Genomic DNA, 144,179 nt, shown 5'->3' on the forward strand with positions numbered 1-144,179 from the left:
CTGGCAGCAGTGGGCACGAGAACGTACCGCCATGTGGCACCACTGAGAGGGAAGATCACTGTGTTCGGCGTATGTCTTTGCTGCCTGTAGTGCACCTGCAGCAGCAATTGGAGCACCAGTTGACACCACAGTGACACAACCAACTGTTACAAGCAGCTCCGAGCCAGTCGCCCTGTAGCGTGCATTCCTTTGACCCAAAACCATCGCCATTTGCGAGAGCTCATTGGTGGTCAGGGTAGGTCTGTTGTGTTCTCTGATGAAAGCTGGTTCTGCCTTATCGCCAGTGACGGCCGTGCATTGTTAGAAGGAAGCCAGCTGAGGGCTTGCAACCAACCTGTCTGCCTGTTGGACACACTGGCCCTACACCTGAAATTATGGTGTGGGGTGCGATTTCGCATGACATCAGGAGCACTCTCGTGGTTATTCTATAAACTCTGACTGCAGATTTGTACGTCAGTCTGATGATTCGACCTATTCTACTGTCATTCCTCTACAGCATTCCAGGGGGTGCTTTTCAACAGAATAACGCTCACCCATATACCGCTGTTGTAACCCAACATGGTCTGCGAAGTGTTGACTAGTTGCGCTGGCCTGTTTGATCACCAAACGTCTAAAAAATGAGACTGACAGAAAATGCAAAATGGCTAATCAGATATGGCTAGAGGACAAATGTAAGTCTATAGGAGTATGTATATCTAGCGGAAAGCCAGATATCGCGCAAGAAAATTAAAGGGGTCTTTGGAGAAAAGAGAAGCAGCTGTATCAAGATCAAGAGCTCAGATGGGAAAACAGAAGTAAAAGCTGAAAGGAGCAAGGAATATGTAGAGAAGCTATACAAGGTAAACTAACGTGAAAGCAATATTATAGAAAGCGAAGTAGGTGAAGATGAGACGGGAGATATGACACTGCGAGAAGAATTTGATAGAGTGCTGAAACACTTGAGCCAAGCAATGCCCTGGAGTAGACGACATTCCCTTAGGACTACTGATATTCTTCGAGAGCCAGCCGAAACAAAACTATTCCAACTGGTGTGCAAGGTATAAGAATCGGGTAATACCTTCAGCCTTAAAGAAGAATGAAAGAATTCCATTTCCGAAGATGGCAGGTGCTGGCAGGTGTGAATACTACCGAACCTTCAGTTTAATAAGCAGTGGTTGCAAAATACTGACATGTAGAAGCCTACCCCGGGAAAGCTAGTTTGTGTTCTGGAGAAGCGTCGGAACACTTGAGGCAGTGTTGACACATCGTAGACAACAGTTTAAAGAAAGGCAAACCTGCGTTTATAGCTTTTGTAGACTTATGTTGGAGAAAGTTTTGGAGATGTTGACAGGAGTACTCTCTTTGAAATTCTGAATGTAGCAAGGGTAAAATACGGGGAGTGGAATGTTACATGCAACTTCTACAGAGACCAGATGGTACTTATAAGAATTGAAGGACATGACAGGTAAGCACTAGTTGAGAAAGGAATGAGCCAGAGTTGTAGCTTATCCCTGATGTTATTCAATGTACACTGAGCAAGCAGTAAAGGAAGCCAAAGAAAAATTTGGAGAAGGAATTAAAGTTCAGTGAGAAGGAATAAAAACTTTGAGGTTTGTCGATGACGTTGCAATTCTGTCAGAGACAGGAAATGACTCGGAAGAGGACCTGAACGGAATGGCGATGTCTTGGAAGACGGATGTAAGACGAACATTACCAAAAGTAAAAACAGGGTAATGAAAAGTAGTTGACTTAAATCAGACGATGCTGAGGGAGTTAGTTTAGGAAATGGGACACTAGATGAGTGGCCAGTAATGTAACTGATGATCGCCAAAGTTGACAAGATATAAAATGTAGACTGGCAATAGGGTATTTGAATGTGTCCTGAAAATTGTCTTAAATGATTAATTATGTCATTTTATGCTCTTAACATGCTTTTTTTCCTCTTGAATTTCAGTATTCTTTTATAAAAACGGAAATGAAAGTCAAATAATTTGGTAGTCCGCTAAAACGTTCTATTCGTCTCATGTGATGCCTGTGACGTCACTGGCTAGCTTAATGCCCCTACTATCATAGTGCTAATTCACAGTGACGTCTTGTTTGAGAATTTACGTTTCGGGAAAGGGTTAAAATGGTATTTAGTGTCATACTGGACAAGTATATATACAAAAACTCCTGAAAATTTGTTTCTGAGTGTTCTAGAGAATGAGAAGGTGCATCATTTTTCACGAAGATAAAGTAAGTCTGCCTCAGACAACGACGTTTGTGTCGCATTCATGTTGTACACGCGTTATATCTCTCCGTATAGAAAACCTCATCGTCCTACACCTCTTTGTATTGTTGGCGTATGGTGATATCTTCACTACTAGCAATACTTCCCTAAAAATGAATTGTTTATTCACAAAGTAAATGTACTTATCCCCTGTTGTCAATTTCTCAGACTAAGATTAATGTGAAGCTATATATAATAAATCCCACAATCGAAACAAGTGCTGCAATTAATTCTTGCTAATGCTATTTTCGTATTTCGTGTAAAAGTTTTAAAAATGTTTGAGCAGTTCGGTATTCGAACATGTGACATCGTTTCCAGCAGTCGTATGCGCTCACCTTTGCGCCACCAAACACCCCTTGGATGCAACGTCTCTGCTGCGTATCTTCCACAATGGAAATCCGCACTTAGATTTGCCAAGAATAATTTTATTGTGGTTTGGGTCGTATGTCATGACTGATAGTCGACAACCTAGTTGTAATATACGGAACCATTTCGCAAAATTTCTTGGTTTTGAGCGAGTTTAATGATGTTGCAGGAAGCAGGGAAAGGAATGTCCGTCGTTGTACATAACTTCGCTCTAAATGGGTGGAGAATAAACTCATCAGCTCTCGCAGGGCTTCCACTATAAGCATTTACAAAATTACTTTCTATTGTGACTTAAACGCTGTAATTCCGTTTTCCATCACTAAAAACCTAAACTGTTTGTGGAAAAACTACCTAAAAACCTTGTAACTTCGGCCAACGCTCATATAATATGCCTGATACATCACTAGAGCATCAGCCAATGACAAAGCGTTTTTGGTCACGTGAGCAAATCTTGATATCTAATGATTTTTAAGATTTAATTAGATAAAAATAAAAGATATTTCATGTGAATATGGACCTAAATGCTATTTAAATATTATAGTCAATAACAACAATCCGAACCATATTTTTAACGTAAGAAAATAGCCTATTTCAAGAAAAACGTTTTTCAAGAAGAGAAGTTTGTTAACATCGAATACAAATTTAGGTGTTACGAAATCTTTTCTGAAGGCATTTTTGTGGAGTTTAACCTTGTGCGGAAGTCAACCTGGACGAAAAGAATGGAATAGAAGTTTTTGAAACGTGGTTCTGCAGAAGAATGTTGTAGGTGGGATCGCGTAAATAATGCAGAGATACTAAATAGAATTGGAGAGAAAAGAAAATTGTACCATAACTTGACTAAAAGAAGGGATCGATTGATAGGATATAGTCTACGACATAAAGGAATCATCACTTTAGTGTTGGAAGGAAATGGGGGGGAGGGGGTTAAAAATCACAGAGGGAGACGAATAGACGAGTACATTAAAAAGGTTAAAATGGATGTCAATTGCAGTAGTTATTCGGGAATGAAGAGACTTGCGCAGCATAGAGTAACGGTGGGAGCCGTATCAGACAAGTCTTCAGACTGACGACCATAAAAACGACAGTACCCTCCTGTGTGAATTCATTTTTAAATTTGATTTTCTGTCTGTCGTTTGAATTTCAACACCAGAAGAAGAGACAAGAGATTGAAAGGAGGGTTTGGACCCGTTCATTGGTTTTTCTCACGACCACAACTTCCTAGGCTTTTCTTATACATAATTAGTAAAGATCTATGGCAATTATTGAAGGGTTCACGTGTTTCCCGTCTTACGGATGCACGAGTTGCTATTAACTCTTCTCTATCAGTCTCTCTGAAGTATCTTTAGTAGTGAGAGGATAGCAGTGTACGTATGCGCGACAGTATCAGAATTGTATTATGAAATCAGGGTGGGTCTTTGCAGCATTTACTTTATTTGGAATGTACTTATCTAGACCACCGTTTATCTACATTTACACGATTTAAGTGCTTAGCAAAGGGTTTATCGAATCACTTTCAGACTCTTTCTCTACTGTTCTGCTGTGGAATAGCACGTCGTAAAAAAGAACACTTACCTCTTTCCTTGCGAGCTCCGATTTATCTTATTTTATTACGATGACTATTTATCCTTTCATCAACAAAATATTTTCACATTTCATTTGAAGATCTCTCCGCGACGAGAAACGCCTTTATTTTAGTGACTGCCACCTGAACTCGCGCATCATATACGTGACATTCTTTCCCCCATTTTCGCGGTAGGATACTGTTGTCGTTGCTGTGGTTTTCAGTCCAAAGACTGGTTTGATGCAGCTCTCCATGCCACTCTATCCCGTGCCCTTCTTTGAAATTCTACGATATTCTCTGTCGATCCTATCCGGCAAAAATCCCATACCGTGTACCAACACCGTGTAACGTCTTTCGGCTTTAATCATAGTTGTTCTGCATGAAAGGAAAATTCAGTCGAGAATAATAAAATATGAGACGAAATTGTTAGCCAGTACTTAATATGAGGAGGCGAAATACACAGCACTGCCGACAGACGCGTGTAAAAGTGAACGTGGCATACTACCTAGCTCTTGGAGGCAACAGTTCGTTCCTCGTGTAAGAGAGAGAAAAAGACTGGGACACATTAGAAGCAATGGCATACAATACAGACTCTTAAGGTGAGAGGTCACCACGTGAGTGGCAACGAGGGTCGAGAAAGACGAAGGAATAGAGAGAGAGAGAGAGAGAGAGAGAGAGAGAGAGAGCGCAAAACACTGGGTATTTTAAAAACAATGTGCGTACATTTACCAGTCAGTTGCACACATCAAAAATAACGTTGACAATCACTGCAAAGAGCTCTGTCGCTGACCAAGGAACAAGAACAAGATTTGCTACCAAGCAACAATTTGTACAGTAAATTGCCTAAGGAAATTAAGATATTACTAAAACAAACCTATTTAAAATGGCAGATAAAAAGTGCCTGTTAAGCAATACGCTCTCTACAGTGAAGGGTTACCCAGATAACACAGATCAGGGGTTTGGTAAAAAATGTAAGTAATAGTAACGAAAATGAAACATGTATTCACGTAAGTTTTCAAACTGTGATTTTTCTTCCTTTTTTGTGGAAAAACCTACCCCCAAAGCTATGAAAACACCCTATCCTATTTCGGAGCTCAACATCTGACTCATTACAGAAGGATACTGACGCAATTTTACGGGCTAGCAAATGGGAAACTGAGGTACTCAAAACTGGAAGTAAACATCGTCTTTATGATCTTGACGTCAGCTGATAGTATGGGTAGTACTACACATGCAACAACGTATGCATAGCATATATAGTGTGTACAGTGACTAGAAGTGAGAAATGAATGAACAATATTGAACTATCGTTTTACTTTATTAAATAACTTCTTCATAGAACAGTATTGTGTAACAGGAGTAATCCGAATGAATTAGCTCTGTTTTGAACAGGTTGGTCTTCTAAGCGGGAGGGTAGAGCCTCCATTCTTCATCCGGTCATACTAATTTAGGTTTCCTGTGCCTTGCCTACATAATTGCAGGAAAAAAATACCAGGATGGTTTCTACTATCAGACCACTGCCGGATACCTGTCCCATCCTTGTTAAATTATTAGAGTTTTGTTCTTCTTGGGGTTCCACAGTCTCCTCAATGCGTTTTAAGAAAGAAAACATGGTCCAAATAGGCCATAATATGTTTACTTCCCATGCTGTCAGCGAATCTGGACTGAAATAGTAGTTTTCAAGCATTTATGACAAGAATGAGATTTTCACTCCGCAGCGGAGTGTGCGCTGATATGAAACTTCCTGGCAGATTAAAACTGTGTGCCGGACCGAGACTTGAACTCGGGACCTTTGCCTTTCGCGGGCAAGTGCTCTACCATCTGAGCTAGTTTTTCAAAGTTCTCAGGAGAGCTTCTGTGAAGTTTGGGAAGTAGGAGACGAGGTACTGGCGGTAGTACAGCTGTGAGGACGGGGCGTGAGTCGTGCTAGGGGTAGCTCAGATGGTAGAGTTCGAGTTCGAGTCTCGGCCTGGCACACGGTTTTAATTTGCCAGGAAATTTCATTTATGACAAGCCTGAAGTTTCACATCACTTTTGAACTGAAAGCCAGTATACATGTAAAGGCACATATCGCTTTCATGTGCGTGGGCACCACAATTACAATGCACAATGCACTAGATTACATCCACTAGATTGGTGAATGTTATCTATTGCACTTTTGGTTTGTATTTGTGCTACACACGCGCGTTAAAGCCATGTGTGCCTTTGTACGTCGTATCCCGGGGAGAAAAGTAACCAAGTCAAAAAAACGGCAATGTTTAGTTCGTGTTACTGAGCAACACGAGTCAAGCACCCCAACTGGCACCAAGCACGTCACATCTCTGTCTTGCAGTTTGTTCAGTTCAGGGCAGTAACGTCACTTTTGTTGTGGGCTACTGCATGATTGGCCATGGCAATGACAGTGTCGTTTCAGCGTTGCTGCTGGCAGCCGTGCATGGGCTATTCTGAGGCGTGACACTTTTAATATTAAGGTAAGTTTAATGTAATTTTTAATATTATAGGTTATTACAATGTTCGTGTTTATACGATGTCTGTGTCTTAAATTGCAATGTCCTTCAGACATTGTTTTGATCACTGAAGGTGCTGTGAATACCACGAAATTTTGTATGTTGTAGCCTAAAGAAATGCTGTACTGCTTTTCATAAATTACAGTTTTGCATTTCAACTTGTTTTTCATTTTTTGTTGTAACGTAAGAAATAATTTTGTCTGACGGAGTTCGAATGTCGTATTATACTTCAGTAAATTAAAAAAAAATTATTTGGAATGGAAAAGTGGCAAAAGTTTTACATGACATGACGTTACATTACATTCTAACGTAAGAACTACTTTTGTCTGATGGGGATTCGAATGTCGTATTTTACTACAGTAAGTTAAAAAAATATTATTTGGCGTGGAAAAGAGGCAGTATTACATCACATTACAAAAATAGATATGTTTCTAGAGAAGCAAGAAAAGTAACCCAACTCATAGAACTAATTAATAATTATCTGATAACACCTCATATTCGACGAGAACTTAACTACATGTCCATATTACTACTGCGTATAATGTAATGAAATTTTCTGCCAAATCTACTTACTTGAAAGCTGAAGGGAGGTTATACTGTTTCAATATAAGTATTATATAATTCTTTAAGTTGATTTGCCTCGGGCATGGATGTGTGTGATGTCCTCAGGTTAGTTAGGTTTAAGTAGCTGTAAGTTCTAGGGGACTGATGACCTCCGAAGTTAAGTCCCATAGTGCTCAGAGCCATTTGAACCATTTTTTAAGTTGATTTCTCTCAAGTGTCGTATTCTGGAAATATGTCACTGCTCTTGTCGCGCTGCAATACGTTCTGACTATTTAGACAAATATGATGTGAAGCTTGAGGCTTGTGATAAGCGCCTGAATATGAGTAACAGTCGAAATTAGCTAACAATAGGGGCAGTAAATATGTTACAGCCTCTTTAGACAATGTTTTGGCAACTTAGCCATGTGAGTATGTAAATTCCTGTATGTATTAATTACGTTTCTTTTGTTGTCTCTACATTGTAATACCAAGACATGTCCAGATCCGTTGCGAAAGTGATATAATTGAACTACTTCTACAGTTGCTGCTACTACTAGATTAAAAATTTTGTTTTGTCTCGTAGCGAGGACACATTTTCATTGGCCGTTAGTATTACGGGTCTCTTAGCGACGTCACCTTCTCGTCGGTCCGTCGTGTGACGGGTCTCGTGCTCGAATGGCTAGTGCGCAGGCGCGGCGTCGTCCGTTCGAACGGGGAGGCGCGCAGCTGCCGTGGCGGTAGTTGGGCGGCGTCGGTCGAGGAGCGGTGATGCCGACACGAGCGCGAGCCGGCCACTGCTGACCCCGTGCCGCGCGAGCTGTGCGATCCGTGACGCGCTGTGCTGTTCCGAGTGGTGTGGTGCTGTGCTGTGACACAAGAGACATGGGCTGCAACACCAGCAAGGAGGCCGTGTCCGCCGTCGAGCAGGGCGCCGCGGGGGCCGTCGAGCACGCCAAGAACCAGGCCAAGGGGATGATCGACGGCGTCGAAGGTATGTCCTCCTGTGTGGCGCGCGCTCCGCGGTAGTGCAACACCGTCACTCTGCAAATAATCCCCTTCCAGGGGCGTTAGTCCCGTAAGATCTGCGGAGGAACTGGGAAGTTTGGAAAAAAGGTTTATCGGAAGTAAACCTGTGAGGGCGGATCGTAAATCTAGCCTAGATAGCTCAACTGGTAAGAATATAGCTAGCAAAAGCCAAGGTTCTCGTTTCAAGTCTCCAACCGGCACAAAATTTTAATCTACCAGAGCGTTTCAGATTCTTTCTGCTTTGCAATCCCGAGGTAAAGGTCTGTTATCGGTCTACGCAAGTCGGTGATTCTGCTTTTTTAACCGAGTTTCTCGGTCGCTTTCATAAAGGTGTAAAGGTCTTGTTTCAGATGTTGTTGTGATCTTCAGTCCAGAGAATGGTTTGATGCAGCTCTCCATGAGACTCTATCCTGTGCAAGGTTCTTCATCTCAAAGTACCTACTGCAACCTACATCCTTCTGAATCTGCTTAGTGTATACGTCTCTCGGTCTCCCTCTACGCCGGCGCTCAGTCCGGAGCCGCGCGACTGCTACGGTCGCAGGTTCGAATCCTGCCTCGGGCATGGAAGTGTGTGATGTCCTTAGGTTAGTTAGGTTTAAGTAGTTCTAAGTTCCAGGGGACTGATGACCACAGATGTTAAGTCCCATAGTGCTCAGAGCCATTTTTTTCTCCCTCTACGATTTTTATCCTCCACGCTTCCCTCCAATACTGGTGATCTCTTGATGCCTCAGAACATGTCCTACCAACCGATCCCTTCTTTTAGTCGGGTTGTGCCACAAATTCCCCTTCTCCCCAGTTCTGTTCAGTACCTCCTCATTAGTTACTTGATCTACCCGTCTAATCTTCAGCTTTCTTCAGTAGCACCACATTTCGAAAGCTTCTCTTCTTGTCTAAACTATTTATCGTCCATGTTTCACTTCCATAAATGGCTATACTCAATTCAAATACTTTCAGAAAAGACTTCCTGACACTTAAATCTATACTCAGTGTTAACAAATTTCTCTTCTTCAGAAACCTTTCCTTGCCATGGCCAGTCTACATTTTATATCCTCTCTACTTCGACCATTATCAGTTATTTTGCTCCCCAAACAGTAAAACACATCTACTACTTTAAGTGTCTCATTTCCTAATCTAATACCCTCAGTATCACCTGATTTAATTCGATTACATTCCATTATCCTCATTTTGCTTTCGTTGATGTTCATCTTATATCCTTCTTTCAAGACATTATCCATTTCGTCCAGCTGCTCTTTCAAGTCCTTTGCTGTTTCTGAGAGAATTACTACGTTATCGGCAAGCCTCAAGGTTGTTATTTCTTCTCCATGGATTTTTAACTCCTACTCCAAACTTTTTTTTGTTTCCTTTACTGCTTGCTCAATATGCGGATTGAATAACATCGGGGATAGGCTATAACCCTGTCTCACTCTCTTCTCAGCCACTGCTTCCCTTTCATGCACCTCGACTGTTATAACTGCCATCTGGTTTCTATACAAATTGTAAATAGCCTTTCGCTCCCTGTATTTTACCCCTGCCACCTTCAGAATTTGAAGGAGAATATTCCAGTCAACATTGTCGAAAGATTTCTCTAGGTCTAAAAATACTAGAAACACAGGGTTGCCTTTCCTTAATCTATCTTCTAAGATAAGTCGTAGGGTCAGTATTGCCTCGCGTGTTCCAACATTTCTACGGAATGCAAACTGATCTTCCCCGAGGTCGGCTTCTACCAGTTTCAGATATACCTATCTACAAAACATTCGGGAAGGTACCGTGAACTGAACACGGAACCTTACAGCAAAGAGGCAGCAACAGTAACCGTTAGGCCTGCCTTAAGAGGACAATCGCAGGAGCTCCATTCTTCTTGTATGATTCCCATTGAGATGATGCTGGAAGACAGTTCAGTTGTAAAATTTCGTAGCTGTAAAAATTAAATTATTACAACAGACAAACTTACATAAGAATGAGTTATATGATACCGACGGATAAAATTTACGTGAACGCCTAACACACGTGCTTAACACTATGTAAAACCTTTCTGCTTCACATTTTGCAGCATACACTAATTTTATTTTGTGTTTAATACCTCAGTTACTACTCTCACTTTAGATGCTTATTAGTAGGCAAAATCCATTGTCTCTCTTCATGAGTAAGTTTAATGATGCATCTTCACAGGAAGCCGAGCAACAATATTTTAAAAATGGATCTGAGCACTATCGGACTTAACAGCTGCGGTCATCAGTCCCCTAGAACTACTTAAACCTAACTAACCTAAGGACATCACACACATCCATGCCCGAGGCAGGATTCGAACCTGCGACCGTAGCAGTCGCGCGGTTCCGGACTGAGCGCCTAGAACCGCGAGACCACCGCGGCCGGCAACAATATTTTATTCAGAAAGATGTGTAAACAGTGAACATGTTCTTCATTCTGAGTAGAAGTTTGTAATGTTTTTACGGTTTTCCAAGGGAGACAATTAACTGAGTATAGAAGTAGTTCTACATGAGAATTACAAGTGCCAACTGCTTGTTTGTCATAATTCAAGGTGCTGTTAAGAATTTCAGAGACAAGAAACTGCCTCTCTACACCTAGTACGTGAAAGCCTCTAAGAAAGATGTAAACAGCAACTGGTATAATGTGTAAAGATTTTCCTCCATATATACATCTTTGTTGTGAAACACCTCGTCGTGAACAGCACTCCTTAAAGGTTTAATGCCAAACCATATATTTAACGGCACAAGACAAGTGAATATCAAAGACGGTCTGAGAAGCAGACAACTGCACGTCATCCAGCGCTCATCCGGCTGCGCGACTCCGAGACACATAGAGAGTGCAGAAACAAACAAATGGTCAAACCACTGCCTCCGCGAGGGACCTTATACGCATACGTAGCTCTCGCAGATCTCTTTAGCCTAGCCGCGCGAGCGGTTTCCACGTCCACTCCGAAGAAGTGTTCACGACAATGAAACGAAATTCGTCATCAGAAAAACATGAATAAATGGGATTAAAAGAAAGAAGAAGAAAAACAATTGCGCTATTTCTTCGCTTCACACCTGTAACTGGTGCCCTGAAAGCACGAGTGTGGTTGTTTCAGTTTTCATCATTCGCTTTGAGCACTTGTATTTCAGAATGATTAGGCGACATTTTGACTTTTTTGTTCGTTTTTCATCACCAGATTTATGACTGGTTTGATGCGGTCCGCCACGAAATTCACTCGTTTGCTAGCCTATCTCATAACAGCACTTGCTCCCAACGTCCTCAAGTATTTGTCAGATAAATTTTAATCTCTTTCTCCCCCTGCAGCCTTTACCTTCTATAATTCAAACACATGTTCTGTCATCTTGTGAATGTTTTCCAAATATTCCGCTTCTCGCCGATGTTTTGGAGAATCTCTTCATTTATCAGCCCAAGTAATTTCCTACATTCTTCTGTGACGCACCTCACAGGCTATGATTCTTTTTTTCTGTTTTCCTTCCGTTCATGATTCGCTTCCATACAATGCCGAGCTTCAAACGTACATTCTCAGAATGTGTACCTCAAATTATGTCCTACGTTTGATACAAGCAAACTTGATATAAATGGTTGTACTTCAGTCATAAATTGCATTAAGAAGTATGTTTTTTATTTATTAATGGGACTAGTTTCGGACACCTACGTCAGTTTTCAAACCATCCATATCGCAAGTGTGACAATACAGGAGAAATCCTACGGACAAAAACTGCCCTTACAGTGATGATCAAAGCAGCACTGTGGCCGATTCGACACCAGTAAAGACATCACACAGGATAGATGTCCGAAACTAGTCACCATTAGGACGTAAAAAAGATACTCCTTAATGCAGCTTATTGTATTGTATTGTACTGTATGGAACTGGGGACCTAGATTCGACGGAGAGGCTTCGTCCCTGCCGTAGCCCACAGTGGTACACAACCTCACAACAGGCTACAACAGTCCACTGACCCCACCGCCGCCCCACACCGAACACATGGTTATTGTGCGGTTCGGCCCCAGTGGACCCCTCGGGAACGTCTCACACCAGACGAGTGTAACCCCAATGTTTGCGTGGTAGAGTAATTATGGTATAGGCATACGTGGAGATAGTGTTTGTGCAGAAATAGCCGACATAGTGTGACTAAGGCGGAATAAGGGGAACCAGCCCGAATTCGCTGAGGCAGAAGAAAAACCGCCTTAAAAACCATCCACAGACTGGCCGGCACATCGGACCTCGACACTAATCCGCCGAGCGGATTCGTTGCTGGGGACCGGCACGCCTTCCCGCACGGCTAACCGGCGGGTTTAATGCAGCTTATGATAAAGCTGCAACCACTTATTTCAATTATAAAGCAAGTTGCGGACCTATTTTCCACCTGTAGTAAACTGCAAGCTCGTGAACAACTAAAGTTTTTTTTTTTTTTTCATGGAATGCCCTCTTTGCCTATAATAGCTTGTTTCTTGTATACTCAATGCTTCGTCCGTCATGTTTTATTTTCCTTGTAAGTGTAATATACTGTTCAACGTTCTTAATTCTATTTATTGGCAATTTATTCTGAAGTAATATTTCTGTAATTAACATCGCGAATCGTGACGACAAAGATATTATACTACTAGTGTCAGTCCATGTCCTCGGGCTTGTTTTATATTCAGTTATCAGTAGTCTGGATGATCTGGAGAGAACGGTACGAATTATGACTTCTACTTCTGAAACTGCTGTTTTATTGCATCGAAAAATATCAGACATTTGATCGCTGACTCAGTTCTTGAGATTTCAAACATATTTACATTACAACGTCAAGATACGACAAAGTAATAAAACAAAGGTGAAAAGATTAATCTGTTTTATTTTCTTTTCGTTGTTTAGTATATACCATTTTATGTAAGTAACTACCGCTACTGCAAGAGAAGTATTGGGTATTTTATGGAATTTCTTAGTACATGTTCTTCCTCGCATGCAAGCAGAAACAGATTGATGACCTGTGCTTGTAGGAAAAGAGATGAAGTCATAAGATAAATTCTTACCTAAAGGATATCATTCTGATATCTATTAATTTTTTATGGAGAGTTCAATTCCATTTCAATTATTAGTATTTTTTGTTAAAAACTTCACACAAGATAACAGAATTCCTTCAATTCATCCACATCGTTGTCATCAATTTTCGTAAGTTTATCACTGATCTCATTTCTGCTACAACTCTTCAGTTTCGTCTTTCTTCCGTTTACTCTCAGTCCATAGCGTGTACTCATTAGACTGCTCATTCCCTGCGCCATACTCCTTAAGTCTTCTTCACATTCACTGAGAATAATAATTACATCAGCAACTCTTATCACTGATATCCCCTCATCCTAAATTTTAATCCCGCTCTTCAAGCATTCTTCTATTTTCTTCATTACTTCTTCGATGCATAGATAGAACAGTAGTGGCGAAATAATGCATCTGTCTTATACTGTTTTTAATTAGAACGCTTTGTTCTTGGTCTCCTGTTCTTTTCTTTCCCCTATTGGATTTTGTACGTAATGTATATTACCTGTCTTTTCCTATCGCTTGTTCCTATTTTTCTGAGAATTTCAAATATACTACAACATTTTTCAGTGTCAGACACTTTTTTTAGGTCGACAAATCCTGTGAACATGCCTTGAAGTTTCTTAAATCTTGCTGCTATCACACTATTCTGAAATATCAGGTACGCTAATATCGCTTGTAAATCTTTAGTTGATTGCCGGTTTCGGCAATTCGACAACAACGTTGTCATTATCAGGCTGGCTCTGAGCACTATGGGACTTAACATCTATGGTCATCAGTCCCCTAGAACTTAGAACTACTTAAACCTAACTAACCTAAGGACACCTCACAACACCCAGCCATCACGAGGCGGAGAAAATCTCTGACCCCGCCGGGAATCGAACCCGGGAACCCGGGCGCGGGAAGCGAGAACGCTACCGCACGACCACGAGCTGCGGACTCATTATCAAATTTTGTAACGTATTAACAGAAGTTCACAATCTTTACAATCTTGCAAGTCACATAGTGATGTTGCGTCGTTACGATAGAAGGTGGCAAGGAACATCAGCTTGTCAAACATAAAATTCTACAAATAAAAAACGTACATCATGGTGTGCTGATGTCCTAGCGCACTCGTTCTCTTAACAAAAAAATGGCTACTGAGCTATCGCGATATTTGCTTCTATTGTCAAATGAAACTGCCTTTATTTCTGCCTATATTTGCTTCTATTGTCAAATGAAACTGCCTTTCTCGTGTGTTTGCCTTTCCTAAAGCAAATTGATCGTCACCTCCGAGATCTTCAATTTCCTTTGCCATTCTTCTGTATGTTATTCTTATCAGCAGCTTGACGCATGCGCTTTGGTTTGCGTGATACTTCTTGGACTTATCTGTCCTTGCTGTCTTCGGGATAGTATTATTCTGCAAGTCCCAGTGATTTTGTAAACACTGAAAGAATGTCACCTCTGTCTTCCACCTTTCCTGATCGCTAGTTTTCGCAATCTCTGCTAAGCACCGACTGTAGTATTGGATCCCCTATGTCTTGCATATCGATTCCCCAAATGATTGTGATTGGATAGTTCCTCCCCGTTACGACGGTACCTAGTGGTTACTCCTGCTGAGTAGTTACTTTTATAAACACCAAATCATACGAGCAAACCAGTTACGACTTTGTCTGATATTGCTCGTACCTTAGGTACTTGGGCTGCGCACGGCTCTGTTGAAGAAGAAAAGATGTAGTCATAGGATCTGCTTTCATGTCCTGCAGCTAATTCGCTGCAAATAATAACCTGTAGCTGTGATCCTGCAGCCAAATAGCCTATGCGTTGGCTAGAACTACGAGTTAATAATATATACAGAAATTCAAAATAAAAGTTAAATGAATAATTTCATACTAAGGTTTCTATTCTAACGCATGTAACTGATGCAGACGACAGAGAATTACGTTGAATAATGATTGTTTAAGAAAGGACAACCAGAATAAAGGGGAAATTGGCCTACGACATTCAGGTAAAATACAAACAGAAAATGCCCTTATCAAATGCAGCAAAGTAGTAAGAAGAATATAAAACGAAAGCAAGTAATGATACAAAAAAAAGTAATAAATGAATTACGTTATTTTTTATGTAAATTTTCTTGTGAACGTTCAGTTTGCAGCTATCTCGGTACATCTTATCACATCCTCGGCATAGGCACTACCGTCGTCCTTTCATAACCCCATATAATTTACATGTTCCCCCGAAGTCACCACCTATCTTTCGTTAATGTCTCTTATACACGTATTTCTGTTTCGAACAGCAGATCTGAACTTTTTAGTTTATTCCTAGATAAATTGAGACTATGTCCAGTAACTACAGTGTGTCACAATTCTTAATTAGGAACGTCATTTCGCCTTAAGGGGTCAATGTAAGTCCATCTTTAACAGAGGGTTGCGGTAGCTCAGCTGTTAAATATAAAGTAGCGAATCAAAACTCCTTCAGTCGTCTAAATTTCCAGTTATTGAGCAACGAGGTTCATCGCTACAATGCGCTTTCTTCAGGCTCTTGCGTAAAGACAACAATGATAACAGCGTGAAATGGATAACAAAGGGGACTGTAGTGATAAATAGTAACGTACAACAATATCAAACTGTACAGGGAGTAACATCACAGTTCAAGCTAAACTAAGGAATAAAACGAAAGAAGTTGCACACTATATTAATATGAACCAGGGAACAAAATACGTACGCCATACAATAGTAAAAAAAAAGAACCTACTAAACGGAGGTCAATATTGCATGTTACGCATAGATAATCACGATGTAATGCGGATGTCAACGCCTGTGAAACATCAGGAACAAAACAATCACAGTCATACAGGGCGTTCAAGAGAAGTGTCGAATACTTTGAGAAGAAGTATTACTCATCAAAAGAAGAAAAATAAGTCCAATAAACGTGGGTTCAGAAATGCACACTTTCTGTGATAAACACGTGTTTACGGGAGGTAAATGTCTGCGTCAGTTGTTCGCGCACATTGTGACGAAAGGATGCTGGTGCGCCATCATGCATGAACCACATTCATATTCATCGTGGCAAAGGCACAGCCTCCAGCGAGACAGACAGTACATAGTGAGAAAGTCCAGATAATGCGCCCCAGTTAACCTTCGTGATAGCAGGTATGGTCTTATTAATCTATCGCCCAGTACGGCAGGGCGGCCTGTATGGCCGAGCGGTTCTAGGCACTTCAGTCTGGAACCGAGCGACCGCTACGGTCACAGGTTCGAATCCTGCCTCGGGCATGGATGTGTGTGATGCCCTTAGGTTAGTTAGGTTTAAGTAGTTCTAAGTTCTAGGGGACTGATGACCTCAGATGTTAAGTCCCATAGTGCTCAGAGCCATTTGAACCATTTTTGAACCCAGTGCGGCTGCCCATACGTTGTCTGAGAATCGGTGTTGAGCCCTCTTTTCTGAATTGCTTGGGGATTTTCATCTACACATACATGCTGGTTATGGAAATTCACATCATCTCTCGTGAATCCTGCCTCATCGGTAAATAAAATCTTGGATGTGAACAGTGGATCTGCGGCACACGTTGTAATGGTACTTGAATTACGTAACAATTACGGCAGCTCACCTGAACCTCTCGATACCAGCAATATTCTACTGAGTTTCTGTAAAGTAGTTAACATATTTCTGAGACAACATTCAGATTTGATTTCATTAATGTAGAGATACTTTGATACATCGATGTGTTTATGTTGCAGTGATATTATTCTTATGTGTATTCTTTCTTTTGTCACTATGATCTTTGACGTACTTGTAACTCTGATTTTTGGGCGCGTGGGCGATTATTAGTTAGAGTGTCGGACCTTGAGAAGGTCAAATCTTGGACGTCATGTTGGAAAGACGCATATTGTAGTCAGCTTATAAAATGTGAACTTTAACAGCGAGGAAGATGTTTTCAAGTATGTTTTGTATTGTGAAGTGATGTTTTGTGTGTTACGCGATATTGCAACAAAAGCAATAAAAAGGAAGTTTAACTTAAATTCGGACTGCTGATTATTTTTTTACATCACCATTGTGTTAACTTTCAAAGGTTTAATCTTCAAGAATGGTTTGTGAAACACATATATAAAACTTTTGAATATAGCAGAATAAAACCAAGGCCTCTTTGCATCCGAGCTTGGAATCATCACCACCTAGATTTTCGACGATTGAGCCATGATGTTACAACGAGACCAGCGTGGAAACACGAAAAGATGAGTGCCTAGTTTATTCATTATTACATGTAATGACTTTATTAACTGTGCTGTAATGACACTTTCCACATAACAACTTTGTTATTGCCCGAAAATGCAGTATTTAGCAGCGTGAGCAACACCACAATCATTATTAAATTTTGACCTTTGTTGTGGTAGGGTTGTTAGAACATCTGCAACAGCCATTGACAGAACCGCCCTCTGCTATGATGGTCCTGTGTCCTTAGGACTTGAGCTCGCTGAAGGTGAGATGGGTACAGCAATTGTTCATGTTGCACCCTCCAAGATAAGAAAGTGAGACGCGCCTTCTGCTGCTTATCGTCACATACTGGTCCCACGTACGTCCACCGTACGTAGCACATGCTCCTTCATGTCTAGCGTGCGGACTGTGTAGGGCCTTCCACTGTCAGCCTCCCGAGATGCAAGGGTACCTGTGATTCTCCGACGCTGGTAAAGTCTACCGAACAACTTATCAGAGGGCCCTCTGCGCTGTGGATATTTTTCAGCGTAGCCGGAACACGCTCGCAGACCACGTCCATTTGCTAAACCAAAGCAGAATATCATATATACCATTTTACTTATCGAGAGGTAGGCTACCATTGGTGAAAGAGAGAAAATGTAAATGTACTGAACCATTTGTACATACAAACAGCGCAATAACAGTAAACAGATGTGAATCTGCGTTGGAAGACGTCGCAACACCGTGATGTGTACCTAGGGTTGATAGTACTGCACAGTAATGCACACAAACACTACGAAAACTAACGTAGCCTACAACACGACTCGAACCACACAACTGACTGCAGACTACCTATTGGTAGGTAGAGTATTATGAGTGAGACATCATAATACCTTGCCGACATATTCGTCGGAGCACCAATGCAATGACTGTGCAAATGTCCACAACCAAGCGTCGTGCAGTCCTTCCTCTGAACACATGTATATCTCGAAAACTGTGCGTTTCGGACGCATGTTTATTGGACTTATATTTCTTCTTTCGATGAGTACTACCACTTCTCAAATTATTCGACCCTTTTTTTTTTTTTTTTTTTTTTTTTTTTTTTTAAAGCGCTGTATACTGATGAGTGCAAAATGAAGCTAAAATATTTATGTATATGTTGTCAAATACTAGTAAAACAGAAAATCACTTACTGGTGAGGAGCCCAACGTTAACTATCTGTATCACCGTGTTCCGTATACTAAGTCACTAATAAACAAGAATATAATTTACATCAGTCCAATCTCTGTCACAGATTCATAAGGTGCCATCTGTTAAATAAAAACATTTTAATGTACCAAAGTGTGAATCTAATGTAATATACTGTAACGAATTCCCACGAAATTGAAATATATGGAAAAGGTCATAATCAACATTATCATGAAAGTAAGAAGTCTGATAGGCAGGCGTGTCACTAGGTGATATACCAAAATATAAACTGTGAAGTAAGTCTTAAGGAGAGTGCCACAATACATACACAGTATATCAGAAAGACAAAGGTAAAACGTCAGTCGTCAGCTGGAGAAGAAAACCTTTATTTCATTCACTTTACCGGTTTCGAAATTTAAACTGTCACCTTCAGAAAAGAGATAGGCTCAAATCATTGGTATGCCAACATCAAAATAAGAATCAGTCGGTACTGTTCTTTGCTGCAGAGTCAATAAAACAGAGTAACATCTCTAAAAATACGACTCACTTTTTGTCTTCGCTGAAATATTCTGCAGCTGCTGAACTACAGCTATGAACAAAATCATAGCAGAAAGACATTCATTTCAATCAGAACAACAAAAGACGCGTACTTCTATATGACATATAGCCCTTAAGCAGGGTAAGACAAAGGAAAGTATGAACAACGAGCAGAAAAACAACCAGAAAATATGTCAGAGTATACTATACAATGTGTAATGTGTCAGTTGGTACCTTCATTAGTAGGTGATTAAATGAGAATATGGATGTCAAGGAATATACCAAGGACACCATGTCGGGTATTATCAAGACATTAAAGGTACAGGTGTGCAGTCTGGAAAACATACCCATGTCAGTTAATAAAAGTGTAGATGCATGAAAACGAACACACGTCATGTATTATCAAAACTGTGTAGTCAGGGAAGAACTCACAACATTAACACTGTAATGCCAATAAATGTAGTGTAGTCTCGATGGTGGTTACACGCCGAAAATGAGAGTAAGCAAGTGAGTAGGTCAAGGCAACGATGCAAGCCGCCACTTGCTTTAATCATAAATATATGTCTGAGTGATGCTAAATATTATTAATTTTACATAAAGAAATGTATAATCTTCTCAGTAACCTTCAAATCGTGAGCCACACCTTAATTTATATATGTATTATAGAATTTTCTCATAGCACTTTTATAGCCTGTGCCTCTGCTCATTTTCAGAACTTAAATTAATTTCATAAGATTGAACCTTAAATTGCTCGTGTACTCACGTACCGCCACAAGAAAATAAAAACAGTGAATAACTGTGGAGAGTAAAAACTGGAAATTTGTGGTAAAGACTATGGGACCAAACTGCTGAGGTCATCGGTCTCTAGGCTTACGCTCTACTTAATCTAACTTAAACTAAGTTACGCTAAGGACAACACACACACACACCCATGTCGGAGCGAGGACGCGAACCTCCGACGGGGGGAGCCGCGCGAACCACGACAAGACGCCTCAGACCGCACAACTGTGGAGAGTATGAATGAGAACACTGGCTTATTTAAGTTTACAAAATAACGACAGGTTTTATTAATCCTTTTCTAGGTACAACTAGCTGATAAATCTTACACGAAACAGACAAACACATATCAGGGAAGAATGGTGTTTGATTGGCAAAGCATACATTGGGGTGGAAGTTATACAAATTGTCCCCTGAATTAATCTCTTTTACAATGTAATCTGACTTCGTTTACATGAATCCACTGTGAGATCCAACTCTATTCAAACTGACTCAACTACGACCAGATATACCACAAAATACGGTTCACTTGAGAACAGGGAGCTATGAATGTCATTTAACAAGCTTACGCTGGTGCAGCAGTATTTTACCCTTTCATCCTGATTCAGGTGACAGCAGGAAACGGCGCGCTGTGGGCGAGGAGCGGTGTGCTGCAGTAGCTGTAATGTTCTGACGCGTCCACGAAAATTTGAAAACTACGCGGCCTGGCGTTCTGATTAGCAGAATGCTTGAAACTTCGCTATGACAGCCCTCAAATCCCGGCAGATTTCAGTGTGAGGTGCATCCGTTCGCTAGTCCGGCCAAACCAGTTTGACTCACAGGCACGACGGTGTGTACTGGAATAGTAAAACGTCAGATGGCCAACTCAGGATGAATTAGTTCACCCTCGCGAGGCGATGTGTCCGAGACGATATACAGTTCCATCACTGTCGGTACATTTGGATGCTGCCACTGGCTCTTAGTCTACCACGAGTTAGTCTCGCACACTAGGGAAAGACACGAATTCTTCACCAGGAGAGGACCAGAAGATGAAGAAAGCAAATGTCACAACCACTTTTCACCAAGCCTCGGTATGGGAGCCGAATTAACAAAAACGAAACCGCCCCCGCGTTGCAGAAACCAATCGAACTATCATCTACTCATTGAAGTTCCCCTCTTGAGTGTTATGTTGGCCTGATGGCCAGTCCAGACACAGCACTGAGGTCCCCACACTGGGGAAGCATGCCTCCACTTTGCATATCTTGAGAGAAGCCAATCAGTGACTCAAAATTTCTCTTGTCTGAAGAAAGATTTTAGACCAGGAAGGCGTCGTTCTCAAGCATGGCCATGTTTTGGCAAAAGACACCTACCTAGACGGGACCACAATCCGTCATTTATGGAGAGATCTTCCTGGGTCGACCATTTCAAAATTCTGAAAGAAGGCTGTTAACCTTCCCAGACAGTCATGCCCAGAAAAGATATCTTTTTTCTACTCGCTGAAAGAAACTGGCGACTTCATGGGATGAAGGGGGTTATAGTCTTGCGTCCACTAAATATGTGCAGCAGCCACTCTGTCTGTGTTCTCTCACTTTCTAACATGAGAATGAATGGAGTTTTCTGACCTTCCCACAATTTCCACAAAGGTGCAGTTTGTATCAGTCTCCCTTAAATGACTTGCTCCACCTACTTTCTGCCATACGGCCGCCTTCCCGACAGACTGCCGCCTGGCCCAGGTAAAATGCTTTGCGAGCCGACGCCTGTCTGTCCGACCTTAAACGGGAAGGAGAAGAGGCCTGGCCAGAAGCCCCTCTGCAGCTACGATCCACTGAGCGTTGCTTCCCGGAATCACTCACACACCATATCGCTGCTCTCAGCATTTATAGCCCCCAATTTCATCTCCCTCCATGTTCTCTGTCGCCTCCACTTCGGCCCCTCGGGTACAGGTTCTCTACAGGTTACACATGCAGTGATAAGAACATTCCGCTCACAATTTCCCCGTGTAAAAAAGTAAAAAAAAAAACAAACATACCAAATTTAGTAATGTGGAACACCGAGATAATGACCTAAAATATGAACATTAATCTGACTGACAGTGTTGTTAAAGAGAGAGAGAGTGACGTGCAACCTCTCAACATTAACTTGCATCATACAGGACTTGTGAAAAAATAGAAAGGTACTAAAACCTAAAAACATGTATGCTATCTGATGAATAGTAACTGCACGGCTGCAGTGCGGCCTAGAAAAACGATGTTAAAAACCAAATAAGAACTATGTGTGAAGGCATATTCCTGTACATATTGAAGACCAGTATAACAATATTACGTGTAGCTACACACCTAGTGTATGAAATTGCTAGCGAGAAGTACAACCACTAACTACATTTATGTGTCCCTTCTAAAGTGGTATCCCATACAAACAGTACACATGAAAGCGTTGCGATCACTACTGAGTCTCAACCAGGGAACTATGTTAATATATTCTAATATACAGGCGATTATCAATGAACTAAATAACCAGAACTGTAAAAGTTCCAGTATGTTGCACATCAGTCTGCAACCATACTTGGGAACCCAAGCCCATTTACTTTATTTGCAGACCAATATTAAAAGAAAGAAGCATGTTACCCAAGCTACCAACAGTGGTCGTGGTATAGAAAAAAACGGGGGAACGACCAGAAAAGAAAGTGCTTCCATATTAGATTGAGAAGAACACGTACAAACGGATAATACCTAATAATAGATAAGCTGTTGCAATGTGGAAAGGTTAAAGCAGTCATGAAACTCATGCTATCAACACGTAAAGCGATAAAGACATCGCAATGTTATCTAGCCGAAAAATGTTAACTCAACAAAACCTCTGGAATTCCGAGTGATGGCTAATTAAACTCTGTTAAAAAAGAGGGGAGCACATGACATGACACATGACGTTATATTTGAGGTTACAGTTTAAAACTGAGGGTGCGCAAACCCGCAATCAACTAGTGGAGATTAAAGAGTCAGTAAGAGTAATTCCTTTGCACCATGTCAAACAACATACTAAAACTGACATAGTCTATTGAAAATCCTCAAAGGGGAGCATGTCTCCAGTGGATTAAATCAAAATGACTTTCTGACGGTAATATGAAAACTTTAATCGGGCCCCACTTTATATGGAAATTTGTAACTTGGTGGTAACTTAGAATATTTTTTCAGAGAGCGTATCTATTCATCGACAGCAAGGTGACCTCAGATGTCTTGTTGACTGGTTTTAGTTACTAGGGTATGGGAGGCGAAACGCTGGCACACTGCTGAAACAAGTACGGCAAAATCAAATGAGCTAAGTCATTGTGATCATAATAGAATCTGTTCTCAAGTTTTATTCGAATTACTACCTGTCATATTACATATGGTTAAGGAACACCTAATTTTCTGCTTATTGACCCGAGAGAAGTGACACACATCAGCATTTGTACTACACGTGTCACTGATTTGACTATTCTGACTTTTTTCAAAGCTTTACTGAAGGGATTCCTCTCATACATCATAACAACATCCAGCTGATTAATCTAAAACTGTGAAAAATGAAGGAATAATTCTTGATGTAAATATAATTGGACAATAAAAGCTCTTATAATTAACAGAAAAATATTTTCCTCCATAAATTATTTTCGAAACTCTGAAGATACGAGTGTTGGAACTTAGATAGTGGCAACTATTTATTCACATCCGATACAAAAGAATTACATGTTTGCGCCTGTTACCGCCTTCAAAGTGGTCACCAGCGTTGTGTAGAACCCGTTGCCAGCGATGTGGAAGGCGTAGTATACCGTTAGCAGAGCCTGTTCTGTTGATGGTGCGAATGGAGCGATCTACTGCCTGTCGAATCTCTGGAACAGTTCTGAAGCGAACGCCACGAAGTGTTTCCTTCATCTTCGGAATCAAATCAAAGTCAGAAGGACTTAAGTCCGGGGAGTATGGAGGATGGTACAGTACTTCCCAGTCCCATCGACCGAACAGAGCAGCCACAGCTTGCGCTGTATGCGCCCGCGCTTTGTCGTGAAAACTGATGGGTGGGTTGTGCAGAAAGTGTCGCCGCTTCTTTCGCAAAGTTGGTTGCAGGTGATTCTCCAAAAACGAACAGTAATATGATTTAAGTCCTTGTGACTTTGATTTGATTCTGAAGATGAAGGAACCACTTCGTGGCATTGGCTTCATAACTGTTCCAGAGATTCGACCTTTCCATTCGCACCATCAACAGAACGGTATACTACGCCTTCCACATCGCTGGTAATGGGTTCTACACAACGCTGGTGACTACTTCGAAGGACAGTAACAGGTGAAAACATGTAACTCTCTTGTATCGGTTGTGAATAAGTAGTATCCGCTATTTAAGTTACAACCGCCGTATTTCCACCACCTTAAGAGAGAAATTTGTCCAGCCATTTGTTGTGCTGAATCTATACTGCTGTAATAGTCTACAGGACAACATGGCATCTCGAGCTAGCTAGAAATGATTCAGGAAGGTGGGAATGTAACACACGCTTGTTCGAGCGTGTAGTGAGTTTTATTTTTTATTTATTTTATATATATTTAATTAGGTTAGATACTACAATACAAGTAGAGTGGTTTTAACAGGCTGTCTTAGTCACTTGTTCATTAATAGCTCTCCTCACACACCGAAGAGTTTTGTGCCTTACATAAATGTAGGTACACTATGTGATCAAAAGTACCCGGACACCTGGTTGAAAATGACTTACAAGTTCGTGACGCAGTCTATCGGTAATGCTGGAATTCACTATGGTGTTGATGATAGCTTCCACTTTCGTAGGCATACGTTCAATCAGGTGCTGGAATGTTTATTGGGGAATGGCAGCCCATTCATCACGGAGTGCTGTACTGAGGAGAGGTATCGATGTTGGTCAGTGAGGCCTGGCACGAAGTCGGCGTTCCGAAACATCACAAAGGTGTTCTGTAGGATTCAGGTCAGGACGCTGTGCAGGCCAGTCCATTACATGGATGTTATTGTCGTGTAACCACTCCGCCACAAGTTGTGCATTATGAACAGGTCCTCGACTGTATTAAAAGATGCAATCGCCATCCCCGAATTGCTCTTCAACAGTGGGAAGCAAGAAGGTGCTTAAAACATCAATGTAGGTCTGTGCTGTGGTAGTGCCACGTATACCGAAAAGGGGTGCAAGCCCCCTCCATGACAACCACGACCACGCCATAACACCACTACCTCCGAATTTTACTGTTGGCCCTACAAACGCTGGCAGTTGGCGTTCACTGGGCATTCGCCATACTCACACCTTGGCATCGGATCGCCATTTTGTGTACCGTGATTCGTCACTCGACACAACGTTTTTCCACTGTTCAATCGTCAAGTGTTTACCCTCCTTACACCAAGCGAGGCATCATTTGGCATTTACCGGCGTGGCGTGTGTCAGCCACTCGACCATGAAATCCAAGTTTTCTCAGCTCCAGCCTAACTGTCATAGTACTTGTACCGGATGCTGATGCGGTTTGGAATTCCTGTGTGATGGTCTGGATAGATGTCTGCCTGTTACACATTACGACCCACGGCGGTCTGTCAATCAACAGACGAGGTCGGCTTGTACGCTTTTGTGCTCTACGAGTTCCTTCACGTTCGCACTTCACTATCACATCGGAAACAGTGGACCTAGGGATGTTTATAAGTGTGGAAATCTCACGTACAGACGTATGGCCCAAGTGACACCCAATTACCTGACCGCGTTCGAAGTCCGTGAATTCCGCGGAGCTCCCCATTCTGCTCTCTCACGATGTCTAATGACTACTGACTACTGAGATCGCTGATATGGAGTAACCAACAGTAGGTGGCAGCACAATGCACTTAATATGGAAAACGTATGTTTTTGGTGTTGTCCGGATATTTTTGATCACATAGTGTATAATACGAGACTTGGTAGGCCCAGCGTACTGGCATTATATTTACATAAACATGAAACTTTATCCAGCTCTCCTCTATTTAACAGATTTCTACAACAACAAAAATCAATGTATGATCTAAGACAATGCTACATTCAACAGAAGATTTAAGCATTTTCTATTGTTAATATCGCAGTTGCTGTCGGACTGCAACGAGACTCATACTTTATTGAGCCTAATATTTGATATTTAAAGTTTGTGGTGTAGTTGATGGAGAAGCGTAAAAGAGAGGAAGGAAATAAAAAACCTGTGTTAAAAGGTGGGCTTAACCACTTGTGGAAGGTGAATTTTAACAACAACGCCTCTTATCAACGAAGGACAAAATTAAAGAAAAAAATTACGTTAGAAATATAAAAAATGGAGTCTATTATATACTGTAATAATTTTTCCTGTTTGTATTTTAGTTGTTAAAAGAAATGCTACAGATTACCCGCGTGCAGTGTTTCACGGTGTGGCGATATGTGTCAAAGTTAATCGATATCCGTCCACTGCATGGTGCAGGAATCCAATACTGCACCATTACTCGATCGATGACAAATTGCTGGAAACAGTAGCTACCGTAAACTACCTAGAAGCAACTTTCCGGAGCGTCCTAAAGAGGAATGACCATATGTAATAAATACTAGGAAAAGAAGGATAGATGTCATGCTAAAGTTCACAGGAATATTCATAAGGAAATTTAATTCATCCGCGAAAGAAGAGGCTTACAAAACGTTTGTTCGACCGACTCTTGAGTATTTCTCACAGCCTACGACCCACACCAGACAGGATTAACAGTGGAAATAGACGAGATCCAACGCAGAGCGGAGAGTACAGACACTGGATCGTTTAACCAACGCGAGAGCGTTACGCAGATGCTCAACGAACTCATGAGAGGCATTGTGCATGACAAAGAGGTTTAATGTCGAAATTCCCGGGAGATTAGGACAACATATTACTTCCTCGGACTAAAACGAGAAAATCCGAGAAATTAGAAATAACACACAGGTCCACAGACAACTGACAATCATTCTTCTTTTCATGTGCCATTTTCGAATGCAACAGGGAAATGAGGGCGGTGGAGGGCTGGACGTACACACCATAATGCAGCTTATGGAGTATATATGTAGATGTAGATGGGAATGTTGAGTTTAATGCCTCTCTGTCTCATATCCGAGTTATAGGACATTATGATTAGGCACTGGTTCTTATCTCGTCTCTTCCCTTCGTTCCCTTCTGATAAATGATAACGAAAACACAACAATACACTGCAAAAGCGGTTATCAGATGCACAGCCGATACACGATACATAACGAATCGGCAGATAGTAACGAGAAATCACTGTCACTTGAACCTAGCCCAGGACAGAAGTGCAGGGTTCCCGGATTATTTCTAACGCTCGCTTTATATTCTGAGTCGCCTTGGCTCCCATCTGTCGCTTGTTTAGAATCTGCATTTAATATTTTAGAAATTTACTTATTTATCAGCCATTTTACTCAACAGCCAGAGCGAATTTTGCATTTTTTCTCTTATTTTTTTTTCACTTTAACCCTTTCCACACTCAATTCTTTTCGCTGGTCTCGACAGATATAACATTTTACCTCCCTTTTTGTATTACCCTGCCTAAAATACATGGCTCATCTGTATAACTTGCGCAATTTATTCCATGTACAGCCACTGTATTTATATACAGCTAGTTCTGTGTTATTTTCCATGTACTGTTTGAAATGTTATTTGTTCATTCGTTTATTTCACGCTCGCTATCGATTACTGTCCCATTTTCACAACTGTTTAGGGCTTTCACTCTCCTCTACCAAGCCCGCCACTGACAATGAACACTTTCTAATCATATGCTTATTTGAATTTATTGTTGGTCTCTGGTTTCTACGAGTGTTTCATTTACTGTTAAAGCAGTGCGATCAGCTACAGACATTTATGATCGAATATTGATCACTTTAGTTTTATGTAATCTATAAATGGATTGACATTGCCGTTTTGCTTTCTGTGTTTTTACTGAAACCATCATGGTTGGGAAAACATAACATTGCTTGCATAGCGCTATTTTCTTAGTCAGGAATAAAATAACAATATGTAAAGGATGCTAAATTCATATATATATATATATATATATATATATATATATATATATATATAGCTGTTTGCTTGTTGATTGGTTTATAGTTGCATCCAGTTTAATTATAATGGGCATGTTTAGGGTGAGCAGTAATTAGCACAGTGAACTGTCAGGGGGAGGAGGGGGGGGGGGGGGGGAGAGAATATTTGCCATCCAAATTAAAGTTCTCTGTAATTTCCTAAAACGGATTAAGACAAATATGGGAAAGCTTCCCGTCAAACAAGAACGGTCAATATCCCTTCGCATCCTTGTCCTCTCCGAGACTGTACTCGGTCTTTTCATCGAGGGCTCTTCGTATTTATTTATTTATGAAGCAGTGATGGAGCGTCGAACACCACGACGATCTGCATAAAAATCATTTTTGACAGTTTGAGAATCTGAATCAACTAGGTCTTTCATTTTCTAGAAAAACTTTATTTCCGATGTGAGGTTGAGAACGGATAAAATGCATGAAACACTGCTAGATTTTAATAATGAATGGTAATAACGTGCACGTTTTTTAGCAACAGTAAATTTACCCCTTTTATTTTAACCTCAAGTAAAGTATCAAGTCGTTAATCAATTAAGCATCAAACCTTTAGAAATGCAGTTTTTCGGCTTCAATTGCAACAGTGTAAAGATGTAGTCATATTTATTTCCTGTGTGTATGTACCGCTTGCAAGGTCGTCATCCCCAAATCACTTCTTGATATAAATGTTGTTACGAAACGATTTAATGTGGCACAATCCGTTTTCTTCCACAGAAAAAAATGCACTGTGTGTTTCAGAAGTCATGTGTAGCAAAATTATCGCTATTATTCACTGTCTGCTTAACAAAACATGTAGAAATTTGCCTGTTAAAATGGCAATTTTAATTTTTCAACGATATATCCATTAACTTGTTTTTGCTGATACTTTGCAAAGATGCTTGTCAAATCAGTATCGATTTACACATATCTTTCGATTGTATCTCTGAGATGACGGGTGGAAGCTTTCAATCACGAGTTTCCGGGTAATGAGCCAATCAGCATGGAAGCGGTTGGCTTTAAAACACACATTTGTTTGCGGGTGCTTGGTATGGCTAGACGTCTCTGCTGGAGTTGGGTATGAGAGCAGCGGGTAAGTAGTACTTGGGAGCAAGTTCAATTTATTGCATCCGTTCGATGTGGTTGCCCTTATGCAAGATTTTCTACTAAAGCATTCGTGTGGTCTTCGTATCACACGATTACCTTTCACTAACTTAGTGTGCTAAAATTGCTATGAATGGCGGAAGTGAGCCGGTATTCTCGCACGTGATGTTACAAAAATTTCGTGTCTTTGTGAATTCACTAGGCTTGAAGCTGGTTACAGCATAGTGTCCTTGTTTCTGAGACATTTCATTCACCCCGTCTATTTAGTTTATTGTAAGCTTTTCTCTAAGTCGTTCATAGAACTGGATTTAAGTGACTTTCACTCTATCCGACTTTCAGGGGTTGGACAAAAATATGGAGCGGGAGAAATGCATGCTTAAACATAAATGCAGATTCTAGCCAAGCGTTCAATGTCCTTAATACGTTTCAAGTGTCAACAGTGGTCAGAGAGTGTTATGTTTAACAGATTCGAACGTGGCCAAATTGATGATCCTCGCATGGTGGGTACTTCCGTAGTCAAGGAGCGGAAGTGTTTGCTTTTTCAAGAGGCACCGTATTCAAGGTAAAATATCTATCACGTACAGCGCTAGCGGAAAAATATCACAACGCGGTGAAAGAGTGTGAGTAATCGTGAAAGGCTGTCATTGAAAAGGACTGTGACGAACAATAAGAGGGCGACAAGTGTAGAAGTCACTGCCAACTGAATGTTGCACTTGCGAACCCTGTCACCACCAAAAACAACATGTAGGGTTCTTCGTAAGCAGGAAATTTCAGGGCGAGTTGGAATTCCAGAAATACTCACTAGTGATGCAACTGCTCTTAAGAGGAAAACGTGGTGTCGAAACCATAAAACCTTAATAGTGGAGGAATGGAAGAATGTCAAATGGTTGGATGAGTCTGTTTCCAACAACTGGCCGAGCTTACGTCCCAAGAGTGACACACGTCGGGGGTTTGGTGATGATTTGGGTAGCCATATCGTGGTATTCCATGGGCCCCACGGGTACCTTGCAAGGTCGAATTATTGCCAAGGATTACGTGGTCATTTTGGCTGATCAGCTCCGTCCTACGGAACAACGTTTGTTCCCCAGAGGTGATGCCGTGTTCCAAGGCGAAAGGACTCCTGTTCACGCAGCACGCATCGTTCAGGACTGGTTTTGTGAGCGCAACGATGAATTATCTCCCTTGGCCACCACAGTCACTACATCTCAACGTCACTGAGCCTTTGTGGTCTACTTTAGAGAGAAGGATGCGGTATCGCTATCCAACTCCATCATCGTTACCGAACTTCCTACTACACTACTGGCCCTTAAAATTGCTACACCACGAAGGTGACGTGCTACACACGCGAAATTTAACCGACAGGAAGAAGATGCTATGAAATGCAAATGATTAGCTTTTCAGAGCATTCACACAAGGTTGGCGCCGGTGGCGACACCTACAACGTGTTGACACGAGGAAAGTTTTCAACCGATTTCTCATACCAAAACAGCAGTTGGCCGACGTTGCCTGGTGAAACGTCGTTGGGATGCCTCGTGTAAGGAGGAGAAATGCGTACAATCACGTTTCCGACTTTGATAAAAGTCGGATTGTAGCCTATCGCGATTGCGGTTTATCGTATCGCGACATTGCTGCTCGCGTTGGTCGAGATCCAATGACTATTAGCAGAATATGGAATCGGTGGGTTCAGGAGGGTAATACGGAACGCCGTGCTGGATCCCAACGACCTCGTATCACTAGCAGTCGAGATGACAGGCATCTTATCCGCATGGCTGTAACGAATCGTGCAGCCACGTCTCGACCTCTGATTCACCATATGGGGACGGTTTCAAGATAACAACCATCTGCACGAACAGTTCGACGACGTTTGCAGCAGCATGGACTATCAGCTCCGAGACCAGGGCTGTGGGTACCCTTGACACTGCATCACAGACAGGAGCGCCTGCGATGGTGTTCTCAACGACGAACCTGGGTGCACGAATGGCAAAACGTCATTTTTTCGGATGAATCCAGGTTCTGTTTACAGCATCATGATGATCGCATCCGTGTTTGGCGACATCGCGGTGAACAACATTGGAAGTGTGCATTCGTCATCGCCATAAAGGCGTATCACCCGGCGTGATGGTATGGAGTGCCATTGGTTACACGTTCGGTCACCTCTTGTTCGCATTGACGGCACTTTGAACAGTGGACGTTACATTTCAGATGTGTTACGACCCGTGGCTCTACCCTCCACTCGATCCCTGCGAAACCCTACATTTCAGCAGGATAATGCACGACCGCATGTTGCAGGTTCTGTACGGGCCTTTTTGGATACAGAAAATGTTAGATTGCTGCCCTGGCCAGCACATTCTCCAGATCTCTCACCAATTGAAAACGTCTGGTCAATGGTGGCCGAGCAACTGGCTCGTCACAATACGCCAGTCACTACTCTTGATGAACTGTGGTATCGTATTGAAGTTGCATGGGCAGCTGTACCCGTACACGCCATCCAAGTTCTGTTTGACTCAATGCCCAGGCGTATCAAGGCCGTTATTACGGCCAGAGGTGGTTGTTCTGGGTACTGATTTCTCAGGATCTATGCACCCAAATTGCGTGAAAATGTGATCACATGTCAGTTCTAGTTTAAAATATTTGTCCAATGAATACCCGTTTATCATCTGCATTTCTTGGTGTAGCAGTTTTAATGGCTAGTTGTGTATTTTGCAGCAAGGGTGGTATAAAATTTTCTTGATAACCGTAGATGACCTATATTTATCCATTCCGAGATGACTAGCAGCTGTCTTGCTGCCAACAGTTTTCTCACACCGTATTGGGTATGACGTTCCGCCAGCACGAGTGTCTGGCATTGTCAAAGCTTCACCCTCCATTGCTGGTGGTAGACACAAGCCAACGGGCAGTTTGTCAACAAGTGGCCACGAAAGCCTTAACATTTCTGATTCTATAACGTTTATTTGTTCCTATTGCAAAAGCTAAATTACAGTATTACCTCGATGCGGCTAATATTATCTGGCAGTTGATGTATATTCAAATCTTTCGAATGGCTACCTCATTCAGGCGACTCTTAAGTCGAAATGCTACCATTTTTTTCTCTTCATATTTGAATATTAGGATTACGGTAAGGGGCCTCGATTCCCACTGTAGAGTGTTCATCTGTAATTTGTTAATTACTACAACTTTAGTAGTTTTGATAAGATTTTGTGATTGATTTTTATGTTCATTGATGTCCTGTTATTCAAATTACACCAACCATTTATCAAGTTGCGCAGTTTATTTAACCGCGAATTGCTTTTTTTCATTATCGTTGTCAGATAGCCTTTTTTAATTTATACACTCCTGGAAATGGAAAAAAGAACACATTGACACCGGTGTGTCAGACCCACCATACTTGCTCCGGACACTGCGAGAGGGCTGTACAAGCAATGATCACACGCACGGCACAGCGGACACACCAGGAACCGCGGTGTTGGCCGTCGAATGGCGCTAGCTGCGCAGCATTTGTGCACCGCAGCCGTCAGTGTCAGCCAGTTTGCCGTGGCATACGGAGCTCCATCGCAGTCTTTAACACTGGTAGCATGCCGCGACAGCGTGGACGTGAACCGTATGTGCAGTTGACGGACTTTGAGCGAGGGCGTATAGTGGGCATGCGGGAGGCCGGGTGGATGTACCGCCGAATTGCTCAACACGTGGGGCGTGAGGTCTCCACAGTACATCGATGTTGTCGCCAGTGGTCGGCGGAAGGTGCACGTGCCCGTCGACCTGGGACCGGACCGCAGCGACGCACGCCAAGACCGTAGGATCCTACGCAGTGCCGTAGGGGACCGCACCGCCACTTCCCAGCAAATTAGGGACACTGTTGCTCCTGGGGTATCGGCGAGGACCATTCGCAACCGTCTCCATGAAGCTGGGCTACGGTCCCGCACACCGTTAGGCTGTCTTCCGCTCACGCCCCAACATCGTGCAGCCCGCCTCCAGTGGTGTCGCGACAGGCGTGAATGGAGGGACGAATGGAGACGTGTCTTCTTCAGCGATGAGAGTCGCTTCTGCCTTGGTGCCAATGATGGTCGTATGCGTGTTTGGCACCGTGCAGGTGAGCGCCACAATCAGGACTGCATACGACCGAGGCACACAGGGCCAACACCCGGCATCATGGTGTGGGGAGCGATCTCCTACACTGGCCGTACACCACTGGTGATCGTCGAGGGGACACTGAATAGTGCACGGTACATCCAAACCGTCATCGAACCCATCGTTCTACCATTCCTAGACCGGCAAGGGAACTTGCTGTTCCAACAGGACAATGCACGTCCGCATGTATCCCGTGCCACCCAACGTGCTCTAGAAGGTGTAAGTCAACTACCCTGGCCAGCAAGATCTCCGGATCAGTCCCCCATTGAGCATGTATGGGACTGGATGAAGCGTCGTCTCACGCGGTCTGCACGTCCAGCACGAACGCTGGTCCAACTGAGGCGCCAGGTGGAAATGGCATGGCAAGCCGTTCCACAGGACTACATCCAGCATCTCTACGATCGTCTCCATGGGAGAATAGCAGCCTGCATTGCTGCGAAAGGTGGATATACACTGTACTAGTGCCGACATTGTGCATGCTCTGTTGCCTGTGTCTATGTGCCTGTGGTTCTGTCAGTGTGATCATGTGATGTATCTGACCCCAGGAATGTGTCAATAAAGTTTCCCCTTCCTGGGACAATGAATTCGCGGTGTTCTTATTTCAATTTCCAGGAGTGTATTTGGGCCACAAGTTTGTTTTTAACAACGCACACTTTCACTAATTCAAGGTTTGATGGTTCCACTTACATTAGCAGTTAAATTACGAAAAGAACAGTCATCTTACAGTGCGACCTCTTTTTAAGTTTTTTCTTACAAATGAAACAGCACATTTCTCAAACTTGCACGTTCAGTGCCATATGATATATTAATTCTATGTTGTTGAAAGAAGAAGAACATTAATTGTACGTGGAATTTAAATCAGCGACTGTATTCTGGGGTGCTGTTTAATTCAGAACGTTATTTCAAGAAGCGCAAACATGATGGTGAAACAATGGATTGGTAAATGATTATGGTTTCCGTTTCTTCCTTTGTGAGATTCGGGATCTACACAGAATACACTAAAACGTGTAACACTGTTGGAAATATCTGCATGATTGAGAACGAATTTGCTTTTCTTAGTCATTATTCAGCTGAACGTTGCTTAGCTAACACGCATTCGTCACGGTAGACATTTCACACTTATAGTAAATTGCAGTTAATTATGTTATTTAAGTATGCACAACATTCTGATTTTCTTAAATTATTATGTGATCATTTTCTTGATTAAAGAATGTCGTTGTTTTCTCTTATTGTGGTTACTTTGAGCCAGTTTGGCACCACACCACTGTGTTAGGGGTGTCGATGATAGTTTAGACAATCTTAGTTGTTTACAGAGAAATTTGAAATAGAAAGAAAATTCGACCAAACCTGTGAGGCGACTCACAGAATTTCCACTAAAAATTTGCGGACAGCGGAAAACATGAACTTTTTAAGAAAAAAATTGTTCAAGATCGCAATAGGTAATAATAGTTTGCAGAGAATAACTTGTTAGGTAATTATTTTCGTTTTATTACATTCTTTGTTGTCAGCGACGACACTGCAGAAGAAAAGTAAGTTTCGACGCAGAAGAGGCATAATACACATTTCAGTTCTTTAAAAATACATTACCAACAAATCGGTTTTAGATGTGAAAATCCCCAGAGCTTTCTGTATTTCTGCTTTGTTATTTTATGGCTTATAGTTTTGCGAGCTTTTTTCAGAAAGCCCATCGACTGTAGTTTGTAGCAAGTCCCAAACTTAGCTGGCGTCTTGCGTGGTGCAGCGTGACAAGTTATCGCAGGTCAGCAATCGCCTCTCGGAAGTCACGAAACCATGAAATGAACGACGGAAACAGACGTGCTTTCCCTATGGTTTTCATGGAAAGTTTACAGCTTTCTTCTTCACACTGATTTTCTACGGACAACGTCAACAAATGACTACAACAACGACCCAGACTCGGCTGTGACGGAAGGCTGAGTATTTTATTCCATGCTGCTTGAACTCTGATCCAGAGTCATCAACTGTAGCGGCTGTGAAGTGAGGGTGTGCCAGTCTCTCGGCAACTATGACACAAAGCTTTAGATGAGCGAGAGATGTGGAGAAGGTCGAACACCTTCTGTAATTGAATAAATTAGGACAATACAACATGCTGTCTTGTGTTATTGTGTTGAAACATAGGTTCGCAGAGACAAGATACAGACACTGGCATTAACCAGTCAGAGCTGTGATAGCTGCTGTTCAAATTACTGGTTATTGAGCCAGGGTTAATCATTTGTACAGAATTGCAATCCACACCATCATGCCAATTGATGAACCCAAATGACGATAACGAATGACGATGGCGATGACTATCAAGAGGCAATTTGGCAAAATTTTTTCTGCTCTGAGTTTCCACACTCGGACACGCCCATAGTGACGCAGACCGAGACAGAACTGAGAGACGGCAAGCGACCACTCCCGGGTCCCATGGTGTCATTTGTGGCACCGCAGTTGGCGCGTCTCCCTCTTGTGCTGCCTCAAGGAAAGCCGCAACAACGGTCGCCGTTTTTGCTCCAGATGTCATTTCACTGCGTATGTGGATACATAATATGTCTGCCCTCCCGGGAGCAAGTCGCGCAGAGCCCTTGAGATCTGGTATGTTGCTGGATATGGTTCTCCTGAACACATCGATTCTAGACTCACATGGCAGTCCTTGGACCTCGACCATCGCAAGCAGCAGTATCGCAGGACGATAAATCGCTGTCTCAATACGCCATAAACAGTCTGTAATATAGCGTTTCCTTCATTGAGATGGCTGTATGGGTACGTTCCGAAGGATAGTAAATTAAAACAAAAACAAAACAAAAAATCAACAACGCCATAATCCTGCTGTTGTCGAATTCCAACTTATTCTTACACTAGACATAGCACGATTTTCTCGCAAACAACCTACATTCATATGTAATTTCTGTATGACAAATCCGCTGCGTATCTTAACTTCTATATTGTTAGTAGATGAAGTTACAGGTACCTGCTTTGCACGGTGGCGCTGAAGTGCCAACCATTTCCATAAGGACAGTTGGTGGAGTTAATGCCAATTCGACATTTGATGCCTATCACTTCCATGTTGTTGCAGGTTTAATGACCAATAGTGTATTTTAAAGTTACCTTTCTGAATAAAGACTTCGAATCATGGTAACCCGGAGATTTTTTCGTTTTGAAAGATTTGGCATAGGGACACATATACATCGAAGAGTCTCTAAAAAGTTAAAGCGGATTCCGAGGCCTTGAAGGTCCTCGAGGCATAGTTGTCACGACTGTTTCCTACTTTTCCCCTCCCCTCCCTTGCTTTACCCATTATTCGCCCTCCACCCCGTCTCCCGCCCCCTCCCACCCCCACACCGCCCATCCCCTTACCATCAAGTTGCCAGTTACAAAGAGCAGCATGTGTACCTTAGTCATGGTGTATGGTGTTGAGTGTCTCTCTATTTTTAGGGTCTAGCAGCAGCTGTTGGGCCGTCCGTCTCACCCTCTGTATGCAGACGACTTCTGCATTTCGTACTGCTCCACCAGTACTGGTGTTCCTTAGCGGTGCTTACAGGGAGCCATCCACAAGGCGTAGTATTGGGTTCTAGCCCACGGTTTCCAGTTTTCGGCTTCAAAGTCGTGTGTTATGCACCTCTGTCGGCGTCGTACCGTTCATCCAGAACCAGAATTTTACCTTAATGACGATCCACTCACAGTAGTGGAGACATATCGATTCTTAGGATTGGTTTTCGACGCCGGATTGACTTCTAAATCAGATTATACAACTTGTGGCTGACGCCTTTCAACTGAATAGATGAGAAACGATCTTCCATTACAAAATATCCAAGCAATATCTATGCACAGCAGAATCTGTGCTTAAAGCAGGTTCACAACAAAGTGAAAATGGTTCAAATGGCTCTGAGCACTATGGGACTTAACACCTGAGGTCATCAGTCCCCTAAAACTTAGAACTACTTAAACCTAACTAACCTAAGGACATCACATACATCCATATCCGAAGCAGGATTCGAACCTGCGACCGTAGCAGCAGCGTGGTTCCGGACTGAAGACAACATAGTCAATTTCTCACAGTGTTTACTGAATACTACCTAAATAAATTATACTGTTTTATCGGAAAATGCCCTGATGGGACACTGAAATACAAGTAATGATCAAATAAGACACATGTGCAGTGGATAGTTCACTATGTGCAGCATACAAATCGTTCATAATGTACGTGGGCTCCAGGTTACAGTTAAGAGTGGAGGAAGGCATTTCTGCTGGGAGGCATTTCTCTATGCCCCATGTGGGCCACCGGAGGGCTGGTTTCACAAGCAGTGTAGGTCTCAGTAGCAGAGAAGTATGGCGCATTCGTCCGTTAGATTTAGACTATCTCACTTACGTGGCAGGCCTCTGGTTCAGTGAGCTCCGTTCAGTGCATACTGAGGTACAAAAATAATGGTCTGTCTTCGTCGAAAGGTAGACCATGTGTTGCTTGAGGATTCTGATAGATATCGACGTCCAGTACTACTTAGTCTATGCCATGACGACTGCGAGTCAAATATCCTATAACTCCCGCTCTTCAGCCTTGGCATCAGCATTGGTGATACCTACAAACTCCAGAGATCGAATAGCGTTATGGCGATACTTCTATTTCTTCTGGCTGTTGGGTATCCCACTCCCACCATTTGAATGAGGTACCAAATTCGCCCACCCCATATTCCTATCTTTTCTCCTCAAACGTTTGATGCTCCTGGGTAGATGTGGTCTACAGTGGTAGGTAGTCGAGGATAGGGCAGTGTCTTTTCTTACGTGTCAACGACACAGCCCAGCATGGGTTAAGATGTTGATCCCTCTACCTTATCACGCCTGATTAGAAAATACAGTGACTGCCTGTCAGCTGTCGGTGTCCGTTTGAAATGATATCTCAGTTTACAGTTAACAGCGCCTTAATTTGAAGATGCGGATGTGTTTTTGTCTGGCTAAGCTCTTTCAGTATCCTCACAGATCTGACTCAGAAGTGAATCTTGAGCTGTTTATTCAGCAGTGCAGGCAGAATTCACTGGTGAAACTTGATGTGGATACATACACTTGGAACTCCAGGTTCTTATCCACGTTAAGTGTCTGATTAGGCCACTAACATTTGTGTGTTACTGTGCAGGCCGATAGTGAGGTTCACAATAAAACTTGCTGGACAATAATGATAGTTCGTTCAGCTGCTGTGCTTTTCCTCCTGGCATTTCTCAGGCCAGATTTAAAATATTTGTAGTCCATGAATAACTGTAATTCGACAACTTTGAGCGAATTTTCATCATTTTTAGGTCACTAGATAACTTGCACGAATTTTCATTTATTTTCTTTTGATTGAAAAGCATTTGGATTCTCAGAACCACCCAGCTCCTATTGGGAGAAGACACGCTTGTAGCGATTATTATTGAAGGCTTCCAAAATAAAAAAATGAGATGGCAGTGCATGTCCAACAATTATTGGGTGCTTTCTACCATTAATCAGATCTTGCGAATTTCACCCGTTTTCACTGCAACAACGTAACTGTGTGGTTACAGTAGTTGCATTGTTAATGAACTTCACTCATTGATATTCTAAAGTGGTTTATTGTGTGTAACTATGAGTTATTATTTCAACAACAAATTACTGGTTTCGTCCATCACCTGTCATTTTCAGATAATAAGCGGAAGCGGTAGCTCAGTGCCAAGTACACAGAGAAAACCACATTGTCAGTAAACCATTTTAAAATTTTTTTCGATAAGACTGAATTATCGTTCTGTAAAATGAAGAAACTGTACAACAGTTGCTTAATCCACGATAGTTTATTGTGTACACGACCAGTTTCGGAACACATGAAGTCCCGTCATCTAGTGTAAACCGTAATAATGAAAATTTTGTATTGCGCGGCAATGGGAGGGGATCATCAAGCCTGAAATGTCAGTTAAGGAATTATGTAGCTAAAATTTCTAAAACGAATTAGAACAAGTTAAAGATAGAACAGGACGTTACTTAGAAATAAAATTATTTAACCATCTGAGGTCGTACCCACTCCTTTGTTGTCGTGGACCCAAAGGTTTGGTATCAAAAAGGTAAAAGGGACCTAGAAAAATCCGAAAAAATGAACATCACGACCGTACACAAGAAGCCACCAGAATATTGAAACATGTAGAGTGCAATTAAAGGGGTGGGGGGAGACATTACAGTTGCGTGTAATTACTTACATAAATTCCACAAAAACCATTCCCGTGTGCTCCGTGACTGAGAACACAAACAGGAGAACTGTGTAATACCAAATACTAGCCATGAGTACTGAAGCCGCACACGAGCCATAGTGCAGGCGCGCTATGAAAGAGATATCTCATTGATGAACTGTTTAAACTGAAAAAGCGGGAAGTAACAGCAAAAAAAAATGGCTCTGAGCACTATGGGACTCAACTGCTGAGGTCATTAGTCCCCTAGAACTTAGAACTAGTTAAACCTAACTAACCTAAGGACATCACAAACATCCATGCCCGAGGCAGGATTCGAACCTGCGACCGTAGCGGTCTTGCGGTTCCAGACTGCAGCGCCTTTAACCGCACGGCCACTTCGGCCGGCAAGTAACAGCAGGTAGGAGATGGAACCACTACAACGTTAAGGGCGAAGAGTACGAGTACACTATATATAAAAAAAAAAACCGGATTCCGTTACGAATGTAACGTCGAACCACCCGTTTAAATATAAAACCCCTGCATTCCGGTCCCTCCCAAATAGATTAAATAATTTTCTCCCTCACGTCAGAAGCATGTGAAAGGGATTTCGCTATAAAGTATATTGGCGCGCGAAACGGGTATCCGTGGTGTTGAAAATGAATAAAGAAGTACTAGTGAAGCGTTGGGGAGCTTGAAGGGAATCACTCTGACCGCAGTAGAGAAAAAGAACGTGTTTTATACGATTCCCTATCATGGATGCGTATCTGAGAGGATTGGAAAGAAACTGATGTGAGTTAACATAGCTCCAGCATTTTTCAGACCAAAAAATTTGGGCAGTAATAGGTTAAGAAACCGTCAAGTTTTCAAAAAGGACCCTTTCTCCTATCCCAGTGTGTATTTTACTGAATTCTATATAAGCCAGTTGTGAAAGAGCAAATACGTTGGCCAGACAGGCAGGAATTTTTATAGGATATTTAAGGAACAGAAGGACTTGGCCAATCCTGGGTCAGCTCTGACACTGCATTTGACTGACGACTGGCATCAGCTGCAGCAGGTTATCGATAACTCAACTGTCTTACACACTGCAGAGAAAGGTGGGACACTTAGAGTCTTAGAAGAAATTGAAATCTTAAGAAGTTCACATTCCCGTCCCCTCGATACAATTAATGAACACAATGACCTGTATCACAAAAATATTTTAGTGAATATGACACTATTTAGGCACGTAAAGACGTCCATATAACCCATTTCTTTTAATGTACAAGTCCTCTTCTATCTTAATGTGATGGTTCCATCTCCTTCGTGCCTTTAGTTGCCACTTTTTCAGTTTAAACAGTCTACCAATCACATACCTGTTTCATAGCGCGCCTGCACTATGAATCGTGTGCGGCCTCAGTATTCACGGATAGTCCGCCTGCTTAGCTGAGTGGTAACGTGTTTGCCTACCATACAGCGAGACCGGGTTCGGTTCTCGGGCAGGATGGAGATTTTTCTCCGTTTGGGGACTGGGTGTTAAGTTCTCATCATCATTATCGACACGCAAGTCGCTCAGTGTGGCGTCACCTGAAATAAGACTTGCAATTCGGCGGCCGAACTTCACCGGATGGGGCCTCCCGGCCATCAGTGCCATACGATCATTTCATTTCATTCACGGCTAGTAGTATTATTACATACTGTAGTTTTCTTGTTTGTGTTCCTGATAGCGCAGTACTGGGGAACGGTTTTTGTGGAATTTATGTAAGTAATTCCAAGCAATTATTTTTTCCTCCTCCCTCCTTTTTTTATTGTAAACTAAATGTTTCAAGATTCTGGTGACTTTTGTTGTCCATTCGTGATTTTAGTTTTTTCGAATTTTTCTGGATCCCTTTTCCCCTTTGACACGGAATCTTTGGTTCCATGACAACAATGGGATGAGGATAACCTCAGACGGTTAAATAATTTTATTTGTAAGTAACATACTATTCTTTATTTACTTTAATTCGTTTTAGAAATTTTGTCCGCATAATTCCTTATCTGACATTTCAGACTTGAGGAATCCCTCCGATTGTCGTGTAGCACAATATTTATTACGGTTTACATGAGATGATGGAAGTTTAAGTGTTCAAAGCCGGTCGTGTATACAATAAAAGATGATGGATTAAGCAACTGTCGTGCGATTTCTTCATTTTACAAAATGGACTTATACAGTTGCGGCTGCCGCATACGAAGAACTCTTTGGGAAATATCGCAGTTTCTAAAAAGAACTTCACTTCCTCGATGATATCACCAAGAACTGAATGCAATTGTTAAAGATGGCTAAGGGCTCGTCAGATTTTTAATAACATGGTACTGTGGATCTCTGGGACTATCTATACTAGAATGAATTCTAGACATTCTACTTACAGACAGAATAATCGACATTATTCGGGTTTGTATCACCATCCGTATGTTCGTAATGCAGCTAACATGAAGTGTAATATTCCCTGTGTTGTTGCCTTGGACACCCTCGAGATGATCGTGTAGTCTTGGCAGTTAACACATCGAGAAACGCGCTGTGTGTTTTGTTCCAGGTGCAACTGCTAAATTGTTTGGGTACTAGCTATACAGAACAGGAGTATGAGCTGGTAGTCATGTCCAGATGTCAAATTACGGTCAGGCAACGTCTTAAATTTGTGTTCAGCGAAAGCTGAAGACATATAAATGGCAAATCTTTTTACAGATAACATCACCTTCTGCCATTTTGGAAAGGAGTTCTTCAAAAGGTGTGGTGTGTGTCTAAATTTGAGATGGTGAGTTGACCCTGCTCTTGAAAGTTCCAAAAATGCTTAATGAACTGTTCTTTTTTTTCTTAGTTTACAAGCGCTGGAGTGTCCATTGATAGCAACTGATTCTCTAGACTGCTTCCAGTGGTTGTAACTGGTCGAGTTCGTCCTTAACTGCATCCATCAGTGCAAACGGGATACTTCTGGTATTGCAAAAGTGAACTCTCTGCAGATTTTTGTGTAATGTGCGCTGTATGTGATGTTGCGCAGTAAAGACGCAATGCACAAAACTCATAAAACTGAGAGACGCAAACGAATTACTTTCGCAAATCAAAGACAGTTGTATACATGGAAGAATCCTGGAGATACTAGAAGGTATCAGATACATTATATAATGGTAAGACAGAGATTTAGGAACCAGGTTTTACATTTGAAGACATTTCCAGGGGCAGATGTGGACTCTGACCACAATCTATTGGCTATGACCTGTAGATTAAAACTGAAGAAACTGCAAAAAGGTGGGAATTTAAGGAGATGGGACCTGGATAAACTGAAAGAACCAGAGGTTGTACAGAGTTTCAGGGAGAGCATAAGGGAACAATTGACAAGAATGGGGGAAAGAAATACTGTAGAAGAAGAATGGGTAGCTTTGAAGGATGAAGTAGTGAAGGTAGCAGAGGAACAAGTAGGTAAAAAGACGAGGGCTAGTAGAAATCCTTGGGTGACAGAAGAAATACTGAATTTAATTGATGAAAGGAGAAAATATAAAAATGCAGTAAATGAAGCAGGAAAAAGGAATACAAACGTCTCAAAAATGAGATCGACAGGAAGTGCAAAATGGCTAAGCAGGCATGGCTAGAGGACAAATGTAAGGATGTAGAGGCTTATCTCACTAGGGCTAAGATAGATACAGCCTACAGGAAAATTAAAGAGACCTTCAGGAAAAAGAGAACCACTTGTACGAATATCAAAAGCACAGATGGAAACCCAGTTCTAAGCAAAGGAGGGAAAGCAGAAAGGTGGAAGGAGTATATAGAGGGTCTATACAAGGGCGATGTGCTTGAGGACAATATTATGGAAATGGAGGAGGATGTAGATGAAGATGAAATGGGAGATATAATACTGCGTGAAGAGTTTGACAGAGCACTGAAAGACCTGAGTCGAAACAAGGCCCCGGGAGTAGACAACATTCCATTAGAACTACTGACAGCCTTGGGAGAGCCAGTCCTGACGAAACTCTACCATCTGGGAAGCAAGATGTATGAAACAGGCGAAATACCATCAGACTTCAAGAAGAATATAATGATTCCAATCCCAAAGAAAGCAGATGCTGACAGATGTGAAAATTACTGAACTATCAGTTTAATAAGTCACAGCTGCATAATACTAACGCGAATTCTTTACAGACGAATGGAAAAACTGGTAGAAGCCGACCTCGGTGAAGATCAGTTTGGATTCCACAGAAATGTTGGAACACGTGAGGCAATACTGACCCTTCGACTTATCTTAGAAAATAGATTAAGGAAAGGCAAACCTACATTTCTAGCATTTGTAGACTAGAGAAAACTTTTGACAATGTTGACTAGAATACTCTCTTTCAAATTCTAAAGGTGGCAGGGGTAAAATACAGGGAGCTAAAGGCTATTTACAATTTGTACAGAAACCAGATGGCAGTTATAAGAGTTGAAGGGCATGAAAGGGAAGCGGCGGTTGGGAAGGGAGTGAGACAGGGTTGTAGTCTCTCTCCGATGTTACTCAATCTGTATATTGAGCAAGCAGTGAAGGAAACAAAAGAAAAATTTGGAGTAGGTATTAAAATCCATGGAGAAGAAATAAAAACTTTGAGGTTCGCCGATGACATTGTAATTCTGTTAGAGACAGCAAAGGACTTGGAAGAGCAGTAGAACGGAATGGACAGTGTCTTGAAATGAGGGTATAAGATGAACATCAACAAAAGCAAAACGAGGATAATGGAATGTAGACGAATTAGGTCGGGTGATGCTGAGGGAATTAGATTAGGAAATGAGACACTTAAAATACACTCCTGGAAATTGAAATAAGAACACCGTGAATTCATTGTCCCAGGAAGGGGAAACTTTATTGACACATTCCTGGGGTCAGATACATCACATGATCACACTGACAGAACCACAGGCACACAGGCACAGGCAACAGAGCATGCACAATGTCGGCACTAGTACAATGTATATCCACCTTTCGCAGCAATGCTGGCTGCTATTGTCCCATGGAGACGATCGTAGAGATGCTGGATGTAGTCCTGTGGAACGGCTTGCCATGCCATTTCCACCTGGCGCCTCAGTTGGACCAGCGTTCGTGCTGGACGTGCAGACCGTGTGAGACGACGCTTCATCCAGTCCCAAACATGCTCAATGGGGGACAGATCCGGAGATCTTGCTGGCCAGGGTAGTTGACTTACACCTTCTAGAGCACGTTGGGTGGCACGGGATACATGCGGACGTGCATTGTCCTGTTGGAACAGCACGTTCCCTTGCCGGTCTAGGAATGGTAGAACGATGGGTTCGATGACGGTTTGGATGTACCGTGCACTATTCAGTGTCCCCTCGACGATCACCAGTGGTGTACGGCCAGTGTAGGAGATCGCTCCCCACACCATGATGATGGGTGTTGGCCCTGTGTGCCTCGGTCGGATGCAGTCCTGATTGTGGCGCTCACCTGCACGGCGCCAAACACGCATACGACCATCATTGGCACCAAGGCAGAAGCGACTCTCATCGCTGAAGACGACACGTCTCCATTCGTCCCTCCATTCACGCCTGTCGCGACACCACTGGAGGCGGGCTGCACGATGTTGGGGCGTGAGCGGAAGACGGCCTAACGGTGTGCGGGACCGTAGCCCAGCTTCATGGAGACGGTTGCGAATGGTCCTCGCCGATACCCCAGGAGCAACAGTGTCCCTAATTTGCTGGGAAGTGGCGGTGCGGTCCCCTACGGCACTGCGTAGGATCCTACGGTCTTGGCGTGCATCCGTGCGTCGCTGCGGTCCGGTCCCAGGTCGACGGGCACGTGCACCTTCCGCCGACCACTGGCGACAACATCGATGTACTGTGGAGACCTCACGCCCCACGTGTTGAGCAATTCGGCGGTACGTCCACCCGGCCTCCCGCATGCCCACTATACGCCCTCGCTCAAAGTCCGTCAACTGCACATACGGTTCACGTCCACGCTGTCGCGGCATGCTACCGGTGTTAAAGACTGCGATGGAGCTCCGTATGCCACGGCAAACTGGCTGACACTGACGGCGGCGGTGAACAATTGCTGCGCAGCTAGCGCCATTCGACGGCCAACACCGCGGTTCCTGGTGTGTCCGCTGTGCCGTGCGTGTGATCATTGCTTGTACAGCCCTCTTGCAGTGTCCGGAGCAATAATGGTATTGAAATAACAGGTGATCATCGAGAGGATTAGATTAGATTAGATTAGATTAATACTAGTTCCATGGATCATGAATACGATATTTCGTAATGATGTGGAACGAGTCGAATTTTCCAATACATAACATAATTAGGTTAATTTAACAACATACTTAAGTTAATATAAGAACTTTATTTTTTTGTGGTTTTGTTTTTCTTTATTTTTTATTTTTATTTTTTTTATTCTGCGGTTATCATTCTGTTCAGAGGTCAGTGAGACAGAAATTATGTGGGTGTAATTGAGGGCACCGAGAATTAGTTATAGGAAACCTTGCATTAGTTTAATGTTATTTGAAATCATGAATAGGGTCTGACACACCGGTGTCAATGTGTTCTTTTTTCCATTTCCGTGAGTGTAGTAAAGGAATTTTGCTATTTGGGGAGCAAAATAACTGATGATGGTCGAAGTAGGGAGGATACAAAATGTAGACTGGCAATGGCAAGGAAAGCGTTTTAGAAGAAGAGAAATTTCTTAACATCGAGAATAGATTTAAGTGTCAGGAAGTCATTTCTGAATGTATTTGTATGGAGTGTAGCCATGTACGGAAGTGAAACATGGACGATAAATAGTTTGGACAAGAAGAGAATAGAAGCTTTTGAAATGTGGTGCTACAGAAGAATGCAGAAGATTAGATGGTTAGATCACATAACTAATGAGGAAGTATTGAATAGGATTGGGGAGAAGAGAAGTTTGTGGCACAACTTGACTAGAAGAAGGGATCGGTTAGTAGGACATGTTCTGAGGCATCAAGGGATCACCAATTTAGTATTGGAGGGCAGCGTGGAGGGTAAAAATCGTGGAGGGAGACCAAGAGATGAATACACTAAGCAGATTCAGAAGGATGTAGGTTGCAGTAGGTACTGGGAGATGAAGAAGCTTCCACAGGATAGAGTAGCATGGAGAGCTGCATCAAACCAGTCTCAGGACTGAAGACCACAACAACAAACAACAATCAAAGACACAGCCAAGACTGAAGAAATATCTATCTCTGTCAGCATGGTGAAAAGGTCCGTTAGCTATAAAAATAAAAAATGTAGCTTTTCAAATACAAAAACTACGTGAGTGAAATCTGTTTTTTTTTGGGGGGGGGGATAAGTCGCAACGATGGTAGAAGCTCTACTTTTTACCATAGATTCAGTATTATTTTATTTGAGCGGCTAGATGCAATTTTTATGGCGCCATATTTACTTAACCCAAGATTCAGAGAAAAGTCGTGCAAGTCAGATGTCTACAAATCACGTTAACGTTGCTCTATCTGTTTTAAATATTCGTGTGTTGTTGTTAAGCAGAGACTCAGACAGGCCCAGAAAGATTTGAAAAACCACACACGGGCTGGCTGGTTTACGACACTGCCGGTCGTTACGCGACACGCGTATTCGATCCGTTAATGGCTCACCTCCCTCCACACATGCTGGCACGCCACGTGTTTCTTTGTGTGAATGTCAGGATACGATTAAAACAAAATCACTTACAAATTCTATAAATTTGGGTGCTAACTGTGGGGTGAACTGATTAAAATATCTCTGTTTCGTACAAAAGCAAATACCACCGACTGATCATTTTAAACTGATATAAACAAGATGTCTCAGTACAGACAGAGTAACAGTGCGAAGAATAGCGAGACAAGAAACAAAAGATCCTGATGACTGAATAAGCTATGGAAAATTAACAAAAGGCTTAAGTCAAATCTGCTCACAACAGATACAACAAATGGCCTGGTACAATGGTTCAAACTCTGAGCTACTTCCGAATTTTCAGCTCGTATCGCAGGGATCACAAACAGTTAAATACGATAGCACACAGGCCAAAGTTTACACGATTATCAGACAGACGGTTCACGCAGATCTCCCACCTTAGGATAACTGACGACTGTGGGGGCACCAAAAGAAAAAGAAAAGACTCCCAGATCACTAAATAACTAAGAATCACTAGAAGCAGAGAGAAATGTAATGCTGAAAATCTTCATTTAACACACGATGTCCAAAGGCAGCCACTACTCGCATTATTTGATAGATACTCGATGACGGCTAAGTGACCTGATTTTTACACTACAAGCGGTAGCGGTTTGATTATATTATGATTACCTGATGTGGTGGCCAGGAAGAAAAAGTTAATTCATATTCATTAACATGGTTGGGAAGGGAGTGAGACAGGGTTGTAGCCTCTCCCCCGATGCTATTCAATCTGTATATTGAGCAAGCAGTAAAGGAAACAAAAGAAAAGTTCGGAGTAGGTATTAAAATCCATGGAGAAGAAATAGAAACTTTGAGGTTCGCCGATGACATTGTAATTCTGTCAGAAACAGCAGAGGACTTGAAAGAGCAGTAGAACGGAATGGACAGTGTCTTGAAAGGAGGGTATAAGATGAACATCAACAAAAACAAAACAAGGATAATGGAATGTAGTCGAATTAAGTCGGGTGATGCTGAGGGAATTAGATTAGGAGATGAGACACTTAAAGTAGTAAATGAGTTTTGCTATTTGGGGAGCAAAATAACTGATGATGGTCGAAGTAGAGAGGATATAAAATGTAGACTGGCAATGGCAAGGAAAGTGTTTCTGAAGAAGAGAAATTTCTTAACATCGAGTATTGATCTAAGTGTTATGAAGTCGTTTCTGAAAGTTTTTGTATGGAGTGTAGCCATATATGGAAGTGAAACGTGGACGATAAATAGTTTAGACAAGAAGAGAATAGAAGCTTTCGAAATGTGGTGCTAGAGAAGAATGCTGAAGATTAGATGGGTAGATCACATAACTAATGAGGAGGTATTAAATAGAATTGGGGAGGAGTTTGATGCACAACTTGACTAGAAGAAGGGATCGGTTAGTAGGACATGTGTTGAGGCATCAAGGCATCACCAATTTAGTACTGGAGGACAGCGTGGAGGGTAAAAATCGTAGAGGGAGACCAAGAGATGAGTACACTAAGCAGATTCAGCAGGATGTAGGCTGCAGAAGGTAGTGGGAGATGATGAAGCTTGCACAGGATAAAGTAGCATGGAGAGCTGCATCAAAACAGTTTCGGGACTGAAGACCACAATAACAACAACAACAACATCAAGCCTGAAACATATCCAGTCTCAATATTATGCCCAGAATTTCCAAGTTATTTAATTACCTTATTTATCGGAGAAGGCCCAACACCTTCAAATCTATGTTATCGCGCGCCTAATCGTGCCCAGTCACCACACCGTACCTGAAATAAAAGGTCGTAGCAATTAAGAGAAAAAACGCAGAATCAATCAAATTACCTCTAGTAGTGCCATTCAAGAAAGCTTCGCACCATTAAGTGAAGGGATTTTCTAGGTCGACAAGAGCATATTATGGTGACAATATACGGGCTAAACCTTGTCGAGACAACGAGGAAACACGTCACATACAAGACACGCGAGTTACAGACTGTTTACTTTGCTTAAAAAAGAATCATTTGGGCCGAGGAGCTCTTAGGTGTGTCTGAGATACAGAATTCGATTAGTAGGAAACTGGATCGCACCGTGTTGATTGTCATATTATTTACTGAGTCTGGCAGATCTGCCAGATGCATTCCCCATGGACTCTGACGCAAACGGAAAGTATTAAACTATGAAGCAGTATTCCGTAGAGATGCTCATGACATTTTTTTTTTTCTCGAGCGGTCTACTGACTAGTTTGATGCGGCCCGCCACGAATTCCTTTCCTGTGCTAACCTCTTCATCTCAGAGTAGCACTTGCAACCTACGTCCTCAATTATTTGCTTGACGTATTCCCTACAGTTTTTCCCCTCTACAGCTCCCTCTAGTACCATGGAAGTCATTCCCTCATGTCTTAGCAGATGTCCTATCATCCTGTCCCTTCTCCTTATCAGTGTTTTCCACATATTCCTTTCCTCTCCGATTCTGCGTAGAACCTCCTCATTCCTTACCTTATCAGTCCACCTAATTTTCAACATAGCACCACATCTCAAATGCTTCGATTTTCTTCTGTTCCGGTTTTCCCACAGTCCATGTTTCACTACCATACAATGCTGTACTCCAGACGTACATCCTCAGAAATTTCTTCCGCAAATTAAGGCCGGTATTTGATATTAGTAGACTTCTCTTGGACAGAAATGCCTTTTTTGCCATTGCGAGTCTGCTTTTGATGTCCTCCTTGCTCCGTCCGTCATTGGTTATTTTACTGCCTAGGTAGCAGAATTCCTTAACTTCATTGACTTCGTGACCATCAATCCTGATGTTAAGTATCTCGCTGTTCTCATTTCTACTACTTCTCATTACCTTCGTCTTTCTCCGATTTACTCTCAAACCATACTATGTACTCATTAGACTGTTCATTCCGTTAAGCAGATCATTTAATTCTTCTTCACTTTCACTCAGGATAGCAATGTCATCAGCGAATCGTATCATTGATATCCTTTCACCTTGTATTTTTATTCCACTCCTGAACCTTTCTTTTATTTCCATCATTGCTTCCTCGATGTACAGATTGAAGAGTAGGGGCGAAAGGCTACAGCCTTGTTTTACACCCTTCTCAATACGAGCACTTCGTTCTTGATCGTCCACTCTTATTATTCCCTCTTGGTTGTTGTACATATTGTATACGACCCGTCTCTCCCTATAGCTTACCCCTACTTTTTTCAGAATCTCGAACAGCTTGCACCATTTTATATTGTCGAACGCTTTTTCCAGGTCAACAAATCCTATGAAAGTGTCTTGATTTTTCTTTAGCCTTGCTTCCATTATTAGCCGTAACGTCAGAATTGCCTCTCTCGTCCCGTTACTTTTCCTAAAGCCAAACTGATCGTCACCTAGCGCATTCTCAATTTTCTTTTCCATTCTTCTGTATATTATTCTTGTAAGCAGCTTCGATGCGTGAGCTGTTAAGCTGATTTGCAATAATTCTCGCACTTGTCAGCTCTTGCCGTCTTCGGAATTGTGTGGATGATGCTTTTACGAAAGTCAGATGGTATATCGCCAGACTCATATATTCTACACACCAACGTGAATAGTCGTTTTGTTGCCACTTCCCCCAATGATTTTAGAAATTCTGATGGAATGTTATCTATGCCTTCTGCCTTATTTGACCGTAAGTCCTCCAAAGCTCTTTTAAATTCCGATTCTAATACTGGATCCCCCATCTCTTCTAAATCGACTCCTGTTTCTCCTTCTATCACATCAGACAAATCTTCACCCTCATAGAGGCTTTCAATGTATTCTTTCCACCCATATGCTCTCTCCTCTGCATTTAACAGGGGAATTCCCGTTGCACTCTTAATGTTACCACCGTTGCTTTTAATGTCACCAAAGGTTGTTTTGACTTTCCAGTATGCTGAGTCTGTCCTTCCGACAATCATATCTTTTTCGATGTCTTCACATTTTTCCTGCAGCCATTTCGTCTTAGCTTCCCTGCACTTCCTATTTATTTCATTCCTCAGCGACTTGTATTTCTGCATTCCTGATTTTCCCGGAACATGTTTGTACTTCTTCCTTTCATCAATCAACTGAAGTATTTCTTCTGTTACCCATGGTTTCTTCGCAGCTACCTTCTTTGTACCTATGTTTTCCTTCCCAGCTTCTGTGATGGCCCTTTTTAGAGATGTCCATTCCTCTTCAACTGTACTGCCTACTGCGCTATTCCTTATTGCTGTATCTATAGCGTTAGAGAACTTCAAACGTATCTCGTCATTCCTTAGTACTTCCGTATCCCACTTCTTTGCGTATTGATTCTTCCTGACTAATGTCTTGAACTTCAGCCTACTCTTCATCACTACTATATTGTGATCTGAGTCTATATCTGCTCCTGGGTACGCCTTACAATCCAGTATCTGATTTCGGAATCTCTGTCCGACCATGGTGTAATCTAATTGAAATCTTCCCGTATCTCCCGGCCTTTTCCAAGTATTCCTCCTCCTTTTGTGATTCTTGAACAGGGTATTCGCTATTACTAGCTGAAACTTGTTACAGAACTCAATTAGTCTTTCTCCTCTTTCATTCCTTGTCTCAAGCCCATATTCTCCTGTAACCTTTTCTTCTACTCCTTCCCTTACAACTGCATTCCAGTCGCCCATGACTATTAGATTTTCGTCCCCCTTTACATACTGCATTACCCTTTCAATATCCTCATACACTTTCTCTATTTGTTCATGTTCAGCTTGCGACGTCGGCATGTATACCTGAACTATCGTTGTCGGTGTTGGTCTGCTGTCGATTCTGATTAGAACAACCCGGTCACTGAACTGTTCACTGTAACACACCCTCTGCCCTACCTTCCTATTCATAACGAATCCTACACCTGTTATACCATTTTCTGCTGTTGTTGATATTACCCGATACTCATCTGACCAGAAATCCTTGTCTTCCTTCCACTTCAATTCACTGACCCCTACTATATCTAGATTGAACCTTTGCACTTCCCTTTTCAGATTTTCTAGTTTCCCTACCACGTTCAAGCTTCTGACATTCCACGCCCCGACTCGTAGAACGTTATCCTTTCGTCGATTATTCAATCTTTTTCTCGTGGTAGCCTCCCCCTTGGCAGTCCCCTCCCGGAGATCCGAATGGGGGACTATTCCGGAATCTTTTGCCAATGGAGAGATCATCATAACACTTCTTCAAATACAGGCCACATGTCCTGTGGATACACGTTACGTGTCTTTAATGCAGTGGTTTCCATTGCCTTCTGCATCCTCAGGTCGTTGATCATCGCTGATTCTTCCGCCTTTAGGGGCAACTTCCCACCCCTAGGACAAGAGAGTGCCCTGAACCTCTATCCGCTCCTCCGCCCTCTTTGATAAGGCCGTTGGCAGAATGAGGCTGACTTCTTATGCCGGAAGTCTTCGGCCGTCAATGCTGATTATTTATCAAAATTTAGGCAGTGGCGGGGATCGAACCCGGGACCGAAGACGTTTTGATTATGAATCAAAGACGCTACCCCTAGACCACGCGTTACAAATACTTACCTTCCGTTCGGAACTGGTGTCCGTCATAAACATCATTATGAAATGTGAACCCCACGTGCACAAACAGACTTTGATAATGGTAGTGGTATGGAAGTAAACATCCTCGGAATGTCCTCTTGAGGACTTACTTGTTATTCCTGTTGAAGACTGCTGACAGGAAGCCCTTCAGGGATTATAACTCAGGGCGATCAAGGATCTGTACATTCCTCAAAGTGTGTTCTGTGAACTGTAGAATGCGGTTTTGCAGTGGCCTTTTGGAATATACTAGGTACTTTTAATAAGTAATGCAAAACACTTTTCTAAAAGCAGCTTGGTTTTATTCAGGATTCCACTATATCATATTATTTCTCACTCTTTTGGCTACAAAACTTTATTTTTCAATATAATCTCCGCTCAATCCGACAATCTTACGTCACCTTACGGGTGCGTGGGAGGGGGGGGGGGGAGAGGACTGTGTGACCGAATGGTACCACTCTACTGGCCAGTGTCTTGGTGCATCAATGACCTTACCATAGTCCAAGTACTGCTTACCGCGGAGAGCATCCTTCATTGGGCCAAACAGATGGAAGTCAGAACGTGAGAGATTCGGGCTGTAGGTTGGATGAGGAAGAACAGTTCAATGATGTTTTGTGTGAAGACTTAAGAGTAAGTGAGGCCTAGCGTTGTAATTCTTCAAGTATCTGAGAGTAGCACTATACACTTCAGAGTTGATTGTTCACTAGAACGGAGGACATCAAACAGAGTATCCCCTTCCGAGTCTCAGAAGACGGTCACTAAAACTTTACTGGCTGAAAGTGCGTATTTGAACAATTTTTCAGGAGGAGAGCTGGTGCGGCGACACTCCATGGATTGCAGTTTTGTTTTCGAAGTGATGAACCGATGTTTCATCGCCTGTGACGATTTTCTAGAAAAGTTGTATCAGCCTCGTAACGCGGTAGCAATTCCGCACAGATGGTCCTTCATTTGTTTTTGTGGTTTTCTGTTGGGCGGAGAGGGACCCACGGGGCTACGAATATCACAACTGGTCGACGAATGTGTCAGCACTACCAACACAGACGCCCAGTTGTGCAGCGAAGTGTTTGACTGTGATACGTCGATCACCTCGAATGAGAGTGTCCGCACGTTCTAGCGATGGAGAGACAGCTGTGTGTGGCTGGGCGGCACGCGGGAGATCGGACAGGTTTGCACGACCTTGTTTCAATGATGACATACGCCTTGTCCAACAACTCACTGTGCTTTTGTTCAATTCTAGGTCTCCGTAGACGTTCTACAATGGGCTATGAATACCTGCGATGCTCTGGTTTTCCTGCGAAAGAAACTCAATGACAACTCTCTGCTTGGAACCCACCTCTGTTGCAGACTGTATTTTGAAGGCTACACATAGCGCCGCCAGCTATAGGGGCCGAAGCACGAATATTCCACTGTGTTCCACAACAAATTCCACATTTTTTTCAACCGAAATTGACCGAGAAGGTATTTGTGTTGCATTAAAACAAATTCCACGTTTCTTCAGCATGAACTGACCGAGAAAGAATATATATTGCATTACTTATTGAATGCCACAAATACCATTTGGCACGCTGACCGAGACAAAAGGTTTTACAGTTTTTGCGACATACTGGCGTGCATTCACTCTTCCTTCAACAATTACATGGCGACTGAAAATTCTTCAATTTGGCGACTTCCGCCCCGCGCGGTGCAGAGCGGCGCTGTAGGTAGTGTGACTGTGGCGCTGCCTGGTGTCTAGTGGCAACAGCAGACGCTGGCACGTCCTGCCATTTTTTTTTTGTTTACAGAATTATTTTTTTATATTTTTCGTCAGGACAGCGCGAACGCAATCCCGACTACCCTAAATTATGTGCCCAAGGAACGCGCAATTTTTTAAAAATTTATTTGTTGATGAAAGTAACATCGTTACAACAATACATGAACAGAAAATGTAATTGTGAATAGCTGGTCAATATATCACATTCTCGAAATCCTTTAAAAACAGAAATAAATACAATTGAAATGTGGGACAGCTCATTCACAAAGAGCTTTTAGTAACAATTCTAAAAAAAATCAGTATGAGTTATGAAATGTAAACAAAAATTGAAATAATTGTATCAGGTAAGAAACTAAAAGTAAATGGAAAACTCTGCCTTCGTCCTGTAAGGATCATCGACTGGGACTGCTCGCCAAAGGACGCCGTTTCCACGTCTGGACGTTCTTGTCTCCTTGGTTCGTATCATGAACAGCGGCGGTTACCTTCGGGTGGTCTAATGTGTTATTTGTTGAACTTGGGTTGCCTGGCTCTTTTAAAGGTCGTCGTTTTAATAGGTTGTCCGTCCGGGGTTGTGGACCCAGGCGTGCCTCACTAGCAGCGTGGAATTGTGCTGGGTGGCCTTCGTCGGTATTCAGAGAACAGTCGGTGGCGTTAGCTTAAGACTGGTTGACTATCTCAAGATTTTATGAGTACGGTAGCTCCAGTGTTACTGATTTGCTGTATTTAATGTGGACTTAATTATGACAGTGTATGAGCAATATTTCATAACTTCTCGTTTCTCCGGTAGTATTTTCCATGCGTGGATTCTAGGAGGCGTGTTTATGTAATTATTTAAAATTATATTTAGCTTTAAACTGTAATATAGTCATGACTAGATGTCTGTACGTGTATATTACTTAGTTTTTTGTGGGAATCTTCCGCTATAATAAATGAATGAGTAGAAGTATAGGGCAGAGTATGATTCTCTCTGTCCGATGATCTGCTGCGCCCTTGGTTCAATTTACATCTCTGTCAGTCCTGTAGAAAAGGTCGACGCATGCATGCATTCCTTAGTGGTGTAAAGCTCCTCATCACAATTCTTTTTATTAATTTCTCTTCTGCTTATTTTTGCGGCTATCGGACTATCGGACTCAAGTGTGGGAGCTTTACATAGAGATCACCCTTCGTTTCGAAAATAAACAGACCACGTGCCTAATATGAATAAGTGTCTCTCATATCTTCAAATATCGAAGTTGCTTAATTGAAGAATGAAAAAGGTCACTTTGATATGGTAACAGTACAAGTCAACTTACTTTGATTTAGTGTTCCTTTTGCGCGTAACACACTTCCGACAATTGTACGCTTATCCAGCTTCGTTTAACAGTTATGTTTGTTCCAGTTCACACTCAAGTTGTGTTTCTGCCTTAACTAAACAGGTAATCACTGCTCAGTGATCACGGAAGCCTTCTCATTTTACGTTTTATTGACAATATGTTTCTCCAATACTATTATTGATTCTGAAACACGACACTGTATCAGCCACAATCTCTTCATTATCCCTCGCACCTTTCCACGTAACAAATGAAATACTTTTCTTCTACAGACCGACGTAACATTTTAACTATTTATTCCACTTTCTAGCAAATTCTGCACATTACTTACCCGCAGCGCGGCGGCGCGACAACGCTCCGTACGGAAGCTCAACACCGATCCATTTTCTCATGCTGTGTGACCCCTAGCACTCGGGCATTGTTGTCATCACGCAGCAATACAGTGACTTCATAGAGAAAAGGCATTCTCAGCTCCGAAAGTTCCAGAGGCCAACGATTAATGAGGAGTACAATATCCATACATCTGACCTCAAATATAGCAGCACTCCGTACATAGAACGCCACAGTTGCGCTTACAGACATGGCGACCGGCAGCGGTGAGTGAGTCTCTACTTACCCGTATGTGCTTAATTACATGCTTACCAGCAGGAGGAAACCATGCGTCTAGAGTGGCCAGTTCAGTCCCCGGTTTTTAATTCAGTTGGATATGCGAGGGACACTCAAGCCGAGTTAATATTGCCTGAAGACCGTAGCACTGATTAAATATGGGGCCTCTATTGAATCAGTATGGACTCATATTCTTTTTTAAATCTGTTATTTAACTTTCACAAATGATATAAAGAGAATGTCTAAAACTTTTTATTTCACTAATTCAATCACTGACACATTCTAGGCACTTTCGTGTATGATCTGTGAGCAATTTAATCAGCATTAGTCAAGATACATAACTCATTTTTAGCTCTATTCACATAGCGAGAAAAAACCAGTAAGAAATTATCATCGCGCATACTGTATTCCTTTCAAGTAAGAAAACCTAACTCTCTGAGGGGAGTATGCGATTATGTCTCAAGGCTATCACAATGTGAAAGCGTGCCCGCTCGATTCGATCGTCGGGACAAAGCAGGTAGGGTCAGCTAGTGCGCCTATCACACACATCTAGGTGCTAGTGGGCTGCATAAGCGTTTCTGCCGCATTTACGCTTTACGCAAGCAGGACGGATTCGAGAAAACACAGAGATGTATATTAATACGCAGACACATTTCAACACTCAACATCCAATTGTAGATTTTACCATTAGTCTTCCTGTACAGACATAACAGCACGGAAGAGTGTATCACGCCTGATTCTGTACCTCTCCAACTTGTGTCGCAAGTACAGTGCCTTAATAAGGAATAAGCCCCTCCCCTCCTCTGTACAACCCTTGTCTCTATATTCATTCCACGAAATACGTTCCTGCCCTCCACCATATACGTTCCTGAAATTAACGCTTAAAATTTTGAATCCACATTTTAAACAAGTTTCCACATAACTTTTGTGATAAGTGGTACTCATCTTATGAACAAAACTGTCTGTATCATGTTTTCATTTAGCTTCTATAAAGTGTTTTGGGTGGGAGTAGACCATCTCCAGATATAAAACTAGAATCAGAAAAATAAAAACTTTAGTAAACGTACCAGGTTACCTCCAATTCAGAACGACTGTTGCCACCATCGGCATCGGCATCATCTGGTAACCATAATTACAACCGAGGAAACATCCGCGGTTTATGTGACAATGTGTCCTCACGGCTGATTCTGAAGACAACTGAACGGGTTACAGCCGAAATATTAGGAGAAGATACAGTTTAGAACGGTTGAATTCCCGCAGTTGTGGATCTGGTACGTCAAATATTTGACGATACTGTTTTCGACAGAATGTGAGCGCCCAATCATAGAAGTCCAGTGTGCCGTTATGTTCGTGGTGTATTTATTACAAAGTCTAAAATGAGAATAATTTTATTATAATATGGTACAAAATTATGTCAGTGACTCAGATAACAGAGTACTATCAGAACTGGATACACGGCCTTCGTGAAATTTTTTAGTGGATGTTGTTTTTGTTACTATGTCTGCTGTTCCCCGTTATTTCGTCACCTGTGCTCGCATGGTGTCTGTAACAGGGTATAGATTTATAAGATGACACTGCAGGAAACTATGTTTCAGCATGTGACAATTTTATGTTGTTGAGTGGGTTACAACATCCGACGTAAGTAGCTTTGAATTTTCATTTTTCGGCGTTTATCAGTTTTATAACCTCGTGTATTTTATTTGGTGACTGACTGCTTTCGGAATGCTTTAACAGTCTAAAGCGGAACGACTTTATTCAAAAACATTGTTACCAGATACATAAACAAATAATACGAACAAAAGTTAGCTCGTTATTCCTCTAAATAAAACAACTGGCTAACCAAGAGGGTCCCACTCATTTAACCACGTTGCACTCAGTGTTCTCTTTTTTGTAAACACGTGTAATGACGGTTTCCTTCGCTCCATAGTGCCAAACTGCCAATCATTCTCTTGTCGAATAATCGCAATTCAAAAGTAACTGTTATCTTTTCACGAATGTGTAAAAATTTCTTAACATTGTTGAACTAACGACTTGTTTTATTCGGAACGAAGTGAACGGGTATACACTCCTAGGATATTCAGCGACATCTTCTCCTGAGTTTGAAGATTGCGTCGTAAAAAGAACAGTCGTTATTCTGACCGGAAATGACAGCCTTAAGTGTAATAAATAATGAAGGAAGCCACCGCAGGGCTATTGACCGCGCACATGTCGCTGCTACCCGCTGTCGCACTACGGTGACAGCGAAACCCCCCATCTGAATGTCGTCGAACCCAAGAAGATTTCACTTCCTCAGTCTGAAAGTTTCTGTAAACATCGCTGTTACTATCACTATTGGTTGTTTTACTGTAAGTACTAGAATGTCTGTATTAAATTTAAGACTACGGCGAAATATATATTTGTCATCCAGACTACAGTAAGATTTGTTACCCCACGTAAGAGCACCTTTTGCTCCGTCAGTAGAGCTGGGAGTGCTCTCTGGCGTTGACAAAAACCACAGCACCTCATTTTCTTATTTTCGACGACGAGGCGCTAGCTGATGCACATAAATACCACAGTTCTCAAACTAATTACCAAGACTGATTCCATATAGTTAATCTACACTTAGATAACTATGTACAGCATTACCAGCGATACATAGCACTTGGCAGTTTTCGGTCGGAGGTAGTGCCTCTACGAGACCTAGTAAAACATGCCCATCACACACAGATCAGTCTTATTTGCTTCATACCGGACCATATTTCAACCTTCAACCCTTATAATTTTGAAGCAAAAATTAGTAGCCATAAGAGAGAGTAATATCTACAACACAATTTACCCATATGCATATCGAATACAATTCTTCCATAGATCACCATACAGGAAGTTGGACAAAAACATGACACCAAAAACACAACTCATTTCCGTGCTTAATACGGTTCAGGAAACCCTTTCGCATTCAAAACAGCTTCCAGCCATCACTGAGTGTATAAATTTAGATTCGGTATGGTTTTCGAGGAAATCTTATATCACTCTTCCTGCGAGATAGTGGCAATTTCAGCTAACGATGAGGGTGGTAGATAGCGCTTACGCATTCTTCTTTCGAAAGCAGACCACAATGGCTCAATAATATTAAGATCTGGTAACTGTCGTGGCCAGGGGAGATGCGACAATTCATCCTAGTGCTCACAGAGCCATTTCTGTTCGAATGAGGTGCACAAACAGGCCGGCCACTGTGGTCGAACGGTTTTAGGCGCTTCCGTCTGGAACCGCGCGACCGCTACGATCGCAGGTTCGAATCCTGCCTCGGGCATGGATGTGTGTGATGTCCTCAGGTTAGTTAGGTTTAAGTAGTTCTATCGTGCGACTGCTACGGTCGCAGGTTCGAATCCTGCCTCGGGCATGGATGTGTGTGATGTCCTTAGGTTAGTTAGGTTTAAGCAGTTCTAAGTTCTAGGGGACTGATGACCACAGCAGTTGAGTCCCATAGTGCTCAGAGCCATTTTTTTAAAGTAGTTCTAAGTTCTAGGCGACTGATGACCTTAGATGTCCCATAGTGCTCTGAGCCATTTGAACCATTTGCATAAACAGCTGCCTTGTTTTCTTGGAACACACCATCACCATTGCGTAACAGAGACTGTATCATTGGATTGACCTGGTGAGCCAAAATGGTCACGTAATCATTGGCAGTAATGCAGCTTTGCAGAGTACCTACGGAGCCTAGTGGAATACCACGATATGGCTGCCCGAAACACCACTGAACCTCTGCCACGTTTCTCTCTTGGCAGATAAACTCGGCCAGAGGTTGGAAATACTGTGCAACAAGACTCGTCCGATCATATGCTTGTCTTCTATTGCTCCATAGTTCAGGTTGTATGGTTTCAGCGCCAAGTTTTCTCGTTACGGATATTTGCATCAGTGATGTGTGGTTTTAGAATTCCATCACGACCTGCAATTCTGAGCTTATGGAGCCCCTTCGTATTGTTTTGGTGCTTACAGGGTTCACGAGTGCGACATGCAGCTCTACACTGATTTTTTCAGGTGTCGTTCTGATATTTGACGTCACAATTCTCTTCAACGACCGTCTCCCACGATCATGCAACACACACTTGCCTCCACGTTGTGACTTAGAGGATACTTTTTTTTTTACCCTGTATGCTGCATAGATCTTCAATACGGTGCCTCTTGAAACACCAAACACTTTGGCTACCTTTGTTCACCCACCATACGAGCCCCAACAATATGCGCACGTTCTACTTTACTTAGCTCTCTCATAATGCACTCACAGCTTCTCGGAACACTGTTCTGACCACGACTGACACTTTCTACGAGTTGAGGACATTGCACAGGTGCCGTTTGTGATTAACAGCGCAACCTTTAGGCTTGGCTAGCATCTACATTTATCTTCAAGCATGCGTTTCTCGCGGTGTTCCCTTTTTTTTTGTTCAAGCCCTGTGTATACTGTGGTGTCACCGCCAGACACAACACTTGCTAGGTGGTAGACTTTAAATCGGCCGCGGTCCGTTAGTATAAGTCGGACCCGCGTGTCGCCACTATCAGTGATTGCAGACCGAGCTCCGCACACGGCAGGTCTAGAGAGACTTCCTAGCACTCGCCCCAGTTATACAACCGACTTTGCTAGCGATGGTTCACTGACAAAATACGCTCTCATTTGCAGAGAGCATAGTTAGCATAGCCTTCAGCTACGTCATTTGCTACGACCTAGCAAGGCGCCATTACCAGTTACTATTGATACTGAGTCACGTACAGTCAAGAGCGACGCTCATCATTAATGGATTAAAGTTAAGTATTCCACCAGCTACGTCCGTTTTTCTAAAGTCTAATTTCCTTGTCGTGTTCCAGACCTCACGCCAGCCTGCGTGAGCTAAAACGTTTGCCTTTCGGCTTCCTCTAATAATACGGTGTTGGCTCTCCTGCCAACCCACAACATATACTCCACAAGCCACTGATCAGTGCTTGGCGGAGGGTACATTGCTTCAATTACGATTTTTTGTATTTAATTCTCGTATAGAGAGAATAAAATATGTCTTTATGCCTTTGTGCGTACCAAAATCTTTCTCACGTTATTCTCATGATAGTTGCACGAGATTTGTGATGGTGGGAGATAGATCGTCGCACAGTCTTTCTCGCCGCGCGGAGTGGCCGCGCGGTTTGAGGCACCATGCACGAATCGCGCGACCCCTCTCGCCAGAGGTTCGAGTCCTCCCTTGGGCATGGGTGTGTGTGTTGTTCTTAATTTAGGTAGTGTGTAGGTTTAGGGACCGATGACCTCAGCAGTTTGGTGCCTTAGGTATTAACACCACACAGCCAGTCTTTCTCGGATGCAGTTTCTCTAAACTTACTCAACAGGGTTCTGCGATATCTACATCTTTCTTCCAAGGATTCCCATTTATTTTCCCCGAGTATTCCTGTTACGCTTTCTCACGGACTACACCGGCTTGTTAAGGTTCTGACCGCGCATCTCTCTACAGTCTGGAACCGCGCGACCGCTACGGTCGCAGGTTCGAATCCTGCCTCGGGCATGGAAGTATGTGATGTCCTTAGGTTAGTTAGGTTTAAGTAGTTCTAAGTTCTAGGGGACTGATGACCTCAGATGTTAAGTCCCACAATGCTCAGAGCCATTTGAACCATTTTGAACTGCGCATCTCTGAACGCTTTCGACGTCTGATCTTGATTTGCTTTGCAGATATATTCTGTATTTTCCCAGAAGCCTTTCAACACGTCTTCCCCTGGCATTACTTAATATTGGTTTTACGTAATCGTCACATTTGATATCGGTTCGTAGTGTTACCCCTAAATACGTCTGTTTGGACGTGGTCAAGGTGTTGACCACTAATCTTGTAGTCAGCTACTATCTGATACTTTTTGTATGTTATAGGCATTATCTCACATTAATCCACTTTTAACGAAAGCTGCCACTCATTGCACCAATTGTAAAATAAGAGAAAATGTAAAAAACGAAAAAGATAACTAGAAAAGTTATGATGAAAGTTACTGACAAGGAGTACATGCCGCGCAGAGTTGTCGCTTGGTTTAAGGCGCCATGTCACGGATTGCGTGGCCCCTCCCGCCGGAGTTTAGAGTCCTCCCTCGGGCATGGGAGTATGTGTTGTCCTTAGCACAAGTTAAAGTAGTGTGTAAGTCTAGGGACCGATGACCTCAGCAGTTTGGTCCCTTAGGAATTCACACACATTTGAACAATTTTGAACGAGTACATGTATCACGCGAAAACGTATTGAAGCACAGTTTCGGTTTTATAACGTACTATGTATTTTAAATATTACAAAAGAGAGATATCAGGTTGCTATAACATGGGAAGATTACGTAGCGTGGTTGCCCCGAATAGCGATAGCATCTACGATGTACAGATAAAAATAGTTCTTCACGAATTTTGGGTAGCAGGACTGTAAACACTACGACGCCAAGAGCACGTTTGGTGGTACTCCTCTTGCTGACGTCTTTCCTGTTGCTGAGGATCAGCCTCGAAACGGACTCTGAGTGGCCGCCTCGTAGAAGCAAACCATCTCCTTAAGCTCTGGTCCTCGATCGATCTGTAGTACAGTGTGGTTGCTGGCACCCGCGCTGCAAACGCCGTCTCCTGTGAGGTGCCGTGAGCTTTACACAACTGATCTCTAGGTATATGTACCGCTTTATGAAGGCGTCTGAGCACGATTCCCGTAGGTAGCACGCTTTCACGGTACCACCTGTAGATCTGACGCCAGAGGTGTAGTTCTCTGCTACGAAGGAACACTGCTCTCGCAGCAGTATACTCAAATCCTATGCAAGTTGAGTTTTTCCCACATCTTTAATAGTGTCTAGAATATTTTGTTTATACTTCGTGTCATATCATAAATGCATTCACTTTATAGTAAGGGAAATGAAATGACATCCAGACGGGGACACTAAAGAACCATCCAATAGTGAGTGATCTCTTTCAGGCATTTCGCTAGTAACGCCGGATATCAGCCGTTTGGTTAAACAATCATGGCTTGTAAAATGCTGTGTGTCATGAAATGAGTTACAATCGGGTAAGTTTGCATGTATGTAAAGACGACGAAATGGGAGTAGAGTATACTGCAATACGTAATAGCAACAGCATAAAGAATGTTCGTAAAGTTGTTGTTGCTACACCGTTGATCGTCAGAAACTAAGACGGTTGCGCGGAAAGTAATGCACCGCATTTTTTTCTCAGCCGAAAACAATGCTACGAATGGAAACGTTACGTATGTATTATTTGAAGTTTCCTGAGTGAGCGTAGCTGCAGGAAAGTTTCAAAATGGCTTCTGTAGGTGATGTGGGTTACAAGCAACGTACCGTCCTTGAATTTCTCACTGCAGCGAAAGAAACAGTGGGAATATTCACAAACGCTTGTTCAAAGTCTATGGAGCATCTGATGTCGACAGAAGTATAGTTAGCCGCTGGTCACAGGGGGTGAGGTCATCGGAAGGCGGTTAGGCGGAGCTCCGCGATTTGCAACGGTCGGGGAGCCCATCCACGGCTGTCACACCTGACCTAGCCCCCTCTGACTTCCACCTGTTTGCGCGATTAAAGGATGCCACTCGTGAAAGACTTTTTAAGGACGATGATGAGATGATTCACACAGTGAAGCACTGTCTTCGCTACCAGGCGCTACAGTCTGGAACCGCGCGACCGCTAAGATCGCAGGTTCGAATCCTGCCTCGGGCATGGATGTGTGTGATGTCCTTAGGTTAGTTAGGTTTAAGTAGTTCTAAGTTCTAGGGGACTGATGACCTCAGCAGTTGAGTCCCATAGTGCTCAGAGCCATTTGTCTTCGCTACCAGGACAAGGATCGCTACCGACAGGGTATACACGCCCTTGTTTCGCGCTGGAGGAAGGCCTTAGAACGGGATGGAGACTACGTAGAAAAATAGGGTGTGTAGATAAAACACCATTCTTTCGTGTGTGTAATTCTCATTCTGCCCAGTAAAGAGCTGTTGAAGGAAAAAAAAAAGCGGTGCATTAGTTTTGGGCAACCCTCGTATTTAGGCTCGTGTAGGCTATATTGAAGTTCGTTCACTGCAGTTTATAGCTGGACCATCCTTATCAGGCGATTACTTAAGCATAAGACAGTGGGTCTTACCTGCCGCATTCACCTCCCTGTAGCATCACTAGCAATGGCCCTGGAAACAAGTAAACCGTGACGGAACGCTTGAATTAATTGTTTTCGCCCCTATTCGCTGCCGCTGCCACACAGGAAACACCTGTACGTCTGCCTGCACTTACATCACCCTAACATGCGTAGCCTGACATCTCACGTTGCAGTTCTAAAGATCTTTTTGAGATTTTTGTCCTTCTTAGTGTAAGTGACTAGGGAAGAATCCAGAAACTTACAAATAATCGTATGTGTTTCGAAACATCGATGTGGGGAGGTTGTTGATACGAGTTCTTAAATTTCACAGCGCGACACAGTGGAAGATAGTACTTCATTTTCAGAATAAATTTCAACTTTGATTCCAGATCTAAATTTTTGAACTTATTGTGACAGTAGATTTATGATGGCTAAAATTTTTATTTTCTTACTTCATTTTCAATAGCACCCCGAGTGTTTAGATTTCGAATTCTTTGACTATTGCCTGCTGGCTTCAGTGTCGGCATCTTCAGCTGAAAATTGTTTAACGATTTTCCTGACGTTTCACCAGCACGAGTGGTTGACATAATGAAAGGTTCGACCTCCATTGCTGGTAGTGGACTGATGTCGAGTCCTTGGCCGGAGTTTATACGTTCCTGTCCAGACAACGTCTGATGAAATTTTCCTGGTTCTCCCCTTGTTTCCCGCGGGAATCCGGGAACCAGTTACCTTTAGGCTTTTTTCCTTGTTAAAACTATTGTCGTGTTTCTATGGCCTCCTTTAACAAATGGAATGGTAGCTCTTCTCCACAGCGAGAAGGAACGTGTCAGCGAATTTTATTATGTGCTCTGTTCCACACAGTGCGTGCTCCGCTACGGGTGATTATCCCAACTGTCCCAACCAGCAATACCGTTTATGTTCGATAATCTTGATACTGACGGATCGTCCAATCATTCCAACGTAGACTCTCCCATATGTACACGACATACCGGAATATACCCGACGATCCGAGGTGACTCTTTTGTCCTTCTCTTGGTCGGTTTCTAGGTACAGTAGTCTTCACACTATGTTTGCTCAACGTACGGCCGATTGTTCTCGTCGCCCTGGGGATGTATGGCACGACGACCGTACTCGACATTTCTGCTCGCAACGTGTCACTTCGCCATGTTGATACGGAAATTTTGTCAACCTGCAATTAAATGTTCTGACTGGACAATGCTTACTGAATAACACAATTTTTTATTGTTTTGAGCGTAAATTCTTTTTCATATTTACACTATTGGCCATTAAAATTGCTACACCACGAAGATGACGTGCTACAGTTGCGAAATTTAACCGACAGGAAGAAGATGCTGTGATATGCAAATGATTAGCTTTTCAGAGCATTCACACAATGTTAGCGCCGGTGGCGACACATACAACGTGCTGACACGAGGAAAGTTTACAACCGATTTCTCATACACAAACAGCAGTTGACCGGCGTTGCCTGGTGAAACATTGTTGTGATGCCATCACGTTTGCGACTTTGATAAAGGTCGGATTGTAGCCTACAGCGATTGCGGTTTATCTTATCGCGACATTGCTGCTCGCGTTGGTCGAGATTCAATGACTGCTAGCAGAATATGGAATCGGTGGGCTCAGGGGGGTAATACGGAACGCCGTGCTGGATCCCAACGGCCTCGTGTCACTAGCAGTTGAGATGACAGGCATCTTATCCGCATGGCTGTAACGGATCGTGCAGCCACGTCTCGATCCCTGAGTCAACAGTTGGGGACGTTTGCAAGACAACAACCACCTGCACGAACAGTTCGACGACGTTTGCAGCAGCATGGACTATCAGCTCGGAGACTATGGCTGCGGTTACCCTTGACGCTGCATCACAGACAGGAGCGCCTGCGATGGTGTACTCAACGACGAATCTGGGTGCACGAATGGCAAAACGTCATGTTTTCGGATGAATCCAGGTTCTGTTTACAGTATCATGATGGTCGCATCCGTGTTTGGCGACATCGCGGTGAACGCACATTGGAAGCGTGTATTCGTCATTGCCATACTGGCGTATCACCCGGAGTGATGGTATGGGGTGCCATTGGTTACACGTCTCGGTCACCTGTTGTTCGCATTGACGGCGCTTTGAACAGTGGACGTTACATTTCAGATGTGTTACGACCCGTGGCGCTGCGCTTCATTCGATCCCTGCGAAACCCTACATTTCACCAGGATAATGCACGACCACATGTTGCAGGTCCTGTACGGGCCTTTCTGGATACAGAAAATGTTAGACTGCTACCCTGGCCAGCACATTCTCCAGATCTCTCACCAACTGAAAACGTCTGGTCAATGGTGGCCGAGCAACTGGCTCATCACAATACGTCAGTCACTACTCTTGATGAACTTTGGTATCGTGTTGAAGCTGCATGGGCAGCTGTACCTGTACATTCCATCGAAGCTCTGTTTGACTCGATGCCCAGGCGTATCAAGGCCGTTATTACGGCCAGAGGTGGTTGTTCTGGGTACTGATTTCTCAGGATCTATGCACCCAAATTGCGTGAAAATGTAATCACATGTCAGTTCTAGTATAATATATTTTTCCAATGAATACCCGTTTATCATCTGCATTTCTTCTTGGTGTAGCAATTTTAATGGCCAGCAGTGTAATAAGTTATTTCTGTTCATGCAGATATGCTTAAATTATGAGTGTATATTGTTACGAAAAATTATTGTTGAAAATGTTCTTACCATGAAAATTTGTATAATGTTATAATTTATTGTAAAATAGTTTATAACTTGTTGTGTCCAGTAACAAACATTATGTGTGTTTTATATGAAGTAGGAAGAAGGAAATAGTTCATGGTAGAGAGTAAGCTGTAATAGAAGTGCGCTAGTGTTCGTGATTTTAGGAAAAGTCGGTAAACCAATCACGTCGTGGGGTAGTAATTTGAACAACGGCTCATAAAGAGCAGCAATAAACGAAATGTATGTCGATTCCGAACAAAGCGCAGTTGGTTTTGAAAGAAACTGTCGCGTGCTTAAAATTGTGCTGTAGGCACGTAATGGCGCTGCTGTAGAATTGTTTGATGAACACTAAATGGAGCCTTCGGTTATTTTTTGCGCACGATGACTTGGGGATGTATTAAAAGGAAGCCAGACTAGAGAAATGAGACTCAAGTTTTCTCCTACTGAAGATTCGTGTGAAAGAAAGAATAGGACATATTCAGAAAAACTTAAATGGCAGATAGCATCTACAAGGAATTCAAGAAACTTCGTAGCTGATGGACTCCATAGTAAGAAGTACGAATTGGGGACTTGTGAGGAAACTGTTAACATCAAGAGTCAATAATGAAACTTCCTGGCAGATTAAAACTGTGTGCCGGACCGAGATTCGAACTCGGGACCTTTGCCTTTCGCGGGCAAGTGCTCTACCAACTGAGCTACCCAAGGACGACTCACGCCCCGTCCTCACAGCTTTAATTCCGCCAGTACCTTGTCTCCTACCTTCCAAACTTTACAGAAGTTCTCCTGCGAACCTTGCAGAACTAGCACCCCTGGAAGAAAGGATATTGCGGAGACATAGCTTAGCCACAGCCTGGAGGATGTTTCTAGAATGAAATTTTCACTGTACAGCGGAGTGTGCGCTGTTATGAAACTCTCTGTCAGATTAAAACTGTTTTAATCTGCCAGGAAGTTTCATATCAGCGTACACTCCGCTGTAGAGTGAATATGTCATTCTAAGAGTCAATAATATTGTCAAGGGAAGAACACTGCATGTAACTTTTGTGGACTGTGAGTGAACGGTGCTATTAAGAGGATAAAAATATTACATAGACATTCAAGTTCGTCAGCTAAGTTAGAACTGTCTATAATTGTATGGGCATAATACGAAGCTGTGACTTGACTTTGCTAATAAATGTGCACGTCCTCAAACAAATATATCCATTTAGGCACTTGATTTTTGCTGCTATAATATTGTGACTTCTTTAAAACCACCCAGCAGATACCGTTCAGCAATTCCTTTGGGTTAATTAAAAACTTCATTTCTCACCAAGCTTGTGGGTGGACTACATTCAAGAGAAATATTTTTGGATCTAGTAGTTTTTAACGTAATTTGTTCTAAATTAGCTGACGAGGGCCGCCATTTACAATGAGAAGACAATCAATTACTACGACGTTAGAGGGGCAGGGATCCCGCAGGTTACCGATGCAGCCACGTCAGCTAGGGAAGGCGACACATCGTTGTTAACAGGAGCAAAGCAATAACGAACTCAGCACATGTGAAGGACAACCAGTTGGTGTATTTACAAAAGCACTGCTATCAGTTATTACAGAGAGAGCTGGTATTCAAAATTTCAGAAATTCAGATAATAATTCAGAGAGACTTAATAGTCTTAACAGTGGAAGGTATCTCATTTAGCCAGGTTTGACTCGGATTCAGCAAGAACAGCAAGTTTTCTCGCAGGTAAAATTTTACATAGCCACTATCATTAAATTCTCATTTATCAGACACGAGTAAATCAGAGTAATATACATCCTGTTATAATCGTAACTCAAACTCCGGAAACAACAGTTATAAATCTCAGTTAATGCGTACATTTGCTACCCAAATTACCACACGATTAAACTCTAACGTAAATTTATACAGTGTTCTTGTAGTCTGTTTCAATGAGTGAGCGAGCTTATGAATGTATATAGTCTATGTATTTTAAAAAGAGCTGTCTGACTAAGATGCCCTCGCGCCCATAAAAGTTTACTAGACAGAAGCCAGCAGTGGTTTTAGCGAAAGGTGAAGATTAAACAGTAGTGACACTAGCAAAGTTTTAGCACAATGTTGAGCAGTAATAGCAAAATTAATAAGATTAATAAAATACTATGTTTGAAGGTGTTAGGTTTCGTGTCATTTCTTATGCAACTGATGGAGTGTCCAATGCTCCTCTGTTTGTTACATCTCGCATCCGAGTTGCTGCGGCTGACATATTCGTCCTGCAAGCTTTACGTGCGTATTAATCATTCTTCTTTCCTGGCTCAGGCGATGATCTGAAAAGTTGTGCGCCGGCCGAAGTGGCCGTGCGGTTAAAGGCGCTGCAGTCTGGAACCGCAAGACCGCTACGGTCGCAGGTTCGAATCCTGCCTCGGGCATGGATGTTTGTGATGTCCTTAGGTTAGTTAGGTTTAACTAGTTCTAAGTTCTAGGGGACTAATGACCTCAGCAGTTGAGTCCCATAGTGCTCAGAGCCATTTGAACCATTTTTTGAAAAGTTGTGCAGGTGTCGATTTTCGGTTCACGCTACGACCAGGTTCTCACCACTCCCCATAACCAGCACATCTGGAAAGAGTAAAGTTGATCCGTTTCTGCCTCCATAATAGCTATAACGTTTGCATGGAGATTGTTCAGATGTCTTACGGAGTCATCGAGCTGTTTTCCATCATGACACACGACGAAAGTGTCGTCGGCGTACCTTTACCACACCTTAGGTTTATAAGGTTTCATGTTCGGCTGCTATATTTTGAAATACTGCTTCACTATATCTAGTGATTGTTGTTTAAGTTCTGACAATGGCTACAATAGAAAGATCTATCTTGAAATAAAACGAACTTTATTATGTTTACTTTAATCCTCTCGAGTTGTCTCCAAATTGCTATAAAATGCAGCACAGTCCATACCAGAGGAGTCTACTTGCGTTGTGGAACTTGACACAACCCACTGCGGCCCGGCTTGGTTGACACAGGGCAAACAGCTCGCGGGTCTGAGTGCACACACGTTAGTACCACCCAGGTGGAACAGAGTAAACGGGAGCACAAACACTCCTCAAACGTTGCGGGAGGTACACAGACTGACGGAGGCAGAGTTATGGTCTGGACAATGTGTGGTGGCATTCTGAGCCGATTCCTCTATATGGAAGACGCTCAAAACCAATTCCACTCTGAAGTCTAGCAAATAATAATGCTCTAACATATTTGGAAATTCCAACATGCAAAAGTAACTGAAATAACCTATTCTTCTCTGAAGTCTAGTAAATGATAATACACTAACATCTCTGAAAATTCCGACAAGCAAAAGTCTCTCTATTTACAGAACAGTGTACCAGCAATAAATGATTAACATTGAAGAGACATTATTTATATGTAGATCAAACAGGGTATTCTGTTGTGTGGCACGGAAAATCAATGCAGGGGTGTAAAACAAGGTGAAAATCTAAAGCCAGTATGCCTCGTCAACATCGAACCCGTAATTGAGTTCCAATGGTTAGAGTGATTGAACTTGAGAAAAGGGATTTTTCATATTTTCGCTTTTCGAGTCATACAGAAAACACTGGGACGACAGCAAAGTCTGCATGAATGATTTATGAAATGTGCCCAAAGCACAGGCTGATTACCACCCTATGCAGGTTGCTTGTGTTTTATAAGGCGGCCATAGTTATATGGTTCTATAGAACATATATACAAAGGGTGACAACGCGAATGAGTACTGGATTGTTTGTAGCTCCAAACTGAGACAGAATTAAGTTTTCACTTTCAAGACTCAGTTTGTTTGATAAATAATCTGAAAACTTGGGATCTTTGTTTTCCCTAAAGGGAAACTCAATAACTGTCTGTTTGGCCAATAGGGAATGCGAAGAGTGAGCATAAAATCGTTCCGTCCGTAAATTAGGCATCCCAAGATATATCACCCCCCCCCCCCCCCCCCCCCCCATGAACCATGGACCTTGCCGTTGGGGGGGAGGCTTGCGTGCCTCAGCGATACAGATTGCCGTACCGTAGGTGCAACCACAACGGAGGGGTATCTGTTGAGAGGCCAGACAAACGTGTGGTTCCTGAAGAGGGGCAGCAGCCTTTTCAGTAGTTGCAAGGGCAACAGTCTGGATGATTGACTGATCTGGCCTTGTAACAATAACCAAAACGGCCTTGCTGTGCTGGTACTGCGAACGGCTGAAAGCAAGGGGAAACTACAGCCGTAATTTTTCCCGAGGGCATGCAGCTTTACTGTATGATTACATGATGATGGCGTCCTCTTGGGTAAAATATTCCGGAGGTAAAATAGTCCCCCATTCGGATCTCCGGGCGGGGACTACTCAAGAGGATGTCGTTATCAGGAGAAAGAAAACTGGCGTTCTACGGATCGGAGCGTGGAATGTCAGATCCCTTAATCGGGCAGGTAGGTTAGAAAATTTAAAAAGGGAAATGGATAGGTTGAAGTTAGATATAGTGGGAATTAGTGAAGTTCGGTGGCAGGAGGAACAAGACTTCTGGTCAGGTGACTACAGGATTATAAACACAAAATCAAATAGGGGTAATGCAGGAGTAGGTTTAATAATGAATAGGAAAATAGGAATGCGGGTAAGCTACTACAAACAGCATAGTGAACGCATTATTGTGGCCAAGATAGATACGAAGCCCACACCTACTACAGTAGTACAAGTTTATATGCCAACTAGCTCTGCAGATGACGAAGAAATTGAAGAAATGTATGATGAAATAAAAGAAATTATTCAGATTGTGAAGGGAGACGAAAATTTAATAGTCATGGGTGACTGGAATTCGAGTGTAGGAAGAGGGAGAGAAGGAAACATAAGAGGTGAATATGGATTGGGGGACAGAAATGAAAGAGGAAGCCGCCTGGTAGAATTTTGCACAGAGCACAACATAATCATAGCTAACACTTGGTTTAAGAATCATGAAAGAAGGTTGTATACATGGAAGAACCCTGGAGATACTAAAAGGTATCAGATAGATTATATAATGGTAAGACAGAGATTTAGGAACCAGGTTTTAAATTGTAAGACATTTCCAGGGGCAGATGTGGACTCTGACCACAATCTATTGGTTATGACCTGTAGATTAAAACTGAAGAAACTGCAAAAAGGTGGGAATTTAAGGAGATGGGACCTGGATAAACTAAAAGAACCAGAGGTTGTACAGAGATTCAGGGAGAGCATAAGGGAGCAATTGACAGGAATGGGGGAAATAAATACAGTAGAAGAAGAATGGGTAGCTTTGAGGGATGAAGTAGTGAAGGCAGCAGAGGATCAAGTAGGCAAAAAGACGAGGGCTAGTAGAAATCCTTGGGTAACAGAAGAAATATTGAATTTGATTGATGCAAGGAGAAAATATAAAAATGCAGTAAGTGAAACAGGCAAAAAGGAATACAAACGTCTCAAAAATGAGATCGACAGGAAGTGCAAAATGGCTAAGCAGGGATGGCTAGAGGACAAATGTAAGGATGTAGAGGCCTATCTCACTAGGGGTAAAATAGATACCGCCTACAGGAAAATTAAAGAGACCTTTGGAGAAAGGAGAAACACTTGTATGAATATCAAGAGCTCAGATGGAAACCCAGTTCTAAGCAAAGAAGGGAAAGCAGAAAGGTGGAAGGAGTATATAGAGGGTCTATACAAGGGCGATGTACTTGAGGACAATATTATGGAAATGGAAGAGGATGTAGATGAAGATGAAATGGGAGATACGATACTGCGTGAAGAGTTTGACAGAGCACTGAAAGACCTGAGTCGAAACAAGGCCCCCGGAGTAGACAATATTCCATTGGAACTACTGACGGCCGTGGGAGAGCCAGTCCTGACAAAACTCTACCATCTGGTGAGCAAGATGTATGAAACAGGCGAAATACCCTCAGACTTCAAGAAGAATATAATAATTCCAATCCCAAAGAAAGCAGGTGTTGACAGATGTGAAAATTACCGAACTATCAGCTTAATAAGTCACAGCTGCAAAATACTAACACGAATTCTTTACAGACGAATGGAAAAAGTAGTAGAAGCCAACCTCGGGGAAGATCAGTTTGGATTCCGTAGAAACACTGGAACACGTGAGGCAATACTGACCTTACGACTTATCTTAGAAGAAAGATTAAGGAAAGGCAAACCTACGTTTCTAGCATTTGTTGACTTAGAGAAAGCTTTTGACAATGTTGACTGGAATACTCTCTTTCAAATTCTAAAGGTGGCAGGGGTAAAATACAGGGAGCGAAAGGCTATTTACAATTTGTACAGAAGCCAGATGGCAGTTATAAGAGTCGAGGGACATGAAAGGGAAGCAGTTGTTGGGAAGGGAGTAAGACAGGGTTGTAGCCTCTCCCCGATGTTGTTCAATCTGTATATTGAGCAAGCAGTAAAGGATACAAAAGAAAAATTCGGAGTAGGTATTAAAATTCATGGAGAAGAAATAAAAACTTTGAGGTTCGCCGATGACGTTGTAATTCTGTCAAAGACAGCAAAGGACTTGGAAGAGCAGTTGAATGGAATGGACAGTGTCTTGAAAGGAGGATATAAGATGAACATCAACAAAAGCAAAACAAGGATAATGGAATGTAGTCTAATTAAGTCGGGTGATGCTGAGGGAATTAGATTAGGAAATGAGGCACTTAAAGTAGTAAAGGAGTTTTGCTACTTGGGGAGCAAAATAACTGATGATGGTCGAAGTAGAGAGGATATAAAATGTAGGCTGGCAATGGCAAGGAAAGCGTTTCTGAAGAAGAGAAATTTGTTAACATCCAGTATTGATTTAAGTGTCAGGGAGTCATTTCTGAAAGTATTCGTATGGAGTGTAGCCATGTATGGAAGTGAAACATGGACGATAAATAGTTTGGACAAGAAGAGAATAGAAGCTTTCGAAATGTGGTGCTACAGAAGAATGCTGAAGATTAGATGGGTAGATCACATAACTAATGAGGAAGTATTGAATAGGATTGGGGAGAAGAGAAGTTTGTGGCACAACTTGACCAGAAGAAGGGATCGGTTGGTAGGACATGTTCTGAGGCATCAAGGGATCACCAATTTAGTATTGGAGGGCAGCGTGGAGGGTAAAAATCGTAGAGGGAGACCAAGAGATGAATACACTAAGCAGATTCAGAAGGATGTAGGTTGCAGTAGGTACTGGGAGATGAAAAAGCTTGCACAGGATAGAGTATCATGGAGAGCTGCATCAAACCAGTCTCAGGACTGAAGACCACAACAACAACAACAAGATATATCATGGTGTATGGCGTTCCAGTTATCACACCTTCGTAGACTTGCTGTACTTTGTTAATAAAAAGAGTGTTAGCAAAAGGAAAAATTTTTGACGTCAGCATCCAGTCATGGGACTCTTCATTATAAACAAAAGAGTAATCATATTCCATGGCTACGCCAGAAATGATAAAATCTGGAAATTGTCAAATGCCCTCGTACTAAAATTCAAGACTGTCGCTTCTGAGGAGTCAAAAGAGCTGATGAATAAAACTGCATGGCGGCTCCAGGGTATAGTTTCTCGCCATAACGACCCCAGAAGAATAAAGATTCCACTCCTTCCTCAGTATCCAAATAGTGTAACAAAATCAAGGGTTGGATACACAGAAAATCATTGAGAGTTCCTCAAAAGTGGGAATACATCTATCAAATCTGTGAAACCAATCGCAGTACAGGACAATGCGTATAAATAAAGACTTCGAAGAAAAAATGAAGACCTAGGTAACACGTGTTAACTAACATTGTCTGACAACCAGAATAATGCGAGAAGCCACAACACTTCGAGGCGTAGCACCATGACATAGATGTCGGCTTAAAAAAGAACGAAACTGTGGGTTGTTGAGAGACATTCAAGAAGTATTCAGCAAGTAGTACATTGCCCTAAATCTGAAATTAATGCACGAAGAGGTGACTTACAACAGCCATAAAAATTGAAACTTGTTCGTCATGTTCTTCAAAAACCTTGAGGACTGTGAACCACCACCTAAGGTATTTGAAAGCTCACAAATCATCAAGAACAATCGAAACTTCGCTCTGCCAAGCAAAGTCGAAGTACATAGGCTTGAACCAAAATTACGGAACAACAGAGTCCCAGGAGACACAGTTGTGGTAGAAATGTGAAAGGAAGACTGAAGAGGCTTCCATTGAAATTTTAACGGAAGTGACTGAAAACAGGCGCTAAGCATGAAAACCTCCATAAATATAATTAACAACTGAAGGGGAATTATGGCCAATTTGAAAAGTATGAAATGCTTTCCAGGTGTATTGATCAGCCCTGAAACGCTATTTCATTCACAGTTTTGCAACATTACAGCAGTTTAAGAAACGGGCGATCATTATATCATCGCCGGCCGACGTGGTCGAGCGGTTCTAGGCGCCACAGTCTGGAACCGCGCGACCGCTACGGTCGCAGGTTCGAATCCTGCCTCGGGCATGGATGTGTGTGATGTCATTCGGTTAGTTACGTTTAAGTAGTTCTAATTTCTAGGGGACTGATGACCTTAGAACTTAAGTCCCATAGTGCTCAGAGCCATTTGAGCCATTATATCACCAAATAAACCTGAAGATATTACATGAGTCAGTTTGGACTTGTTATTGCTCGAAGTCTTCAAGAATGGCTACGACTCAGTAGAAAAGAAAGCGCTAATCAGTGTCTTGGAAGAACTAGAGGTGATTAAGGCTGAAGACAGTAACGAAGTTCCTATTACTAACAGGTCAGATCTCAGAACTCTGTGACAGCAAAACTATTGTTAGACCAAGGAATAAAAACATTTACCTTCAGTTCCTGGCATCAGAAAGGTCATCAGATAATGGGGAACACAACAATGAAATTATAAATGGAGTAATTTTCAGATAGTCCAATACTGTACTTGGATGTAATAAACCATAGTCTGCTCAGACACAATGCGTAAAAGAACTCTACAAACAGACAGGCAAAATAGGAGCCAGTGTAACATACTTAATTGAAAAAGTTCAGCATTCAAACAAATTTGAGCACTATTGTGTCAAGACGCGCTCCAGAGAAAGTAGTGGTAACTAAATCTTCTGAGGAATTAATATTATCATTATCATCTTCCGTCCAAAATGTGATTTTCAACTTGTCCCTACTTCATGAATCACCCTTTGCTTGCGTTCTCTGCCGATAGGTTGTTTTTACTTTAGGCAGGCTTACTTCCACCATATTTTTTACATTTTGCAGTCAGCGTGGCTAATTTAATGAAATCTTCCAACAGTATTTAGAAATGTAGTCTTGCTTATAAATACCTCTGCGATTTCAGAAGAAAAACTGCTCGAAAACTACAAGAGAGACAATGCGCTGAGCGTCTCTCCAGGCTTGAGGCTTGAGTAAAAAAGAAAAAAAAAAAAAAAGACTACAGATTCAGAAAAATCCGGTGATTTATTCAAGAAAAAGAGCTTCACAAATTGAGAAAGTCAGGTCAGTAACGAGTTGGTCTACCTCTGGCCCTTATGCAAGCAGTTTTTCGGCTTAGCATTGACTGATATCTTGTCCTGAGGGATACTGTTCCAAATTCTGTCCAATTGGTGCGTTAGTTCGTCAAAATTCCCAGCTGATTGGGAGCCCTGTCGATCATGCTCCAAACGTTCTCAACTGGGGAGAGATCCGGTGACCTTTGTAGGTCAATGTGGTATTGGCAAGCACGAAGACAAGCAGTAGAAAATCTCGCTGTGCACGGGCAGGCATTTCATGGCCGAAATGCAACTCCAGGATACCCTGTCATGAAGGATAACAAAATGGGGTGTACCGCTGTCCTGTAAAGATGCTGCTATGGAAAGAAATGGCACGGTAAACTATCATCAAGGGGTGCCGCGAGAATAGACCCCTTTCTGTGAGCTGCCTATTAATAGTCGTTATGGTCGCTGAAACATCAGTTGCACGTCGGATCGACGATAATGATGAATCTGGGGCTCTGAGTGCTTCTATGACGATTGTTCGATCGTCACGTTCTGTCTTCTCTCTAGGTCGACTGCTTCCGTCTTGACGCTGTTTCCGGCCATTATTCACCCATTCCTGCCAACGTCGTTAAATAGTGAAATCGCTCCTCTCCAGGTGTCGAGCGATTCATCGATTACTCCAGCCGGCTCCTTTGGGCCCAACTACACGTCTTTTGTCAAATGCTGACATATGCGTATATTGTTCACTCTCCTGTCTGCGAGGCGCAGTAACTGTTCAACGGAATGAAATTCGCAAAGAATTTATACGCTGATGTAGATATGTCCTCTGTTTATCATCCTTGCCAGCTGCGCAGTGAAATTCGGGTGCAGCGTCACACATCCATCCATCGGTGGCGATGTTTACAATACTGCATTCTCCGTCGGTATTTGTATGACTATGAATTTGTGACCAATCTTCATGACTCCTTTGGTTGCATCGTTTCTCTTTCTTAGAGTATATGTGACGTGGCGTAATTGCACTAGGGAGTTGTGCTGTCAGAAGATGTAGACAAATCTTCCATACATAATGTGAGTTAAAAACTTGGTGACAAGCTCTATCCACTGATTTCCGTCTATTTTCTGCATGTTTTGTAAGAGTTGCACATTGTCTTGTAAAACCGCGGAGGTACTTATGAATAGCCTTGCACTGTGTCTCCTGATTGAATATTGTTCTTGTGAGCTTTGCTACTGGTGCACATGTCGGAACTTTATGGCTATTTTAGAACTGACATAGTTTTATCAAATTTTATTATTCGTAACACAGTGTAAGACCTGTTTAAGTGGCTTATCATCTATGCCAAATTACTGAATGATTTCCCTCGAATATCACTGCGTTAGACTTTTTCGCTGAGATATTTAACTTATATTTATAAATAATGGGCAGAAATCTTATTTATTGGTTCGAAAATTCTTTGAAGGCTATCTCAGCTTCTGAAGTATTTATCAGAAAATTATCCCGCACAAAATAAGAATCCAATTTATTGCTCACACAAAGGACATAGTCAAAGTGAAGGAAAGCCTAATCAAAATGAAAATGCAGGTTGATATTCAAAGACAAGAGACTTCCACACGTCTAGGTAAATGACTGGATATACGGAGTACTAAAAGGGAAAAGAGGAGGAAATAGCTAGTAAATTGAAACGAGCCTAAATGGAAATCCTAGGTTGCCACAACAGTTCAATTTCATAATGGTGCTGCTTTACTAGCCGCAGTCCAGCTGGAGATGGTATGACCCAGGCAGCTGTAGAGGAACGTACAGGTTAATGTGAACTCTAATACGGGATCCATCATGACATTTCTCGATTAAATCATCACCAAAGACTAAAGGTTTAATAAGCGCCATAAAAAAGAATCTGTGACAATCTGAGGATATAACCCTAGAAGTATAGTTCGATGACTTGACAGTAAACCATACGGTCGCCGAAACACAAAGCTCTAGTAAAAGCGTACTATCAGGGGTACCCAACAGACTACACTATCATACCACTGTAATACAAGAGGCTTTGCGTGCGTCGGCAGTGCTGAGCGTGATGAGCCGAGCGGTTCTAGGCGCTAGTTAGGTTTAAGTAGTTCTAAGTTCTAGGGGACTTATGACCTCAAATGTTGAGTCCCATAGAGCTCAGAGCCATTTGAACCATTTTTGAGCGTGATGTACAGGACTTCGAAGAGAGGAGCTAGAAGTATTTATAAGGTCACAGAACCTGTAAAAAGTACAGAATAGAAGCTTTGGAAGAATGCTGAAGAGCTTCGAAAGCTGGGAAAAATTTAACTCTGTCGGGAAGGGAGACTGAGTTCCTAGACCTACAGCCATCTACCCGCATGAATCTAAGGCAACAATGATGTTGACACAAGTTTGGGAGCTCAAAGGCAAACCAAGACACCAGTAAAAAACTATTTCATTCTTTAAATTTGGGTTTGATGAGAGTACAAGATATACTAGGCAGACACGTATTCGACATGAAGTCAAGGTCTTAGGGCCGGAGGCAGTTATGCGTTGGCCTAGAAAAGAAGTAAAGCTCATATTAAGAGAAACAAGAACACTTGGGCGAGTGTACGCACTAATCGTTGAGAGGAGACACAAAAAGTGGAAACTGAGGTTGTCGAAATCGACGGGCTATAGCGGAGCATAAGAGCGACTCGCTTGGATCGACTGAGGACTGAATATGTAAGAATAGAGAGGAATGCGGCGGAACCAGTCACAGATGGATTGTTGCTCGAGCACTGGGATGGTATGGACAGGTCCGACGCATGGAAGAACAATGGTCACAGTGTTTGTTCAACTGGTCTCTGTCAGGTAGAAGCAGCCAACGGAGGCCGAGGGCAACGTGGAGGCGAAGTATAGCCAAAACCATGGAAGGGAGAGGTCTGTTGGAAGAAGACTGGAGGCAGGATAGAAGTATGTGGCATCTGAGAACAAGCAGCTGCTGATAAGTGGAAACGCATGCTTAAAAAGGAAAAAAAGGAAGAGAAACTGTTTCCCAACCGTACTGTTTCTCATTACGCTGTTGAGGTAGGGCGCATAGAAATTTATATGGCACCAATTATCGCGTGACTTTTCTAATAGATCAGTTGGAAATTTTATTTTGTATCAGGTAATGTGGAAAAGACAACTTAATGCGCCGATAGAGATGAAAAGCGTATTCCTTCAAAGGACGGTGACAGCATAAGACACGAATACATTCAATGTTAAAAAATATATCGGCTCAACCACTTGTTTATAGTGTAAAACACTAAGATTGACGCGTTTCGGAAGTCAAGCTTCCATCATCAGAATAATGTAAAAAAAAACCTGTTAAAACTCGCTAAAATGGAACATGCACCAGGCAAAATAAAATTGATAATAAAATTAAAACATCGTGGCTACTTCCCTTGTTGCAGCCATGTCTTCCAAGGTGCATCTCCACATAGTCATCAAAATATAAAAAAACTATAAAATGGTGTCGCCTATGGTGTTCAACATCTATCGACATGGCTCTCTCCTCTATGGTCGTAAACCGCCCATGCGTCTTCGTTGATACCACACACCACGTAGCCAAACACGACACTGAAACGCGAGTCAGCTCACGTGCAAGTAAACAAGGAAGCCACAGGGATGTCTATACAAAAAGATAACGTATACATGTTCCAAGGTCCTCATGAAATGGTGGTATCCTGCCAATTGCTAAAAATGTAGTTACTAAAAGAAACGAAGACGCACGGGCGGTTTATGATGATAGAGGAGAGGGCCATGTGGTTAGATGTTGAACACCATAGGCGACACCATTTTACAGTTTTTTTAAATTTTGGCGACTATGTGGAGATGCACCTTGGAAGACACGGCTGCAGCAAGGGAAGTAGCCACGATGTTTTAATTTTATTATCAGTTTTATTGTGCCTGGTGCATGTTCCATTTTAGCGAGTTTTAACAGGTTCTTTCACTTTTTATTATTCTGATGATGGAAGCTTGATTTCCGAAACGCGTCAATCTTAGTGTTTTACACTATAAAAAAGTGGTTGAGCCGATATATTTTTTAACATTGACATTCACAACCACGACCTCTTATCCAGTATGGATAAAATCAAAACGAATACATTCATTCTACGAAATCATCAACCTTTATTAACGATTTGTGGCAGCTGCAATTTGTTGGAAGCTGGGCAGCCAAATGACGGATGTTGTCAGTTGCTGCCGAAGTTGCGGCGCGTCACACACAGTACGGGCAGCGTTCTGCGTGCGACTCACGTATGGCTGTGGGGAGAGGCGGAGAGCTTTTCGTGGCTCTTTTTCACTTCACAAAGCGGCGCCGGCGTTAATTCAGTTTCCCCTTCCTCTGGAATTCAGAACGGCCCGTGTGCGTTAGTATGCCGCTTTAATTCGGACACAAGGGGCTAAAATTTGAAATTCCTTCCCCGCGAAGAGAGCCCGGAGAAAATGCCTCTCCTGCTGTATGGCTTCATTATCCGGGTCGCAGGATGTTCCGCGCTGGAATGAAATACGCGACACGGCTCTGCATAGGTTCAGCGCACTGGTAGTGGAAAGGGTCCGAGATTTTTTCGCTCAGACAAAAATGCTTCTAAAGATTTCATGTTTTTAAACGACCTGCCAACGTCACATTTTTATGTAATTAACTATACAATTACTACTATTCGTGTCGAATGATGACCAGTCTGTTTCCTATTACGAATAACCCACTGATTAAGTAGTCCGCATAGCATTTTTCAATGAATTCGGACAGCATCTGGCAATGTATGATTCATACGTGGTTTCTTCCGCAAACTTCATAAATGCGTAGAGAAAACAGCATATCAGTTGCCAATTTTATGGAATTAACGAAAAATAATCTGCCAAAGGCAAAAATCCATTTCCAGGAGCTTTATCTTGGTAGACGATTTATCGTAATTTCTTTTTTCGCTAGTAAGTAGAGGAGATTGTTGTGCCTTGACGTTGTTCATTTTGTGTTATTTCATTAAGTTTCCTGTCCATGTGTATCATAAAGTGTCAAGCAAAAGGATCCAGTTTAACGGCGGCAAAAAGGGGGACAATGCAATTATTGTAACTTGCAACTGAAACTGTTGTAAATAATTATTTTTGCTTTAAACAAAATGAAATTCATTTGCTTTTCTAGGAAGAAAGAAAATTTAATTCAGGGTAAAACAGTCATAGATAGTCAACGACGCCCTCTGTGACGAATGATCGTGTATGTAACTAATATTAACACATAAGATATTTTGTGAAATGTCAATCGGACTTCGAATGAAGATGCAGTTCGACTTTCCAATAATAAAATAAATACCGATAGAGCACTTCGGGCGCTCGAGCGTTGCGTCATCGGGGAGAGCCCTTCAAATTAATTTAAACTGCTAGAAATTATTTGCATGGACCTTGCCGTTGGTGGGGAGGCTTGCGTGCCTCAGCGATACAGATAGCCGTACCGTAGGTGCAACCACAACGGAGGGGTATCTGTTGAGAGGCCAGACAAACGTGTGGTTCCTGAAGAGGGGCAGCAGCCTTTTCAGTAGTTGCAAGGGCAACAGTCTGGATGATTGACTGATCTGGCCTTGTAACAATAACCAAAACGGCCTTGCTGTGCTGGTACTGCGAACGGCTGAAAGCAAGGGGAAACTACAGCCGTAATTTTTCCCGAGGGCATGCAGCTTTACTGTATGATTACATGATGATGGCGTCCTCTTGGGTAAAATATTCCGGAGGTAAAATAGTCCCCCATTCGGATCTCCGGGCGGGGACTACTCAAGAGGATGTCGTTATCAGGAGAAAGAAAACTGGCGTTCTACGGATCGGAGCGTGGAATGTCAGATCCCTTAATCGGGCAGGTAGGTTAGAAAATTTAAAAAGGGAAATGGATAGGTTGAAGTTAGATATAGTGGGAATTAGTGAAGTTCGGTGGCAGGAGGAACAAGACTTCTGGTCAGGTGACTACAGGATTATAAACACAAAATCAAATAGGGGTAATGCAGGAGTAGGTTTAATAATGAATAGGAAAATAGGAATGCGGGTAAGCTACTACAAACAGCATAGTGAACGCATTATTGTGGCCAAGATAGATACGAAGCCCACACCTACTACAGTAGTACAAGTTTATATGCCAACTAGCTCTGCAGATGACGAAGAAATTGAAGAAATGTATGATGAAATAAAAGAAATTATTCAGATTGTGAAGGGAGACGAAAATTTAATAGTCATGGGTGACTGGAATTCGAGTGTAGGAAGAGGGAGAGAAGGAAACATAGTAGGTGAATATGGATTGGGGGACAGAAATGAAAGAGGAAGCCGCCTGGTAGAATTTTGCACAGAGCACAACATAATCATAGCTAACACTTGGTTTAAGAATCATGAAAGAAGGTTGTATACATGGAAGAACCCTGGAGATACTAAAAGGTATCAGATAGATTATATCATGGTAAGACAGAGATTTAGGAACCAGGTTTTAAATTGTAAGACATTTCCAGGGGCAGATGTGGACTCTGACCACAATCTATTGGTTATGACCTGTAGATTAAAACTGAAGAAACTGCAAAAAGGTGGGAATTTAAGGAGATGGGACCTGGATAAACTAAAAGAACCAGAGGTTGTACAGAGATTCAGGGAGAGCATAAGGGAGCAATTGACAGGAATGGGGGAAATAAATACAGTAGAAGAAGAATGGGTAGCTTTGAGGGATGAAGTAGTGAAGGCAGCAGAGGATCAAGTAGGCAAAAAGACGAGGGCTAGTAGAAATCCTTGGGTAACAGAAGAAATATTGAATTTGATTGATGCAAGGAGAAAATATAAAAATGCAGTAAGTGAAACAGGCAAAAAGGAATACAAACGTCTCAAAAATGAGATCGACAGGAAGTGCAAAATGGCTAAGCAGGGATGGCTAGAGGACAAATGTAAGGATGTAGAGGCCTATCTCACTAGGGGTAAAATAGATACCGCCTACAGGAAAATTAAAGAGACCTTTGGAGAAAGGAGAAACACTTGTATGAATATCAAGAGCTCAGATGGAAACCCAGTTCTAAGCAAAGAAGGGAAAGCAGAAAGGTGGAAGGAGTATATAGAGGGTCTATACAAGGGCGATGTACTTGAGGACAATATTATGGAAATGGAAGAGGATGTAGATGAAGATGAAATGGGAGATATGATACTGCGTGAAGAGTTTGACAGAGCACTGAAAGACCTGAGTCGAAACAAGGCCCCGGAGTAGACAATATTCCATTGGAACTACTGACGGCCGTGGGAGAGCCAGTCCTGACAAAACTCTACCATCTGGTGAGCAAGATGTATGAAACAGGCGAAATACCCTCAGACTTCAAGAAGAATATAATAATTCCAATCCAAAAGAAAGCAGGTGTTGACAGATGTGAAAATTACCGAACTATCAGCTTAATAAGTCACAGCTGCAAAATACTAACACGAATTCTTTACAGACGAATGGAAAAACTAGTAGAAGCCAACCTCGGGGAAGATCAGTTTGGATTCCGTAGAAACACTGGAACACGTGAGGCAATACTGACCTTACGACTTATCTTAGAAGAAAGATTAAGGAAAGGCAAACCTACGTTTCTAGCATTTGTAGACTTAGAGAAAGCTTTTGACAATGTCGACTGGAATACTCTCTTTCAAATTCTAAAGGTGGCAGGGGTAAAATACAGGGAGCGAAAGGCTATTTACAATTTGTACAGAAACCAGATGGCAGTTATAAGAGTCGAGGGACATGAAAGGGAAGCAGTGGTTGGGAAGGGAGTAAGACAGGGTTGTAGCCTCTCCCCGATGTTGTTCAATCTGTATATTGAGCAAGCAGTAAAGGAAACAAAAGAAAAATTAGGAGTAGGTATTAAAATTCATGGAGAAGAAATAAAAACTTTGAGGTTCGCCGATGACATTGTAATTCTGTCAGAGACAGCAAAGGACTTGCAAGAGCAGTTGAACGGAATGGATAGTGTCTTGAAAGGAGGTTATAAGATGAACATCAACAAAAGCAAAACAAGGATAATGGAATGTAGTCTAATTAAGTCGGGTGATGCTGAGGGAATTAGATTAGGAAATGAGGCACTTAAAGTAGTAAAGGAGTTTTGCTATTTGGGGAGCAAAATAACTGATGATGGTCGAAGTAGAGAGGATATAAAATGTATGCTGGCAATGGCAAGGAAAGCGTTTCTGAAGAAGAGAAATTTGTTAACATCCAGTATTGATTTAACTGTAAGGAAGTCATTTCTGAAAGTGTTTGTATGGAGTGTAGCCATGATGGAAGTGAAACATGGACGATAAATAGTTTGGACAAGAAGAGAATAGAAGCTTTCGAAATGTGGTGCTACAGAAAAATGCTGAAGATTAGATGGGTAGATCACATAACTAATGAGGAAGTATTGAATAGGATTGGGGAGAAGAGAAGTTTGTGGCACAACTTGACCAGAAGAAGGGATCGGTTGGTAGGACATGTTCTGAGGCATCAAGGGATCACTAATTTAGTATTGGAGGGCAGCGTGGAGGGTAAAAATCGTAGAGGGAGACCAAGAGATGAATACACTAAGCAGATTCAGAAGGATGTAGGTTGCAGTAGGTACTGGGAGATGAAAAAGCTTGCACAGGATAGAGTAGCGTGGAGAGCTGCATCAAACCAGTCTCTGGACTGAAGACCACAACAACAACAACATACAATTATAATAGGAGGACTCAGAGGTTGGTCATTCCACAAAAAAAAACGAAGTTTTAAATACAATGGTCCAATTACTATTGCAAAAAACGTTACACTGAACACACACTAATCAGCCAGAACAGTATGACCACCGACCTACCATTGACATAAACCTGTCCACGCGACAGCAGCATCACCTGGCGAGGAATGACTGCTACTCAGACACACGCACGGTGTATGTACACTACTGGCTATTAAAATTGCTACACCAAGAAGAAATGTAGATGATAAACGGGTATTCATTGGAAAAATATATTATACTAGAACTGACATGTGATTTCATTCTCACGCAATTTGGGTGCATAGATCCTGAGAAATCAGTACCCAGAACAACCCCCTCTGGCAGTAATAACGGCGTTGATACGCCTGGGCATTGAGTCAAACAGAGCTTGGATGGCGTGTACAGGTACAGCTGCCCATGCAACTTCAACACGGTACCACAGTCCATCAAGAGTAGTGACTGGCGTATTGTGACGAGCCAGTTGCTCGTCCACCAGTCATCAGACGTTTTCAATTGGTAACAGATCTGGAGAATGTGCTAGCCAGGGCAGCAGTCGAACATTTTCTGTGTCCAGAAAGGCCCGTACAGGACCTGCAACATGCGGTCGTGCATTATCCTGGTGAAATGTAGGGTTTCGCAGGGATCGAATGAAGAGTAGAGCCACGGGTCGTAACACATCTGAAATGTAACGTCCACTGTTCAAAGTGCTGTCAGTGCGAAAAAGAGGTGACCGAGACGTGTAACCAGTGGCGACCCATACTATCACGCCGGGTGATACGCCAGTATGGCGATGACGAATACACGCTTCCAATGTGCGTTCACCGCGATGTCACCAAACACGGATGCGACCATCATGATGCTGTAAACAGAACCTTGACTCATCCGAAAAAATGACGTTTTGCCAGTCGTGCACTCAGGTTTGTCGTTGAGTACACCATTGCAGGCGCTCCTGTCTGTGATGCAGCGTCAAGGGTAACCTCAGCCATGGTCTCCGAGCTGATAGTCCATGCTGCTTCAAACGTCGTCGAACTGTTCGTGCAGATGATTATTGTCTTGCATACGTCCGATTATTGTCTTGCATACGTCCTCATCTGTTGACTCGGAGATCGAGACGTGGCTGCACGATCCGTTACAGCCATGCGTATAAGATGCCTGTCATTTCGACAGGCGGCTGGTCCCGGCGGAGGTTCGAGTCCTTCCTCGGGCATGGGTGTGTGTGTTTGTCCTTCGGACAATTTAGGTTAAGCAGTGTGTAAGCTTAGGGACTGATGACCTTAGCAGTTAAGTCCCATATGATTTCACACACATTTGAACATTTTCATCTCGAGTGCTAGTGATACGAGGCCGTTGGGATCCAGCACGGCGTTCCGTATTACCCTCCTGAACCCACCGATTCCATGTTCTGCTAACAGTCATTGGATCTCGATCAACGCGAGCAGCAATGTCGCGATACGATAAACCACAATCGTGATAGGCTACAATACGGAAACGTGATGGTATGCATTTCTCCTCCTTACATGAGGCATCACATCAAGGTTTACCAGGCAACGCCGGTCAACTGCTGTTTTTGTGTGAGAAATCGGTTGGAAACTTTCCTCATGTCAGTACGTTGTAGGTGTCGCCACCGGCGACAACCTTGTGTGAGTGCTCTGAAAAGCTAATCATTTGCATATCACATCATCTTCTTCCTGTCGGTTAAATTTCGCGTCTGTAGCACGTCATCTTCGTGGTGTAACAATTTTAATGGCCAGTAGTGTAGTGACAGTGAGCGTGCTGTCCGTGTGTAGAATGAGGGGTTTCGAAAGAGCGATCTTTTAATTTTGTTGCGCAGTGTAGTTACATAATGTGTGGACGGTTCAACCACACTCCGTCGGTCGTGCCCCATGTTGTACGTTGGAACAGGAGGAGGTCTTTTACCATGCAACACGTTATATTTGTGACTGAATGGAGTTTCTTTAATGTGTTGACAATTTTCCCCGTCTCGAAAAAGGAAATTTGTGTTAATTACCAGTAGCTTCTATTTCTAAATGATTTGTACTTGTAACTGGTATCTGACAGTGCTTATTCTTAATTTGACTTCATTTACTGATAATAGCGTGTAGTACAGTAATAATGAAACTGATAGACTATTAAGTGCTCTAATGTCAAATTTTTCTCTATGGCAACAATTTTAATTTTGAATAGAACATTTGTTCCTAAGTATCTGACCATATTGGAGCAGATTTCCACATTTGGACAAAACTTACTTTTCCGGAGTAATTTTTGTAATTACAGAAAAAGACTCCATATACACATAAAGAGGATACCACAATTTGAAAATGGAATAAGAATAACGTGCTAATTTCTTTTACTGGGCTGGCTAGAGGCGAAAGTCTGAAGTGTTCAAAGGAACAACGCTTTTCCCTACACATCTCACCGATTTTAATTGATTACTATTTCGTAACGAAACGTTGCTCCACGCTAGGACGTACTGTACTACAAAGAAAAGTATTCTCATTGTACGATGCATTCTCTGTTACCAAACGCAACTGAAACAAACGAAACTCATACCTTCTTTACGTATGCATCTACCAAGTGGACTTTTGAGTTTGAAGAACATTCTGGGAAGTTGGAATGGCATTTTGTTCTACATCTTCTATTATAAGGCAAGCATCTATGATTATTCCACATTTTTCTTGATGGAGCCACATTTGAGACCTGACAGTAATTTATGAATTTATGAGGACAAGTTGATAACTAACGGCACAGTTCTCAAGGCAGAGAACAAGGGTTTATGATCAGGGTATCGGAACAAAGTGCTCCATCTCTGCCACTCCCCTAATCTCACGACATATTTTTTCCGAAGCTGTTGTGCAGTTTTTGTCTTGTGACTGTTGGTAATACCTGTCCCAGTGTGTAGCTACATTACGACCGTCGTAGTTCTCAGCTTCACCGTTGCACATGACTTCTCCCTCGCCACGGAGAAGTTATGACTGCACTCTGTGAAGAAAGATAACGAGATGTAAAAAGTGTAATTTCTTTGTTTTGTGTCCGATTGATGGTACAAGCTGTGAGCCAGGACTTCTGTGTTTTGAGATGAGATCACTAATGGTGTACCTCTGATGGTGCATGTACTGGGTTGGTGCAGAAGTTCGTAGCGTTTTTCTGTAAGTTTAATAAACACAACAGATATACGTAACAGAGACTAGTCACCAATAATATATTCTTCTTTACTACTTACAACAGTCTGCCAACTTTGGGATATTTTTTCGATTTCGCGAGTGTAGATATCACGTGGTTTTGAGGCGAAGTCATGTTCGGATCGCATTTTCATCCAGAAAGGAAGTTCTCGAAGGTTGTTCAATAGGGAGCGGAGAAGGTGAAAATCTGAGGACGCAAGATGTGAAAAAGGTGGGTACTGATTGATTTCGTTTTTCTTGGTCTGCGCCTGCAAGATGTCTCAGCTGTTGACAACAAATGTCAGCCGTGATGGTTATACATCGGAGAAGAAATTCGCAGTACACCACATCGTCGCTGTTCCACCAAATGCTTAACAGTATCTATTGTGGATGTAAATGGGGCGTTGCTGCTTTGTTTGAGCTCAAATCGTCCTTTCCTTCCCCTACGTTAGCATAAAGACGCCACTTCTCGTCACCAGTAACAATACAAGACAGGTGTTGTTCACGAGACAGTTTATAACGAGTAAGCAAAGATGCACATATGACCAATCGCTGATTTTTGCGGTTTTGGCTTTGAGCATATGGCACCCAAACACTCGATTTTTGAACCTTCCCCATTGCATGCAAATGTCGCACGATGGTTCATCACATCTGCCGGTTGTCGAGTACACTGACTTCGATCATTGTTGACTAGTGCGTTTAAACGAACTCCGTCAAACCCCGAAGGTCTTCTTGAACGTGGAGAGACACTAATGTCAAAGCGATCCTCCTTAAAATGAGAAAACCATTTTTTACCATCTGTCCAGTGGCATTATTCCCATACACGGCGCAATTGTTTCCGGTCGCGTCCGCTACTTTCATCCCTTTATCAAATGGCTCTGAGCACTATGGGACTTGACATCTGAGGTCATCAGTCCCCTTAGAACTATTTAAACCTAACTAACCTAAGGACATCACACACATCCATGTCCGAGGCAGGATTCGAACCTACGACCGTAGCGGTCGCGCGGTTCCAAACTGATGCGCCTAGAACCGCACGGTCACACCGGCCGGCCATCCCTTTATCGAACTCAAGCAGTAGCATATGACGGAAATGTTTGATTTCTCCGGTGGTCACTCCATTTTATAGCGTACACAGCTCCACTCACTATTTCCAAATGACAATATGAAAACTCAAATAAGCAACAGTGAACTACAAATAAAAAATGACAACCGATAAACAGACCGATAGCAACCTGATTACCAACATGAAAAACAAATACATTACAAATTTATGCAACAATCTAACAATATCTGACAACCTAATATTATCTAACAGGAACACCGTTCAAATATATTGAGGATCTGACATAATGACTGCGAGCAATCTTCGTCACAACGAATTAGTGTTTACCGGAGAAGCTAAGTTTAGATTCTTTTCTGTCCAATATATACTAAGCTTCACGTAGCTGCTTACAACACGTTTGGATAATTCTGGGACGAATGCGTAATCAAGAAGACGCCAGTCTTGCTCCATTCCTGATAAAATCATTGGAACCTTAAAGACTAAATAGGAAAGAAGTAACAAATATGTAAATCGAAGGTTTAATCATTCAGGACTGCTCCGAATGGATGAATACGTTATTAAATTAGTAAGTGAAAAAGTGTAGCTAATAATGGAACAGAATATAATGCTTTTACAGAAGGCAGGGGCAGACAACAATAAATATTTAAGTATATATACGAGGGTAAGCCAATTATTACCCGCAATTTAGTTATATTTTTTATTTTGGTAGTACTGTCTTTTTACGTTGATGACGCATGCTTTATTTATTTGTTATATCTTTGCAATTTTCGTTATCGCTGCCGTGCTGTTAATCATGGCTGCTCCACTGTCTATTTGCACCAAAGAAGAGCAAAGTTCAGTAATCCGCTTCATGTGGTAGGAAGGCGTATCAAAGACCGAAATTCATCGAAGACTTTCGATGCAGTACGGGAACAGTGTTTTGCCACAACGGAGTGTCTACAAATAGATTGAAAAATTCCCAAATGGTCGCACAAATGTTACGCACAATGAAGAAGCCGGACGACGGTTTACCGCGACAAATGCAGAAACCATTGATCATTCACGTGAAATGATTCTCCTAGACAGACGATTAACTATTGCCGAAGTGGCACATCATCTGCAAATTAATCACGGTTGTGCCTACTAAATCATCCACAACAGACTTGGGTTTCATAAATTTTTGTGCAAGATGGGTTCCAAAACAACTCACACAGTTGCATAAGCAAACGCGCTTGGCCTTATGCAAAAAACATTTGGATCGCTATGGTAACGAAGGGGACAACTTCTTAGACGGATCATTGCTGGTGACGAAACATGGATCCATCATTACGAGCCGGGGAGTAAATGGCAGAGTATGGAATGGAGACATCGAAATTCGCCGTGCAAGAAAAGTTCAAGACCCAACCTTCTGCAGGAAAACTGATGCTTACGGTTTTTTGGGACACAAAACGTGAAGTACTGGAACATTATGGGGACAGGGGCACAACAATAAACAGTGTACCTTAAAGTGAGATGCTTTCTGCCAGGCTAAAGCCTGCAATTCGAAGCAAACGCCGAGGATTGCTGTCAAAAGGTGTTTACTATCACTTGTTTGGTCCACTCAAACAGGCATTACGGGGCCGTCGATTTGCCTCGGACGAAGCAGCGAAAGAAGCGGTGCATTCCTGGCTCGCAGCTCAACCGAGAACCTTCTTTTATGAGGGCATCAGGAAGCTTATACACTCCTGGAAATGGAAAAAAGAACACATTGACACCGGTGTGTCAGACCCACCATACTTGCTCCGGACACTGCGAGAGGGCTGTACAAGCAATGATCACACACACGGCACAGCGGACACACCAGGAACCGCGGTGTTGGCCGTCAAATGGCGCTAGCTGCGCAGCATTTGTGCACCGCCGCCGTCAGTGTCAGCCAGTTTGCCGTGGCATACGGAGCTCCATCGCAGTCTTTAACACTGGTAGCATGCCGCGACAGCGTGGACGTGAACCGTATATGCAGTTGACGGACTTTGAGCGAGGGCGTATAGTGGGTATGCGGGAGGCCGGGTGGATGTACCGCCGAATTGCTCAACACGTGGGGCGTGAGGTCTCCACAGTACATCGATGTTGTCGCCAGTGGTCGGCGGAAGGTGCACGTGCCCGTCGACCTGGGACCGGACAGCAGCGACGCACGCCAAGACCGTAGGATCCTACGCAGTGCCGTAGGGGACCGCACCGCCACTTCCCAGCAAATTAGGGACACTGTTGCTCCTGGGGTATCGGCGAGGACCATTCGCAACCGTCTCCATGAAGCTGGGCTACGGTCCCGCACACCGTTAGGCCGTCTTCCGCTCACGCCCCAACATCGTGCAGCCCGCCTCCAGTGGTGTCGCGACAGGCGTGAATGGAGGAACGAATGGAGACGTGTCGTCTTCAGCAATGAGAGTCGCTTCTGCCTTGGTGCCAATGATGGTCGTATGCGTGTTTGGCGCCGTGCAGGTGAGCGCCACAATCAGGACTGCATACGACCGAGGCACACAGGGCCAACACCCGGCATCATGGTGTGGGGAGCGATCTCCTACACTGGCCGTACACCACTGGTGATCGTCGAGGGGACACTGAATAGTGCACAGTACATCCAAACCGTCATCGAACCCATCTTTCTACCATTCCTAGACCGGCAAGGGAACTTGCTGTTCCAACAGGACAATGCACGTCCGCATGTATCCCGTGCCACCCAACGTGCTCTAGAAGGTGTTAGTCAACTACCCTGGCCAGCAAGATCTCCGGATCTGTCCCCCATTGAGCATGTTTGGGACTGGATGAAGCGTCGTCTCACGCGGTCTGCACGTCCAGCACGAACGCTGGTCCAACTGAGGCGCCAGGTGGAAATGGCATGGCAAGCCGTTCCACAGGACTACATCCAGCATCTCTACGATCGTCTCCATGGGAGAATAGCAGCCTGCATAGCTGCGAAAGGTGGATATACTCTGTACTAGTGCCGACATTGTGCATGCTCTGTTGCCTGTGTATATGTGCCTGTGGTTCTGTCAGTGTGATCATGTGATGTATCTGACCCCAGGAATGTGTCAATAAAGTTTCCCCTTCCTGGGACAATGAATTCACGGTGTTCTTATTTCAATTTCCAGGAGTGTATATCGATGGACAAAGTGCGTTGAAACGCAAGAAGACTATGTTGAAAAATGATGTTCTTGTAAGTTGAATATTTGATTACAATAAAATTTTGTAACTACTTTACGCATAATAATAGACTTACCCTCGTAGTATCCTACAATGACTACAGTGTCAGTTAACTCATACAAATGCTAGCGTGTAGCAGTCTATAGGGATATTAAGCAGCATTATAGTATACGCTCAGTCGCAGATGAAACATGTGGCAGACTTCAATTCATTGTCATAACACTAGAAAAATGCAATAATCCTACAAAGGAAATTGCTTACAAAACACTAGCGCGATTCATCATGGAATATTGATGAAGTGTGTGGGCCTCATACCAGACGGGTCTAGCAAGAAACTGCACAAAGAACGGCAGTTCCAACAATCAGATGTTTGACTCTTGGGAGGGCGTCACGGAGATGTTGAAAAAGCTGGGCACGCATGGATACAGGTATCAACTGTTCCGAAAAAGCCTACTTACAAGGTTTCAAGAAGCTGTATTTAGTGAAGGAACCAGAAAAGTACTATAGTACCTTTTGAATTTCTCGCCAGAGAGCGCAAAGAGAAGACTACAGCGCAGACACAGGCATTTAAGTAATCATTCTTCCCATGCTCTGTACTCGAATGAAACGGGTAGAAAGCATGATATGTTGTACCGTGTAAAGTGTCCTCTGCCATGAACTTCACAATAGTTTGCAGAGTATAAATGTAGCTAGATACAGAACAGAGATATAATACATCTCGACGCAGTAAAATGCAGTTACATTTCGATAGCAGTTGAGGTCGGGCTGATTGACGATTGAGTAGTTCAGCTGATGAAGATTGTGTGTGTGTATATGTTTGATGATGTTGAGGGAAGAATTCGTTTACTAAATGAATTATTTCAATTGAATTGATCACGAAAGAAAGTAACCAACATCTTCAAGAAAATGTTTGCAGTTACTTTAGTGATATGACGTTTTATCATTATTTGTAGTTCAAACCAATGTGCCAGTGACGGAGTGATTTGCAGCGGAGAGGCCTCTCAGAACTCGTTCGCTACACGCCCGTTGCAGGCTGCATTCGATGCGTCCAACGTGCTCTCTGCGCGCCATTCCGACCGGACGAGAGAATTTGCGCTGCGAAGTCGGCATATCTGGCTACAATCCTGGCTCCCGCGGCCTGTGGAGGCGCACTAATTGCGATCCGCTGTTGTGAAATGACGGCCGAGCGTCCGGCCGTGTTCATTAGGGCAGATCGCGATGACACGTGGGCACCACACAGCGCAGCGCGTATGTGCGGGCGCGCGCCCGCCGCCGTAACGGCGTCCTGCCACCGCGAAACTGCCGCCCCTGCAACATTCACCAGACAAACATTATACCAGCAAACTGTCACGCCACACGTGTCGGCTGTTCGCTGTCTGCTTGACCATCAAATCACTGCCTCAAAACAACGAAGAGAGCAATTTCTTTTCCTTTATTGAATTTCGATTGCCCCCGAAGGGGGCGGGCTGGCAATAGCTTAGTACGCTGCTCTTCAGCCTACAGAATTTTTAAAACATAAAAAGAAGATAAGAAATAATAAAAGCAGACGATAAAACGGTGACTTAAATTGTAAAACGGCGGAAAATTGTGGAATGTTGAAACATAAAACAATGGGTTGGCGATGCTAATAAAATAGACAGGAATCAGACAGGTAAAATAGTAGACAGATAATTAAAAAACACGGCGACAGTCTGGTTTCTGTTCGCACAAGAGATATAAAAATCACACCCAGCGACAGTATGATTTCTGTTCGCAACAGTTTCGAAAACACTGCATTAAAAAGTCGGCACGAAGATGACACACCACAGCCAAGGGCAGATGGGGAAAAAGAAGGGGGCGGGAAGTAGAGGAAAGACGAAGGGGGGGAGAACCAACGGAGGGAGAGGACTCATAAGGGGGGGGGGTAGGGCAGACACGAGATGGAATGGGGAAAGGCAGAGGAGGGAAATGCAAAAGGACTTGGGGAAGAGAAGGGAGGCAGAGAGAAGGTAGGTGGGAAAAAAACAGGATGGACGGTGGGGGGAGGGGGGGGGGAGAGGTTGCCCACGAAAAGGATAGAGGAAGGAAGGGGGAATGGTAGCTGGAAAAAAAACAGGATGGAAGGGGGGGGGAGAGGGAGCCCACGAAAAGGATAAAGGAAGGGACGGGGAGGTGAGGATCAGAGACGATAGGAGGGATAAATGGAGGGAGAGAGGCCATCATCTGGGAGTGGAAGTTAATGGAAGCCACCTTGGGAAAGGAAGGGTGTAGAGATGAAAGGTAGGGGGGACAACTGTGAAGGCGCAGCAGAGGGCGGGGGTTGGAGAGAAGAGGAGCAACCAGGGGATGAGGGGGATCAGGGTGGCAGGAGATGTAGAGTATGTGGATATGTTCAGGGAATAGGAGCAGATGGAGGAAGGAATCAGGTCGTAGAGGATCTGCATGGGGGATGGGAGGCGTATACGGAAGGTGAGGCGGAGTGCATGAAGCTCGAGGATCTGGAGGGACTTATACGAAGAGAGCAAAAGCTGCAGCAGCATTAAATTGGAAAGACTTTGCATATCTATGATGCTGTGTGGCTAATCCACTTCGTGGTTCGTGGTGCTCATTTTCTTTTGCTTGTTGCCTATCTAACGGCTTCCAGGGGCAACAAATATTTGATATGCAATATTCCATAGTACAAGGGACGTTCAGTAATCAATAAGACACTTTGTTTTTTTCCTTGGTCAGTTTCGACTGAAAGAAGCGGGATTTGTTGTGGAACATCGTGGAATATTCCCGCTTCAGCCCCTATAATTTCATGATGTTCCGATAGGTGGCAGCACTAAACGTAGCCTTCAGAATGGCGTCTGTAGCGGAGGTGCGTTCCGAGCAGAGAGTTGTCATTGAATTTCATTTGCCGGAAAACCAGAGCATTGAAGATATTCATAGGCGTCAGCGGAAATTCAACAGAGACCTCGCAGTGAACAAAAGTACGGTGAGTCGTTGTACGAGGGAGTCGTCATCGCAATAAGGTCGCTCAAATCTGTCCGATTTCCCGCTTGCCGACCGACCGCACACTATCGTCTCTAAAGTGTACTGTACTACACTCAGTAAATTGAAGAAACGACTTCCGCGTGTTTGTCGCTACAAAAATACAAATGAACTTCTCCAAGACAAAGTCTCAGACAAGTTTGCGCACCCGAGAGGAGCTTACAAAACTTCACTGGAGTTGTTGTTGTTGTGGTCTTCAGTCCTGAGACTGGTTTGATGCAGCTCTCCATGCTACTCTATCCTGTGCAAGCTTTTTCATCTCCCAGTACCTACTGCAACCTACATCCTTCTGAATCTGCTTAGTGTATTCATCTCTTGGTCTCCCTCTACGATTTTTACCCTCCACGCTGCCCTCCAATACTAAATTGGTGATCCCTTGATGCCTCAGAACATGTCCTACCAACCGATCCCTTCTTCTGGTCAAGTTGTGCCACAAATTTCTCTTCTCCCCAATCCTATTGAATACTTCCTCATTAGGTACGTGATCTACCCATCTAATCTTCAGCATTGTTCTGTAGCACCACATTTCGAAAGCTTCTATTCTCTTCTTGTCCAAACTATTTATCGTCCATGTTTCACTTCCATACATGGCTACACTCCATACGAATACTTTCAGAAATGACTTCCTGACACTTAAATCAATACTGGATGTTAACAAATTTGTCTTCTTCAGAAACGCTTTCCTTGCCATTGCCAGCCTACATTTTATATCCTCTCTACTTCGACCAGCATCAGTTATTTTGCTCCCCAAATAGCAAAACTCCTTTACTACTTTAAGCGCCTCATTTCCTAATCTAATTCCCTCAGCATCACCCGACTTAATTAGACTACATTCCATTATCCTTGTTTTGCTTTTGTTGATGTTCATCTTATATCCTCCTTTCAAGACACTGTCCATTCCATTCAACTGCTCTTGCAAGTCCTTTGCTGTCTCTGACAGAATTACAATGTCATCGGCGAACCTCAAAGTTTTTATTTCTTCTCCATGAATTTTAATACCTACTCCGAATTTTTCTTTTGTTTCCTTTACTGCTTGCTCAATATACAGATTGAACAACATCGGGGAGAGGCTACAACCCTGTCTTACTCCCTTCCCAACCACTGCTTCCCTTTCATGTCCCTCGACTCTTATAACTGCCATCTGGCTTCTGTACAAATTGTAAATAGCCTTTCGCTCCCTGTATTTTACCCCTGCCGCCTTTAGAATTTGAAAGAGAGTATTCCAGTCAACATTGTCAAAAGCTTTCTCTAAGTCTACAAATGCTAGAAACGTAGGTTTGGCTTTCCTTAATCTTTCTTCTAAGATAAGTCGTAAGGTCAGTATTGCCTCACGTGTTCCAGTGTTTCTACGGAATCCAAACTGATCTTCCCCGAGGTTGGCTTCTACTACTTTTTCCATTCGTCTGTAAAGAATTCGTGTTAGTATTTTGCAGCTGTGACTTATTAAGCTGATAGTTCGGTAATTTTCACATCTGTCAACACCTGCTTTCTTTGGGATTGGAATTATTATATTCTTCTTGAAGTCTGAGGGTATTTCGCCTGTTTCATACATCTTGCTCACCAGATGGTAGAGTTTCGTCAGGACTGGCTCTCCCACGGCCGTCAGTAGTTCCAATGGAATATTGTCTACTCCTGGGGCCTTGTTTCGACTCAGGTCTTTCAGTGCTCTGTCAAACTCTTCACGCAGTATCGTATCTCCCATTTCATCTTCATCTACATCCTCTTCCATTTCCATAATATTGTCCTCAAGTACATCGCCCTTGTATAGACCCTCTAAATACTCCTTCCACCTTTCTGCTTTCCCTTCTTTGCTTAGAACTGGGTTTCCATCTGAGCTCTTGATATTCATACAAGTCGTTCTCTTATCTCCAAAGGTCTCTTTAATTTTCCTGTAGGCGGTATCTATTTTACCCCTAGTGAGATAGGCCTCTACATCCTTACATTTGTCCTCTAGCCATCTCTGCTTAGCCATTTTGCACTTCCTGTCGATCTCATTTTTGAGACGTTTGTATTCCTTTTTGCCTGTTTCACTTACTGCATTTTTATATTTTCTCCTTTCATCAATTAAATTCAATATTTCTTCTGTTACCCAGGGATTTCTAATAGCCCTCGTCTTGGAGTGTCCGTTCTAATCCACCCTACAGCTCGGATCTCGCACCTTCCGACTTTCTTCCGTCTGGTCCAATGACGAATGTACTCCGCGGAAGTAGTACGTGGATAATGGCGAGCTTATTGATGCAGCAAAACGTTGACTCCAACGTCGACCATTAGAGTGGCATGCAGGATCTCCCAGTAAGGTGGCGTAAGGCTGTCGCATTGTATGGAGATTATGTTGAAAAATAGGGTTTGCAGGCGAAATAGTGGGGAATAATATGGTGTACTGGAATCCCACACACTTCCAGAAAAGAAAGTGTTGCAGTACTTATTGAAAGCTCTTCATGTGATTTTATTGTATTGTACTGTATGTTAACCGGGGACCTAGAAAGGACGGAGAGGCTCCGTCCCCGCCGCAGTCGCAGTGGTCCACAACCCCACGACGACTACCACAGTCCATTTCACCCCTCCGCCGCCCCACACCGAACCCTGGGTTATTGTGCGGTTCGGCCCCCGGTGGACCCCCCCCCCCCCCCCCCCCCAGGGAACGTCTCACACCAGACGAGTGTAACCCCTATGTTTGCGTGGTAGAGTAATGGTGGTGTACGCGTGCGTGGAGAACTTGTTTGCGCAGCAATCGCCGACATAGTGTAACTGAGGCGGAATAAGGGGAACCAGCCCGCATTCGCCGAGGCAGATGGAAAACCGCCTAAAAACCATCCACAGACGGGCATGTTCATCGGACCTCGACACAGATCCACCGGGCGGATTCGTACCGGGGACCAGGCGCTCCTTCCCGCCCGGAAAGCCGTGCGTTAGACCGCACCGCCAACCGGGCGGGCTTTCATGTGGTAACTGACCGAATTAAAAAAAAAAAAAAAAAAAAAAAAAAACCTAGAAATTGTCATAATCTGCTCATTAGAAGGTATAATCCTACGATAAAGATTTAACACAGTAAGACCGGTATTATCGATAGAAACTATGTTGAAGTCTTGAGTCAACCTAACTCACAGTGCACAAACTACCACGACTTTATTCACCCATAATTTGAGAACGATAGAACATAGCGACTTGCAAGAAAGTTTACACGTAATTCCAGCCCTTTACGGATCTTTCATTCAATGACAACGCCCTGAACAATGAGAGAAAAGGACTTTGTCGCTTACTACATTTTCGTCGTCCATGCAGTAGAACTGTCGCATCTGGCATGATGTTTTAATTTATTATCTCTTTTCTACTCAGTTCGCAACTTACGTTGCAGACAGTCTCCACATGTACCGCTGAATGTACCAGCAAAATTGTATCGTTGTACGACACACAGTTCAGAAGATGTGACGACATAAACTTCGAGAGGCGCGAAAAAACTAGCTTTTCTTAAAACAGAGCGTAAGTTATCCAGACTATATTCATGCAGTGTTTGATAATGAGAGCACTTAGGGACTTCCAACAAACTTTAAACATGGTAGGAAAAATTTGAACACACAGTACTAATGTTTCACATTAATATTTTTACCGAGTGAGGTGGCACAGAGGTTAGTACACTGGACTCGCATTCGGGAGGACGACGGTTCAATACCACGTCCGGCCATTCTGATTTAGATTTTCCGTGATTTCCCTAAATTGCTCCAGGCAAATTCCGGGATGGTTCCTGCGAAAGGGCACGGCCGACTTCCTCCCTGTCCTCCTTCCCTAATCTGATGAGACCGATGACCTCACTGTTTGGTCTCTTCCCCGAAACACCCCAACCTAGCCCATTAACATTTATTGAATGGTTCGTTATGAACTGGCATTCGGCTTCCTAGGCCATCGTCAGATAACGTAATACTAAACAAATAGTCCACGCAACTTCAGCGAGAGTCCATTGCTGTACAAATATCGTTTTTCGAAGATATTCCGTCCGACAGCATTCCTGGGCGTATGACTTTATGGCTTGTCGCAGTTTCTGCAATATGTCTTCATAGCGCTGCCCGTTGATTGTGGTTCCACACTCGAGGAACTCGACGAGAAGAAAGTCACTGAGCTTAAACGATGACGTCCGCCCTCATACTGCCAATAGGGTGAAGACTACGCTTCAACGATTTGGTTGGGAAACACTGCAACATCCTGCGTACATCCGAGATCGTTCACCGTGAGATTTTCACATCGCTGGCGAGCTGAAAAAGATATTCGAGGACGTCGGTTTCAGTCGAACGAAGAAGTTTAAGAGTGGGTGCGGTTGTGGATCCTTCAGCGGCCGACCACGTTCTACGGAACGGGAATTGATGGTCTCGTCTCCCAGTGGGATTGCCAACGGCCTCGCCGCAGAGGTAAAACAGGTTCCCGTCAGATCACCGAAGCTAAGCGCTGCCGGGCTGGGCTACCACTTGGATGGGTGACCATCCGGTCTGCCGAGCGCTGCTGGCAAGCGAGGTGCACTCAGCCCTTGTGAGGCAAACTGAGGAGCTGAGGACCTGGCTCAAGTCTGGTAAAGTGACATTAGGCTGGGAGAGCGGTGTGCTGACCACATGCCCCTCATATCCGCATCCAGTGACGCCTGTGGGCTGAGGATGACACGGCGACCGGTCGATATCGTTGGGAGTTCATGGCCTGTTCGGTCGGAGTTAAGTTTACTAGTCTTCCTGCGGGGTAAATGTCTTCACGCGTGTGGTGATTACTTTTGAATGGAACCATTCAATTGTTCCGTTGTGGGGTGGGGAGGGGGGGCTCAGTTTTCATTTAACTACCCCTTACATAATACAGGGTGGGCACGACCGAGTTCCTCATAGAAAATCTGGGAGGTTGTTCAAGGATATTTTCGTAGTATTTTGGTACATGGGGACCATGCTGTATAGTCATTACAAGGGAGTTCGATTTAGTTTGATTTCTTACCTCCATTTATCTTTGTACGTGTATTGCACTGAAAAATCTGCGCAACAGTGCAGTGTCAGCTATACGTACTATGTGTCTTGTTTGTATACAAATTTGTTCCATTCACTTGCAGTTTTCGGTGTTTTCAGCAGTAATGCCCACTTTTTTCTTCACCCTCAAACTTCCATTTGCAGCTGTTCGATTGAGTCTAGAGATTAATTGTACGCGCAGTGTTTGTTGTTCGTTAACAGTGATACACTGATGAAGAGTTGCAAAACTTGTAGGCGCAAGAGTGGTGTGAAATGGTTGCCGTCGTTGCTGGAACAGCTCAGCATGGCGCCGCCGTGCCCATCTTCCATAAGATTCAGTGAACCCAAACATTCCACAGGATGTATTCACATTCAGGATACAGAAATGGCTTCAGATTTGTTCTCCATTTTCGTCTTCATCCAATGACCGTCGTTTCCTATAGACAAGAGACCCGTCAACCAACAAAATGAAAAAATGCTGCTCATACTTTCACACGAATTGTTTACCCACAAAGAACATTATCGATACTGATACCCTTTTTCAGGTTGTACTTGATGTTTCTTTAAACTGTGCTGAAGAGCTGCCATCCATTATAGCATACTGGATTATAACATTTCTTCAAGTCGATGACATATTTGAAAGAATTCTGTTTGTATGATCGTATCTTCGACACTGAACCACACTGTCGACTGATGGCACACACATTTCGAAACCTTGGGGACACTAAGTTTTCGTTAGCACCAGATCGTATGTCTCCTGCACGCAACTCAACTGACTGCTGCGGTGAACGAACATATGCCCTGTTCTGTAGCACTTTTCAACACTGTTTCCACTCACGTTTCGCTTTGTCGTATGTTTTCAACGTGAGTTTATATAAAGCATATTGTACTTATACTTGAAATAAGTGTGTACGTGCTCGTCATATAATGTTAGCGCAGTATCTTTGCAGAAGGAAACACAACATAAAAACAAGATGACCACCATTTAATTGGTACAATCTGGATCTAATGAAGCCTCTGACTGCTCGACAAATTAATGATAATATAGCTTTGTCTGAGGACAAATGTTCGTATCGTAGCCCAAGAAGGTAGCAATGGCATTAGGTTTAATGGAGCAATACCTGAAAGTACTGCCACAGCTGCATCTAATTATATCTGCCTCAGATTTCAAAATGACACTGATATCAGTTTGAAAAACATTGAGTAAATTTTTCACATCTTTTCAATTAATCTTTTTTTCAAGCACTTCATATTCCACCCACAATATTTGTTTCCTCATTATTTAGTCAATAGTCTGCTATGGCAATTCCAGCTACAGGTTCTTTGCGTGGCTTTCATGTACCAGAAATCGAGCTGACAGCAGAAACATATTATTTATTTACAACGTTGTTTTTGGATGGTGCATGTTCCTAAATAACAACAAAGTGTTATTTTTATATAATATATAGATATCATTAAGAACGTTCAAGCACTACAGTCGTCATGTAAAGAACTTGTAGTAAGTTAAAAGGAAACGGGGAGAGCAAAATTTTCAAATCCAACTGCAGTATCGACATTCACGCATTTTTAAATCCCAAATAAAAAGGAATAAATAACAAAGTTAATGAAATTCATGATATTTGCAAAAGGTTGCAGACCTAAAAATGGTTCAAATGGCTCTGAGCACTATGGGACTTAACTACTGAGGTCATCAGTCCCCTAGAACGTAGAACTACTTAAACCTAACTAACCTAAGGACATCACACACATCCATGCCCGAGCCAGGATTCGAACCTGCGACCGTAGCGGTCACGCGGTTCCAAACTGACGCGCTTAGAACCGCACGGCCACACCGGCCGGCCTGCAGACCTAAGAAATACTGCTAAAATAAAAAGATAAGGAAACACTCTTGCAGAAAAGGCCTCTCTTATTGGATGATGGCTGCTAGGATTAAAGTAGCTCAGTGTTACAACACAAGGAGTGTAAAGAAAAGCCAGTCAGTAGCAATTTCTGGGTGCTGAGTTCCTCAAATACTCAGAAGATATTACGACGTCCATAGCCTGGTATCTTAACTTGAAAGCATTGTGGAATATTTTTCGGCTGTGCTTAACCGCTGCTGTATCTTCGTGCCTACCGTTGGCTTATAAAGTTCTTATTATAGAATCATAGCGTGAAGGAGGGAGAACCCGCCTGATGTAATCCTGACTCAGCAGTAACAGTTCTTTACGAGTTGCAGCTGTCTCAAGTTAAGGAAGCAAAATTTCAAGGCGCGTGTTTATAAAAAGGACGCCTGGCGATTTATTGTTTCATCACTATTAGTGTGCGTCCTATACTGATTGTTATTATGCAATACAGGTATATAAACGAAAGGAAGAAACAAATGTCATTTTGAAATTCATGTGTGAAATTTTTCTGTAGCTGTGTCGACTGTATTCACTGTTTTGAAACTTTGCGAATACCTTCAGGCTGCAAGAAAAGCAAATTTCAAATAATTAATTACTGAACATTATTTTAAAGAGGCTATTCGTTACAACTTGAATGTAATACTGAAACTTACGATTTGACACAATAGCAGGAGGTCACTTCTTTAGTAAAACAATCAGTTTCGGTCCAACAGTAGACCAATCCCAGGCACGAAAAACGACATTAGCTACAGGTCATGCATCCAAAGACGATTATTTGTATTTAGATCAACGTTATACAGTAACTTCATCAAACATACAGAACGCAGGGAAGTACTCCATTTACACATTGGACAATATGTAATCAGGGCCAACGACAAAGAGCTTTCAGGGAATGACTAATATTTTGTCCAAAGATCTTAGAAACACGAGTGATTTGGTGATTTCATACAATATCTTGACAAGGAATATTAACACCGTATATCGATCAAGAACTTATGGACAGTTTTGGTAACGTGGTTAAACTAAAGGTCCTGACAGATTTACTTCGGAGACTTTGACAGATTTACGTCAGATGTTTACAGAACACTCTAACATACTTTCGGACAGACATAGGCTATGTATTTTTTAATATATACGTTATAAAAATATGTATAATATCTATACTTCTAAATGAAAACAACTCGTAGCTTAAGATTGTTACCAAAAACCTTGAGGAGTTAACTAATTTAGTCGGCCGGAATAGCCGAGCGGTTCTAGGGGCTACAGTCTGGAACCGCGCGACCCTACGGTCGCAGGTTCGAATCCTGCCTCGGGCATGGATGTGTGTGATGTCCTTAGGTTAGTTAGGTTTAAGTAGTTCTAAGTTCTAGGGGACTGATGACTTAAGATGTTAAGTCCCATAGTGCTCAGAGCCATTTAACTAATTTATTTCAAATGTTTCCACGATACTCTAATAAACATTCGGAATGACATAGGCTACATATTTTATATATATATATATATATATATATATATATATATATATATATATATATATATATATATATATATATATAAACAGGCTAAAACTTGCACCGCAAATATTGTGGAAATGACAAGTGTCACTGATGTGCAGTTTTCGCAGAATGGACTGTTAGCCAATGAACAAATTGTAAAAACACTTAGAAAGTGTACTTTTCGTGTAAACATACACATTCTTATATGGAACAATGCCTGCTGTCATTAACAAACTAAAAGTAGGGTAAATTAGGGCGTCAATGGTGTTTGTTTCCGGATTCTAGTTCAAATCGTTTTCGAGATATCGTATTTCTAAAAGTTTCCACATCCACTCTTGTTTAATTCAACCTGCGTAGTTGCTAGGTACAATGTTTTTATGTTAGCTTCCAGTGTTTTTGTGCTTTCCTTGAGTGCACTGCGACTTGCTAGTCAGTGTGTGACAATCTAAGCAGTAGGTCGTGACTGGACGATGAGATTTATCAACGCAGAATAAGCCGACGTACTCATGGTGTTTGGAGAATGTAGGAAAAATGAAGATTGTTCTTGTACGGTGTATGCGGCAAGATAACCCAATAGTCGTCAACCTCTTCATATAGTTACGTGAAAGTGCTAGTGTAACACCTAGACAACGTAACAGAAGGAACCAAGTGTCGGCCGGCCGCTGTAGCCGAGCGGTTCTATGCGCTTAAGTCTGGAACCGCACTGCTGCTACAGTCGCAGGTTCGAATCCTGCCTCGGGCATGGATGTGTGTGAAGTCCATAGTTTAGTTAGGTTTAAGTAGTTATAAGTCTAGGGGACTGATGGCCTTAGACGCTAAGTCCAATAGTGCTTAGAGCCATCACCTCACCAAGTGTCGGCAGATGAGGGGGAAATTAGTGTTTTGCTGCTGTTGCAGTTGATCCGCACGTTAGCTCCCGCACGATCGCACGAGGAAGTGGCATGAGTCTAAGTGTCCTATGCATTCTCCATACTCATAGGACCCATCTCTATCACATCTCTCTCCATCAAGAGCTGCATGGAAACGATTATGAGACACTTATTAACTTCTGCACATGGGTATTATCACAGGATACTCCAGATGTATAATGTATCTATTTTAGTCACGAAGCCACAGTTGTCAATCATGCCTAGGTAAACCGCCGAAACATGCAGTATTGATCTGTTGACAATCCCCGTTGGGTTCGTCAGATCGAACATCAGCGTCCGTCGTGAGTATACTTGTGGTGTGGGGTAGTGAACCATCTGCTCATAGGCCCGTTTTTCATACACGGAACACTGAACGCGCAAAAGTGTCGCAGTCTCTTAACATCTTCCACGGATGCTAGAAGACGTTCCTCTGCAGACTAGGAGAAAGCTTTGGTACCAACACGATGGCTGTCCAGCCCACAGTCCACGAAGTACCACAGTACGTCTTCATGAGTTGCTTCCCACCAAATCATTGGACGGGACGCAGAGGACCGGTACCGTGGCAGGCCCAATCCGTGGATTTTACGCCTGTGGACATTTTTACGTGGGATAAAGCTGAAAGACGCTGGCTGCTAGGATATACCAACGACGCATTATTGCAGCCTGCTCGGACTTCTCCATCAAATGGTAGCACTCGTGCAGCAGTCGTTCCATACCTGGAAGTGTGTATTGCCGCTGCAAATGATCATTTTGAACACAACTCGTGATGGCCAATTGTCTCGTTACTGGTCAGAATCCACATAACTAGTGTATTCACTTCAGTTGTTCTTCAGTGTGTGCTACCACAGGTATAGTACAAGCCTCGGTATGGGAACTTTTCAAAATATGGTATCTCATAAGCGATTCGCACTAGAATCCTGCAACAAATACCACTGACATTCTCATTTACCCTACTTTTAGTTTGTTAATGTCAGCAGGCAATGTTCCACTTAAAAAGGCGGATGTTGCACAAAAAATACACTTTCAAAGTATGATTACAATCTGTTGATTGGCTAACAGTAAGAGCCTGTGACGACCAGTCCATTCTCTGAAAACCGCTCACCAATAGCACTTTCCATTTCCGCAATACTTGCGGTGCAAATTTTAGGTGATTCACCCCGTACAAATTAGAAACGTTGTTAGCAAAAATTTCGAAAAGATTTCTAACATTCTGCGTGGTGTCTGTTTGTTCTAAGTCGTGTCTCCCTACCACTTTCGCGCAACGACGCTCTGAGCGTGTTTTTTAGGGAATTGACTAGTTTAGACCTGGGACCTCTTGCTGGTAAGTCGACGCCAGAGCACACATAACATGTAGAGTTCCGAAGAGTTCAGTGAGACTAGTGATGATATAATCAAATACTTAATGATTTCAGCGTCAGCTCGACTGCACTAGGGACCGATGACCGTAGCAGTCTGGTCCCTTCAATCCCACAAACCAACCAACCACTGCACTCCCTGTAAAAGAATCTTAATACTAACTAAATTTAGTGGAAGGGGTTCAAGGCTTTCCTATTTTTAGTTAGCTAGTAAAAAACCTCGAAAAAGAAGTTAAGTTTACCATTGGAATTTTTATTCTACTCGCAAAACATTGTTTATAAATTGCGCTATTGATAAAAGGAAATATTTTAATACAGGATGATAAAAACCAACTGCGTTCAACAAAAATGTGAACGAATATTCCCTGAATGGGTTTCCAAGTTCTATAATGGTTCGAAGGATGACCTATGCCATATCACATCTATAGGTTTAAATTAAGTTTCATAAAAGAGAAAACTATCAAAAATGGTCTACAGTGAACCTCAATTATCTTTAATCACTTATTTAACTTGTCGTAAATTACAGTGGCTGATGTGGCTTCTCAATAATTATATAACAGAAAAATCATCGCGTTTCAGATTTTAACTTCAAGTGTTTTAAGCAATTTCAGTTCTCTGTCAAGGTTTCCATTGCAACACCAATAAACGAGGCTCAAAGAGAAGGGTATGGGGAAGGGGAGGTAGACAGTGAGATTTTTTTTTTTTTCTTTATTGTATTTCAATTCCCCATCGGGGCGGGCTGGCAGCAGCATATGCGCTGCTCTTCAGCCGAAAGACATAGAACAAAACAATAGAAGACATTTAAAAACAGCAAAGGAGAGAAGAAGGCGAACATAGATATAAAAAAGGGAGAACATCACGGAAGGCAATATACAAAAAACGGGGTGACTGTAAAACGGAGATAAAAAACTGTTTAAAAGTAGCACACACAAAAAGCCACACACTGCGAGGATTAAAAGAACACAAGGCACAGTATGACTGGAGCATAAAGGTGTTGACGGATGGCATAGCACACAATGTAACACTGACGGCGAACCTCAAGGCAGTACACAATTAAAATCACACCTCTTGACGCACACGAGAAACAGCACTAAACACAACACTGACGTGGCACACTGATGATGATCAATACAGAGGATCTGCCAGGTTCAAGGAGATGAGGGAGACCTGAAGAAGGGAGGGAGGGGAAGAGATGGGGGAGGGGAATGGGGGGCGCGCGGGAGAGGGCCAGGTAGGGAGGGATGTGGGAAGGAGAGAGGCAAGTATGGGGTGCAGGGTCTCAGGGGAGGGCAATGAGAGAATAGGAAATAATTATATAGAGGGGGAGGGTTGAAATGGATAGAGAGAGGGTGGAGGAGGAGATGGGCAGAGAGACAGGGCAGACGGAGATCAGGACGTACATCCAGTTCCCATACATATTTAGCAATTGCGAAGCATTGCCGCATTACTGTTTGTGAAAATTTCAAAGGAATGTTAAGAAACTTTAAAATCAAAGGACGTGTGGAACAAGTGGAACCACAGTAAATGATTAAGATTGCCGATAGATGGCGGGCACTTAGGCCTAGTGATGTCCTCTTTGTGTGCCCGGTCAGGTCATTGCTGCTCCATGATCAGTCGACGTATAGCTGTTAAAGAAAGTGAGAACGAGTAAGCAGGTGCCGTTATGACTCGTCAACTTGATGGGGGTGCGATATCAGCGCATGAGTCAGTTCGAATGGATCAGAATGACTGATCTCGTAATTCAGGGAAAGAGATTTGTCGAACCGCGACACTGTGGCTCATACAGGGCACACTGCTTAGGCAGTGCTACGCGTGTGCATAAAAGAGAGTCGTATGCTGCGACCCGTGGATGCCACAGAGCGGGACGACCGCCATGTTGGCCATGTTATCATAACCGATAGAATAGTGTCGTCCACTGCGTCGACTCGACGTTGGAACATTGCAAAGGGTGAGGACATGTCTTCGTCGACAGTTCGATTCTTTCTGCTGAGGACTGAACTAGTGGCATGCCGTTGTGTCGTCTTGCATTGACCAGGAACCATCAACGTATCAGACTGCTGCGCGCGTGTGAACGCCATAATTGACTTGCTGAGTGGCAAAATATGCAATTTCCCGAAGAGTCCCACTTAAACTTGCTTTAAAATGATGGCAGCATACGTGTTAAGATGCTATCATGGTGGCAGCTATTCAGCAGCTGACAAACGTCAAATATAGTCTGCTATAGCCAAGGGAAGTTTAGATAGGTTGAAGGAACTAAGGCCACCACAATTATATCCAGAATGAGTAAATACACCAAAGTGCGGTTTTCGCTGGTGTATAACCAACAATATGGGAAATTTTCTTATGTATCTTTTTAACAGAACGTATGGAGGCAGTTGAGGCGATCATATGGTAAACACAAAGTAGCCTGCACACTCAGAAGACCCTCTGGACTCTCGCAAAACGTAAAACAAGCGGTCTACGTGGAAACACCGACGACTCGCAAAGAAATAAATTCTTAACACTGGCCTTTGCTGCGATAAGACCTATGGAATATAATTTGCAGTATTATTTGTCCACAATCACTGTATAGCATGTGTTAATAACCAAAATCAACATTTTGAGTACTTGATATACCAGTAATAAAAATTAGCACTCGAAAATGTATGAGGTAAGTTTGTATGAGTCCAGTTTTCACAAGGCTGCGTCTGTGTCATGAGCACCCACTGCAATTAGCGCCTCCTTCCACTCCATCACCCCATCCACTCCCATTTCCTCTCCCTCTAGGACCATTGTCTTACATATAATGGCAGGCTATTATCCTATTGGTTGCTTGCCACATAAGGCTAAAATTTGTTTTGCAGTTTATTATCCTTATTGCCATAATTTACTATCTAATTAATATGGGCTGTTATCCTATTGGTTGGAGGACAGATTAAGGGTGTCTATTTAGGGTTCTCATAGCTATAATTTATAATCCAATTCTGATAATTAATTATCCTGTTATGCTTATCGCAAGAATAATTTGCTACCCTCTCCTCCCTCCCTCTCCCCTTTACTTTATGCAAGCATTGTTACCCTATTGGTTCCCTCACTTGTATGTGTAAGAGACATTAAAAAATTACAGACATCTTTATTTGTAATGGCTGCTGTATCAATATGGTGTCTGTTCTTTCGCACATGTCTGAAAGAACAGGCACCACATATACATTAAGAAAAAAGTATTAATTCAAAATCGTAATAAAGGGGTCGTGTGGCTGTTGAATTTCGATAAATTTACATTATTTGTCTACTTCATTGTTCCTGACACTGGTTGAGCTGAGTGGGTTCCAGAAATAGATTCTGATACATTCAGACCAGATTACATTTACGTATCTGCACTGTCAGGTCGTCACATTCCTGGACATTCGTAATTTCGCCTCTACACCACCAAAAATAACTGTGTAGGAAAAATTAATAAAGACTTTGTACGGGAATATTTGTTTTCTTATTTAATACCGTATATGGAATGAGCTACTTTCTTTAATACCCAACTGCGATTCAGATTAGGTGTCCAACTTGATTATCTTTTGCTGGAAAACTTCTTCCTCCAAATGTCTATCCAGAAAAACTTCTGACAACATAATGCTAGTTCTCAGAGCAACTCCGTATACGCCCTCAAATACGTGGATTGTGGCAGAAATGATGTTCATTACGGTGCTAGTTACTGCATAGTAGGCAGGTGTCTTGACTTTATCTATCTTAAATGCGGCTTTATGTTTACTGATTGTTACAAAATTCAGCTCGCTGACCACCATGACTGCCCTGACAGCATCTCCATCTACCAAAGGTGATACCAATATTACTTCGTCTTCTGTTGGTCATTTGTGGCCATCAAGACTCCTTATATACTCTATAAACGTCCAAGATGGCATCACTTCCGGTCATGTGATCATGTTTTCACTTCCGGTTATACCACCTAAATTTAGAAGGCTTCTGTGTGCTGTCCCCTAGTTGTCGTTAAGGTATGGAAAAGGAATATTTTTTAAAACATAACATTTTTTAATATTTACTTCGATAAATATACAGCTCTTGACTCCTCCTTTGTAGATGTTTTGGAGTAAAAGTAATGCTATGGATACAAAACACATTCAGGTTGCTTATTGTAATATGCATGTGTGATTATATTGTTTACGCATTTTTTCCCAATCGTTCATTGTGCCCTTCGTCTAATTTTTACAATTGGAAGTATGTAGTACTTTGGTATAATTGCAGGTGGCAGAACAATCACTAGAAGTGTAAATCCCGCGGCCTACAGCCCATCTTTCCAACTGCTATCGTTAAAGGCCGGACAACATGTATTGTGATCATCAAGGGCAGTGCTAGACGACACAGGTTTCGTGGAAGGAGGGTGTAAACACTGCAGATAGTCACTGGCGATTGGTAGCGTTGTGTGGAGAGTGTGCACTATCAGGAAAAGTCCTCTTTCAACAGTGCAACACTTGTGCCTATACAAATCGTAAAAAAGGCTATCATCTGTGATATGGCGTTCCAGGTACTGCCACACCCATATATCCTCCTGACTAAGACCCTTTAACTTCTTTAGACCCTCCTCAAACCATTTTTCTGGAGCCTGTCACACTCAAAGCATGACAACTGCTCGCAGTTCCTGGAAGTGTGGGAAATGATGTCCGCACAGAGGTTTCTTCATAGCCCCGAATAGGTGGTAATCAGAAGAGGCCTAGTTAGGAGAATACAGAGGGTGGAGCAGTACCTGGAACCCCATTTCAGCGCTGACAAACATGGCTTGCCGTGTAATATGGGGAGGAGCATTTTCGTGCTGCTAGAGCACTTTTTGTGATGATACACTCTCTCCACACACAGGCAACAATTGCCCATGAATATCCACAGTGATTATACCCTGCTTCCGCAGAAACCGCGTCGTCCAGCACTGTCCTTGTTGATCAAACTCCCTGTTGTAGTGCTATCAGTTGGGAAAATGAGCTGTATTTTGCAGGGAGTACATTTATAGTGATTGCCTTGGCAGCTTCGGCTAGAGCAAGGTACTACATACTTTCGACTTTAGTGATGAATCAAATGGTACATGAATGACGGACAAAAATAAAGTATAAGTCAATATGGAACAACCTTGAAGATCTTTGATCGTGAACTAAAAAAATTCCATCCTACATTCAGAATAAAAACTATCTACATTATTTATCAAAATACGTAAGATTTCGAGCATAAAAGACACACATAGCACTACTTCTGTAACTTGTTCTACAGCAGTAAAAAATACACGTCTCATATATTGTCGAACTGATATAAATTAAACGTTAAGCAGCAGTTGTCGACCAGTTTACTTTGATCTTTGTACCACGTATTAAAGAAACAAAGAAGTCTGTATTATTTATCAAAATGCGTAAAGATTTCTTTTACAACGGTGTAAAATACCCAGGGTACTACTGCTGTTCTATAGACGATATTGAACTTTTTAGTACTGACCTCAAATGTCTTAACAATATTACTCTGCAGCGGATAAAAATGCTGTTGGATGTTGTTTTTTAAACTTACGGAAGGCTGTCCTCGTGTTGTAGGGAGGTACCTATGCCGACACTGGCCATCACCTGCCTGACAATTTTATAAGTGTCCTGCGTTTTGGCAGTAAAATATTGATTCGAACACTTCACGGGATTGTCGTAGAATACAATAACTTTCGTAAACTACAACTGAGTTGCTAGATGTTTCCTGGAAACTGTACAAAAAAGGTGAAAGCAGGATTTACAAATGAAAAAGTCATCACCACCCTCTTTCTGTAAAAAATGGAGTCATTACTGCTTTTATAAGCAAAGGAATCAGTAACAATGCTCCTTAAATAATTAAGTGAGAATGGCTTACTCCGATTCTCGTAAGGAAATTGCATTCTGCAGTACCCGTTTTTAAATGTGCTACATAGTCCTGAACCTGGATCTGTAATGCAAAGATTCACACAGCACGCATTTATAATGAGTGCAGTGAATAGAGGTGCTTTGCCAGTCCTGTATGGTATAGATACATATGAGTGACAATGGAACCTGGTGCATGCATTACTGCCATCCATATATTTGTCTAGTTCCTAATTGTTGGAAATTGTATGTGAAAGATATTCTTGCAGGGCTGTGCAGTTGTTATTATACCCGTACTTGTTACAACTAAGTCGTAATACTTGTTTTTGAGGTACAGAAACTGTAGAATGAATAAGTTTTATAATTTGACTTGGCAGTAATCTATCGTTCTCGAAGTATCCATATTCGTCTAGCCTCTATTTTTTTGTCAGTTGGCTGTTAGCGTGTAAACGTCCATCGTGTTTATGGCACTGTGATAGAAAATATTACCTGGCTGTGAATTTGGAAGTAGTTGTAGCAGTTTATTTTCTTATTGTTATGGTGATTTACAAAGTCAGTGAAAGTCACGGCTGAGACAGCATTCTAGCTAATGGAATAACGCTGTTGCATGGTGACAGAATCCCAACTTAATCACTAAGACTATTAAACTATACTTCATCGATACGAAATATATAAAATACACAGGATGTCACTTATAATGCTGAGATGAGAAAACAGCCTCGGAATTGCATATGTGAATATCAGAAACCATCCAAAACAATTCTCAGGCTGACCTGGGTACCAGACAATTGGTCACAAAACCCACACACATGTCATATCCTTCTGAAATCCATCTGTTTGTATCAAAATGTGACGAACTGAACGTTGAGCTATAACAACAGATAAAAATGGGCTGAAAAAAAAACAGAGCACATAGCATTTGCTGCATGTTTGCACCTTTTCAGCATCTTCTCCGTGCAGTTGCCTTGATCGTAGAGGCAACTGTTAAACCACTACTCTCTAGTTCCTGCAGTACTTCCACTTAGGAAGTTACTGCATTATAGTTTAAACAGACCTGGGCTGCATCGTACAGTTCGTTAGCCAAGAGAGTTTGTTCCATCTTCTGAATGAAAGTAACGACTTTATTTTTAAAATAACTTTTTTCTGTCAGTCACGATTTTCTTTTTAAATGCACGTGAGCGTCTCGTCAGGTAGACACACCCCCACTGTAATGTCCACTAATAGGTGATGAGATAGTATGTGCACAATGCACCCAAACAGTATGCTACATGTCAATAAAAGTGTAGCAATAAATAGTGATAGGGGTAGTAATAAATTATCCTAATTGGGTAATAAATTACAGCTATAAGGATCCAAATAAACACCCTTATGTGCCATCCAACCAGCAGGACAATAACCTACTGAAATTCGGTAATAAATAGTCAGCTATCTTGAGTATATATTACAGTGATAAGGAAAAGTCTCCTAATTGTGTAATAGATTTTAGCAATAAGGATAATAAATTACAGTAATAAAGATCCCAAATGAATGCTTTTAACTCTCCACTGTCAATGGAATAGCAATCCACTCTGTGTAATTAATTGTAGTGAAAATGGTAATAAATTATGTCAATATGGATACTAAATAAACCCTTCACCCGGAAACTAACCAACAGGATACTGGCCTGTCATTTATAAGTAAGGCAACTGGCCTAGAGGTGGAATGGGGTGGTGGTGGTGGTGGTGGTGGTGGTGGATCATAAATCAGCCTGGATCCTCACGTCACAGACATAGACGGGGTGAAGACTGGGCTCATACCCACTTAGCCCCAGTAGTCATCAAAGATATCTGAGACCAATGTTTTCCTATATTTCGTACAGTAGGTTTGTAGGACATGTTCTGCTGACGGTGGGGCAGTGGGTTGTGGTGATATTGTCACTATTCATCTGAGATAACTGTTTTCCTACATTTGGTATAGTAGGTTTGTAGGACATGTTCTGCTTACGGTCGGGCAGTGGGTTGTGGTGAAATTGTTTCACCAGTCGATCAAGGCTCACATATCACGTTACTGATGGCCTCTCCAAAGGAATTTCCATAAAAAAAATACAATCGATGTCATTATCTACATCTACATCACATCTGCATTTACATACATAGTTAGTAACCCACTGTGAAATGGGTAGCAGAGGGTACTTAGCATGGTACCACATGATCGAGTGTCTTCTCATTCTAGTCGCATGCATATAAGCGCGGAAATAACGACTGATTAAGAGCCTCTGTGTGTGCTGGAGTTACTCTAATCTCGACTTTACGATCCCTACAACAGCGATACGTAATATTTCGGTTCTAGGTTCTGCATTTAAGACTAGTTCTTAAAGCTTTAAGTATAGGCTTTCATGGGGGAAATAATTCGGTATATGTAAACGTTAAAAATTACTTGTGGACATCAGAAAATATAGATTGTCCGCTATAACTTCGCGGAAATCACACCTCGATATGTTTTCCCTTTCTGAATCTATTTAGGATGACCCATTTTAACTGCCTCGCCCTAGATTGGGGCACTTAGAGCACGTATGTGGAGGATCTTGTTCATCTCGAACTACAGTGGTTCAGCGCTCAGGCTGCACAGTACTAGTATAATACTGGTACTGTGCTAAGACTGTACTAATACAGCACTTGCATGGGAACCGACAGCCCTTGGAATCGAATCTCAGTTGGACCATTTAATTTTTAGTTTAACGTAGGCCTAACTTCTCAGGTGTCTGAAGATTTGCCAGGAATGACACTTGGTTCTGACTCCACTTTAAGCAGTAGGTTCCCTCTCGACAGTAGGTTTATTAGGATAGAATACGGACACGCAAATGGCTGAAGTGGCGTCCAATTTAAACACTTTCACCAGGTTGTTGAACCGCACTTGCTTTACGCAATCAGGCTGGGAGAGCCACATGACATCGCAGTTTAAGCTCTCCATCTGCCTCTTTCGTCTGCTAGCTGTCTCCTATTCTCCAAGAGTCCCAGCTGCAGCAAGTCTTGGATTGCTACATCCATCTCTCTCTTCCTAGGTCGTCCCACTGGTGTGCTGCCTGATGGGAACCATCCATTGCCATTTTCGGCCACATCGGCATTGCATTCTCACTACATGGCCAGGCCATTGGAGTCTTTTCCTTTCCATCACTTTAAAGATGTTAGGCAGCTTGTATAACTTTTCTAGTACTGTATTGGGGAGTCTTCTCATTCTCCAATAGCTGTATCTCAGACTGGCCCACATTTTTCGTGAAGACGCTCCTCTCAAGTGTAAGCAGTCGGTTAAGGTCTATCTCTCAAGCGATTCAGGCTTGACCATCGTACAGTGCCACAGTCATTATTAATATTTTACACAGTCTTAGGTTTACCTGATGAGAAGTGTTTCTAGCTTTTAATAGTGTTAGGGTATAGTAGTTTCTATTTCCCACCTGCAGTTTTGCCTTAATCTGTGCTTGAGTTGATGTTACTTCAGTACAAATTGATCCAATATATTCGAATTGTTCCACATGCATATACTTGTATCTGGTACAGTTCACTGATACATCTTGGAGCTTTCTTTCTATGGTCATGTACTAAGTATTTTCAATTGCAATTTGTAGCCCATACCTCGATTTCACAAAATCCAATGTCAGGTGTGTGCATGCTGTCATATTTTCATTGTTGAATTGAATACCCTGAAGGTTCTCTTTGTTGAACTCCCACATTATCTTTTCGAGTAAAGATTGGAAAGCATAGGTGAAAATGCATCCCTGTGTCTTGATCCTGTTCTCACTTGGAAATTTTCTGTAACTTTATTGCCTGTCTTAACCTTTGCTTTGGTGTCTTTTAAGCAAATCTCTGAAAGTCTACCAGTTTCTTTTCATGCCAAATTCTATTGAACCACACACGTTTATTAACTATTATAGCGGTACTGGAGGCCTGTTTGATACGGAATAAGAACAATACGGAATAAGAAACAGTTAAATTCACTTGCAAGTACACAGATAGTAAGAATAGTTACTAACTAGCAAATTTTGCAGTGCTATGCACTGTGACGTTACCTGTGTTCGGGGTCGATAAAAAACAAAATCTGCACCTCCATTCAATCATTCCACAAATACAACATATGGATGTCGTCAATGCCACACCTCTGCTAACGACGCAACAGTGAACATGTCCAACACCAACCGTTGTAGCGAGCATCTTTTCTAAGTTGTTTACGAAATACTCATAAATATTGTACTATGAAGACTTGTTTTGGTTTATCGCTATAAACAAGGCACAAAGTACAAAAACTTGATGGTACAAGTTACCTTTAGTACTAAAAACCTGAAATTGACTGTATCCATTAAATTTCATTAGTCACGTATGAAATTCTTATGTCTAATGGTGAAACCGACTTAACTTATAATCCCATATTTTGCTACCATGAACTGAGGACCTATAACAACCTAATTATGTGATCAACCTACATCAACAATAAACCAGCAATGCTGTTTTTATAAATATGTTTTTAAGTAAAAAGTGGAATTCACGTTATGTAATTTAGGGTGGTGCCAAAGACTTTGCAGCCTTTTATCGAGATCGAATTTACTTTCTAATCGATAGTCGATTGTGAAATTATGTCACAATACGGACACAGTTCGATATTTCCTGAGCGTCGTTGACACCGGTGAGGCTATGTGCGGTAGAGGGTGGAGGAGGGAGAGGGGAGATTGTAGAGGTGACGTCATCTCCAGTCGGCAGCAATTATGCAGAATGGGGGTAACGTCAACAGCCTGGTGCATGTGGGCGGCTGTGGACATTAACGGAGATGGGAGCCCATTAGCACTGCTGCGTTACAGTCTGCACGTGCCTCACTCCGTAACGGTGCTCCCTCGTGTCCAGCCTGCCCAGTATTTATGGTCGCGCCCTAACCAGTTTTCTTTTTAATGGCAACTCTCATCTATAGAGGGAAATTTTAGTCTTCATAGGAAGTCAGATAGCAGCTGAAAGCGGTACTTCGTTGAGATTGTAATTCATATATGAAAATTTCAGTCTTTTTCTTTCGAAAACTCACGCCATCAGCTATTTGAATCACTTTTCACGTAGCATGCAAAGATAATAACAGCATTCTGTAACTAGGAATACCCAAGCTCAGTTATATGTGAATGCTTGTTTTGTTCTCGGCGAGCTTCGCTGATAAATTCTTCTAGGGACTTCAGACACGTAAAATTTCATTCGGAGCAACGTTTCAACAAGTTACATATCATCTGCACCAGATGATGATTACCTGAGAAGAATGCATCAGCTGAAGTTCAGTGTTACCGAATGTATTGTATCATTGTTTGATCGAATAACCAACGCTCCTAATGGGCGGTCATAATTAAAGTGCAGCTGCTCATGAAGGTCCAATGAGGGTTATAATGATCTTTTGACAGTAAAACTTGGTAGATATGCCAATGTGTTTATGCAGAACCGATTTACACTGGAAACAAAGTAGTTCCAGTTTTGCTACTGTACAGTATTTCTATGACGTTATGATACCCACGCTGTCTTTTGACAAACCATAATATGAGTGAACAGTATGGCTATTGAGAAGAGAAACGTGCACGGTTTGTGAAATTCTTGTGTGAACGGCTACAGTTACAGTGCTGCAGTGAGAGGGTATCGCCGACTGATAGTTCTTTTTTGTTTTGGTCATCAGTCTACTGACTGGTTTGATGCGGCCCGCCACGAATTCCTTTCCTGTGCTAACCTCTTCATCTCAGAGTAGCACTTGCAACCTACGTCCTCAATTATTTGCTTCACGTATTCCAATCTCTGTCTTCCTCTACAGTTTTTGCCCTCTACAGCTCCCTCTAGTACCATGGAAGTCATTCCCTCATGTCTTAGCAGATGTCCTATCATCCTGTCCCTTCTCCTTATCAGTGTTTTCCACGTATTCCTTTCCTCTCCGATTCTGTGTAGAACCTCCTCATTCCTTACCTTATCAGTCCACCTAATTTTCAACATTCGTCTATAGCACCACATCTCAAATGCTTCGATTCTCTTCTGTTCCGGTTTTCCCACAGTCCATGTTTCACTACCATACAATGCTGTACTCCAGACGTACATCCTCAGAAATTTCTTCCTCAAATTAAGGCCGGTATTTGATATTAGTACACTTCTCTTGGCCAGAAATGCCTTTTTTGCCATAGCGAGTCTGCTTTAGATGTCCTCCTTGCTCCATCCGTCATTGGTTATTTTACTGCCTAGGTAGCAGAATTCCTTAACTTCACTGACTTCGTGACCATCAATCCTGATGTTAAGTTTCTCACTGTTATCATTTCTACTGCTTCTCATTACCTTCGTCTTTCTCCGATTTACTCTCAAACCATACTGTGTACTCATTAGACTGTTCATTCCGTTAAGCAGATCATTTAATTCTTCTTCACTTTCACTCAGGATAGCAATGTCATCAGCGAATCGTATCATTGATATCCTTTCACCTTGTATTTTTATTCCACTCCTGAACCTTTCTTTTATTTCCATCATTGCTTCCTCGATGTACAGATTGAAGAGTAGGGGCGAAAGGCTACAGCCTTGTCTTACACCCTTCTTAATACGAGCACTTCGTTCTTGATCGTCTTATTATTCCCTCTTGGTTGTTGTTCATATTGTATATGACCCGTCTCTCCCTATAGTTTACCCCTACATTTTTCAGAATCTCGAACAGCTTGCACCATTTTATATGGTCGAACGCTTTTTGCAGGTCGACAAATCCTATGAAAGAGTCTTGATTTTTCTTTAGCCTTGCTTCCATTATTAGCCGTAACGTCAGAATTGCCTCTCTCGTCCCTTTACTTTTCCTAAAGCCAAACTGATCGTCACCTAGCGCATTCTCAATTTTCTTTTCCATTCTTCTGTATATTATTCTTGTAAGCAGCTTCGATGCATGAGCTGTTAAGCTGATTGTGCGATAATTCTCGCACTTGTCAGCTCTTGCCGTCTTCGGAATTGTGTGGATGATGCTTTTACGAAAGTCAGATGGTATATCGCCAGACTCATATATTCTACACAAAAACGTGAATAGTCGTTTTGTTGCCACTTCCCCAATGATTTTAGAAATTCTGATGGAATGTTATCTATGCCTTCTGCCTTATTTGACCGTAAGTCCTCCAAAGCTCTTTTAAATTCCGATTCTAGTACTGGATCCCCTATCCCTTCTAAATCGACTCCTGTTTCTTCTTCTATCACATCAGACAAATCTTCACCCTCATAGAGGCTTTCAATGTATTCTTTCCACCCATCTGCTCTCTCCTCTGCATTTGACAGTGGAATTCCCGTTGCACTCTTAATGTTACCACCGTTGCTTTTAATGTCACCAAAGGTTGTTTTGACTTTCCTGTATGGAGAGTCTGTCCTTCCGACAATCATATCTTTTTCGATGTCTTCACATTTTTCCTGCAGCCATTTTGTCTTAGCTCCCCTGCACTTCCTCTTTATTTCATTCCTCAGAGACTTGTATTTCTGTATTCCTGATTTTCCCGGAACATGTTTGTACTTCCTCCTTTCATCAATCAACTGAAGTATTTCTTCTGTTACCCATGGTTTCTTCGCAGCTACCTTCTTTGTACCTATGTTTTCCTTCCCAACTTCTGTGATGGCCCTTTTTAGAGATGTCCATTCCTCTTCAACTGTACTGCCTACTGCGCTATTCCTTATTGCTGTATCTATAGCGTTAGAGAACTTCAAACGTATCTCGTCATTCCTTAGTACTTCCGTATCCCACTTCTTTGCGTATTGATTCTTCCTGACTAATGTCTTGAACTTCAGCCTACTCTTCATCACTACTATATTGTGATCTGAGTCTATATCTGCTCCTGGGTACGCCTTACAAACCAGTATCTGATTTCGGAATCTCTGTCCAACCATGGTGTAATCTAATTGAAATCTTCCCGTATCTCCCGGCCTTTTCCAAGTACACCTCCTCCTCTTGTGATTCTTGAACAGGGTATTCGCTATTACTAGCTGAAACTTGTTACAGAACTCAATTAGTCTTTCTCCTCTTTCATTCCTTGTACCAAGCCCATATTCTCCTGTAACCTTTTCTTCTACTCCTTCCCCTACAACTGCATTCCAGTCGCCCATGACTATTAGATTTTCGTCCCCCTTTACATACTGCATTACCCTTTCAATATCCTGATACACTTTCACTATCTGTTCATGTTCAGCTTGCGACGTCGGCATGTATACCTGAACTATCGTTGTCGGTGTTGGTCTGCTGTCGATCCTGATTAGAACAACCCGGTCACTGAACTGTTCACAGTAACACACCCTCTGTCCTACCTTCCGATTCATAACGAACGCTACACCTGTTATACCATTTTCAGCTGCTGTTGATATTACCCGATACTCATCTGACCAGAAATTCTTGTCTTCCTTCCACTTCACTTCACTGACCCCTACTATATCTAGATTGAGCCTTTGCATTTCCCTTTTCAGATTTTCTAGTTTCCCTACCACGTTCAAGCTTCTGACATTCCACGCCCCGACTCGTAGAACGTTATCCTTTCGTTGATTATTAAAGGTTTTAAAGAGAATGATGTGAAATTCGAAAAGACCGGAGAGCTTGGTGTGGCATGTGTAAGAGGAAGGCCTCCTATCCCTGTGGAAGTTATTGGCGAGGTCGCTGTTGCTGTGACCGAGCGGTTCTAGGCGCTTCAGTCCGCAACCAAGCTGCTGCTACGGTCGCAGGTTCGAATCCTGCCTCGGGCATGGATGTGTGTGATGTTCAAATGGCTGTGAGCACTATGGGACTCAACTGCTGAGGTCATTAGTCCCCTAGAACTTAGAACTAGTTAAACCTAACTAACCTAAGGACATCACAAACATCCATGCCCGAGGCAGGATTCGAACCTGCGACCGTAGCGGTCTTGCGGTTCCAGACTGCAGCGCCTTTAACCGCACGGCCACTTCGGCCGGCTGTGTGTGATGTCCTTTGGTAAGTTAGGTTTAAGTAGTTCTAAGTCTAGGGGACTGATGACCTCAAATGTTAAGTCCCTTAGTGCTCAGAGCCATTTGAACCATTTTTGAACCTAATGTTGATCGCCCAGTGAAAGATCTACTTCATGAAAACTTCCACGGACATGCTATCTCTGGAGGTATTCGAGATGCATATGCTGCAAGATCACCTGATCTGAATCCATGTGACTTTTGGCTCAGGGGACATCTAGAAGAACGTGTTAGCCAGGGACACGGCTGTCTCTACCTGATGTGAAGGCCAGTATACAAGAATACGTTGCTCAGATTCCGGTGGAACTGCTGCAAGCAACGGTTGATCGTCATTTTACGAATGCAGCATCTCATCGAGTCTCCGGTGCTCATAGTGAACGAACTGTGTAAGCGGCGATTAAAGATAAAATCAACGTTATGCCTTTTTCACCTGTTTGACCTTTCCTGCCAACGTTCGCTTCCTAGGTTATTGCATATGGAAACATTTATACAGGGTGAACATTAATAAAACTGACAAACTTAATGGACGGAGTCCTGACTGGAAACAGAGGAAAAAAGCCCTATGAAGATGTGTCTAGAAATGGACGGTGCGTGTGCAACGACAACACATTTTCCCAGAACACAGTACAGAGTTGCACCGCATCCATGTTACAGCATATGTTCAACGTGGCCTCCATGGAATGCAATGTACGTGGTCACAGGTCGCATCATGGATTGCCGCACACTTTCGCACGTTCTGTCATCTCTCTCCAAATAGTCACAGGCGTCGTAAATACGCTGTTGGAGGATGTGCACATCAGGAACTGGTTCAAAATACACGACGCTTTTCAGATGTCCCTAGAGGTAAAAATACAGGGTGGTTTAAGCCTGGTGATCTAGCAGGCCGTGCCACAGGGCCTCCGCGTCCTATCCAACGTCCGGGGAATACTGGAAATTTGTGGTAAGGACTATGGGACCAAACTGCTGAGGTCATCGGTCCCTAGGCTTACGCAGTACTTAATCTAACTTAAACCAACTTACGCTAAGGACAGCACACACGCATATGCCCGAGGGAGGACTCGAACCTTCGATGGGGGGAGCCGCACGAACCGTGACAAGACACCTCAGACCGCACGGGTACCCCGTGTGGCGCCGGGGAAGATGATGAGAGATGTCGGCGAACTGTAATGCGGAAGTGGGATGGTACTCCATGATGCAGAAACCACATAACCTGTCATATTGCCAAAGGCACATTCTCAGGCATTCCGCGGGAAGTCCAGGTAAGTTTCTCCGTCGATGCGTTGTCGAATAAAAACCTCTGGAAGTATGTGGTCGCCAGGAATCCCTGCTCACACATTGATGCTGAGCCGATGCTGATAAGAAGCCTCAATGATTCTCCGAGGATTATCTGTAGCCCACATGTGACGATTAAGCAGATTGATGATGCCAATTCTGGTAAAGGATGCTTCGTCGGTAAAGAGGACTGATGACAGAAATCCCATAATTATGACAGTTTCGTGCAAAAACACATTGAAAAAATTCTTCCCTTAGAGTTGCAAGTGATCGGGATAGTAGCGGTCACCATGCAGGATGTACCCAATCGTACGATGGCTTACACAATACTGGCGGTCCGCTTGCTTGGAGCTTATACCGAGGTTCGTCTCAATATTCTATAGAACCCGGTTCATCAAATCTTGTGTATGCACAGTCCGCCGCCTCCCTTCACGTCGTCTGTTTGAAAGGACCCATGTTCATACAATGCCTAAAAAGGGCTTGAATTGTTCTGTGAGTGGCTTGTGTCTGAGAGGGTACTTATTTTGATATAGCTGTGCTGTATCTCGACCGTTTCCATCTGCTTGGCCGTACACAAACACCATCTCGGCTTGTTCCCGATGTGAAGACCGGACATTCTGCTGCTTACAGTGCGATGTGTCAATCACACAGACTGATACACACAAGGAACACACGGCACGTAATTAGAGGAACTACCGTGGCAACGATACATTTCTGGACTCATGTTCATAGGATCTGTTTTGCTCCATTTCCAGTCAGGAATCCGTCCCTGCAGTTGGTCGATTATGTTAATGTTCACCCCTATACGTTTTTCTCTCATTGACAGCGCCAGATTTTCACTTGTTGGCCAAAATTGGAACTATTTTTTACAGCGCGAATCGGTTCCGCATTAACGCAATAGGTGGTTCAAATGGCTCTGAACACTATGGGACTTAACATCTGAGGTCATCAGTCCCCTAGAACTTAGAACTACTTAAACCTAACTAAGCTAAGGACATCACACACATCCATGCCCGAGACAGGATTCGAACCGGTGACCGTAGCAGTTGCGCGGTTCCAGACTGAAGCGCCTAGAACAGCTCGGCCACAGTGGCCGGCAACGCTACAGAGTATCATCATATTTCGCTACCATACGATAACTGCAGCCCGTACTGGACTTCTGTGAGCTGTTGGACTTTGATTTTAACTACACATTACAAGTGAGGTAAGAACAAGTTACTAATATTCCTTCCTCCCTTCCTTACTTGACTACTTTCACGAGGCCTGTCCCATACCTTCCCCATCCCACCCGGTTTATGACGACATACTTTATCTAAAGTGAAGTACAGACCAACGTAATACCAAGATTCTTCGCTCCAAAGACGTTCTGTGCTTGAGTGCCAACATTGGCGAATTTTTTCAGATTTCAAAAATTTCGACATTTAACACAAACGATTGGTTGTACGGGTAGTATATTTTGCTACCATAGATGTATGGCTGATTAACAGTGAAAATAGGCCAAGAAAATGATGCTCTGGGAAGACCATTACACCCATGTTAAAATAGGTAGAGGTACCGTTCGAAAACTGCACAGCCACTAAGAAACACACTAATGCTCGATACTCCACAGTTTTTAATTTTTTACACCTCTTTTCTTTAAGAGTATAATAATTTTATCCTAATATCGGTAATCAGCTAATACCTCCATTTTCTTTTTCTTCTTCTGTTTTTCTGTTTATTGTTCTTTCTAATGTACCTTTCCTCATCCAGTTCTCCAATCAACCGTTTTTTGGCAGTGTTAAATGTTTTCAAAGTCAGGCTCCACCAATCTTTCTCAGTTATTATATTTTCTTTCTGACAGGCATCTTTTGCCTTCTTCCAATTTGACATTTGAAGAGCTTCCAGAGGTTATGCATTACTCTATGTAATTACACAATAACAGTTTTCAGTCAACAGTACTGATACATGTTTTCCGCTGTTTTCCGAATCCGCTCTGGGTGGATGCAGGAAAACTGAGTATACTGCATCACAAGGACGAAAGTGGAATTACTTCCCTCTGAGCGGAACGAAACAGTTTCGAAAAATGGATCACCAAGTGCGGTGTTACTAGGGTGTGGTTGTTACTTTTACCTGCCTGCACTTTCTCAGACATTAGCTCCAACACGAGAGCTCTTGAAGGAGCCACAGAAAGGCGGTCGATACCCAGAGCCTCACCTCGTCGCATAATCTTAACAACGATTAGCATGAAGTCTGCGATACCTGGTCACGCATCACGCAGGGCGTTGTTTATAGAACAGAAAGCAGAACATTAATGGTCGTTACCACAGGCACAATTTCTTGCTATGAAATGAACTAGAGGCAACAGTGAAAAGAGAGCAAATGCTTATGCCATGAAGAAGTCGCAGTGTCCCGAAAATGTGCTTAATCTTTGCTTTCAACTCACCGAAAGTTTCTGTGACTTACGAAATGGTAAGAAATATGAAGAAAGGAAATTTGTGCTGAAACTTTACTGAGAAGCGCAGTGAAATGCTATTAAACTAAGAAAGGAACTTGACCTACGCTGTTCAACAAAGCCCACGTACGGGGTTAGGTATGAATCAATTAGAACACGGTCGTACAAAATGTCTAGGAATGGTGTGACGTGAGCTATACAGAAGCTCGCTGTATTTCGAAGAGATCCCTATTCTTATGAAATAGCCCAGTATCTTATAACAACTCCGTCTTGTAAAAATGGATCTCGCAAAGACGCTTGACTTCATGTATTCATTGGAGCTATGTTAAGTGATACAAGTTAATATTGCCAAGGACAACCTCAGGGAAAGAGAAAACTGGTTGCACGCAATCACATACGTTGGTAGTATTACTTAAATCTTACGAAAAATACATAAACATAAAAAAAGTCTTATTTACATTTAAAAGCGTGATGAAGTGCTTGTGTACAGTTCTTCCCTGTGTTAACCTTTTTATCGGTTTTTTGTATTTTATGCTCTTAGAAATCGTATAAAATTTTGTTGTTCCTTCTTTTTGAACTGATGAAAGTAGTAAGATGTAATTTGGAGCCAGCTGTGTGATGTTCAGTTCAAGTAAACTTTGAAGAGGAGAAAAGAAACGAAAATAACGTTCAACAAAATGCCGCGAGGGTCACTTTCCAACATTAGAGCTCAAGATATTATCGAAATGCGTACTCATACTGAATTTATTTCCACTTTCGAAATCCAAATGGAGTACCCTGCACCCTCTTTCGTTAGAAACGTCTCTCTCAATAACAGTTATTTTCTCTTTCGGACTTAGCAGCGTTGGGACTATTGTTCTTCCTCTATCACTGTTTAAAGTATGATTCATTTTTCCTGCCGAAATAATTACATACGTGTCTTGATTCGCACTAAACAAAATTTGAGAACTATGAAAACAGTGGAGATGATTGGTATTGTCTGCTCCAATAAAAATCGCCGACCATTTTATCAAATGCGACTCCTTCACTGTGAGCTCACCAATCGTCTGTTCTGGATTAGAGATGTGCTTAAAACAACACCAGTGAAATACCCACCTAATAACATCAATAAAAAAGTAGTACTTTCTTTTTAGCTTTTCTTCTGAATATTTTAACATGCCTTAATCCGCCGGTAACGTCGTTATTAATATTCCTGGTCAATACGGTGGCAGTAAAGAAATCGTTAGCGCGCAAGCTCATCGTATCGAGATGTCTGGGACAAATCCCGCTTACCGTAGTAAGTATTTGGAAAAAAAATTCTATTGAATTCTGTGTTGTGTAAGAACCGGGCGTGTAAAAGAAATCTTCAATACCCTGTGTGACCAACAGTCTTAGAACTCCCAACCGAACGTAGTCTGATATCACCTTATGCACCTTCCTCTGAAGATATGTGTTCGAAAAGGAGCTACATTTATCTAGGTCTTCTATCAAAAACTATGTCCGTAGCGTGCTGCCCAAACAGAAAGGCAGGCCATTTTTTGTTATATCGCTCGATTGATAAGTAGTCGCTGAAAACAGTCTCATACTAAATAGTAGTTGACAAAATGTGATTCGAAGGAGGAATCTCGTCTTTGTTCTGGTCTTCAGTCCGAAGTCTGGTTTTTTGCAACTCTCTACGCTAATCTGTCCTGAGTAAGCCTCTTCATCTCTCCATAACTTCTGCAGCCTACACCTACTTGAGCATGTTTGTTATGTGTGAACCTTGGTCTCCTCCTGAAATTTTAACCTCCAAAGCTCCCCTTCATTAACTGATACAGGATGCCTAAGAATTAGTCCTGTCACCACACCTCTTCGTTTAGTCGAGTTGTGCTATTAATTTCTTTTCTCATCTAATCGATTCAGTACTTCATTAATTATTAGAACTACCAGTTTCTGTTTCGACTTTCTGTTGTCGGTGTCTATGTTCATGCGAAACACAAACTAGAAAATTTTCTCTGAACAGACGTCTAAATACTTGCGAGTCTCCATACAGAAAATGATAGTCCTGGCGTTGTGACGTCCCTTCCATCCTTTACTTGCCGGGAGGAGACGCGACTCGTAACGATGTTCGTCCCCGTCGGTGCGACATGGAACAGCACCTGTAACTCTCCTAAGAACACAACTCCTCGCGTGGTTTACAAATATTCTGTTATCTGTCCGCAACAGTCTGTATAGCTTCTGCGAACTGGTAAACCGCAGTCGTTTATTTTTATTTTTATGCCCGGTTAGTTTCGTGATGAAATAAAATCTTAATTCTTCATTTCATCATTACGGTCGTTTTTCACATCATACATATCGAGGATGAAATTTTGCTGTCTACTATTCCGTTGCTACGTCAAGTTATTAACAACGGTCCGACGTAACTCCAGAGATAACTTATGTTGGAGTAAATTTTTTTTTTTAATACGCCGTAATACTGGTTTAAACTAATCACTATTCACTATCCATTATTTATGTACTCACTTAGTCACTTAAAATGTTTAAAGAGTCAATCAACGTGCATTAATACGCATTGTATTGTCCGTTTAATGAGTTAGGCGACACGTAATATTTATTGATTGGCGACTCCATGGCGTGTTGGGTGCACCACGACCAAATAGTGGATAGAATTGGAAGGAAAATCAGCATTGGCTGTATTTTGTTGTTTTATTGTCAGCAAAATCGATTTTCGGTGACTTAGTGACCATCCTCAGTGCTGTAATATACAATTAAAATTGGTAGGCACTGGTATCAAGCTATAACTACAAGATTAGAGCGATCACATAAACTCATGTGATCGCTCTAAGCTTGTGGTTATAGCTTGATACCAGTGCCTACCAATTTTAATTGTATATTACAGCACTGAGGATGGTCACTAAGTCACCGAAAATCGATTTTGCTGACAATAAAACAACAAAATACGGCCAATGCTGGTTTTCCTTCCAATTCTTTATCTTTTGACTCAGATTTTATTGTTCTTTCTGTAATTAATTGTTTGTCCCTACAACACAATCACACCGATATATCATTCAAGATTAAATTCTGTTCAGTTCAGTAATCGTGACGCTGATGACAACTTTTGACTAATCGGCGTACTTGTCTTTCTTCGTGTCTTCGTTTTATTGTGTCCTACTCAAGACTACGAATTGTTTTTCTGTCGTTGATCCATTGCTCTCAAGGTTTGTAACTGTTCATCAGTACGAAGGCTAAGTCCGATAAACCAATATCACTCAACTAAAGTCTAACACTCGTCTTATTATACCGTCGCGTTGAGAACGGTAAAGATCAACTTTCATCCGTCGAATGACTGAGCAATACTTCAATCTCTATCTCACGAATTATCAAACTTCCAAAACTGAAACAATCTAATAGCGTTTGAATCCAGACAACTATTGCAACAGTACTCTAGAGCGACTCAAGAGCAACTAACTAATTGAACATATCAATATCCGAGTTGCATTGTAGTCGCATTGAATTTCTTTTTCGATGCGGCTACAACTCTCTTCCATGGTAAATGTTATCTTTGCCTGAATTACTTTCTTGGATTTAACCTTCGTTCATATGATTTTGATTTTATTTTATAGATTTTTGATAAAGAATCTATGATAATCCATTCCTCTTATCTCCTCTTTTTGTATGCTATTCTCAGTTTTTTTGAATAATATAGGTGTTAAATATTACCAGTGTAGATTTTATCGTCAATAGTTGCCGTCACTGGTAAGATGACTCATTTCCCTACTTTAAGTTTCCACAAAGTTTGTTAATTGGGGATTTCTGTCCTTGGGGCGTTACAGCGTACAAGTCTTATCGCGCTGTATTTAGTACTGTAAAACAAATATGCTGGTCTGTAACGAGATCGGGTGCCTACTACAAAGACAAAGAATAGTAGGGCGCCTAATTACAATATTAGTGGTGAGCATTTCGGGCATGTCACATTTTAGAAGTTTTAGGGCTTGGGGTAGTGTTAAAGAGTGATATGAATTTGTACGAACACATAAAATAAATAATAGGGATGGCGTATGGAATATTTAGATTTGTTAGGAGGGTTCTGCGAAAGTGAAGGAAATCTAGTACAAGATGCTAACGCGACAAGTCCTAGAATACTTTTCCAGTGTTCAGAGTCCTTATCAAGTAGACACGACAGACATCGAACAAATCAGGGACGCACTGCGAGGATTATAATAGGTCTTGCGAAATAGCGCGTGCGAAAATGTAACCAGAAGTGCTCGGAAAATTTAAATGGGAGTCTCTTGTAGAAAGACGACAAAGTTCTCAGGAAACTATGAGGAAAATTTAAAGAACCTGTATTCGAAAATAACTGTGCAACCATTGACCTACGATCAACGTATATCTCGTGTAGGATCTTGAGAGAAATATGAAAGAGATTAGGGCGCTTACAGACTCAGTTCCACACTCAGTAAGTGAATTTATAATATCGGTAACATGCATCCTCCGCCATGCGCTATACAGTCATTATGTAGATGTAGATCAGAATCCTCAGTCGCCCTATGACTCGTCGAATACGGGCATCTGGGACAGAAGTTACGTAAATAACGGAGAACATTAGTGAGAGCGGCATGATCGCTGGTATCTTGCAATATTTTGTACTTCGCTGACGTGCCATGAAATGATCCACAGCTTCAGGAGCGAAACTGGCCCTCAAGTGATATGCATTAGTGTTTTCAACTGCATAAACTCGTTATTTTCAGCTATCAGCTATGGTCTTGCAATACACTCCCAAGTAAATTATTTTGTAATGTCGCGTTATAGTAACATGAGGTAACTGTCATGTTTCGGGTTCGAGTCATGTAACGAATAACGGTAAACGCTAATTTGAAAATTATAGTCAGTATGTTGTTCTCTGTGAGTGACAGATTCAGCTTCACTGTAGCACGTTTCAAGTAATTACAGCGAGTGTAATGCAAAACTTTTGGCTCTGTTCCTCTATAGAACCGAGTGAGAAATTTTATTTAGAAACAGAAACTGCTGCTTCTTCTTTATTCCATAGCGCTGGAAGAATTGAGGGCATCAGATGGACAGTGGGAATGCAAAACGTTCAAAGTGACATTTTTTCAAAAAACACGTTTTCAGTTCTATTGTCTTCTCGAACGGTAGATTTGATCCAGGTTCGAAACCACGGAGAAGTAGACGGCGCATGGTCTTTGTACCTAGATGCGCTTCCCTCTGGTGTTCCGAAGTTTAAAAAATGTAAGCGACTTCTGTTGACTGCAGTTTTACTAGATATAAACCTAATTCAGTATTTCTATACTTTTATAACAAATAAATGGAACTTGGAACAAAGATTTTCTTCCTGCAATTTTGTCGAAATTTGCGTTTTTGAGGTCATGGCTGTGAACTGATTCTCGGAAAGAAGGAAACAGCAGCCAAACGTTGTTAATAAAGCTTTTTATTTACACAAACAGAGCCTTTACCCGTTTACACCAGACAGGTTGATCTTCAGACTGATGTTAACCTTTATATTACGTTTGTTGTTGTTTACATGGTTCTTGGGGAAAAAATCAGCGAATAACATTTCATCAGAGTGAGCTGTACTTCTATTATTTACTTAGGATTTTGTTATTGTTTACAGAAAACTGTTACTCCCAGATAGCTACAAATAAAGCTAGAGCGGATTTGGCCATATTTCCACTTGCTGTATGGAGTGGAATACATTCTTAAATACTGTCTGTCCAAAGACTTGATCTGATTTTTTGGAGATGCTAATTGGCTTATTAACTAATGTTGATCACAAACAACTGCTAAGAAAAGGCGCTTGTATTTTCTACGCGAAACATTGAAAGAAAATCAACATTTTGCTTAATAAACTCCCGTTGGAGAAGTTAAGGAAACTTGTGTTAGTGAGACAAAAATTATGTAGTGTCCATTATATTGTTTGTGAGACATCAGAAGAACCAGAAATTGAATGAAACGTTTGAATGAGTATAGACAGTATTTTTTTCTTCGTTCCACACTCGAATGAAATACGGAGGGGAGTGAATAACAAACGTATAAAATAGCGTCCGTAGCCACCCAATAAAATAAAAAATTTATCTAGCGCAGTATTCCTGCATGTGCTAACTGTATGAATAATTTTTCTTCTGAAATGGATGTAGTATAATCTCATTTCGCCTACAATGTATGTACTACAGACAATCGAAACACTTTTGGGTCAGGTATGTAACTATGGTTGTGTTCTCATCACAGTCGAGTACCCCATGTCCACACGACCGAAAACTGCGGTTCTGCTACTGATGCAGTAACACCTCTGACTTCATGTTTTATATATTGCTAATTTCAAATATAATTAGCTAATTACACAGTTCACCAACTTCGGACATTCATTAGTAGCATATGTTTGTGTTACTATTTAATCGAAATTATTTCAGTTCACAGTTTTAAAAATTAAAATTGGGAATTACTGTTGTTTTTCTTTCTTCTCTCAGTATTTGTGGCGCCGATTCCTTTATTACCGATAATGTGTGATGTTGTCTTTACAGTATTCGTCTTTCAAATAAAATGTTCCACTAACCGTGGTCCGTCTAGATTGGGAGGGGAGGGAGAATTACCCTGAAACGCAAGTGCAGTTAACTACAGAACTGAAGAGTTTATTACTTGCAGCTGCTGAAGATACGAAAGTAATTTTTCCTGAAGGCATTTTTATGCTTTTCGAAACATTTTAATTTACAGTACGTGGAATGCAGATTTAGCTAGCTTCCCTGCTACAACTCTAAAATTTCAACCGCCTGAACAGCTGTGTGTAAAACAGCATCATATAGTACTGTACACTGTCCCGTTCATTGTTTTGTTGCTCCAGCTTGAAGCGATTTCCTTTCCACATTTGATACCATTTTTTAAATATGCGACATGACTTATTACACATTGTGGTAAGCCAAGTAACTTTTATTGAAGGGCACAGTTAACCTCAAAGTGACACAAATACATGATACTATTTTTAACACAGTTACCAAGTCTCTGTAAACAACTGTCCAAACATACTACCAATCATTCAGTTCCTCGATTATATAAATTCGCTCCTTGATCATGGAGCCATTCCAGAACTGTTATTTGATTGTCATCACCATTGGAAAGTCTCTTTCGTCCCAGATGTTGTTTCATCTTGCCGGACTGATGGAAATCACATGTTGCAAGATTCGAATGTCCCCATTAGTGTTGACCACGTCTATACGGCCCTGCTCAGATTGTTGACACCATTTCACTTCGGGAGGACGCTACACTGCATTTGTCCACATACCGCCAGAATTTGTGTGAAGTTTAGATGTTTTTGCTCATAAGTATTCCTACTGTCCCGCGGACTCCATTTCTGCAGTACGTTTCTAGCTCCGGTGCCATTTTATTTTGCAGCGGAAGAACTATTTCTGCAAGAAACCCAGAACGTGGATTGTCTTCTGACGAACCGTCATTGATCTCAGCGTGGGACGACTTGTCTAACTTGCTTTTAGAACTCATGTGTTTGTATTAAGCGATACCGTAAATGATTAGCACATACCACAGCTTCAAGCAAGGACACTTTCATTACAATGTTACACACCATGCTATGTAAGTACGTGACATAACTTTCGAAACGCACAAACAGAAGACATCCATACATTAACAACGATGGAATGTATACACTGATACTACGCCACAAACTAGAAAACGTGTAAGTACTCACATGTAAAACTTTTTTTCTGATAAACAGTAACACGGCTCGGCAAGGGGGGGGGGGTACTGGACACAAAAACCTGAAATAGGAAATGGCCTACCCCTGCTACAAAAGGAAGTTCAAGGTACAAATATAGGTATGCCAGAAATATTAGAAATACGCAAGTTTATGCAATCATATTATGGTCTTAATAAAGACATTAATAGCTACAGGTTTTACAATTTTTTGCAGGCACAGTGCTCAACTTCGGAGCAGGGCATGAATTAACACTCATAACAGCGACGATTCTTCAGAAGGCCACTTATCGTGTCTTATTCTTATATCAGATCTACTGTTCATCGTAGGTTGACTCTAGTAGCCTCGAGATGTAATAGAAAAGGGAAAGAAGAAACCGTACTAAAACTGACATTTCTTTTGGGCGAAGAATAAAGAGATACCGTTGCTTTGTATATTTCCGATGTTAATTTATTTTGTGCGACACACCAGCGCAGAAAGGCTTAGTATTTCTTCAAATAACTGAGCACAGAGTTGCGTTGAATACGTAAATGATGCAATGACTTTTATCGATATTGAGTTTTAGTATTTGTTGAGTCCTTGGAGAGTTGAAGATGAGTGAAATAAACATAAAAAATAAATGAAATTATGCAACTGAATACTTGACAACGACACGTTGCAACTATCGCTGGTTTTTTAATAATCACCCGCATAGCTCGTTAGCTTGTTACAGGCTGCTGATGTTCTGTGTAGCACACGCAAAAGTCTTGTAATGGCGCCACACTTTGTACCTTAACGTAACAAAAGAAAAAACCACACTTCGAAAGAGCGTCTGTATTGGGCTCTTAGTCCATATCGCGCCAGCTTGTCAGGCCCTCGCGTGACGTGATTCCGTGCCACAACATATTTATGTCCCGTTTCCTTTAACCCATACATGAATGAATAGCAAATAAAAGAGATGACATGAAGAAAAGACAAGTCTATATGGATTTATGGCACTGCAGAAAATATGGTTCAGTTGTAGCAGAAGCTAAAGTGAATTATTTCTACGTTCTGTGTCACTAACCTTTCAAATTTGACAAGAGCATCTTACGCAAAAGAAAGGGTTTAACTCTGCAAACGAATTATGCTGCTGTGAGGTGACTTGGAAGAGTAGTGTGTTCAGGTCGGTAACGTAACATGTGTATGCATGGATGACTGTAATACGCAAGCTGCAGAAAGGTACAATATTTCATGAAGTGTGACATGGTCACAACGTAGCATACAGTGACTCAGAGTTTGAACTCGTTGCTTCCGCAGCGCTGGATATTGGAAAGATCAGTTGTTAAATCTTTTACTATGATAAATAAAGACTGCTCTCATAATATTTACTCTACGGTCAGCAGTGTTCTTTTTTATTAATATTATTTTTCATCTGGTATCTATTTCGTAGCAACTGCGTCATCTTCAGGCAATATAGCTTTGCGATCAATATGATACACCGCCGCAAGTACAGCGTCCTACGGTGGGATAACTGTCAAGATTAGTACTAAAGTACATTATGTGAATGTATTTGCGGTTGTATACCACATCGATAACAGAGTTATAGAGCAGAAGATGAAGCCATAGTTGGTTCTAAATCCGTAGCAAATGATCTAAAGACAAGTAAGACAGCTGAGTGGGGATCAAATAGCATGAGAACAGTCTTCGTAGAATTTGAATCGGTATTTAATCAAGAATTTTAGAATATTTTATCTGATAACTATTTTTTTGTCTCTTACAGTGCGATCTGAAGAACATAAATGATCGAAAATAGCAGTCAAATAAAATACTAAAGCAATGTGAACAGTTATAAGTGGGGGCAGCGTAACTTATTGCAGTGCTCCCCTTATAGTTATGCATTCTTTTTGTTCTTTATAGACCGATCTGAGGATGATCGTATTTGATGGAAACCAATAATCAAATGAACTATTTAAAAAGTCCTTGCACACAAAGACTGTCATAAGCACTACTATCATTAAAAACAATTTAATTTAAATCTTCCTGCTTATATTCCTTCTTCAATCCAACGTATAGTTCAGATGGCAGATGACTTGTACCCAAAAGAATATTCATGGTAAAACATTTACCTCAAGTTACGGTTTAGCTCTTTAAAACTGAGTGCAGTACTGAGTGAAAGGCAGAGACGCGGATTTAGTGTGGAAGTGGAACGGACTGGTTGTACACTGAAAGTCGAATATTCCTTATTAAAAAAACAAATATTAATTTTCAACAACTTTTTTTATACATTGACTGAACAGTCAACGCCGTGCCCTACCATTTCATTTATTTTGCTAATGGCAAGTGTTAGTCTCTTATTTTCGGTCCAACAAGTATTTAATCAGTTCCATTTTCCACTGAAATCTTTTTGTTTTGTTTTTTAACATACACTTACAAGAGCGTATGCAAACACACAACCCAAAAAATTTAAACAAAAATATTAAAATATGTTTTAAACAACCTCCACTGAACAATTTCATTTTAGACTCTTAAGTTGAAATTAAAAAAAAGACAATACCAGAAGACAGTTCTTTTGCAATAGTCTATAAACGAACAATTCCAGAGCACACTAGGCATTAAATTTCCACAAGTTAAATCAGTGTATCAAAAGCATTTACGAGAGCACTTGATAACAAATAATTTAACCAAAGCTCTCACCGAAGATGATCAACTTAATTTCTCACGCCTTCATTTACAGTTAGTTAACGAAAGAAATGCAGTTTATAAAATTCAGTTTACCAAGAACATTTACCGAGATATTAACTTGAGAAATCTCCACTATTTTAGGTAATTACTACACTATGTCAATACACACAGTTCTCAAACAAAAAAAATTCGAGTGTACTATACAGGATGGTCCATTGATAGTGACAGGGCCAAATATCTCACGAAATAAGCATCAAACGAAAAAACTACAAAGAACGAAACTCGTATAGCTTGAAGGGGGAAACCAGATGGCGCTATGGTTGGCCCTCTAGATGGCGCTGCCATAGGTCAAACAGATATCAACTGCGTTTTTTTAAATAGGAACTACCATTTTTTGTTACATATTCGTGCAGTACGTAAAGAACTATGTTTTAGTTGGACCACATTTTTCGCTTTGTGATGGATGGCGCTGTAATAGTCACAAACGTATGAGTACGTGGTATCACGTAACATTCCGCCAGTGCGGACGATATTTGCTTCGTGATACATTACCCGTGTTAAAAAGGACCATTTACCAATTGCGGAAAAGGTCGGTATCGTGTTGATGTATGGCTATTGTGATCAAAATGCCCAACGGGCATGTGCTACGTATGCTGCTCGGTATTCTGGACGACATCATCCAAGTGTCCGGACCGTTCGCCGGATAGTTAAGTTATTTAAGGAAACAGGAAGTGTTCAGCCACATGTGAAACGTCAACCACGACCTGCAACAAATGATGATGCCCAAGTAAGTGTTTTAGCTGCTGTCGCGGCTAAACCGCACATCAGTAGCACACAAATTGCGCGAGAATCGGGAATCTTCAAAAACGTCGGTGTTGATAATGCTACATCAATATCGATTGCACCCGTACCATATTTCTAGGCACCAGGAATTGCATGGTGACGACTTTCAACGTCGGGTACAGTTTTACCACTGGCCACAAAAGAAATTACTGGACGATGACAGATTTTTTTGGCACACGTTCTATTTAATGACGAAGCGTCATTCACCAACAGCGATAACGTAAACCGGAATAATGTGCACTACTGGGCAACGGAAAATCCACGATGGCTGCGACAAGTGGAACATCAGCGACCTTGGCGGGTTAATGTATGGTACGGCATTATGGGAGGAACGATAATTGGCCCCCATTTTATCGATGGCGATCTAAATGGTGCAAAGTATGCTGATTTCCTACGTAATGTTCTACCGATGTCACTACAAGATGTTTCACTGCATGACAGAACTGCGATGTACTTCCAACATGATGTCCTGCACATAGCTCACGTGCGGTTGAAGCAGTATCGAATAGCATATTTCATGACAGGTGGACTGGTCGTTGAAGCACCATACCATGGCCCGCACGTTCTCCGGATCTGACGTCCCCGGATTTCTTTCTGTGGGGAAAGTTGAAGGATATTTGCTATCGTGATCCACCGACAACGCCTGACAACATGCGTCAGCGCATTGTCAGTGCCTGTACGAACATTACGGAAGGCGAACTACACGCTGTTGAGAGAAATGTCGTTACACGTATTGCCAAATGCATTGAGGTTGACGGACATAATTTTGAGCATTTATTGCATTAATGTGTATTTACAGGTAATCACTCTGTAACAGCATGCGTTCTCAGAAATGATAAGTTCACAAAGGTACATGTGTCACATTGGGAGAACCGAAATAAAATTTTCAAACGTACCTACGTTCTGTATTTTAAAATAAAAAACCTACCTGTTCCCAACTGTTCGTCTAAAATTGTAATCCATATGTTTGTGACTGTTACAGCGCCATCTATCACAAAGCGAAAAAAGTGGTCCAACTAAAACATTCATATTTCTTTACGTACTACACGAATATGTGATAAAAATCGGGGTTCCTATTTAAAAAAAAACGCAGTTCGTTTGACCAATGGCAGCGCCATCTAGCGGGCTAACCATAGCGCCATCTGGTTTTCCCCTTCGAGCTAGACAAGTTTTCTTCTTTCAAGTTTTTTAGTTTGACGCTTATTTCGTGAGATATTTGGCCCAGTCACTATCAATGGACCACAACTGTATAACCGTACACAATGAGATGCTACAATAACAGAAAAGAAAACCTTTTATCAAAGTATCATGTGCAGACTAACCCTACTTAAAATTACTTAACATCTACCCACCCCTTGGACCGGTCGTGCCCTTGTACTACTCGTATCACACGTCTCAGGGCTGAGTACCAGAACAACAAGTCCTTCTCGACGAATACAGGTTACTGTTCGTGCCTTTATGCCACCAAACCAAATCAACTTATTCGTTACAGCGCTGTCCATACTTCTCACCTTCTTAGATGATCACCTTCACAACACAGTTCTACGAGGTTCTAGAACAAGACCACTCGTCCGGTGAAAACGAAACCAGTCCCCTCGTTTTCAATGACCAAAACTTTCAGAAGTTCCAAAAGCGACATACCATCATTCTGCACAAGATGGCTATCATGGCGTGCCGCCTTCTTCCTCCGAAGTAACGGAAGTCTGAGCTTGTGCCTTCCTTCACACACGCACGCCTATCTGCTCCCAGCAGCCACACCAAAGCCGTCCGCTCGCCAATTCTTGATGCGCATGCCCTCTCCCTTGCTGACTTCTCACGCCTCGTCTATACCACGAAAGACATGCTGTGAAGACAAGCCAGTCAATCTATCCCAGCAAAAAATCTCGAACCATCTAACATGGTTCACTGAGAGTAAGAAGTGCAGACCGAGGCAAGAAAATGTTGGCAACTACTTATTGGTTGTTGAGTGTTTGGCTTAGCTCGGGAAACTCTCGCTGCTAGCCTGGCCTGATTCCCAACGGAATCCACGTCAAGCTGCCTTCCTTTTGTCTGCCATGAAATCAAGTCGCGTGTGTCTTTGTTATGCGTACAATTATCATTTCTTGTGTGTTGTTATATCTGAGAACGGAGTGAGAGTGGGGGACAGAATGAAAGCTAATGAGCGCTACTTTCGAGTAGCACCAAGGAGCTGCCGACATTAATGCCTTCGTTAAACAAATGACTCACGGTCAACAGTGTGTGATGCCCTCACTTGGAGGACGCTGGGAATTTAAATCAAAACATTTTCGGAAAAATTATATGCTATTTTATCGTCTTCCTCTCAGCGCTCAAATACTGATAAAAATTTGCTCAATCATCGGGGTTCGACACAGTTACATCCTACAGTAGTAGAGCATCACAACTCTAAGGTGATAAGAACCTCGGCTACGGAGACACGTAAGAAGCGACAACAGCATCTAATTTTTCTCACATGCTCGAAAAGGACTTAATCTTTCGACTAAACTTTAAGTCAGCGTGTTTCAAATTACACTTTAACATAAGGTATAGACGGAAAATACAAGACTGTGGCAGCCGACGGATGAATGTGTGGCATTACAGCATAGCAATAACTTCAGCATGCAAGGATAGTAACCAGAGGATAAGTCTTTACCAGGACAAAGTCCCTGCCAATTTCATTCCGTGTACTCGGTTAGACAGTAACTATGGATCGTAGACAGGCGCGTGAACAGTACACACAGATGCCAGAATTTGAGAAAGGACGTGTAGTTGAGCACAAAGAAGCCAGTTGGAGTAACCGGCGAATCGCTCGACATGTGAACAAGTGATGCCACTGGCAGGAGCGCGTAAACCATGGCTGAACACGGCTTCAAGAAGAACGCAGTAGATCTGGAGTGAGGACAGAACGTGAGGAGCGAGTATTCGCCAGAGAGGCATTCAGAACCGCGGATGCACCATTATCATCAGTCCGACATCCAGCTAGTGCTTCAGTTTCAACACTACCCCCCTCTAATTGTATGTGTTTATCTGTGATGGCTGTCAATGTCGTGGTCGCAAAGGCGTGGTGCCGCTTGAAAAGTGAACTGAATTAGCCCTACCATTGATACCTGTAACCGGGAGTAACGTGTGGGTTAAATCCTCGAGTTGTGATAATTCTCTAATTTGATCAGGATCGGTACTTTGAGTCTAAGGCTGGGAAGAGCAGAACAAGTAGATGTTGATGATAAGTTTGTTACAAAAAAAAAAAACCTCAAACATATGGAGAGTGAACAAATATAGACAGAGAGCGTTAATTCCTACTCACTAAACGAGCTAGGACTTTCATTCGGGAGGACGACGGTTCAATCCCGCGTCCGCTCCAGGCAAATTCTAGAATGGTTCATTTGAAACGGCATAGCCGATTTCGTTCCCCATCCTTGAAATATTCCGAGCATGTGTTCCGCCTCTAACGACCTCGAGCTCGATGGGACATTAAATCTTAATCTTCTTTACTTCCTTTGAGATTGAAAAAACGTCTATGATGTTATAGCGTAAAGTCGAGTCGGGAACGACGGGGAAGAGAAGGCTGTGAGAAGTAGTTAGCCAATCGCACGCTAGCCGGCCCTCCATCCAGGACGACAATCCGACAGCAGCGGCCCCTATGCGGAGAGGGCATAAGCGCCGCGACCGACTGGTGACGGCCCAGTTCAATAGCAGCTTCAAGATTTTCCACTTGGATAGCAGCGTCAACGTTAGGCACTTCGATAACAGAAGAGGAAATACCTTTGCCTGTCAGAGATCAGCAGTCACTGCAAAGACTGATTATTTCGTATGTCGCCCTTTGCTTGCGACACATCTCTGTAGTTGCCAAAACTAAGTACTGTATTTGATTAATTGTAATAAAACCCATTGATACGAGTTATTTGACTGATTGTCTAGCGAAACGAGTATGCAAGGTTCGTAGATTGACGACGAGGCTGGACGAAACGTATGACGTGAAATGAAATCGCACCTCCATTTATTCAATGGGAATGCTAAGTGGGTGATACTGATTAGCATCGAAGTTAAGAAAGCTTCCACCCTGCATGGCACTGAAAGTAAAGGACTTTGCGATCAAACAAATGGAACTTAACACATTTGCTGTCAAAGATTGCCAATTTGCCGGGCCATGTTGCGTATATCACCGAATTCTGTGCCATGAAGAGCAATTCTGCAACGGTGATATGCTCACTGCTGCCGGCGGTCGTGCAGACTAAGTGCGTTGCGTAGCTGAGAATTCTGACTACACAGAGTACGGGAAACAGTGTCTGCTAACTCCTAGGGCCGGAGCTACGTCCGGCAGAGCGGTTCTAGGCGCTTCAGTCCGGAACCGCAGCTGCTGCTGCTACGGTCGCAGGATCGAATCCTGCCTCGGGCATGGATGTGTGTGACTTCCTTAGGTTAGTTAGTTTTAAGTAGTTCTAAGTCTAGGGGACTGATGACCTCAGATGCTATGTCCCATAGTGCTTAGAGCCATTTGAACCATTTTTGAAGCTACTTCCGTGCAGTGCCGGACACGAATCAAGAAGTCTGCTTGCTCATAAGCCAGGAGGAGACTCAACTCCTGTGTGCGGTTGTAAAGAAGCACTTCATAATGCCTAAATCCCCACGAAGAAGCGCAGGTTCGTATTTCTGCTCACACAGAGACGAATGATGACGTTCTAGAGGCAAAATAAGCACTTTCTAAACTAATGGTGAGACTGTTCACGTCTTAGTAGCAGTGTCTCAAAACGCTATCCAGCGAAATGTGTCCTACCGACACCCGCCAGTGAGTCTCCTCGTCACAGAGAGCCCAGTTTACAACAAACCGAGCCGCGTTAGCGCGAACTCTCCTTGCGACCAGTCAAGGTCGCCTTACGAATGGTGTACCTCCCACTCTGTCACGAAGCTCCAGAATTTCATTCTGGAAACATCCCCCAGGCTGTGGCTAAGCCATGTCTCCTCAGTATCCTTTCTTTCAGGAGTGCTAGTTCTGCAAGGTTCGCAGGAGAGCTTCTGTAAAGTTTGGAAGGTAGGAGACGAGATACTGGCAGAAGTAAAGCTGTGAGTACCGGGCGGAAGTCGTGCTTCGGTGGCTCAGTTGGTAGAGCACTTGCCCGCGAAAGGCGAAGGTCCCGAGTTCGAGTCTCGGTCGGGCACACAGTTTTAATCTGCCAGGAAGTTTCATGTCATGAAGCTGTCAGCCAGCCGCCTTCGGCCCACACTCACTTCAACAGTAACTTCTAGAACAAATTGTGACTCCGTCTGCAATTCAGCCAGCCAGACACGGTTCTGTGTCTTTTGGCGGGAATATGCCTTGGAGCCTGATGTGACAACTTTTGCAACCATTAGCCCGCATCTGTGCCAGGCATTCCACATGAATTCCTCGTGCTAAAAAGGGCTGGTTGTGGCGCTTTTACGGTTCTATCCCTACACTCGTATGCTTTCATCGTTGTTTCGCCCCATTAAGAGGAGACCATTTTCTCCGGCTTCACAATGTGGCTGCTGTCTTAGACAGGAAATACGCGGATTCTCTTTCCAGATCCATAAAACTTCCTTCCCCGCAGCGCTTGTTCAACGTCGATCACGGAGACCGTGAAGGACCACATTCGTCCAGCTGTCACAGCCAGCGCAAAAGACAGAAAAGTTAGTATAATGCAACCCAGTATCAACCAATTAATGATTAATAATTCGTTAACCCCACCTAAAAAGTACTGTCTCATACTAAGTAAATGAAATATGAATTGTCAAAATTACTCATGTAAGTTGGCAAACTATTGCCGTTCGCAGAACACACGGACTTAGAACGTGGTCAGGTGATTGGGTGTCACTTGTGTCATACGTCTGTACGATAGATTTCCACACTCCTGAACATCCTTAGGTCCATTGCTTCCGATGTAATAGTGAAGGGACAGGTACAGCACAAAAGCGTACAGGCCCACCTCGTCTGTTGACTGACAGCGGCTGGCACACTCTGGTAAAAAAAGTGACGATATACACTCCTGGAAATGGAAAAAAGAACACATTGACACCGGTGTGTCAGACCCACCATACTTGCTCCGGACACTGCGAGAGGGCTGTACAAGCAATGATCACACGCACGGCACAGCGGACACACCAGGAACCGCGGTGTTGGCCGTCGAATGGCGCTAGCTGCGCAGCATTTGTGCACCGCCGCCGTCAGTGTCAGCCAGTTTGCCGTGGCATACGGAGCTCCATCGCAGTCTTTAACACTGGTAGCATGCCGCGACAGCGTGGACCTGAACCGTATGTGCAGTTGACGGACTTTGAGCGAGGGCGTATAGTGGGCATGCGGGAGGCCGGGTGGACGTACCGTAGAATTGCTCAACACGTAGGGCGTGAGGTCTCCACAGTACATCGATGTTGTCGCCAGTGGTCGGCGGAAGGTGCACGTGCCCGTCGACCTGGGACCGGACCGCAGCGACGCACGGATGTACGCCAAGACCGTAGGATCCTACGCAGTGCCGTAGGGGACCGCACCGCCACTTCCCAGCAAATTAGGGACACTGTTGCTCCTGGGGTATCGGCGAGGACCATTCGCAACCGTCTCCATGAAGCTGGGCTGCGGTCCCGCACACCGTTAGGCCGTCTTCCGCTCACGCCCCAACATCGTGCAGCCCGCCTCCAGTGGTGTCGCGACAGGCGTGAATGGAGGGACGAATGGAGACGTGTCGTCTTCAGCGGTGAGAGTCGGATCTGCCTTGGTGCCAATGATGGTCGTATGCGTGTTTGGCGCCGTGCGGGTGAGCGCCACAATCAGGACTGCATACGACCGAGGCACACAGGGCCAACACCCGGCATCATGGTGTGGGGAGCGATCTCCTACACTGGCCGTACACCTCTGCTGATCGTCGAGGGGACACTGAATAGTGCACGGTACATCCAAACCGTCATTGAACCCATCGTTCTACCATTCCTAGACCAGCAAGGGAACTTGCTGTTCCAACAGGACAATGCACGTCCGCATGTATCCCGTGCCACCCAACGTGCTCTAGAAGGTGTAAGTCAACTACCCTGGCCAGCAAGATCTCCGGATCTGTCCCCCATTGAGCATGTTTGGGACTGGATGAAGCGTCGTCTCACGCGGTCTGCACGTCCAGCACGAACGCTGGTCCAACTGAGGCGCCAGGTGGAAATGGCATGGCAAGCCGTTCCACAGGACTACATCCAGCATCTCTACGATCGTCTCCATGGGAGAATAGCAGCCTGCATTGCTGCGAAAGGTGGATATACACTGTACTAGTGCCGACATTGTGCATGCTCTGTTGCCTGTGTCTATGTGCCTGTGGCTCTGTCAGTGTGATCATGTGATGTATCTGACCCCAGGAATGTGTCAATAAAGTTTCCCCTTCCTGGGGCAATGAATTCACGGTGTTCTTATTTCAGTTTCCAGGAGTGTAGAAGCTCAAAAGGATGTCAGTTTTCTTATAGGTAAAATTGTCGAGTCTTCCCCCAAAATCCGTGGAGCTGTGAATGTTGTAGAACCACTTCTCATTACCTTCGTTCTTCTTCGATTTACTCTGAGTCCTGAATCCATTTCTTGCAGTTATTCTTAATTTTCACACAGGAGAGCAATTTCATCAAAGAATCTTATCGTTAATGTACTTTCACCTTCAGTTTAAATCCCTTAACCTTTCTTTTATTTCCGTCATTGCTTTTTCGATGTATAACGTGAACACTAAGCGCGAAGACTATATCCCGGTCTTAAACTCTTTCTGATCCGATCACTTAGTTCGTCGTCCTTCGTCATATTGTTCTCTCTTATTTCTTCTACATATTGCATATTACCCCTCTTTCTCTTTATCTTATCCCTACTTTCCCCAGAATTTCAAAATCTTGCACCATTTTCCAGTATCGAAAGCTTTTTCCTGGTCGATGAAATCTGTTAAAAAGTCTTGATTTTCTTCAGTCATGCTTTCATTATAAACTTCAACGTCAGAACTGCCTTTCTAGTGTCTTTACCTTTTCTAAAGCCGAACTGATGGTCATCTAACAGACCCTCAATTTTCTTTCCCGTTTTTCTACATATATCATTCTTGTCGGCAAATTGGACGCGTGAGCTGTTAAGTTGATTGTGTGATAATTGTTGTGCTTGTCGGCACTTAATATCTTCGGAATTGACGAAAGTCTATTCGTATATCATCAGTCTCATACATTCTACATACCAACGTGAATAGTCGTTTTGTTACCACTTTCACCAACTAATTTACAGAATCTGATGAAATGACATCTATCCCTTCTGCCTTATTTGAACTTAAGTCCTCCATAGCTCTCTTACATTCTGATTCTAATACTGGATCCCCTATCTGTTCTAAATCGATTTTAGTTTCTTCTTCTATATCAGACAAATCTTCCCCCTCAGAGGCCTT

The sequence above is a fragment of the Schistocerca piceifrons genome, chromosome 2, assembly GCF_021461385.2.
Source record: "Schistocerca piceifrons isolate TAMUIC-IGC-003096 chromosome 2, iqSchPice1.1, whole genome shotgun sequence".
NCBI classification, from domain to species: domain Eukaryota; kingdom Metazoa; phylum Arthropoda; class Insecta; order Orthoptera; family Acrididae; genus Schistocerca; species Schistocerca piceifrons.